Raw genomic sequence first — 144179 nt, forward strand, 5'->3', positions numbered from 1 at the left:
TGGAGGCTTTCTGTGTGTTTGGCTGTTGTGGTCGGTGACTCTAGGTGTGTTTTGCTATTTCAAAAACATCAAAATAAAGAACTGCTGCATAATAGAAGAAGTCCTTGAAAGTATCATGCTTTAGTGACTTCACATGAACGTGTAAAGTGTTTGAAGTTGTGTGTTGCTGTCAGTACAAAGACTGGAAATGAGACAGTTGTATAACAATATCTGTCATAACTCTTCATGTGTGCTGGAGGAAGTCAGACACGTTGTGTGTTTGCCTGCAGAAACATAAAGGAATCAAGCATTAACATAATCTCTTCTAAAAGATTCTACCTACAGCTGCTGTGGAGGACGTTTCACTCTTACACTCCAGTGATCAAGACCCACGATGCCCCCGTGCGCTGCGATAATCATCTGTCCTCTGTTTGTCCTCTTGTTGCTCATGCTGTAAATCATTCAGTGGCAAAGCACACCAGGCGCACATCTGAAGACCAGGAGCTTTGTTTTTTTTTTTAAAGAAGTGACACCTGACTGTTAGAAATGAGGGCTTTTTGAGTGGAAGTGAAAATGATTATGGCATTTTGATTATTGGTCAGATTGAAATAACTGCAATGTCAGTCATGCTGTATAATAACACTGGTGTTTCATCGTTTTAATTATTTCTGTAGGCTCAATGCAAAACAGGTAATAGAAAAGATTTCCTCCAAATTGGGAGAGCAGTCATTTTAAATCATTTTCAGTAACTAAATGCCTAAAAATGACTTTCATTTCAAAAAGGAGACATCCAGAAGAAGTGACACCTACTAAAATAACAGGAGATAAAAAGCAATTCAGGTTAGAAACCACAGCCAGATAGGAAAATCCTGTCATCCTTTCAAAATAAAGTTAAGTTTAATATGACAGTGGGTCAAATGTGCTTTTCAAGTGTTATATTGCCAATTTAAATGATTAAATACTATTTTCTGGTTTATTTAGTCTTGGTTATACTGAAAGAGAACAGGGACGTACTTTTTAGCCAAGTGTGTGTTAGCTAAATTTCACACAACTATCAAGACTTCACCTCATTGTTTTGGATATTTCATGTTATCAGAGCAGTTATGAAACTACAGTATCAGTCCAAGTCCAAAGTCTATACTTCTGGCATACCTTGACTGAGTTCAGCTCTTGTTCCAGGTGACTAAGTAAAGCAGTTAAAATGTGCCTCTGTGCTCTGGTCTGCCTTTGCAACACGCCTGACCTGGAAGAATAAAGGTCAAACACATGAGGGTGAACAATTCAAGCATTTCCCTTAATAAAACTTTATTACCTCTACATCATTCACAGTTTTATACATTTTGAGATAACATTTGACTAAAGGATAAATTAATAACAACATTAACCACAACCACAGACAGACACTTAGACCTGTACAGAGCCCTCTTAAGAAATGGACACACACATTTTAATTCACACAGACATAAAGAAAAAGCTTTTTTGTTAAATCTGCAGGTTTAAAGACTTTTAAAGCAGCACCTGAGAAACTGTGTATCCAGGAGATAATAAGAGTATAAGAGATGGAGGGATACATAAAAAGAAAAAGGCGGCATCACAAGAGAAACAGGTGAATGAAATTATTAAAGTGACGGCGCAGCTCTTCAGATTAAATCACTGTTTGTGTGTCATTGGCTGTAAGTGAGTTTAAAGGGGCGGAGCTCTAAATGTTGTAGAAGTTAAGAAAAGTTCCACTAAGAAGTCGAGTGTAGTTTAGTTAGCAGAAGTTTTGCCATAACTTTGGGATTTTAAGTTTCATTATGTAATCGTTTTGACATTAAAGACTGAAGACATTGAATCTAAAAGGTTTACTTGTGCTGACCTCAACAAGAAATAACCCCCAACTCTAAACTTCTACGCAGCTTTCAGCCTCTTTTAGTTCGTAGTTTGTTTTCCATGTGTTCATGCACGGGTATGGTTGAGTCTCTCTGCTTTCACTCATTTGTAAAGGACAATTATTGGCTGTTATTTTACTGTATAAAATCAGAGAGAAAGGACGTCGTGTCACTTTTCATTTGCACGCTAATGTTCAAATAGCAAATTGCATTTCCGTCGTGGCCTGATCATCTTTAATAATCATTATGACGGGTCTATTTTAAATAGTTTTTCTAATGAGGTAATTTATTAGGCTAATTAATGCATTGATTGGCAAATATCTCTCAGTCAACATACATCTTCATCTTAATTTAACATATAGATTTTATTTGACAAAATGTCATTCACGGTCACGAATGTCCTCCATCACTTTGTTATTGTCACTGTCTTTGGACCATGGTGGATTTCACATTTTGGAATGAAAAGCTTCTGTTGTTGTATATTTGTTGGCATTTCTTTATCTAGAATATAATCATAATCCCAAGTAATTTAAGTAGTCATGTATGGTTTGTTTTGCCACATCTGGAAGGCATCCTTGTTGGGGACAATGGAGAAAAGAAATCTCCAGGACCTACAGTATGCAGTCTGTCGTCAGCCGCCTTTAGCTGCACCATCTATCAACTTAACCGTGATGAGATGAGCTCCGAGGCTGCATTCACAAGGTCAGCACACAATTTGGAGGTCGTCTTGGGGCATTGGACAATCTTCCACAGCGGACTGAACAGCTCCATTAGTCTGCTGCTATCCAGATGGTCTGTTGCCAGTTTAAAAAAATCAATAGCTCCTGCTCTCATCAGACGATAACAACTCTTTTTAAAGACGTAAACAATGAGGTAATGCAGAAAGACTGCACAAGAGTTCACTTCTGGTGTCGGCACCAAAGGTTTGGATCACTCTTCAACACAGTATATAAAGCATACGTTGTGCTGGAACGCACTGGGGCAAAGAAATGTGTCCGATCAATCGGAATTCAAAATGGGACAATGCGTTACACATTTACTCCTCGGTAACGTTTTTTAAGTGAATTCTTCATTCACTTAATTTAAATAGTGTAATATATACTTATAAAAGGTGGGTCATTGTGCCTTCAGGAGCCACTAACAATGAAATAATATGTCTGGATTTCAAAGTTAGTTTTGGTTGACGAGGAAACAGTCAATTCTTAGGTATAAAACCTTTTTAAAAGCCGATATCTGCACCTCTATAACTCATATTGGTTGAACCGTGGAGACTGTAACTGTGAAAAACGACGATAAGAGAAAATGATGATGAAGTGAGGCAGGACAAGCATCGAAACAACACACAACAGAGCTTATTGAGGAAAGACAGAGTCGTAAGGTTACGATAAACTGTCTTCAAAAACAGAGAACTTATGCTTAGCTTATGCTTTGATATCTTTGCTCTATCGAAGTGGTGACAAAAAGAGGTAAATGGGTGTCCAAAGACCAGAGCAACACATTAAGAAACAGAAAAAAACCCTCACACCCTTAAAAAGGTTTTCCATTATAAAAAACACAACTATCACTCGTGTCTAATCTAAACCATTGGCTCATCATCACTGTCTTCATCCCCCTCAAGGAGTCTCTGTAAAGGAACCAGGGTGGAGGCAGGGGCAGAGGAGGAAGGTGGAGAAGGAGGAGTGGAGGAAGAAGGGACCGGGGGAGGAGTGGTGGAGGGAGGGAGGGTGAGGTCGCTGTTGTAGCGGCAACTCCTACTGGGTGAGCTGCTGGCCCCTGTGCTGCTGCTAACAGCGCCGCTTCCTGCACTGTAGCTGCTGCTCTCCTCCACCTCCAAGGTCACGCCCTCGATACACACCTCCGTTTCATTCTCGTGGCAATGATCGTGAGGGTGAGGGGGAGAGGGGGGTGGAGGCTGGGGAGCAGTCGGAGCTGAGGGAGAGGTTGGAGAGGAAGGAGCAGCGGGAGAAGACGGTTGAGGTTTAGGGACAGAGTTGTGTTTGCTGATGTCACGGAAGCTGGCGAGCGGAGGACGGAGCCGGACACCGGAGCGCGTGGAGCCCTCGATGGCCTTCTGGAGCTGGAGGAGGGAAAGGACGAGGAGGAAAAAGTTGGAAGAAAGAAGAATGGGAGGGGTGAAATGTAATAAAGGAGTAGAGAGACAGCAAAGTCGAGAGAAAAAGGAATAAGAGGAAGGAATATAAAAAGCAGTAAGATGATTGGAGTTATGGGATGAAAGGATACATAACGTGAAGAAGAAAACAAAAGAAAATTAGGTTTAGGAAATGGAGGCGTGACACAAGAGGTGGAGACGGAGACAATAACCGGGAAAGACAGAAGAATGGAAGTGAATCAAAGAAAGCCCGAATCATTCAGAGGATATTGATTATGCTAACAAAAAGCTTCATGAAACGGCGAATCAGGAGCAAAAACCCAATCGGGCATGTTTTTCCTCCAAAGTCAAGACAGACAATGGAAGATTTACAAAAGTTGAGTGTATTAACAAAAGAAGAGGGCTTTTTGTCAATGGGAATGTAATCAAATGTACTGCTGGCTTGTGGTTTCAGGCGACAGTCAGGAGACACAGGTCCAGGTTAGAAGTAAATGAAAAACAACGCACGTCGGCAGAAATGAAGTTTCTTACCTCTTTCAGTGCCACCACTCCAACCAGTTTGCCGATACTGGTCACATAAGCATGACTTAGCCCCAGCAGTGAGAATAAGGTGTGGGTCTGTGGAGACAGAGTGAAAAGGTCATGCGTCAAATTATGACAAACTTCTACCTCTCAGACCAGGACGGCCTTTTTACATCCGTCTGCAACTCCAGACAATTTACAGGCTCCGTGCTTCTCCGTCAGCTCCGTCTAGACACGATGTCACAGAGACAGAAAGATGAAAGTAAACTGGCTCCAGGCGAACCACAGAAAGAAAAAGTCCTTGAGTGCGTTTCCATGCTCAAAGTATTCTGTTCATATTCTGGCTTAGGTCGCACTTTGGATGAGCTCTTTGTATGCATCAGCACACCTCGACCACAAAGCCCCCCTTTGCACATGAATATTGTATTGTGGAATTGTAACACCTGGAGAATTCAATTACACTGATGACAAAACAAACCTACAGAAATGGTCCAATCTGTTTACATGCTTCAGCATCAGCCTCAGACTTGTCATAATGAGGATGTGAGTGTGTCTGCAGTTGTGCAATGCAGGAAAAATGCATTATTGAAATAATATTAGATTGTAATAGTACTTATCATACGCATTGGAATGGTTTGCATGTCAAAGCACTCAGGAGACAGCAGATTTACAAGATTTTGTTAAAATCCCCAATTTGGGCAGCTCGACCACAGACAGTCACACCTGAGCATGGCTGGCTGGAAAATAGACAACACTGCCATTTGAACTCTGATGGCACAAACTAACTCCCACAAGATACCTGCAACATCATCATTTAAAAGAACTTTCATGCAGTTTCTTGAAAATCTAAATATGATCAAATCTAAGGACAAGAAAAGACAAAACAATGCTATCTAAGCCAACATAGTAAGAACACTGCCGTCTAAATTGAAGTAGTTTCAGATTTATTGGATGACTACATACTTAGAGAGGGAGCTGGTTATTAGTTTGGGTATGTTAACGAGTAAAGACTCAGTTATGAATATGATTCATGTGGAATGCAACTGTAACACAATGTAACTCCTGCCTTTGCATCAAAGCTCAATAAACAGAGATTCCCTGACTGCCATTGAGCAAGGCACTCACTATCCTTCAGCTGTTCCAGGGGAGCTACTCTGTGTTTGTACTGATGAGGAAGTAAAAGAATTGTGAAGTAAAACACACAAGTGCGTCTTTTGTTTACTTCTCTGGCAGGACTTTCTACATCTATAGCGATCAGGCACAACTCCCACGTATAGATGTTTATGCAACAACCCTCTGCCTGCTGCAAATAAGATTATGTTCTTAGTCAAAAAATGTAAAGTTGTTGTGTCCATCTTTATTTAGTTGGGTGACATCGTGTGAATCCATCTCTTCACTGTTTTTCATGTGGCATCACCCCTCTGTCAAGGTTTCCCACGTCCTCAGCCGAATGAGATGTTACAGAAGTAAACAACTAAATGAGCCGAGTGTGGGAGCATCAACAAAACAATTGACTGCTCGAGGTGCTGAACTCCGAGTTCTGTATATGTATATGCTCTTGTGACAAACAAAACATAAAACTCTTGTCTACAGCTGCAGACTATCCATCCAAGTTATTCCAGGCAAATTCATGATGTTATGAATAAAACATTTGAATGAAAATGGAAGAAATGGACAATATTTCCTCAGCTCCTTAGAATATGTTCCTTTATAAATGAAGTAACGGTTCAATAACTGGTGAGAATTGCCTCAGGCTCATACTAAGGTGCTGCTACTATGCGTGACTCTGGAGAAACCTGTTGCTGAGAGTGGAGCATGTTTTGGCATGTGGAGTTCTACAACATCGTTAAAGTTTAAGCACAAAGGCCTCAAACACAATTTGAATTCATTATTACTTAGCAGCTACAACCGACAAGTGGTTCCCACAAACACCTGCTGATGAAAGAGACGCCTGGTGTGCACAGGGGACTGCGATTGATGTTTCCAGTGAGCATTTCATACGCTAACACATGAATCAATATTAATTTAAGTGGCAAATTCATTACAGTATTACTATGGCCAGTGCACATGTCCAGAGAGATTACAGAGTCCTTCAAATCACCTTCAAGTCAATATGAAAAAAATAAGAAAATGCCATTTTCCATTTGTTGGGGAATTGCTCATTTGGACAGATTTACCATTGAAATACTGAATCTTTAAAGAAAAACTTATTTTTTTAATTATTTCCATTTCTAATGCATATAATTACCTCTGACAAGGAAGTCATGTTTTTCAGTTTTCTCAGGTTTTGCTTGTTTGTCTGTTTGTCAGCAGGATTATGGAAATAACTAGTGGCCTGATTTTCATGAAACTTGGTGGAGGGTATAGCATGGGCCAAGGAAGAACCCAAATCAAATCCAAAACACAAATTATTTTTTACTTTTGTGAGATATGGCATTTGACCTTGGCGGTGGGTGGGCTGCACTCTGCCTTCTCGTTTGATTATGTTGACTTTCTGACCACTTCTGGTGCTGCGAGCAGTGTTTTGATGAGCAAGGCCTTTTGCTCTTTTGAATACGTGCATTTTGGAGAGAAACAGTGAATGTAAACAAAAGTCTGTTTATTTATATTATATATGTTTAAATCCCCAAACAATTAAACATAAGTGTTTAACAACCCCACCTTACCATCAGATGAAACCGTCTTCCTCTCATTGATTTACCATTGGATCACATTTCTTACACGATGTCCCAATCCAATACCAACTGAATGACATTAAGGAAGCAAGGTGCTCTCAAACGGCTGTTAAACTTGGATTTCTGCCGACCTCTGTGACGCCTGTCTATTCTTGTCTTTCCCCACCAACCTTGTGCAATGATGTCCTCTCAACCAGCTGGAAAGGGGAAGGATCCACTCGTATCTCATCAATTTCTATCGGCTTGTCCATCTCCTCCTCTTCCCACGCTTTGATCTGCAGCAGCAAATAAAAAGCAAGGTCACAGAGGTGGAACGTCTTTAGTTCAGTCGCTCTCATTGTTCCCACCTTCTATTCAAATGTACGAGTTCAGCCAGAGGGAAACATCAGGAATTTGCATATACGACGGGTCATATACATACTGTAAGGGGTATGAATAAATATAACAATATTAACTGTTAGATAAATCATCTAAACACTGAGCTGTTTGTTGGTGTAAAAGTTGAGGTGTGTTTGAGGAGGGAAGAGAGTTAAACAGCTGTGAAAAACCTTGAAACCTTGTGTTGCGCGTCCTTGCATGTCACCAGTCTCCCCTCTGAGATTTAGGATGTCTGACACCTTTTAGCCTCTATGGATTTTTACCTACAAGCCTCTGCCTGCTGTGACGGGGGCAATAGTCTTGTACAATTTACAGGGAGATGTTATAGGGGCATTTTGGGAAAGTGCCAGGAAGAGTAAAGGGAGAGAAGCAGACAGAGCAGGACTGGAGGGCACAATATTGTTTTGGTGCTCTCCAATGAAAAAAGACGTCTCATTTAAGATTCTGTGTTCATGGTGCAGTTAAAAAGTGCCCCAATTCTGAGTCGTCTCCTCAAATGTGACACAGAAGTTTAAAAGCTGTGACCTACATGTGACGAGGATTTGAATGCTAATATTGAGATTTGCCAGCATTGACTTCATAATAAGTCAATCGTAGAGCACTCATCTGGGACTGTTCTTTTAGTTTCACTTGGCAAACACGTTTATTTGATAACACAATAAGGGAATGTGCCTTAAACAGCTTCACGTTTGTCATTGTTACTCTGCAAATGTGTTTTTAAGTGGGATTTCATATTGCTGACAGATACAGGTAAGGCTCGTCCTTTCTGATTTTTCTAGAATTAGAGCTTTACCCAAGTTTATGTCTTCCCAAATGTAGTCATGTAGATAGGTTTCAGGCCCCCTACGACAAATGAGACCATTTTTCGTGAGTGTGCAAATTAAAATATCAAGTGGTCGCATTACCGCGAGTGCATGATGATCACTATCAATGGTGCCCTACGCAGTGTGGGAATTACTTTAAAAAGCAAAATGAGGAGGCTGCTGGTGGGGAGGGAGAGTCAACAAGAGGTTCTGACTCAGACGCCACTGATGATGAGAGTTCAGGCAGCAAGAGACCGACTGAGCCAGCTGCAGAGAAACTTAATATTCAGATTCAAATATTTTGCAAATATCAAGACTCGAGTCACTGCCAATCTTTACATCAGTGCAAAACTAGGGTATGCAAATTAATCAGCATGCAAGGTCATTAATTAACACCATGTTGTACCAAACGAGGGTGCAACCTATCATATGCTGGTGCGAAACGTTAGTCTAGAACTCTGGGTTTAATTTAATATTCCGTTTCCATCTCTGAGTTTTCTGCTGCCATCCAGATACAACAGAGGCTAAACAATTAAGCAGACGTGGCTGTAAAACCATGCAAATCCACCGTCCGTCCACCATTACCATACCTCCTCGAGGGTCATAGGGTCTGACAGGAGAGGAGGACAGGGCTCCTGGAGACAAAACAAAAGAAGGGAGAAGACAGATGAGAGATGAGACATGTTTGTGAATGACTTTATTCAAACACCCTGTCACTTCTGAACATCTGAACCCGGCTGGATGTCACCTCCAAACAAAGAAAAGCTCATCTGAATCTTACATGCGGAGAGTAACTCGAAGTAACTCAAAGCACATTCTGTTTCGTATTGCTTGATACACTTAATCACATAACTTCAGTGCACTTGTACAATTCAATTACTCGACATTTACTTTTGTATTTCTGTCATCTGTAAAATATAATGCTTTTCCAGTTCAAATAGTGTGAACATGACAGTCATTGAAACAAATGATTCATCTGTATTTTAAGTCTAGAGAGATAATAACAACTTGTTAAACTCTTACAAAATACAATATTTAATCATCTAGAAATATCTTCAATTGGATTTCTGTCCTTTTCACAGCAATTATGACACATTGGAGAAACACCTTTTTGTATTTAGGTTGCTTTCATCCAGTTTTCTTCAGTTTAAACTCCCACAGCACATACTTACCTAAGTTTCACCTACAGTTTCACAAACACCTGCTGTGACTTGTTTTGTGCAACTGAATTTATTAGCGACGCGTCCCACATCCACGTACTAAAGGCAGGTCGGCTACTTCTGTCCTTGAAGCAACACTTCCTCACAGAGTACAGGTGTGAAGTTTCTATGTACGAACGCAGCGGGAACCTTTCTTTAATCAACCAACCACATACACACAACTGAATTAAAGGTTTGACAAGGGCCCTTGTTCTTTTTACGTCACCTGAACAAATCAGTAATTGTACGTCTGCATTCTTAAATCACTGCAGCCACCGCATTTACACTAATGCACTGCCATCAGTGGCTGGTTACCTGCCATGAGTGGCTGGTTACCTGCCATGAGTGGCTGGTTACCTGCCATGAGTGGCTGGTTACCTGCCATGAGTGGCTGGTTACCTGCCATCAGTGGCTGGTTACCTGCCATCAGTGGCTGGTTACCTGCCATCAGTGGCTGGTTACCTGCCATGAGTGGCTGGTTACCTGCCATGAGTGGCTGGTTACCTGCCATCAGTGGCTGGTTACCTGCCATCAGTGGCTGGTTACCTGCCATGAGTGGCTGGTTACCTGCCATCAGTGGCTGGTTACCTGCCATGAGTGGCTGGTTACCTGCCATCAGTGGTTAAGTGGACAAATACCTGATTCACAGCCAGAATTCAGCCAAGGTTTGGCTTCATTTCCTACTGTGTGTCTATTTGATATTCAGGTCTGTAGAGTTGTGGCTTGCTGCTGTAAAAACAATCCCCATGTAGGAATAGGATTGTATCCAAAAACATAATAGAAAATCAGAACTGTAATACACAAGGCACAGCAGTAGGCACAACAGAAATCAAATTCTAATCTTGCAAGCTTACAAGCATATGCTTATTTCTAATGTGGTTTTCATTCCTGCTCGTGTAAACAGATGACATGTATTGCTTTCCCTGTGAGCCAGGCTCACCGCCAAGCCAAATAATAACTCTACCTCCTGTATCTGGCTTCCCCATTTCCATATGAGAAGGTTGGAAGAAAGATGCTCGACTTCGGGGAGTTTGTCTGAGGATGAGGAAGCAGTTGTGTATTCATGTGTCGTCTGTCAATCAGATAAGTGTGTATCTACCTGAATAGAAAGCAGACCCCATAATGAAAAATTCACCCTTCAAAAAATAATGGATAAATATTTATATCCCTATCAGTGCCAGCGTGAGTATGTGGTTTTGGGATGGCTTTGCCAAAGAGATGGGCGGGTATTTGCATTTCAATGGCTCATAACACGAGGGGAAAATGTGTGGCTCCGCACGTCTCTAAATAGTTGGCTTAACGGAGAAAAGGCCATATAGGTTTATAAATACGTAAAACCACAGACAGTTAGAAGAATAGTTAGTGAGCAAGTTTAGCAACATGACATCAGAGTAGAGAATACAATCGAATGCATCTATTGTAGAAGGTTCTCAAACCTTTCTGTCAATGTTCCACTATGATCCAAACCAAACCAAAAATACACACCTTGCGGTTCCTTCATCCACGGGGCGGTAAACTCCAGATTGCTGTAGCTACCCTGATAACCGCCAAACATTTCTTGCTAGAAGTGGCGAGAACTCCGAGTCCTCTTCAGCATTGAAAGGTTTGTCTGACTCTGAACTGTGAGGGCCAGTGTTGTTACTTAACTCCACTGTGTTTTGGACCTTGTAGCCATTATAAATGTCCTTTCTCTCTGCTTTAATGTGTATGTAATAAACAACTGTTGTCTGTAAGACGTTCACAAAACTGTACACAAAATTATGCTTACAGGTGGACACATATGCAATAAAGAAAAAATGCATGCACGCACCTGCAACTGTCCCTCTGTCTGTCCGTTCTTAGAGGTGAAGAGATTCCTCAGTGTTTTACTCACAGACTGTAGAGGACCTTTTTCTGGCAGAGAGAGAGAGAGAGAGAGAGAGAGACAGAGACAGAGAGCGAGACAGACAGACAGAGAGAGACAGACAGACAGAGAGAGAGAGAGAGAGAGACAGAGACAGAGAGCGAGACAGACGGACAGACAGACGGACAGACAGAGAGCGAGACAGACAGACAGAGAGAGACAGACAGACAGACAGAGTGAGACAGACAGACAGAGAGAGACAGACAGACAGAGAGAGAGAGAGAGAGACAGAGACAGAGAGCGAGACAGACGGACAGACAGACGGACAGACAGAGAGCGAGACAGACAGACAGAGAGAGACAGACAGACAGACAGAGTGAGACAGACAGACAGAGAGAGACAGACAGACAGAGAGAGACAGACAGACAGACAGACAGAGAGACAGACAGACAGAGAGAGACAGACAGACAGAGAGACAGAGAGATAAACAGACAGAAAGACAGACAGACAGACAGAGAGAGACAGACAGACAGAGAGAGACAGACAGACAGACAGAGAGACAGAGAGAGAGACAGACAGAGAGACAGAGAGACAGACAGAGAGAGAGACAGAGAGAGAGAGAGAAGCAGTGGGTGAAGGTCAATAAATTATACAGACGCATCTTTTTGAAAGACTGCAGGTTTAGATACTGCGACAACCCATTCAACTCCCTATTGTTGTTGCCTGGATACCATTTCACTGGGAGGCTGTCTGCTGTTGTGTGTGTGACCGGCTACTGAGAAGTTTACGGTGCCACAATAGATATACACACACGCCATCTGGTTACTTGCAGTAAACATGCTGCCAAACCTTCCCTCATTGCCGTTAGGGTTGCAAAGTTAATATTTCGAATAGTTTGACATCTGTTGAGGGCAGAGACAATTACACTTGTTCAAGTGAGTTTGGTAAACAGTGTGAAATGCTGACCAATGAATAAAATAAATAGTTTGAACCTTTTATCTAGTGAACTAAATGGAGGAACATACGAGTCGCTGCAGGGTACGGCTGACTTGGTAGGAATTCTTCTCGTCTATTAACATTTCTTGGTGCTTTTTCCCGCACGATTAAAATAACACTGTTCCTTATGGTTAGATTAGTTCTCATGGTTTCTCCTTTCATACTTCATAAGCACCAACAAGATGTGTTTGAGTCCTCTGGGCACTGATGTACTTAACACATATTAGAACCTGGTTAGCTTCACATCCCATCTGGGTTCTGACTAAATGCTTAGTCATATCAGTTGACATGTTTCTTTTATGGAGGAGAAGTAAGAGAGACAGAGCAAAAAATAAATCTTATTACATCACCCTAGTGAGCAAAACTTGTCTGAAGGAATCAATATTACTATGACAAGCCCCATAAGGCTTTCATTGCCCAGCCTCAACTCCATGTCGCACAACTCCACAAGTGTAACAGAGGAAGAGAGATCAGAACATGTAATTGTCCTCTAAAGTAGTGGTCTTCACGGGCCCACCCGAACCCTTGGACCCGAGTGAATCAGAGCAGACAGAGGCGCTGATCATGATGGAAGTTCAGAGAGCAGAGGTCAGACTCAGAGAGCACAGATGATAGCAACGTTAACGCTAACGTTAGCTGCCGTGGCAACGAGCAATCGTTATTGTAGTTCAAAAGGGCAAACAGTCAAAGTTATGTTATTATGCTAGATGCAACAAAACTGCAAAGGTGATTCGCCGTGCCGTTTCAATCAGCGAGAGGAATAATAGAAAACTGGATGTATTTTACCAATTTTCTTTGAAAGGAGGATGGCAAGGCACAGGGGAGAACATGTTAGATTAGATAAAGAACAGTTTTGTTTTGACAATTATTTGTGTTAATAGCAATCAGCGTTGAAATGGGTGCCTCACGGCTCTGTGTCTCCCAGGGCCGCTTCAGGTCTGGGTCCTACATTCTTTTAGTGGTTTGGGAACACCTTTTTGGACCCGTGAAGACCTCTACTCCAAAGTTGGATTTCTTTTTATATATTAATTTGGACGTTAGAGTGGCACAACTTCAACAGAAACTGGATTTGAGGGCTCACATGTAGGAGGCACAAAGATAGCAAACTGGACCAAGTAACGTCTTTATCCTTTGCTATCCTGGAGAACGTTGTCCATACGTTCATCACATTCTAATATATCCAGACTATGGTAAATCCATTTATTCCTTCTCTCAGAAGCAGCTAGTGCAGAGATAATGTGTAAGTATTACACCTCCACTGAGATATAAAAAAACCTAAATGTACTCATGAACATGAAGTCGTGTCGGCTCACCAGGGACAGGAGCAGTGTGGTTTGAGGAAGGCTCCTGAGGCTTTGGAGGAGGCAGGGGTCCGTTCCTCTCCTCCTGCACCGGGCTACCCTGCAGATGACAACTGCATGTAACTAAGTAGCCATTGTTAATAAAGCACCTTTCAAAACAAAAAGTAAAAGGTGTTGGACAATAAAATAATGTTTTACTCCAAGGTGAGGCTTTCGTCCAGTCAAAATAACATTTAGGCAGATGGTTACCGAGCAGAACAGCTACAATAACAACAATGATGGAGGCCAGCAGCAAAACATCTTTCAGGACAAAGTAAAGTAAAAGAAAACTCTTGATGGCTTGAAAACAATTGAAACAAATTAGAGGATCACCTTCTCTCCGTCCTCCTCTTCCTCCTCATCTACGAAGGCGAAGGACTCCCAGCTGTGTTTCTGAGACTGGTTCTGCTCCTGTAGGCTCTGACCCTGAATCCAAATGCAGGTAAACAGATCAATACAGACTTGTGGTGTCACAACATCAGAATTGATCTCAGTGTGCATTCCAAACTATTACACGTAGTTTAACACCTGTGCTTTAATTGAAGTTGTACTCAGTTTGAATACCATTTAAACATTTTACAGAGATGTGATGTTTCTCCTTTTGGGCTTCTTAGATGAAATACAGTTCAGTATAGAGAGGTTTTTAATTTCCTGTGTAGAGTCAACACTAAAAAAGCCAGACGACTGCAGCAGCATTTTCTATTACAATGTTTGCATTTCTTCGTTTAGCTGTTCTAGTCTACGTGCATCTGTCCTCTTCATGTTAAAAAGGCATTTCAGCTTGCAGAAAACATATTCACTGTATTATGTGGTCCTTTGGTCTTCCACCAGGTCAGAGGAGCCACATTCCAAAACACGCGTGTAAGGATAGCAAAAGATCCTAGTTAAGTATTTAAATCCCTCATTTTTGTCTGTCATCATGCTCTGTTTAGAGATGGAGCACTGGCAAAAACAGCTTCTGTTAAAAACAAGCAGCCTGATCATCATAAAAATGGAAATTGAGGATTTTGAATCGTCTTTCAATGGTCACACACACACATGTACACAGCACCGCACACACAGTGACATTTAGACTCTGCATATAACCCATCCTCGTATGAAGAGCAGAGGGCAGCTATTATATTATCAGCACCCGGGGAGCAGTGTGGGGGTCCGGTGTCTTGCTCAAGGACACCCCGGCAGTGTGTCATGTTTGCTAATGTCATCTTCAAATCTTCAAACAACTGTTTGAAAAAGATGTTTTCACTGCAATATGAAATAGATATTAGAGATGGACTTTTTTTTTTTTAAATAAAGCAAATGTTTAAATAAAGATACAATCATTGAGTGTTCTATGCTATAACCACTATAAAAAAAGACAAAGCACACAATAAACAAAGTTGCTCATTTTCTATGGATATGGTGATAATATCGTTATCGTGAATTATTTTGACAAAGGTGATCTTGTAGTGATTTATTTAATTTAAGTAACAATCTCATATAACATATCAAACAAAACAACCCACAGGATGTAATCTGCTGCGTACATATGAAGTTTTTTATAGGACTATATATACTGAACACAGAGTGACAGTAGTATAATCTCCAACTGTCCTCACCTGCATCAGGAGTCTTCTTTCTGGTGACAACCACCAATCACAGAGAGCCAGAAGCTCCAACCTGTCAATGCTGCCCAATAGGATCATAGAATCTACAAGCAGGAAGAGGAAGAATTATTACCACAGACTTCCACAGTGGCTGAACTGCTAATGTTCAGGATTTCATTAAGGAACCATGATTTGACAAAGAACATTAAGTAAGTTAAACCTTCTCTCATCTGTATAGCTTAGTTTGTAGATGATGGTAGTTACTGCACAACTAAATAAATGCTTTTATTGCATTTTGTTTAATGGCAATTGTTTTATTTCACAATGAACTCTTTTACCTCTTGAGTCGACCAGCGGGATTGAATTGAGTGAGGAGGAGTCCAGTAGGAGTTTGACTTCTCTGTATGTGGACTGAGACGACACAAACTTCACCTTTCTCACCATGATGTCTTCTACAAAGATGTTGTACTGGCTGTAGGACAGACATATAGTGGTCAGGAAAACACTTGTAAACAGGTAGGTCTTACCCACATTAAAGACATATGTGCAAATCAAGTTTTGAAATGCACCCTCCCAGAGCACTGCACAAATGACCCTTCATCATTACCTAAAAGGACTACATGTTCCCTGATAATGAATTTTAAGAAGTAAATCCCCTCACTTACTTCTTGACGTAGCACATCATTTCACATTTTTCAAGAACATTTTTTTTTGTCTGAAATCTGCACGAACCTCATGTGTCCAAAGCCGAGCTCCGGCAGGTACGGCAGCTTCTTGACCTGGATGATGGAGTCGTACAGGGAGGGCTGCAGGCCCTGGGCCACCATGTTGGCCAGGATTACTGCCACCATCATGGGCAAGATGTGGGAGATCTGGCCTGTCAGCTCAAAGCAGATAACCGCCGTGGACACCGTGTGAGTCACAGCCCCAGTCAAAGCTGCCGCTCCTGAGACAGAGACATGGGATGACGAGGGGAGGATGATGAGGGGAGGGGGGGGGGGAGAAGGATGCATAGAGAAGGAGAGAGAGGGGGGAGGGGAGGTAGGTGGCAGGGACACAAAGAGACAGGACGTTGAGGAAAGAGGGATAGAGATATTTTAAGCAGGAAGAAAAGATAAAGGATAGATGGAACAAAATAAGGAGAAAAGAGAGTGTGTGAAATTGTCATAATTAGCATATGACTTTGGAGCACCAAATTCTAATTAGTTCATACTCGAGTCCAAGTGAACGTTTGTGCCAAATTTTAAGAAATTCCCTCAGGGCGTTCCTGAGATATTACGTTCACGAAAATAGGACAGATATGAGGTCACTGTGACATTGACCTTTAACCACCAAAATGTAATCCTTAAGTCCAGGTGGACTTCTTTTCCAAAATGTCAGTCATTTCTGAGATCTCACTATCACGAGAATGGTACAGACGCACGTACAACCTGAAAACAATCTGGCCACGGATGTTGTCGGCGCGGAGGCATTAAAATCAAACGAAGAGAATGGATGAAAGAATGGGGAGAAAGGGGAATACTTCTGAGGGAAAAGGGAAAGTGAGGAGCCACAAAAGGGTTCAGAAGCAGAACTAGATTATTAAGAAGATATGTGAAGGGCGACAGGAAGCAAACAAAGGTCAAAAGAAAAATACTGAAGGATAACATAGAGAGGGATAAAAAGGATTAAACAAAAGGACAGCGTTGGAAGGGAAGGCGGAAACACGGGGAAATGAAGAAGAATCAAGGGAGGAAGAGGTAGGGATGGGCTTTGTAGGGCAACAAGAGGGAGATCGAAGGATGGCCACGTTTCTGGGCCAGTGGCTGAGGTGAGGACAGCAGAGGGAACCCACAGTGACATTTAACTGTCAAAGCAAAGTGGCCATGCTCTGATGGAAAGGAAAGAGAGGAAGAGGAGGAGGGAAATGAGGAAGATTAGGTGGGGAGGACAACTCGACAACGAGTGACCGCCAGAGGGCCAGGGAGATTGACAGGAGGGGATGAGCAGAAGTTGGAGGAGAAAGAAGATGTGAGGAGTGTCAGGAGAGAAGGAAGAGAATAGGGAGGAGCTTTGATGATATGGGTTTTAAAATATACATCCTTAATAAAACTAAGGACATTGCTAAGAGGTGGAAAGGGAGACTAACCGATGACTGCGTACCCTCCAGGGATGATACGGTAAAGGATGCCATCAAACACGATCCCATGAGGAAACAGGGTGGCCATGATCTCCCCTACCAGTCTGCCAAATGCAGCTCCTATGAGAGAGTAAAAAAGTTACCTTTCAAACTGCTAAACGTTCATATACTTCACATAAAATGTTTTACCATGAAGTGGCATTATCATATTAATTCTGAGACATCTGTATGAATAATGTAGACAAACAAAACGAATCAGCAAGAACAATGTCAGCCTGTTGGTTTCTAAAACAGAATGTTTCGATGTGTATCACCAGAAAAAACAGAACTCAAGTCATCAGTGTTTCTAGTGAGAGCAGATGGTGATTAAAGAAATCACTTACAACATGATTATGTCCAAAACATCACTTTAGTCAGAGAGAAATGCCTGTAACAGCAACTATCATGGTTTTCATGAAGCCCCTGTAATTGAAATCTTTGAAAGATGTTGATGTTTTGTGCTGCTTGATGGCACACGCTCAACACGACCAACCATTGCTTGAACCGAGTTTATTCATTTGAAGTTGTTTGCGGCTGGTAATGAGGAATATTTTAAAGTGAAGCACTTGTAAAGGTCTAAATTCTTAAAATGTTGATCTGAATAATAAGAAACTTATCTCACATGAAGGTTAAAGAGACAAGAACCATGAGAACATAAAATCCGTCTGTTGAGATATAACTAATTGGCAGGCAGCACAATTAATCGCACAACTCTAAGGCATATTTCAAGATTTCAGTTAATTACAAAACTTCAGTATTACTGACTGAAAATAGTCAAAACACGACAAAATAAAAACTGTCGAATAAAAGTTAAACACTAATCCCATGCTCTACACCAAAAGGATTTTAGCCATCCTCATGCAGCCCAAGCTACAGTATATACAAGTATATATATATACACAGTATATATAAGTATATAGTATATATATACAGTATATATAAGTATATAGTATATATATACAGTATATATAAGTATATATATATACACAGTATATATAAGTATATATATATATATATACACAGTATATATAAGTATATATATATATACACAGTATATACAAGTATATAGTATATATATACAGTATATATAAGTATATATATATACACAGTATATATAAGTATATATATATATACACAGTATATACAAGTATGTAGTATATATATACACAGTATATATATATAAGTATATAGTATATATATACAGTATATATAAGTGTATAGGATATATATACAGTATATAGTATATATATACAGTATATATAAGTGTATAGTATATATAAGTATATATATACAGTATATATAAGTATATAGTATATATAAGTGTATAGTATATATACAGTATATATAAGTGTATAGTATATATAAGTATATATATACAGTATATAGTATATATAAGTGTATAGTATATATACAGTATATATAAGTGTATAGTATATATATACAGTATATATAAGTGTATAGTATATATATACAGTATATATAAGTGTATAGTATATATATACAGTATATATATACAGTATATATATACAGTATATATAAGTGTATAGTATATATATACAGTATATATAAGTATATAGTATATATATATACAGTATATATAAGTGTATAGTATATATACAGTATATAGTATATATATACAGTATATATAAGTATATAGTATATATATACACAGTATATATAAGTATATAGTATATATATATATATACAGTATATATAAGTGTATAGTATATATATACAGTATATATATATATATATATATATACAGTATATATAAGTATATAGTATATAGTATATATATACAGTATATAGTATATAGTATATATATACAGTATATAGTATATATATACACACAGTATATATAAGTATATAGTATATATATACAGTATATATAAAGGCTACAGGTGTTTTTGCTCACCCAATATGAAGACAGGCATAAAAGCCCCAGAGGGAATGGGCATGGTGGTGGCCACAGCAGACATCCAGAACTGCAAGACAAGAAACGTGCAACACTTTTCAACATTGTTTTTACGTTGATGGAAAGCAATAAAAACAAAGTGTGACGCCTCAAATCAATGTTAGAAACCACCTGTGGACAGCATCAAAATATAGGCCAGCAGCCATGTTTGAGTCGAGTCATTGTTTGATTCACCTATGAGTACTAATAATGAGAATACAAGAAAGAAAATATTAGATTTACCTCATTCACGCGCAATCGTTTAATTTCAGCTCAGTGTGAGAGTCTTAACTGCATTTTGCTGTCATTTACTGACTCTCCTCTCTTTTGATCTGGGTTTCACCGAAGCTTTGCACCCGCGCGTGCAGCAGCCTGCTAACTTGTTGCTCTCGAGAGTCGCTACCAATATGTGTTCTGTTTCAACAATGGTAGACAGGCATGCAACATGCATGCAGGCTGAAATTCACCCGTGGAGTTCTGTTGGCAGATGCAGTGACATAAACCAAGTAAGGGTTGAGGAGCTATCCGCTAGGCTAATTTGTGTAGCCTAAAATGCAATAGGCTTAAGTACTAATTTGATTGCTTGTGATTGCTTGTGCCATTTAGAGCTCTCATTGTTTTGCATTTGAGTGGGGGAAAAACAATCCTCCTATTTGGACACGGCTTGATGAGCACGGAAGTGGTGAGTCAGGAAGATTTGTGTGATTTGTGTGTGGTGGTGGAGGAGACACAATCACCCTTGGGTGTCCTTGAGCAAGGCACTTAATCAACAGCTGCTCCAGTGAAGAAGCAGAGGATGGTGCTGTAGCTATACTGGGAGGCTCCCAGATCAATGTGTGGCTGCGTGACTGAGGACTGATATGTAATGGAAAAATCAAATATGCAAACTCATCTGCGGGTTAAATAAAGATAAACTCTAACCCTTTAACTGTCTCTTACACTGTTTGTCGGCAAGCAGTTTCTGTATTCATCAGAATGTAACTTCAAAATAGCTCCCATAATAATAGCCTTTGTTCTTGGCTGCAGAGAGCTCATCAGCGATAATGATTACCTTTACTCAAGCTCTGGATTTTTGCCGTGTGTCTGAGAGAGTGAAGCACCAGCATCTCTTCCCAGGCACCACATACTGGGCTTTCTCTTTTTGATTTGAAGGGATTGGACGAGTAACACTACCGTACCATTTTAACAGTCCAGATTACCATTCTACACTCCGATTGTCATCATCGTTTGAGAACTTAATTACTGTGGTACAAGATAAAAACTCATTAGCGCGTCTCTCACAGGGCGGCTGCTATCCTGATGACAGAGAGGACCGCACTCACAGTCTTCTTCTCTTCCAATCCTGACAGTCAAACACAATCATGCAGAGACACACACACACACACACACACACACACACACACAGTTAGCTCACTGTTTGATAACAATGTATAGATGGAGAGAACATAAAGAGAGGAAATGTGGGTGTCTGTTTATGTGTGATAAAGAGAAACAGAGATGGAAGTCAAAACAGTTAATGTAGAGTCATCGTCCGGCTGAAAATATAGACTGAAGACTGACGGTAAGAGCTCTGATTCCTCTTTATTGATCAATAAAAAAAGTAACCCTATGACAGAATAAACTATCCAATAAAGAAGCAGCTTGTGGTTTTAATTTAAAAGCTGTGTAAACGCAAAGAAAGCTATAAGAAATAACACTATACATCTTTAGAGAAAATACATGGTATGAGGGTCTTGATAATCTCGTCCGGTGTTGTTTGACAAAATAATCAAATACACTATTACTTCCAATGTCAAGTATGACCTTTCACACTGATATGTCTTTTATATTTTCACCATAGGCTTGTTTGAGCCACACTGGAAAGGATCAAATTGCATAACATCGCCTGCAGTAATTCTGGCTTGTTGTCGTGTCAATGCTCACAAGCTAGCGAGTTGCTTACTCATACTCGCAAACATTGTGCGAATAAGCAACCTACGACCTTCTTCAACTCTTCACGTGATCTTGTGCCAAGCAGCACTTCATTCTTGTTTTTATCTGTTGCCTTGGAGGCAAGGGACAAACAACGGAGAAATAATAATCTTCTCCTCCACAGATATGTGTGCACAGCTGGTAAAGACTAAACTTCCTGTTCCACTACTGCACCTTTTTTCTGCGTGATGCTTTTATTCAAGTGCAGATGTTTACCATCACTAGGAAACTATGTTGGTGCTTGTTTTCCATAATAGAAAAAGTGGAAAGTGATGTACAGGCAGATGGAGCCAATTAAAACGTATACAATGAGTATAATGTCAAAATAAGCATCACTCTGACACGCTCCTTCATGATAATAACAATATTGCTGATTGCTATTGCTGATAAACAAATTTTCTTTCTGCTGGTGTTCAGATTAAAGTACATTCTGACTGCACGTAGATCACAGCACAGTTCGAATAGAACTGGTCACCGTGTTGGGCTGGATTTGGTTTGGGTTTATTAGCCTGCACACCGACTCGGGTGTGTGTGTTTGAGTATGTATTAAAGAAAGGCTGACAGCAGCAGAAGGTGACAGCAAAGCAGAGAAACACAGTGTGTATGTGTGTGTGTGTGTGTGTGTCTTGTGAGAAGTTTTACCAGCCAGCTGCTCTCAGTTTTGGTTGAATTAAGTGTTCACTACAGGGAGCCGCTCTGCTCAACTGAGAAACACCATGACTAAACTAATGCAGCGTAGGACGCTGAGTGACAGGCTTTAATATCCTGTTGATAGGATTATGTATATGGAATTTCTGACTAATTTAACTTTAGACACTGTAGAAAAACAGAGTAGACTGAGCTTAACTCTGGAAATCCAATCACAGAGAGTGTATCTAGGACAAATAATTGAGGAACATTTTTAATCTTAAACATGTCCATTGTAAAAGATGACAAGAGTTTCTGGTCATCGGGAGAAGTAAGGAATGTTCCATCACAACTTTTTCGTGGTTCAACTTGGCAGAAACTCACATCCAGACAACACTGACCCATACAACATGTTGGTCAGATATTGAGAAAGACTGCCAGGCAAATACTGGTGTAACTTTGTGTAATGTGGCTTTCTATGTAGACTGAAAAGTTTGGTTTGTATTTACTGAGAAAGTAATTTCCTTTCCCAGTTTCCCACTTCTTGATCTCTTGTGAAGCTGCAGATTTTCATCAAACAGGAGGCAGCAACAGCTTGGTGCTGTTTTCTGTAGCAGCTAACAGACTGTGGGTCACACATAGTATTGAAAGACCAGACTTTGTCTGTCTGCGTTTTTCATACATGAATCCCTTGAACTCAGAGGCTCTGGTCACAGATGAAGAACAATACTGGGGGTGGACAGATTGACAGCGATGCAAAAAACAGTTTGACTATCAGGAGGCTAAACATGGAGAGGGCTACCCTTTGCCTTCAAAACAGCTTGGATTTTTGGAGACATGTGTTTTTGTCTTGGATTATTAATTCAAGTTTACCTAATAGCTTTAGTTTTGTGGTTACACTGTTATTTCCCAGTGGGTCAGTATTAGAAACACTACAAGTAAGCAGATTTACAAGTAAGCAGCGCCAACCTAACGACAGCTCCAACCTAACGACAGCTCCAACCTAACGACAGCTCCAACCTAACGACAGCTCCAACCTAACGACAGCTCCAACCTAACGACAGCTCCAACCTAACGACAACTCCAACCTAACGACAGCTCCAACGACAGCGACAACCTAACGACAGCTCCAACCTAACGACAGCTCCAACCTAACGACAGCTCCAACCTAACGACAGCTCCAACGACAACCTAACGACAGCGACAACCTAAAGACAGCGCCAACCTAACGACAGCTCCAACCTAACGACAGTTCCAACAGTTCCAACCTAACGACAGTTCCAACCTAACGACAGTTCCAACCTAACGACAGTTCCAACCTAACGACAGCGACAACCTAATGACAGCGACAACCTAGCGACAGCGACAACCTAGCGACAGCGACAACCTAAAGACAGCGCCAACCTAAAGACAGTTCCAACAGTTCCAACCTAACGACAGTTCCAACCTAACGACAGTGACAACCTAACGACGGCGCCAATCTAACGACGGCGCCAATCTAACGACGGCGTCAACCTAATGATGGCGACAACCTAACGACGGTGACAACCTAACGACAGTGACAACCTAACGACGGTGACAACCTAACTGCGTTACTGTCAGTGATGGAAACATGAAACATGACGCCTCGAGAACAGTGCTCGAGTTGTTGTTCACTCTTGCTTCACTAGGCATGTCACAATAATTTAATTGTTGACTTATTAGTACAATATATGGTCATATATGGTCATGACCTTGATCATGTTTGCTGACCTCGATATTGCCCATTATGTTTGTTTACATAAAAATGTCACCAACATGTTAGCCAGCATGAAGCCAGAATAAACAGCTGGGTTTTACCAACCATTGTAAGATTGACAAGTAAGCAGCGCCAACCTGACGACAGCGCCAACCTGACGACAGCGCCAACCTGACGACAGCGACAACCTGACGACAGAGCCAACCTGACGACAGAGCCAACCTGACGACAGCGCCAACCTGACGACAGCGCCAACCTAACGACAGCTCCAACCTAACGACAGCTCCAACGACAGTGCCAACCTAACGACAGCGCCAACCTAAAGACAGCGCCAACCTAAAGACAGCGCCAACCTAACGACAGCTCCAACCTAACGACAGTTCCAACAGTTCCAACCTAACGACAGTTCCAACCTAACGACAGTTCCAACCTAACGACAGTGACAACCTAACGACAGCGACAACCTAACGACAGCGACAACCTAACGACAGCGACAACCTAACGACAGCGACAACCTAACGACAGCGACAACCTAACGACAGTTCCAACAGTTCCAACCTAACGACAGTTCCAACCTAACGACAGCGACAACCTAACGACAGCGTCAACCTAGCGACAGCGACAACCTAACGACAGCGACAACCTAAAGACAGCGCCAACCTAAAGACAGTTCCAACAGTTCCAACCTAACGACAGTTCCAACCTAACGACAGTTCCAACCTAACGACAGTGACAACCTAACGACGGCGCCAATCTAACGACGGCGTCAACCTAATGACGGCGACAACCTAACGACGGTGACAACCTAACGACAGTGACAACCTAGCGACGGTGACAACCTAACTGCGTTACTGTCAGTGATGGAAACATGAAACATGACGCCTCGAGAACAGTGCTCGAGTTGTTGTTCACTCTTGCTTCATGGAGGTACGTATGGAATAAGGAGAAGGATTACCTACTGGTCTTCTGTGTCCAGTTATACTGCATAATAATCTGTCTGCAGTGAGATATTAGACGTGGAAATGTTCAGTGATGGTTTGATCTACTGAATGCCTCTGGCATGGAGATCTTTACAGGTCCACTCGGCTCCTAATATTTAATTTATATTGACTTTAAATGGATCTGGTAGGGTTTTGTGTCAAAATCTGAGAGAAACCAAACGTGCATATTCCGATATCGACAATTGGGCAAAATTAGTTGGAAAATATCGGATATTGGCATAAATCCAATAGTGTGCATCCCTACTGCCAGTGTTGGTGCTCGCTTTCTATTTGGGTCTGATCACATTTTTTGATCGGTTGTAATTATTCTCAGCTCTATTCCAATCCAGTCTATTCTAGTTCCCTTAGGATTAGGTTCTTTACTCCACCACGCATTCATTTGTATAGGCAGGAGCAGGAGCAGTTACTGCACTTTGAAATGGACTTGGACATTACACTGAGCATGCAGTGCCCACGTAAGACGTCATAACTCCCACTAGACGGCTGTCTGTACAAAGGCACCAGACGGCTCTGTGGTTGTGCATCTTCATACCAGTTAATTGTCTGGTTTTCTAGATCGGTCCTTGGTAGTTTTTGTAACTGACACTGCAAGCACCATCACACTTGTTACTTTCAAATATAAATCTAAGATGATACTTGCTGCTTATTAGGAGTCATGTTGGTGTATATAGCCTTGTTATTGTGATTTAGTTATTTAACTTTCTGCTGATTCACAGTCAACCCAACACCTAGACCAGATTTGTGAACAATCGATGCTAATAACAACTGAGATAGCAAGAATTGTAACTCTCCAGGGTGTGTGTGTGTGTGTGAGCAGCTGCTTTCAAAAAACAAAAGAAAGCTAGAAATGCTGGCAGCTTGCCAGCACTGTTGACCTTGGACAGGAAGAAATGAGGAAGACAAAGACACACCCACACACACACACAGATGTCCCCGTCACCAACACACAACATGAGTGACCTGCAACAAATTTCCCCAATGAAGAGGAGGATGATGACGAAAATGCTTACGTCAGGTGGAGCAAGCCACACAAATAGACATACACACTCGTGCATAATCCAAACACTCTCACGCAATGACACAAACTTGACCTGCACACAAACGCCTATCTAATCCAGCAAACACACCCAAACACACACACACTTCTTAGCAGCCACAGACCTTCATGAATAAGAAGAGCGGCAGGATGACGAAGACACTGACATCAGGGTGCAGCCAGGCAGCAGAGCGGCCCAGACCGACCGGAGGAGAAGATCTCGAAATCTTTGTCCAAGTAAAGTTGTCAAACAGGGAGTTGATACACTCTCTAGGCATCAGCTGGAGAGGGGGAGGGGAAGGGCGGAAAGGAAGGAAAAGCGGAGGGAGAGAGGGATGAGGGCAGGGAGTACGAAGGGAAGGTTAGGGTGTGAATGGGGTGGGCACGAAGTGGAGATGGGAACATGGGTGGAAGAGAGAATAGGATAAATCGAAGAGAGATGAACAGAGAGGGCAAAGGGGAGGGGGGGGGGGGGAAACAAGAATGGTAAGAGAAGTAGTTAAGAGGTAGAAAGGTAAAAAAGGGTTAAGTGGGAAATGGTTGGAGGTAAAGAGGGAATTAGAAGATAAATAAAGAGGGAGGAAGTGAAGAGAAGGAAGATGGTGGTGTGTAAAGGAAACTGGAGACAAAAAAAGGGGGAGAGTGTAAGGAAAAAGAAGGATGGGGAGAAATACTCAGCTACAGTGAAAGGAAAAGCAGAGAGAAAGGAGAGCGGCATAAGAGGAAGCGTGGGGTAATGAAGAGTGGGGAGAAGAAGCCAAAGAGAGAAGGATAGAAAGAGGGAGAAAGATACAAGGAGAAGATGGAGAAAATAGGTAGAAGAAGGAATTAAGTTTATGAAGAGAGACGAGGAGGAAATAGATGATAAAGAAGAAAGGAAGAGAAAAGGAAAGACAGTAAAAGAAAGCGGGAAAAGAAATGAAGGGAGGAAGAAAGTCAAGTGGGACAAACAGACAGGAAATCATCCATAAAGCTGGAAACAGACGGGTAAGGGTGGCCGTGTCCAATGACTCATTCTCTTTAGATGACTCATGAATGACTAATTCACTTCAACCATTTTGCACCACATTTGCATAGATGCCTCTGAATCTGCTCACAGGCACAAATTGCAGCACATCTCGCATCTGCATAACGCCACTGCGGGGGGAAAACAACACCAGCGTCATTTCAATTTTTCTACTTTTGTACTTCCTCCGTGAGCTACGCCTGGATTGGAAAATGTTGAGGATCCACTCTGGGAAAGGCTGCGCTCGGTCCCGATGGAGCTGGATGTAATAATAGGCTTTCCTGTGCCTTTTTGAAGTTGTGGGTTCATGTCTGGTTCACAACCCATGTAGCTTTTAATCTCCTGTCACTGTGCTGCTGCTGCTGCTGCTTCTGTCACTCTGAGATATCAAGTTGTATTGGAAGAATTTAATTCCCCAAAAGATATATATAAACTTTCTAGGGGGGAAAGCGTGAGTCAAATACAGATTTTCTGAAATTATTTAAATTCAGATGTCACTTTACTCCCCTGCTGTGGGTTTGTTATAAAAGGTGTGAGACATTTCTACAATGAGGGTGTGAAAGACATGCACTCAGGGCACGGGAAGAAAAAACAACACGTACAGTTGTTGCTGACTAACATATGCACACAGATGGATACAGATGCAAATACAAAAGCATACTATTGGCTCTCATCTGAGTGTCTGTGAAACACATGATTAGCTCTTAGCTCTGGGTGGGTGAGCTGTTGATACTGTGTATGGCTGTCTGAGCTTTCACCTTAAAACTCTTTATGCAACTCCTTTTGTACATGCAGCACAGAAGGCTACAGGGATTCAGAACATTCATGTATAGATGTATCTTTGGTTCATGCTGAAGCAACAGAGCTTACAGCTCATATCCTAAATGTTTATATCAGTTATTTAAAACATTGGGGTTACACACTTGATCTAGTCTGTTGTCACACTTTGGCAAACAGTGAAAATCTGTAGATTTAAACAACAATAATTCATTTTAGCAACATGACAAATCAAAGTTGTTGCTGTTTGTCCCTCAAAGGTGCACAAGGTAAATGTTGGTGGCTCCTGTGGCACTGAGACGTTTGAACATTTTGAACTTCAATACGCAATAATGCTGTGATGTAGCATCCGTATAGGGAACACAGCAGACTTATATTATATTATATTATATTATATATATATATATATATATATATATATATATATAAGTCTTCATGTCTGTTGAGATGCTTTATACCAAAGGAATCCAATGAGACAAAAGAGTCAGGAGATTGTTGGTTTTTGCGTTCTGGTTATGATACATAATGGCCCGTCTGTTGTGAAGCAGGTGTACTCTTACCTACATATCTATGTGTAGTGGTGTTTTAAAACATGTACTTTCCGTTGTTTGCTTTTGTGAGGTGGCATTTACTGCTGCTTTTTGTTCATCAGCTCTCTGTAGCTGTCCACATAGCGTGTAGATACAACCAGATGTACATGCCCTGTGCTCTCCCTGGTTTACATGAGTGAAAGATAACAAGGTATGAGCTCTGACCTCTCCTGCCATGAACTGTCCAAACCCGGGAGGGAAGGTCAAGGTGGCGATGACCAGTGTTACCACAGCAGGAAAGATCAGCCGGCTGGGCGGGAAAACAGGAAAAAAGGTTGGCAAATAAAGCAAACGTTAAGAATCTAAATCTTTAACAAAACCCCTGAGTGCAGAAGGAAGAGGGACACACAAGTAATGAACAGATGCACATACCTTTAAGTACTGCAAATACAGTAAATGAACATATAAAGTAGGATTAGTGGGTCAATACTTAAAATTAAAATTGAATAGCATTAAAGCATCTCCAACTTTGATTTGGCATCATTCTGTATGATTGTATGATTTATACTTTATCTATATGCAATGAATAATAACGGTTACATTTTAGGTGCTCAAGTACGAAGATTCCATTCCGTAGCATCCTTAAACATTTGAAACAACAGAAAGTGTTAAAGATATCGACCCTGACGCTCAGAGACTCACTGTTTGGTCAGGAAGCGGGTCATGGCGTTGGGTCGTCTCATGAACAGCACCACCTGTCTGTTGAGATAGACGAAGAACGCCCCCAGGAACCCACAGGAGATCCTGCACAAACAAATAAACTTCACATTAGCCAAGTTAAGTCATCTATTTGTGTATTTGTAACACACTTTGTGTTCTATGTCTCTCTCTTCACCCCAGAGGTAAATGCTAAACCAGTAATTGGATTCTCTACTAACAGCTCTCTATCAACGTTTTTTAATCTTCTCCATTTGGATGTATTTGGACACACACACACACACACACACACACACACACACACACACACACACACACACACACACACACACACACACACAGATGCTGTCAGATACGTCTTTGTCTCAGTTTCCCAGGCACTCACCCAATGATGGCGAAAGCTGGTAGCTCCTGCAGGTCAAAAGGAAAATCCATGCGGAAGTTTGTCCTGAACAGAGCAGTGATGGTTACTGGAAAACGAAGAAAAGAGGTGAAATTTATGCAATCACTTTTTAGTGATCAAATTAGATAGAGATCCTTTAAGCTTTTTCAAAAATCATATAGTAATTATTAAATAGTATTTAGTCCCATAACAAACAAGAGACTTTCTTAAGTTTACAGAAGCAGGTGCTGCAGTTTAAAAAATAAATACAAAGATTTATACAGGACCAGTTAAAACAAAGTAGTGCTGATCAACTTGTATTCTCATGGTAAGGTCTTACTGAGGGTTCAAAATCACATAGTAACAAACTAAGTAATGTAATGCCCAGCTGTATATTACAATAGCAAGAATTTATGAGTTTGAGACGTGGGCTTACTGGACGTACTCAACTGCCCCAAAATGCATTGCGGCTCTTCAGACTGTCCAATGGCGAACTGCCAGGCGGACAGTTTAAACAACCGTTCTGAATGGTGGTGTTTGACGTGAAGGTTACAGTTAAGAGGAAAAGCGGGGATCTCACTTATAAAATGTTCTGAAGAAAATACATTTAACACAAACGTTTTAATATATATTGGTAATGGGTACTTAATCATTACTTTAGTGGGCAGTATCCAGTACATACATATCGAGTATGTAGTAGGCGGTATGTTAGTATGCTATTTCAAACACAGTCACTTAAATGGCCTTAAACACCATCTAGCAGAAAATGCAAGATGCGCCTACAGTACATAATAAATCAGTGTCACTAAAGGGACGTGCTTGTTTTTGTGTTAATTATTGAAGTAAGGGTGCCCTCTAGTGCATGTTTGACAAAGAGAAAGAGAAAGCGTCTCACGCACCAATACAACATTTGCATGACTGTCAATATCTTGATAAATACTTTTTCTCCAATCAGTACCTGCGTCTTTGTTGAACACGGACAACACTCTGAATATGAAGGCACTAAATGTAGCAGCAAAGTATCCTCTCCAGTAGTTTCTCACAGCAAAGTATGTGGACGTTACCTCTATACTGAAGAGCACGCCTGGTGGAGAAAGAAAACAGGGAAAGAACCAGTAATCAAACAGACAAGGAACTGAAAACAATGCACTAAGCCACAGCTAAAGAAAGGTACATGCAATCAACCTGATATTTCCTGTGAAATGGAGAATTTTAAATGAAAGCCCTTAAACAGAAAACACCATTTCAGTTCGCTGTGTCCATAAATGTCAAATGAGTGTACATTTCCTAAGTGAAGAGTGTATTTGTGAGTGGGACAGAGAACGGGAAAGGGAAACCACCGTGTACCTCCAAGTGGAGTACCAAAGCAGCAGCCCACCCCAACAGCACATCCCACTGTCAGGATGTCTGTGTAACAGTATGGATTCTACTGATCCAGAGAGGAGGAAGAGGAGGAAGACAAAGACAACATATACATGAGTATACATACAAGATATTCTAAGATGACACTTAAAAGTTGCATGTCAATTAAAATGTTTCTTGACATCAGCTCACCGTATAAGCTCCTGAGAAGAATGACATGAACCTGCTGAGAACTGCAGCACAGATACTGGCGATGTGAACAAACGGGCCCTGAGAGGAGGACATGAGCACAACAGGAACATTACATCCAATTATGTTTTATAGCAGCGTTCACAGTGCAAGACCAAAACAACAGCACAGATGCAGTTGATGGTTAGATTACTTGAAAAATGAAGAGTGACAGTTAATTACTCGGTGTTAAAATCTGTATCACCAACCTCTTTGCCTACAGGCATCCCGCTGCCCAGGGCAGCAGTCAGACCAATGACTTTAGCAACAAAGGTCCTGAGAGTTAAATATTCCTTTAGCACCACACCTCTCAGGATGGTCTTCAGCTCTGGGATGCCAGAACCTGAAACAAAAGGTGGACCAGAGGTTGTTTAGGAGGGATAAAGGGTTTCGGATTATAGAGAAATTAACTGGTATTGAGTAGGGCTGTCAACGAGTATACTAAACAGGAATATTTATGCAAATAGTAAAAAACTTCAGTGACTCCATATTTTTTATTCAAACCTATGTTTTCTTTCCAGAACGAGTATTTGAACATCATTTTTGACCGCCCTGGAGGTCGTGTCCCTCAGCAGTACAGCAGGATTTTATGGAAAATTCCTGTTGACGCTGCAGCGACTGTACAGCAGCAGCCACGTGAAACAATGAACACATATGCACGGTTGTTGATGTTTTCTTCTGCACAAAATCATTTTGTTTCCAAATTTGTTCTTGCTTTGCAGAGAAGAAAAAAACTCATGAGATAATGTGAAACACATTCTTTTAGATTTTTCGTGAATCTCAGGTAATCAATCATGCACCCTGGAGGTCTTAGACGCCGCAGGGTTTCAGTCCAATCACATGTTAAAGACTCTTATTTCACTCATTAGCCGAGATCACTATTCCAGTATGTGATGTTGCAGATAGAATTTGAAATGTACATTTTCTAATATGCAGTAATAATTCAGAGGCATCCGACCAGAAACTAAAGGCAGATTAGCAGAGAAGCATGAGAAAACAGCTATGAGGAGGAAGGGGGGTACAGACCGATAGCTTGAGGAGCGACCAGGTGACAGAAGAGGGAGGAGAATAAGATGAAGATCAGGGGATATGAAACCCAGGCCAGGAACTGGAGGGGGATATTCCCCTTCAGCTCCACATAAATCCATTTATAGGCTGAAGGAAGGTGAAAGAAAGGGATAGGAGAGGTACAAGAAACAAGAGAAAATTAAGAGCTAAAGAACAATGGATTGGAAAAAAAAGAGAAGAATGAATAGCTGGATTCTAGGAAGAAGTGAGGAGAAAGAAGTGGATAGGGGAAGGCAAGATAGAAGCAGGAGAATGAAACGGGCATTAAAGAAAATTCAGATAGGAAGAGAATCTATTTTTGCACCAGCTTTTCCTTTTACTTAAATGGATTCTGCAATGCATTATGGGTTCTGTAGTCCTACCTTGCAGACTCTTTGAGCTGGCATAGTCCATTGTCCAGCTGACCAGCGCCATTGTGATGCCTAGCAAAACGAGGAAGATCCAGTCTTCTCCCAACCTAGTCACAAGGAATCGCTGTACCCGTGCTATGCAGTCTGACAAAACCAAAGACCACAAAGGCTCATAACAAAGCAGTAATAAAGACATTTATTTTGAAAGATTTAGAAATCTATTTACTTGATTTGTTAACCTTCCTCAGGATTGCTCACCTCTACACTTGGAGAAGGAGCGTTTCTTCTTCAAAGAGGACGTGAGGTCGGGTTCAGCCTTTTGCTCGTCTTGCTCATCATCCTCTGCCTCCATGTTGGACTGACGCCTGTTTCTTTGTCTAGTGTGATAGCCGAGCTGATGTCGACTGTGGTATCCATTTTGACCATGGCTACGCCGGCCATGTCGTGTCCTGCCATGGCTGCGGTGATAGTTGCCATGTTTCTTGATTTGTCTCTCTGTCAGCAGGCGTGTGGCCTCCCGTCTGCTGGAGCCTCCTTGGTTTTCTTGGTATTCCCCATAGAGCTGTCAATCAATCCGTTTAACCGATCCATTAATCAATTAGTACAGAAGAAAACAAATCATACAGATATCTAGAATTCATTCACTAGACATAAACAGGTAGATCCCGAGAAAGTGAAAATGTAGTGTGATAGTACTCTCCTTTTGGCATACTGGCAGAGAAAAGACCATTTTAAAAATAGACAGGGCCACGTGTTGACCCAAACAGCTTTAATGAAAGCGGAAACATGGGATCTGCTTCTAAAATTATCACCTCTAGACACTCCATGAAAAATTGCCTGGGACATCTGGGGAAGAGATCAATTCTCATCTCTCCCTCTCCCCCTCTCCCTCCCCCTCTATCTCTCCCTCTCACTGGCAGATATCTCTTTCAGTAGGAAGTTAAATGCCCTCTTACATTAATTTCATCCTTTTCTTCTAAAACAAGACATCTCACAAATGTCCTACATAAGCTGCCCTCTATCTAAGCTGTATCTGCTTTATTTTTATTTTTCATCCTCTACATTTTGAATAAAGACATTACAACAACTTTCTATGGTTTTCTATCATAACAAACTTTGAAATAGCTTTCTATTATCTTTTCCAAACAAATTACAGTATGTGCACTTACACTTTCTTGGTGCTCAGGTGTACGAGTGTGAGAGATGGGTATTCTTACTGTCGTATATGCACAGTTGGGACCTGCACAGTGTGTCTACTGGTAACTGCTCTTCAGGATTTGTTAGTGTAGTTTGGGAAATCTCATGCAAATTATAAGAAGTGTAAAGTCCTCTGACAACTACCCCAACATGAAACAATACTATGTAGCGACAGCAGAGGTCACTAAAGTCATAAATCAAATTTGAAAGTGGTGGACTTCACACAGAACTTTTTTATCTACACTACTGAAGCGTTGTCTAATATTCCAGCACTGTACCACAAATGTCAGACCAGGGCTCATGTATATTCTTGGTACATCAACAGCAGACAAAAAGAACTCCATTAATACAACTGACAAGTTGTGCGTGATGACACTTTGGACATCTATGCAGTTACCTTTCAACAGCTTCTCATTTAGCAGGTTCATGGACAGACAGATTGATGGATGGATTAACACACACACACACACACACACACACACACACACACACACACACACACACACACACACACACTCCTGGCGATGCTGTGTGAGCAGAGATGCCAGTCTACGCACAGTGAAACTTGAGCAGCATAATACACAATGTGCTGTAACTGAATGCCAACACACAACACAGCCTCAAACAATAGCAGACACAGATGTCTTGATCGGGTAGGCGGGCGATCAATTCTATTTTCATATCGTAAAATCGCTGTTACTCCGATAGACGATCCGATCAGCAGCGGGTGGTGAAAACCCAATATATTGTATTTGGGAATATTATTAATCTAACAATTAAGCTTTTTGCAAGCAATACAGTTTAAGTTATATGAAGACACATTTATAAGAGTGTAAACATTTTATTTAAAACATATCTTTTTTTTTTATTTAATAGCAATGTCTCATCTACTGAAACAACAGCTTCCTTTCTGTGCGACAATATCACAGCAGCATGTTCCGGTTATTATATACAATAACATTATTATCTTATCTTTCATACCACAATCCATATCCAAAAACATTAACTACTCTTATGGAGCGCAGAGCAACGTTTAGGTGAGCAGGCTTGTGCAGAATAGAGATGTGGGGCATCAGATCATGGAAAAACTGGTTTGTAATTAAGGATTTAAAATGAACTCGTCACTCGTGCTGATTAACGGCGCTCACCGGGCGTTCATGCCGCTTCACCAGAAACATCTCTAAAAGCACAGTAGGCTGCAGATTCTACAGATATTGTTTTTCACATCTTAGTTCTGATAGTAAGTTATTTAATATCGAAGAAACAATCACAGATATACAATCCGATCGCACAAGTAGGAGCTTAGTAGACGGCGCTCATGTGTTTAATGAACAACACATTGTGTCTCACTTCAGTAATACTGTTGCTTAACACAACAAGTATTCTTTAAATAAAATGCACAAGACCCTTCAAAAAAGAGTCTCCATGCATTCTGAGAAGGGAGGACTTTCTCATGAGTATTCCTGACATGTCCTGAAAGCCCATGTCTGCAAGGGTGTTACACACAAAGACACTTGAAAGGGGACAACTATCACCTTAACATGATGCAAGGCCAGACAGATACATAACACCCTGTCAGCATTACACCTTGAGTAACCACGCTGATATTTCTTTAGACTCGAGAAATTGTGTCTTGCACACAGAAATGTCTTTGACAAACATAAAGACAGAAAGTACACAAAGTGTCCTACTCTGCTGCTCTTGTTGCCATGTGAAGCTTTTAGGGCCGTCGCTTTTACCAGAAATTAGAACTATAATATATAAACTAATATCATAAATGATCTGTAATGATATGATCAGTAATAATAAACTCAACTCAAAAGGTCCACTTACTAATACTTGCACGTTGAGAGTCAGGTTTGTCATATTCAGAAAGGGCGTTGTTAACTAGCCAACAGGCTACAATAGCAAAGCAACTAACTATAACGCAGCATAACACAAGGAGGCTTAGAGATGCACACACCTAAGCCATGATTGTTTGTTATAAACTTTGAGAATAATCACGGCTTTTAAATCAACATTAATCTAAATAAATCATGTAAAATGGAACTAGTCACTCTGACGGAGGTGGCAACATAATCATTTCTCTAAATCTGATTTAGTTGAGTGACACTCAAGTTGTTTGTTTGGAAATGCAATCAGCTGTTCACTGCTATGCAGCCCTGGACGGGACGGGGGGGGGGAGCTCCAACATGGCCACGGCAGAGTACGATATGTTGTCAGAAATCTATCCTTGCCACACTCTTCCACCTTTACCTCATTCCACCTCACCTTCCTGTTTTCCCTCTTGAACAGTGAAACTCTACTCTGCACTAATCACTTACCTCCTTCCTTAGCTGCACCCTACTCTCTGCCGGTGAAACACTACTCTGAGCTAAATTTAGTGTCGGTGTGATCCAATATTTCTCATTACACTTCCCACACCTCTCTCACCATCAGAGTACCTTTCAATGCCTCATCATATTCCTCAGTTTCTCCGTCTCTCTCACACTCTGTCCTTCCAGCTGTCTTTTAGACCCTCAAGGACTTATAGACAGAAAGTATAAACTGATCAAACTACCGGTACACCAAACAGCTGAGTTTCACAATATTCTGCCAATATAGAGTTATAGTTTCTGATTCACAGACTGCACAGCACAGACATACTAATGCATGTAACCTAGTGGAGGGTCAGGTACATCACAATGGCCCATGGAGGGATTCAGTGTCTTGCTCATACACACATCTGCAGTCTCAACTAGAACTGGGTATCGTTGGACATTTTTCAATACCAGTGCCAATATAATACTGGACATAGAAGTGTCTTTCAAAACTATACTTTATAAACATAATATTAACATGTTTTTCTACAAAACCAAAGCAAAACTTCTTAAATGTTAAATGCTGTCCAAGTGAAAGCAGTCATACAATGATTTTGCCGACAAAAGAAAAGCTTAAACTTCTCCGATCAGAGAATAAGTGCAAGATAATGCCTCTGAGCAGACATTCAATGCCAGCTTTACGTACTTGACCGTTTTGGTCATTCGCAGTCCTATGGACACATGTTGGTGGGTACCAAAAAAGTATTGAGGTTTAACCAGCTCTGGTCAAAACAGAGATTTAACTGAGATTGTCCATGCTGTTGTTGTTGTTGTTGTTGTAATGCAGAACACTTTTTTCTATTAAATCAGAATATTGTAGTTTTTATGCTTGGCTGAGACGGAAAAGTTGGCATATTAATAAAAGCAAAACACAACAAAGTGAACTGGAAGAGAATAAATCATGATGTACATGAAGCATGAGACTTAAACGTCCACTGAAGCTTACACTCCCCTGAAGAGACTGAAAATGGCAGCGGACAAAAAACAAAATCAGCTCTCTATGGAGAGATGAGGAGACGGTAACCTTCCTCCGACTAATACATGAAACAAACGATCCCATCATGTTTTCTACATTCATTCACACCTTTTGAGATCTTATTGCTTCTATTTGTATTCACCATCTTTGTCTGTGAATTAATTTCACCAACTTTTTATCTGCAACAACTTCTAACTGCGGTTAATAGAAATGTATATTATTTGCATTTTCAGGAAGTACGTTTACAATTTGCACTACATTTGAGTAGAGACCTGGCTTCGGTTTTGTTATTATATTGACAACATGTGAATAGTGTTGTTCCCGCTGGATTCCTTCTGCTTTTTGTTCATTTAGAGATAATTATTGATGATGTAGCGATGGTACTATGGTGAGCTTTTTTCCAAACTGGATAGTATCCCTTAATGAGAATGAACTTCATTGAACATCATTTGTTGGCCCTCCGATGTCCAAATAATTATAATAATGTTTATTTACATAGCACCTTTACAGAGCAAATGTCATAAAGTGCTTCATAACAAAAGACAAACTAGCAAGTGAAAGTCAAAACAAGAGACATGAAACAAGCTTTAAAGACAAATTAAACAAAAGGTAGTCTAAGTCTTGAGGTGCTTTTAAAAAATATCCACATATCTTAAGAGTTCAACATTTTAGGAGTTACACCCTCAAAAGCACAGCCTCCTTTTGTCTGATCGGAGTGATCACATGAATCTTGAACTGGATTCTAAATATGATGGGAGACCAGTGAAAAGAAATTGTGTAAGAAACATACCTAGCCATACAGCCACCATACAGAGCTACATGTGTACAGCTGAATGTGAGCGCATGCCGTTATAAGCTGTCATTTGAAGTCAAACCTAATGCATATGAAGGTCTTCTAAAATAGAGAAGGGATTAACTCAATACATTCTCTACATGACTGCCAGCTCCCCGGTCATGTGCCCTATCTTTGTAGTAGGGATGGGCATTTCACGCAAAAATACTATTCAATATTCAAATGGAACTATTCGAACATTATTCAATGAATCATTAAACCTTTCATGAAAGGTTCAATCATTATAGAAATAAGTGTGAGCAGTAGTGTAAGCTATTTGTTGAGTTGCCTCCGAGTGAACTTAAGTCCCCTCTCATTAGCAGTGATGCAGTGAACGTCGAGCTTTTATTATGAAAGGTAAGAACGGAAAGAGTGAGGCTGTAATGCTTCGTGGCTATTACCTTCATAAGTATAGGCGGCCAGGGGCAGCTCCTCGGCTACCATATGTCGCTGCTATGCCGACAAGCCGTAGACCAGGGGTGTCAAACTCATTTTAGTTCAGGGGCCACATACAGCCCAATTTGATCTCAAGTGGGCCGGACTAGTAAAATCATATCATAATGATCTATAAATAACGAGATCTCAAAATGTTTCCCTTTGTTTTAGTGCAAAAAAGTACAAGTACATTCTGAAAATGTTCACATTTAATGAACTATCTTTTTACAAAACATTATGAACAACCTGAAAGTGCAATTTCAACAATATTATGCCTCAGTTTATCATTTAGTTGCATTACAACTTACAGATCACAGTGTATCAGGCACAAAACATTTAGTCACAAGTATCTGGAACAATATAGTATTTTACTTTATGATCAAAACAACTTGTCAAGATATAGAAATAATTTAAAAATTACATTAATTTCCACATCTGTGTAGTAATCCTGACACACCACACAAACACAAACAAAAGTGGCAACTATTAAGGAAGAAGGTGAAGTTCTCCCCCTGCCTTGTAAATGTATAAAATGTATACATGAAAACTACATAAAGGTTGTCTCTTTGTACTGCAGCTGCTGACTGACTGCTTATTATATTTCACACTGTTCAATGTCTTTAAATATTTCCACTGTAAGTATTCATTTTTCACAGAAATATATTCTTACAGAAATATATAACGTGCAAAAGTGTCTGAAGCAGCATTTTACATTAAGTATGCTTACTCACTGTTTAGTTTGCTCCTGAAACTTTTAGCGTCACAAGTGCATCAATATCAGGCATCAAATCCTGAGTAGCAGCCAATTTCAGGATGTCATTTAAGTGCTTGTGTGTGAGCCTTGAGCGCATCTTTGTTTTATTGATGCTCATTACAGTGAAAGGTTGTTCACAAAAGGTAGGTAGTCCCAAACATGCACAAAACCTTTGCAGCGAGGGCTGTCAATGTGGGGCACCCTGGCAAGAGATGCTGATAAAAGGTGTCCAAGCCCGCGGAGGCTAATTTGTCCTTCAAATCTGAATCACACTGCAAGTCAATTACTTCAAGTTGGATGTCGACAGATCAGAAGCCTTGACCGTGAACGGCGAGCGAAACACTGCAGTCTGGCTTTGATGCTAATGCTATTTCGCTAGCAATAAGGAAGCTAGCTTTCACTGCTGCATCGCCGATATCTCTGCTACGGGTAACAACAGACTGCTGCTTCTTCAGACCCGCTAGCAATTAATTGATCTCCTCAGTTGTCCTGGCAAGCTGTTGTATTTTTCACCATGAATCTCATAGTGGCGCCAAATATTATATTCTTTGAGCACTGAAACCTGCCGCGAGCACACAGCTTTCCCACTCACCTCTGTAAATAAATAGGAAACGGTCCATTTGCCTTGGAAAACTCTACACTCCGTGTCCACTTTTCTCCTTTTTTGACAAAGACATTTTGGGTAATGACGCTGCGAGTGTAATGTTGACGGAACCCGCCAGCTCCAGAAGTTTTTTTTACCGGCAGCTCAGCATGAACAGTTTGCTTGCTTGGCAGTGTTGTGTGCGACCCCCAGTGGACACATTTGAAATAGCACTTGTATTGAATATTTGAGTCTTCGCTGTAATTTTTACACTTTGCAAAATCATCCCGCGTGCCGGATTGGACCGGTTTGCAGTATGCAAATGAGAGGAAAATGCGGCCACTATATACATGGAATCGGAGTTTCGGGCTTCCGGTGGAATCGCAATGCATGCTGGTGTGGCAAGCCTAGAAAAGTGAGCACCAACTCTACAAGGGCCGCCATATTGGATTTCTTCTCTACGTGTTTACATTGTATTTAGCTTATTCTTCAAGCGTGTTTACATTGTATTTTTTTACATTTTTACATTGCTAGTTTTTAGTGTGTAATCATCGCTCTTCTAGTTATGGGATTTGGACACCGACATTGTGTGGTGAAAGGATGTTCAAACAGTGGGAGAAAGCTAAATAAATGGGCAGAATCTCATTGTGAGCTTCACGATTGCAAAAATTGCGACTGCAAGCCCCCGTTCGAACTATTTCCATTTCCAACAGCACTAAAGAACAATGATAGAAGGCTAGCATGGACCAAAGCTGTAAAGAGACAGGATTACAATGGGAAGTCTTGGGAGCCCAAGAAATCTTCACGGATTTGCAGTGAGCATTTCATGCAAGGAAAACCAACAAATGAATTCCCTGATCCTGAACTCAACCTGGGGTATGTAGTCTATCTACTGGATTTATATATTGACAAATGTACTTTCTATATATTGAGTTTTATAATAATTAACATTAGTTAGTCATGCTGTTGTTTTTCATTGACCCAGCCATCCTGCAATGTCAAGGGATCAGGCACTGAAACGCCACTCGGCATAACCAAAAGCTTAGTCTTTTCTTTTTCTGTGATTGAAATTCTTTCGTTAGCTGTTGGTTGATCCTCAATGCCCATCTCTGATGCAGCAAACACCCTGGCAATAAGCTCGAGTTTTGTTCCTGAAACCTTTAAATTCCGCTAGCGGCAAAATACTTTCAAAGCTTCGACTTTCCACATCTGAACCTCATCATAAGAAAGGAGTTCAGAACTCACTGTAGAGTAGTAGGTTTGTTTACAACACGCTTGAAGAATAAGCTAAATACAATGTAAACACGTAGAGAAGAAATCCAATATGGCGGCCCTTGTAGAGATGGTGCTCACTTTTCTAGGCTTGCCACCCCAGCATGCATTGCGATTCCACCGGAAGCCCGAAACTCCGATTCCGTCTATAGGCCTGCAGTGAGTGGAAGCAGAGCGCTTGCTGCGCGCACACACAACCCCACTGTCGCACATCGACCAACTCATGAATACGGTCAGTCTTAAAGTAATGATACTAATAAAAGGGGGTTATTGTACAGTTTTTAATGGCAGGCTATTGCAATACCTTTCTAGCTCTCTTATTCTAACTTGCTCACATTAAAACGAAAGATTGGGAATTAATCTAGTGTGGGCGTAATGTGTACTGGCCACACCAGGATAAGCGGAGTTCAGCAGCATGTCGGGCCATTGCATGCCACCATTGTCCCCGCGAGAGTCCAGCTCAATCAGCTGATGCAGCGAGATTCGAGGCTGGGCCAGCAGGTCAGGCCGCTCCTAGTTAATTGATCAGAAATGGCATCAATTTCTTGGACAGATAAAAAACAATTAATACAAAATGCTGAAATGGGTCGCTGAATATACCTGGACGGCCTGCCCAAGTAAAGTCTGTGTGGGAAACACTGGAGTTATTATTATTGGTATTAATCTAATTATTGTTCTGACTTATTTATTGTGTTGTCTTAATGTTTCAAATGATATCTCGAAGGGACCATTACCAGCACGTACACAGGGATAAGAACACACACACACAATGCACTCAACAATTTAAAAAAAACAAAAAAAATATACATACATATACATATACAAGTGACACAGCACTCCTGTTGAAATCTCTGCTCCCATGGGTGATAGTGTAAAACATAAGGGTTACCCCATCCCGCAGGGACTTCAAAAGCACACCCACACACATACACAGTTTAAATGACTTTGCACTTCCTGGACTATCCATAGGCATAGGGTTTCAACAACCATTAAACTCTATAGGTCACCATGATCACCAACCCTCACATGCCAGCCAATCAACACCGCAGAGGCTCGGCAGCTGGAGTGGAATACACCTTTATTTCAGAATGATTATCATTCACAACAAATTGAGTGTTAAAGGTTGTAAACATTGTTTCTGTATTTCTAAAAATTAACTTTTGCCAGATTGCTAAAATGCAAAACGTTTCTTGAATGAAGCTTCAACTATTCAAGAGGTTTTAGTGTAGGATATGCAGAAACCATTACAGGGCTACAACATTAGGCTGCATGGCTTCATGAGGAATACACAAATTGTCCAATCATATATGAAAGCAATTGTTTGTTTGTGTTTTTATGTATTGAGGAGGCTCTTTGGCTTCCCTCATCTTGTATGTCTTTCACCATATTTTAATTATGTGAACTGAAGTAAAGATTCACAGTGTGGAAAACAACACACATAGACCTACTATTGTAGTATTTATCTTGGATTGCAAACTCCTGCTGAAAAATCTAATATTAAAAATGCCAGCCCCTGCCGAACAAATAGATATTTGTTTAATTAGAACATCCCAAAGCCATGATGATAATACTCCAGATGTTCTGAGACACTCTTCAAACTGCATTGTCCAAAAACATACATGTAACTAACTACATGCACGGTGAAGATTAACACCACTGCAAATGTATGATCGGGTTTCCCTTTTTTGGAAAACACATGACCAAGCCCCTAACACACACACACACACACAAAATCATACACACCGAGGTATTAACACAAAAACAAAAATATTAATGCACACACACTGCACACAGTCACACATGTATGTACATGGAAGGAAAACTATACTGTACACACAACATTTAAACATACTGTGTCACACATAGCATTGAAGTAATTCCAAGATGTGTTAAGACCAACCAGGGCTTAAGAAACGAGGTGCAGAAAGGGTAGCAAACAGGTGGCCGACCAGAAAAGAGGTAAACAGCAAGACCGCGACATAGTGTGTGTATGTGCGTGTGTGTGTGTGCACGTGTATGTGTATGCCAAGATCAGGGGTGAAGGAAGTGCAGTGTTTAAGCACCTGTTGCGTGACCATGTGTGTGACCCTGTTGTTGTACATCTAATCAGCTAATTGGTCTTCAGCTTGTCTAGAACTCACACACACAGAATGTGGTTCATTCACAGGCTCACACACAATAAGATAGACAGGCTCCATCCATGCACATGTAAGTTGTACTGCCAAAACAGGTGCGTCATGCAAGAATGACATGGGTGATTCAGGGACAGAAACTCTAGACGCACAACCGAGAGAAATAAGCGTGACAGATAGGCTGAAGTAGAGATGAACAGATGGACATTGAAAGACAGAAAGAGCAACAGAGGGAAAGAGTAAGAGGAACGAGAGAGACACTGACCAGGGTTTGCTTGTATCTCAGAGCCTTCCTTTCCGACGCATCTGCGGCCATTGACACACTGTCACTGACCCAAAAATAAACCCACCCGCTCACTGTCTGTCTCAGCATTACCAGGACGCTGCTGGACACACACACACACACACACACACACACAGAGGGGGGGGAAACTCGCTCGGGCTGGGGTTTCCCCCCTGTGCCCCAAGCTAAGTGCTCACCCCTGTGAAGTTAAGTCAGCAGTGAACAAGAACACTAAATGTCAAAGTCATTCAGTGTACAGTACAAAATAATTATTGCTCAACATCTAAAGACACATGGGGCTTCGTCCACCGCTGTAAGGACCTGAGTCAATCAATGGCAGCTTCTAGCTTTTCTTTGAACTGCATCAAACACAACTACACTGTTTGCACGTGTGAAGCCATTTCTTTGTTGTTGCACTAGCAGCTCCTACTGGCTGGTCAGAGCACCTGTGTTGAATTAGGTGGGATTTGAGGGACAGTGTAAACCTCTGTTAATTTTGTTCCATTTCAGTTAAGCTTTTACTGGCAGGTGAAAAGACTGTTGACTCTGTGCTTATTAGGAAACACATGACAGTTTACAGAGTAAACACAGTATCCCTTTCAGAAAGTACACAGTATATTCTCATAAAGTATACAGAGCAGGCATGTCTAACTCCAATGGACTCATGAGTCCGTTTTAAACATTCAGTCCCTAATGTCCATGGCTGTCTGTTAGGATTGCTGGTTTTCATCCAGGTGGAAATATATGATATTCCTGTTGGCCCAGTTAAGACAAATTAGGTTCTACCAAACTAAAGAATTAAATCTTTATTGCAAAGGATTATTGAAAGGCATTCTGGTAAAGTAAGGAAATTGACTAAATAATCTTCACGCAGAAGGGTTGCTTGAACAAACACATTTCTCAACAAAAAAAAGATTTTTTTAGAGCAAATATTTGTCACATTTTTCTCTGTTTTACCGTGAGAATCCTATGGAGGGCGAAACCAGAAACAGAAGAGTTTACATAATAATACAGTGAGAGGATCTGTCTGATTTAGCTAATGTTTCAAACCAGAGCAACAGCCATAATTTCAGGGTCTTCCTAAATAGAATAGAATAAATGGCTAACAAACAATCACTGGCTGGTGTGAGAATTAAATCTGTGGCCTTTGAAGGACGGGTCTACTTAAACACAGGTTTACAATGACGTTAATACACTAAACTGTAAATCTTTAAATCCATTAATCTTGTGAAAACATTTTAGTTCTAGATGCATAGAGATCATTATGGCGGCTGTGGTGAAACCTGACAAAGTGTTGTCAGTCTGGGCGCGTCAGTATACCAATTTGACTTTATAAAAAGAAAGAGGGCGAGGTTGACGCAGCAGTTGAAAAGTCATGATTATTCAACACCAGTACTGATCTCTCACACACACACACCAGAGCCAGTGTCACGCCTTTCAGCTCAAATAAACGTGATAAGTGCATTGGAGTCGGTTATATTGATAATGTTAAACATGCCGGCCATCATAACTGCCCAGACAATTCACAGCACTTCCATTACTCCAGTTTCTGTTCCGTCCGTCCTTCTGTGACGTGTTTCTGTGTGGAGCATAATGGACTAAGCTAGCATTTAGCAGCTATATTCAGCAAGCTCTTAGGTGGATTATAAAGAGAGACATAAATGAGGCCATTTTCTAATATACTTTATTGTTTGATTAAAGTAGATGCATGTCAAACTCTAGGCCTCATGTTTTGGACACTGAAAATGTCTCAATCTTTCTACACTGAGAAAACACAATAAGAGCAAGCAGACGAGTCAAACTAAATCTTCACAATTTTTCTAAAACGTTCACTTTTTACTTCAGGGAATCTTTGTTACTGAGTTGCCTTGGGGTAACGCAAACAATTCCTGAATCATTTCAGCCAGTACCATACTATAGATAGAAGATAGAAGTTTTTAGGTTTTGATATTCCACCTCGACCATTACAAGATGCAACATTAAATGCATCATGTTGCCCTTCCACCGAGTGAAAGGTGTGTGCAGGTGAGTAAAAGAAAACAAGGACAAAGTGTTGGAGGGGTGGGTGTGGCCAACCTGAGAGAGAGAGAGAGAGAGAGCGAGAGAGGCAAAGAGAAAAGAAAGACACGAGTGAAAACGGTATCTTCACTGGAAATGTGTCTGCCTGTAGATATTACTATATACTGCAGACTGACTACGAAAACATCAAAAGAGAGAGTTTGGACTTGAATTTGTCCAACAACTGGAAACTTTTATGGCTCACAGGGACAGCAAACTGCATGCTTTGGCTAGGAGGAGCACAGAGAGTTTGACACCTGAACAGTCCCAGAAAGTCGGCCAGGTAAGAATACATTTAAAAAAAAAAAAGAATACTATCGAGGCAAATGATATGCTGTGTAATATATATATATATATATATATATATATATATATATATATATATATATATATATATATATATATATATATATATATATACATATACACACATTGTGCAGATACTGTATGTGTGAGAAGATATTACTGTATAACTTTATTACTAATAAATAATAACTTTGTTATTTGTGGCATCATCCTATGTGATATGTTCATCCTTACACATTCAATGTGTTTTGATCCACCGTTTTGTTTTTGTGTATCTATACACGTCGGTGTGTCTTTAATAACATAGTTTTTAGCGTCTGCTCTTGTGGTGTGTGTGTGTGTGTTTGTGTGTGGGTTGTGAGACGACCAATCTTTTGTGTTGTTGCAGGAGTGGTATTGACACATGTGAATGTGGGAGAACAATGCGGACAAACGGGTTCAGTGACATCCATTGTCTGTAACAGTGTAAAGGATGTTGTATGTGTTACCTTTAAAAAATACCTACTACATACCAGTGTGACTTCGTAAGGGAGTGTGTAATTGTCACACCAAGAGTAGTCTATAATAAGACTTGTTCCATGCTCTGTAACGTGAGGATGACACTGCATTAACACACAAAAGAGGTCACAAACACACCTGTACTGTAATGTACACGTCATGAACTTCACTATAATGCTAATACCATTATATCACTACCGCGGCGAACACAAGAGCAAACTAGTTTTAAAGAGGAGGCTGCCTATCTCTCTCTTATGTTGTTAAACAATGTCTATTGTCTAACTCACTATCGATGCTTACAAGAGTACACACTGCGATACTGCATTGTGAACAACAAATCTGTGTTGACAGGACAGCTAGTTAACGTTAGTGTTAAGCTGTTAGATGTTGGACGCCGGTGAACAGCGGTTCCATTGAGTTGCATTCATGCTCTTATCAGTAAAAATTTGTATCGGGTAAAGTTAAATTATAATATAATTGTATTATCATAATTATAATTGTAGTCCTGTGTCTAGGAACTTGAATAAATACAGTTTTTTGACGATGTTTTCAAAGCAATATAAAATAGATATTAGAGAGAATTATGTATGTAATTATATAATATTTTTAAGAAAAACGGTGCAAACCAAAATAAAGGAGTGAATGTTGAAGAACATACGATTCATTGTCTTGTTTTTTGTCTTTTACCGTTGTATCGAATTTGCATCAAGAATCGTGGAATTTGACTGGTATTGGCATCGACTACTAAATGTCTGGTATCATGACATCGCTAGTACATAGTGGTTTCCGGAGCATCCTGGAGACATCAGTGTGCTTCCATCAATCCTCAATGAGTGGCCTTTCTTTTTAACCTCCTGATTTAAATATAACATCTACTAGTTGTGTAAAATATGCTTGTTTAAAAAGACCTAGGGCTCAAGTTCAAATGTATAGAATCAAATATGCTCAGGGAAAATTTGCATACAATCGAATAGACCCAGAAAGACTCCCATTAAGTACACACTCTTACTTCCCATAAAGCTTCATGTTCTCCATCAGTTATGTTTGAACATATTTCACTTCCCTTTGTATTATTGTGTTCTGCCACTGAGTTTGTTTTAGTTACAGTCTATGTATTATCGTGTTCTGCTATTTACGTGCGACGCCTCACAAAAGGAGATAACGCCACACACTTTGATGTCACAAGCCAAAACCAGAAAATGATGTACGTGTGGACTGGGGCTTAGTGGGGCGGGAACAAATACCAAATACCACCGTCCAACTTGTCCACAAAATCTCACAAACCCACATAAACAAGCAGGTCCGTCCTGTCTCCAAATAAATATATATATATATATATAAATATATATATCTCTCTATAGATATATATGTTGATGGATAGATATAGATATTAAGATAGATATTAAGATAGATATTTTATCTTACCATTTCCCGAGAACTGTTAAGGTCTTAACAGTTTATCTGGTGTATCATGTGTGTGATTTGAGAAGTTTAATGGGCTGCTAAATGCCACCTTATCCTTTCAAGGCGTTTATGAATTTTGGCGATGGTAATGCTGATCTCTGCTCCTCTATTATCTATGCAACTGATAGCTGGGTAACTATGCACATAGAAAACAAGTTGTTGAGCATTACTTTTTATATTTGCTGTGCAAGTCCAGATAAAAAAAAGGTCACAGTTAATATTTGCTATGCAAGTATAGATTAAAAAAGACATCTTTCAGGGCGTGCACTCTGCTGTTTACTGAACTTCACTGATAGCTCTTAAAGCAAAGCTAAAATCTAAACCAGCCATTTTGTCCAGCTACAACTGTATATATAGTATTAGATTATATTAGAGGCACATGCTGGATCACTATCTAAGCTTAGAGGATTTAGGGTGGCTGCTGAGCAGAGGTAATGTTGATCTCTTCCTCCAGCTGATAGTAATGTTGTTCCATATATGTTCTTTTCCTCTCCAGCATGTCATCCAACTCCACGGCCGATAATCTGTGTGCACCAGATGACACCCTATGTAGTAAGGACACAACTGTCTCTCTCTCCTCTCCTATCCTTGCTCCTTAACCGATCGGTTATGTCTCCCTTATCCTTTACTTCTCTTCCCCCAATTCACATTCCTCATCTTTTCTGCAAATGTGCTTTCTCTGCAAACCTGAAACATGCCCATATCCTAGTATTTAGCAGCTCCTGTAACAGCTGTGGGAAACTAATGGGAACATATTGGCTCAACCCAATACTTCACATCTACAGTATATCTCAAAAGTGAGTACACCCTTTAGATTTTTGCAAATATTCTGTTATATCCTTTCAGGGGATAACATTATCCTACTGAAACTTTGATATAACTTAAAGTAGTCAGTGTGCTGCTTGAATAACAGTATAGATTTATTGTCCTTTGAAAATTACTCAGTACACAGCTGTTAATGTCTAAACAGCTGGCAACAAAAGTGAGTACACCCCATAGTGAACATGTCTAAATTGTGCCCAAAGTGTCAATATTTTGTGTGACCACCATTGTTATCTAGCACTGCTTTAACCCTCCTGGGCATGGAATTCACCAGAGCTGCACAGGTTGCTTCTGGAATCTTCTTCCACTCCTCCACGACGACATCACGGAGCGCACGGATGTTGGACACCTTGCACTCCTCCACCTTCCTCTTGAGGATGCCCCACATGTGCTCAATTGGGTTTAGGTCTGGAGACATACTTGGCCAGTCCATCACCTTAACCTTCAGCTTCTTCAGCAAGGCCGTTGTCATCTTGGAGGTGTGTTTAGGGTCATTATCATGTTGGAAAACTGCCCTACGGCCCAGTTTCCGAAGAGAGGGGATCATGCTCTGCTGCAGGATGTCACAGTATATATTGGAATTCATGTGTCCCTCAATGAAATGCAGCTCCCCAGTGCCGGCAGCACTCATGCAGCCCCAGACCATGATGCTGCCACCACCATGCTTGACTGTAGGCAAAACACATTTGTCTTGGTACTCCTCACCAGGGTGCCGCCACACACGCCGGACACCATCTGACCCAAACAGGTTTATTTTGGTCTCATCAGACCACAGGACATGGTTCCAGTAACTCATGTTCTTGGATTCATTGTCTTCAGCAAACTGTTTGCGGGCTTTCTTATGCATCGGTTTCAGAAGGGGCTTCTGTCTGGGGCGACGGCCATACAAACCGATTTGATGCAGTGTGCGGCGTATGGTCTGGGCACTGACAGGCTGACATCCCACTTCTGCAACCTCTGCAGCAATGCTGGAAGCACTCGCACGTCTATTTTTGGAAACCAACCTCTGGATATGACGCTGAGCACGTGGACTCAACTTCTTTGGTCGACCCTGGCGAGGCCTGTTCCGAGTGGAACCTGTTCTGGAAAACCGCTGTATGATCTTAGCCACTGTGCTGCAACTCATTTTCATGGTGTTGGCAATCTTCTTATAGCCAAGGCCATCCGTGCGCTCCGTGATGTCGTCGTGGAGGAGTGGAAGAAGATTCCAGAAGCAACCTGTGCAGCTCTGGTGAATTCCATGCCCAGGAGGGTTAAAGCAGTGCTAGATAACAATGGTGGTCACACAAAATATTGACACTTTGGGCACAATTTAGACATGTTCACTATGGGGTGTACTCACTTTTGTTGCCAGCTGTTTAGACATTAACAGCTGTGTACTGAGTAATTTTCAAAGGACAATAAATCTATACTGTTATTCAAGCAGCACACTGACTACTTTAAGTTATATCAAAGTTTCAGTAGGATAATGTTATCCCCTGAAAGGATATAACAGAATATTTGCAAAAATCTAAAGGGTGTACTCACTTTTGAGATATACTGTATACTTTTTTGCCACTTTTGTCTCTCTTTTCAGTCTGTTGCTCTCTCCTCCACTTTCCTCCTACTTTATCCTTTTAACCCTTAACTCTTCACTATAATTGATTCCTTCCTTTCTATTACCTTTAACTCAGCTGTATTCTATAATAACGCAGAAAAAAAGAAAATGTTGCAGTAGCTTGCTGGTAGTTTAACTATATTCACATTTGCATAGTGATTCAAGTAGTTAAATTACTTCTGTCATTTTTTTGTGTAGTTAACTACTGAGACTACAAACTATACATGTTTGGCCATAAAAGGAAGGATTTCTTTTATTTCTTTTACCATTGCTTCTCTATTGTAATTGAAACCCATTTGTCCAGCCCTGCCCCAGCCTCCACCACACACTTGACCTTTCACCTTTGTGTAGTGGCTAGATATACAGAGTAGGCTTTGCTCAGTACACACATACTTATGCACACGCATGACACTGGCCAACTCCAACAACATTTACTTGTGAGCTATGCAAATCGAGATTAAGCACACTTTTTTTGTATTATATTTTTGATATAATTTAGTATCACGTGTACAAATGTATAAATTGTACATTTTGTCAATTTGATCATTTATTTACAAAGTAGTTTGAACTACTTTTTCTAAGGAGCTTCAGTTAACCAAACTAGATTTCTCCCTTAGGTAGCTTTGCTGTAGTTCAACTTCTTTAAGTGTGAAGTAATTGATAGCTTCCCAAAACGGCAGCTTCCCCAATACTTATTTATCTTCTTAAACATACAATATTTTAGTTCCCTGTCTACTGCTTATTTTCATTAAAGTAAACACCAGCATCTACTTTATTGTGTCTGTAAACAAAGTACATACCTGTATCAACTATGAATGTTGTTGCAACATCCAGCCTCCAGATAATGTCACATGAAATACTGGAGCTCCAAGTGAAACGTGATTACACAATCACAACAGATTAAGTAATAACTGCTCACTCAGATACTGCTGGGAAGGCTTTATAATCACAGAGTTAATAATCATGTACCTTTCAACAGTAAATGGTTTCTATTAATTTGGTTATATGAAAACCAAAGTTAATTAATTTTTCAATTTCATTATAACGCACTGATACTGTAACTAAGATCTCATAAATGATGAGCTCTGTGTAGTTTTATGAGAATGACAAGAAATGCCTTACCACACCTAAGAATGTGCCACAACAGAACACGATGTTTACACAGACCAGTGGCTTTACATTGGATTCAAGAGATGTGTAAAATGATGGATTTGACGGCTACTTCTACAGCTAAAATGCAATGTAGTTATGTTATATAAGGGTGTGTTGGTCTACTACAGTATGGTAATGAAAGGGTTGTGAGTGAAGGGTAAATATTGAAGATAGACATAACTATAAAAGGATTCAATACAAAGGCATAAATAAATAAAAGCAATAAAAACAATGCAACAAAATGACTCCGGGAAGACCAGTGAAGGACTTAAAGTGAACATAATGTAATAATAAATAAAAACCTTGTGCAACCAGGAAACATTTATGCATTTCCTGTATTAAAAGTAGTCCAATAGCTCAACAGGGAAATGCATGAATGAATCAGCACCGTCTAAATCTCTTATTCTCTGAATGTCAACGCATGAATCACTGTAGTGGCCCATCCAGTTTCACTGGATAAATAGTTTAATTATATTGTTGGCAATGAAGCAACAATGCAACAGGACAAATGTAAATTCATTAGCAGCCAAGTAAGGCAGGGGTCGTGAGCAATGCAATACCGTAATAATGACAAGCAACTGTGATAAATACTGTCAACATGTGAGTCATATTAAGGTGACAAAAAGCACCCAAATAAAGACAAATAAAATAACAGTGTTAAAGAGCTAGCTATGTGTCCAAATATATGATTAAGCTATAACTGAACAGTGTGAATTCTGGGAACTGGTGATTTTAATTGCTGACATGAGTGATTATACAATCATCTGATTTAAAAGTACATTTTCTTAGCATTGTTGCCTAGCCTGTCCCATTGCAATAAACTAGGGACGCACTGTATGAGCACACATTAAATTATAAAAAATGTATCAAACAACCTTTAATTCCAGCCAGTTGCATCTTCTCCAAATACCAGTCTGACCGCAAATAACTAAAATAACATTTAGCAACTGCCATGGACAAATGACATCTTTTTTGCAGATAGGCTGATGGCCGTCAACAAGGCGAATATAGGCTGATAAATACAATAAACATATCTTTTTACAGCCAACATATTTATCCTTTCAAAGTACCTTCACCAGAACTCTGAAACTAAACCTGCACAAACGTACGCATGTCGTAAAGGAATTTGTTTTGTATTTGAACATCCATCTGAGACACAAATGCATGCAAAGAACATTGAGGATTGGAGGAGAGTCCCAGTACTGTCCTTACCTAAATAGAAGTAACAGGGGGTTAGGACATTCCCGTCTTCCTAATCAGACCAACTTGTCAGTTGGCACACAAAAAACCCAGTAACATAAAATCTTGAAAGTAAATTCCTCTTGTCTGTGACATTTACACATCAACGTCTTTCTTTCTCTCTCAGTTGTAAGGGAATATATGCAGGCGGTGATCATCGTCCCTACGCTGCTGCTCCTGGGAACCCTGCTCAGCTTCCTGACCCTGTGCTTACTGAGGTACTGTCCTCAACAGAAGCGGACAAAGATCACTGCCCTTCAACGCTACCACAGCTCATCGCACAGACACAAACAAAGGCAGAGCCATAGCCATCACCTACAGGGCATTGATGGTGAGCAATCACGCATAAGTCTGTGTCATTATTGTTCTTGTTATATTTTTCATTGTAACTCAATTTTCAAAAGAACTACACCGTGATTTTTAAATCTGCTCTTCTCTTCCTCTCCCTCATTAGCACCCCCGGGGATAAACCCATTGGAACATGAAGAGCTGCCAATGTCAGTTCAAGAAGTGCAGCAGAGTGTCAGGCCAACTCTGGCTGCAGTACCTCAGATGTCCACAGAGAGGCAGCATGGAGCCTTCAGCCAGGTTACTGCCCTGCCACTGTCCTTCTCCATGAAACCTAATGACACATACAGCCTCTACAGAGCCCGCAAGGACAACAGAGGTGTCATCCTGAGGATGCTAAAAGGTACAAAGCTAAAACTCAAAGAGGTCCAACTGCTTGTCTACTGCATGTCTGCTAAACAAGTGCAGAGAAATTATTTATTTTACTCTCTTCTCAGCAACTGGGTGATACGAGGAATGATCTGATAACTGGTTTGCAGACACTAGTTTTGTGCTTTTTTTTAATGTTCTTGGTTTTGCTTCATATCAGAGCTTCCACAGTCTCAAGGACATCAAATGGAGTGACTTTCCTTGTTAAAAAACAACAAATGATTGATGGCACAGAAGCCTTATTTTTTATGACTTGTCAAATCGAACACTTGGTGAAATCCTTATGAAATCAAACTAAATATACAATACAGTTACTGAGTAATTGTGAAGCATGGTGTTCCATATTTATCCTCATGGACCCAAAAACTGCTTTGACTGTTTATTGCATCACTTACATTTGTTTAAAATTATTTACATTACCTGTACTTACAGTACATTAACACTACTGGCACTACATATTAGTTATTGCACTACATGTTTGTTCTGTTGTTGCATCTTGTTGTTAGCATCTTATGTTCATTCTTTGTTTTGAACCAAGACCAGGGAAACACAATTTAATTCCTCTATGTACTGTACTGTACTGTACTGTACTGTACTGTGTATAGTTGGATGACAATACAGTCTCTCTTATCTCCCTTATCTTATCTCTTGTCTTCCTCAGAGACAGCAAACAGCCATGAGAAGCAGCACTTTTTGGGTTTTGCTTCCTTTGTGTCAGGACTGGGGACGCACCCCTTCCTACCTGAACTGCTGGGTGTGGTTTCAGTGCAGACGCCCCTAATGATGGTTGTTGAGGAGCTGCAGCACAGAGACCTGTTGGGGTTCCTGTGGAGATGTCGAGAGGTGCAGTAATCTTTTAATTAGCAAAACAAAGAGATTATTCAGTCAGGTTTACACTGTGATTTGCATTTCAAATTGTAGGTTATGTTTAATTTCAGACTGAAATATTTAGGATCTTTCAACGTGATCTGTAACTCATTCAGTTTATTTCAAGCTGGACACAAAACAAATAAACCTGTGGTCCTAAAGAAATGTAAAACTTTAATAAAAGAAAATATATCTCTTACCCCCCCCCCCCCCCCAAAAAAACAATTGGCACAGACAGTATTCTATTGTGAAAAATATAAACTGTAGGATCATTATTTGGTTAACTCTTAACCCTGTCCCATTACTGTTAAGATTGTGAATTTTAAGAATATAAGTACTTACCCCTCTTTGCCTTTGTGGGGCAGTATAGTGCAATGTATCCTACTACAGACAGGGAGAAACACCATCATCCATAGTAACTTTACAGTGGCAGGTTCAGTATATTCACCTACTTTTAAAACACCGCAATAAATGCCCATTATGCTTATTAAGATCATTATGAACACAGACAGAACGAGAAGTATATCATATTACATGAATGACATGTCTGGTAGTCTGACTCAAAATACTAAAACAATATATTTACACGTTATCCCTTTTCTCCACCTCCTCTCTCACTAAAGAATAACTCGGGTTTAGAGTCTTCATGTGACATGACGGAGAAGAGGATCTTCACCATGGCAGGACAAGTGGCCTCTGCTCTGGTTGGTTAAACTGCTGCTGCCTGACTGTCTGTCTGTCTATCTCACTGCTTCATGGACCAAAATACAGTATTTGTGGGAATTGTTTGGGGAAGAGACCACATTCATATTCATGTCTCCCAGCTTATACATCTATATCCTAATGTGTTATTATTTGGTGGCAAAACAAAACTCTCCCAGGTTTCGCCTGATATCTAAATTATAGAGCAAAAACATTTTGAACAGTACCTTTTACTCTTCAGGTTAAGGTTATGTTGTTATTGTTAACCTAATCACTAATAATGTGAATTCTGGAAAAAGTATGAATACATTCAGGTTAATGTTTGTATTTCTTATTTTTAGTAGCATCCTTGAAGTTCAGATTGTTCTACTTTACCACAGCCAGGTCCTCAAAATTCCTTATTTCCAGCATACCTCTTATTACCCTGTCTTTATCTGAACATCTTCTAGGAGTACCTGCACAGTCAGCGCTGCATCCATGGCAATGTGGGAGCTCGCAGCGTTCTGGTTGGTGGAGATCTGACTGTGAAGCTGTGGGGGTTGGACTCTGCCTACCGCAGGAGAACGCAGGCCGTTTCAACAGGGGAAGTAGAGGACATGGAGATGAGGAAGTGGCAGGCACCTGAAGTGCTTAGCGGAAGAACCGTCAGTCAGAGCAGTGACATGTGAGTGTCCAAGTCCTCTGTAAGAATAAATAAATAATGCATTGAAGATGACTGGCTAAGACATTTCAATGACATGCTTTATATTCAGAGTTATCTGCAGGGAGCTCGATGTTGCAGCTTGATTAGAGAGATGAGATCCATTGGATGCCTACAAAAATAAAAAAGGCACACACGCATTATAATCCTGTGTTTTAATAATCTACTTCACATGTTTTATGCACAATTTAGATTAATATACAATTTGTGTTTTAAATAGCTCTACCCTAATATTGGCTTTTCAGAGTAGATTTTTAAAAGTATGCATTTCTACCCAAGATCCTATACCTTTTCTTGACTTATAACCCTTCTCTGTTTTTTGACAGTTGGTCCTTTGGGATCCTCCTCTATGAAATGGTCTCATTGGGTGAGTGTTTTCAAATTCTAGATATACCTCCAAGACAAGTTTTTTATTTATTTTTAGAAATCATAGATTAGGACTACATAACATTAAGTAAAATGTTGGAATTTTTATTATAATTAGCAGCAAAGAAAGAAATATATGAATGACTTTTCATACCACAGGGCTGCGTTAATTATACAGCTGTTAAGACATATATATGCATATTTCTTAAACTTCTATGCCGGTCTGAAAGTAACGTTCTACAGGAGAAATCTTTTTAGTGAAAGTTTGTTAAGTAAAGGGACTTCAATCTAATATATAATATTCCCATGTATACAGGTGACCCCCCGTTTGCTCAGTTCAAGACTACCGAACTCCTGCAGTATCTACAAAGAGGAAAGCATCTGAAACGGCCGGCCACCTGCTCCACCTCACTGTAAGACAAACACGGGAAGATGCTAACTTTGCACACCAGTGTGCAAGGATCTTTAACAGCCACACATCATGTAGTTATAGATATAGCATGTAGATTACTCACCTCAAAGTGCACACAATTCTTGATTATCAATGACAGATTTGATTCCCCACCATTGATAATGACTCACATCTGGAAATAATATTGACAAACAAAATTCATTATATTGAAACACAATTCATTGATCTTGTTGAACACTTTTAAAACAAAATTTAAAGAATTAGAGCCATGAAAATGTTTTTAAATTCAACCGGTAACGAAACATACTTTTTTTCCCTATGCTTGATTTTTGGTGCCTTTTTAATAGTGGTCTCCTTTTGTGCACTTTAGGTCTTTAACTATGTTTGTCTTACATCAATGGGATTCTCCTAGTTGAATAAAAATAAATAAAAGAATTGTGGAGTAGAGGAGATGGGAGGAACATCTAAAACTCGCCAGGCTGATCAATTTTATTTTTATTTTAGTTTTAAGTGCAAATCTGGGTCTAACTCCTAAATATCAAATGCTGGCATCAAATGTCATGGTTCTTTTCTTGCTCTTGGCATGTTCATCCTTCTTCCTCCTGCTATAACTTCTACATTAACTTTAAAAAAGAAGGGCATTCTAGGAAATAACTTAACATTAGTATAAGGTTAGAGTTGAACAGAAAACCACTGTTGTTACACTTTGTCAAACAGGTTAAACAGGAATGTACAACTGTTATGCCATGTTTTGTTCAGTTTACGTTTATGATGCCTATAATGTTCAGGGTTATTTTCACACTGTCATAGCAGTGTTAATTCATGTATATGTCATAGTTAGTGCTGGTGTTGTAAATAGGGAGGGACATAAAAACTAGAAACACCCATTATTATAATGTTGTCCATCACTTAAACATATAACTAAATGTACACATTACCGTCAATGTCAATACAAACTGTACATTAAAAACTTCGTCAAGACAGAAGTTATTAATATACAAACTGTACATTAAAAACTTCGTCAAGACAGAAGTTATTAATATACAAACTGTACATTAAAAACTTCGTCAAGACAGAAGTTATTAATTGCATGACATTGTACAGGTGTAGCGTTGATTGGCCAGAGTGTAAATTAACTTGGTTAACAACCCAGCTAGCTAGCTAGTAACGTCAACCTAACAACCAGTTAACTATACTCTCTAACTTAGTTAGCGTTAAACAGAATTAATGCGTGCTTTTGTTTTATTGTTAATATAATTTACTCTAGATTAAATGCAACCTCCTTTTCAAAGAAAAACGCGGTTCAAACCTTCTTATGTAAAATAAATTTGCAAGTAACAGCTAACGTTAGCGGAATTTCGTTAACGTTAGCTAGGAACCTCACATTACTTTCCGTTAGTTCAAACGAACGACGACATGAAGGCCGAGAGACGTCAGTAAAATGTTGTTATAACATCCAAGCTGTGTTTCTAAACAAGCATATTTCGTGCTGGGTTTCAGTTTTGAGTAAAAGTGTTTACTGTTTTACCCTGTTCTGTAGGTACTCCATCATCAGGAATTGTTGCCACTGGCGCCTCGAACAACGCCTGTCAATGTCGGAGCTCATTAGAACACTTCAGACGGAAGAGCAATCAGCCAATGGGAGGAACGTTCTAAGAGTGACTGAAACACTGGACATCGAGAAGTACCTGCGGGAGGCGGGATATGGAGAGGTGTACGACTATGCTGTGCTCTGAATGAGACCGCCATCAGTCAGGACTAAATTTGCGTTTTTGTAACACCCAGGACTGCAGCAAGAATGAAGAATTTTTGAAAACCAACATTGCACATTGTTCATGAAGTACAATTTTACTTACTCACTTGTACGTACTATTGGAACACTTAAACTTGTATATGTTTAAAGAGTAATATATGGATTGTAAATACTTTTTTCTTCTGTAAACTATAACTATGGTCATCTAAAACACTAATGTAATGGAAAACAAACATGCCCGTTTTTTTTTATTTTATTTTTTATAACTAACAAAAGTGTTTAGGTGAAGGGACCAGGCAAAAGTACCAGTGCTTTATTTCCATGTCTTCTATATAGAGCATCAAATGATTAGGATGTGGGCCTTTTGTTTGGGGTCTTAAAGCTTCAACCACAGCTTGTTGCATCCTCAAGACACATAGTTACATGATACCATGTATTCACTTACATCCTGAAACCCTTAACCAAAAAAATGAGTCAGCTGGAATCTCAGTTCGACATGGCCCTGGAATTATTGCTAATGCACAGAAAAGCTGATACAATCTTCCAGTGACTGTTCATCAACAGAATAGTGTAACACCTGGCCCTAAATTCAAAGTTTAAAGGTCTGCAGCAGCAGTAGGGCATAGCAATTGGTCAATGTGTTACCTTGCAATGGTGACAATGACCCTGTTTGCTAAAAACAACCCTTGCTCTATACACCTGGAATACTCTGTTCTCATGTGTCAGACAGAGAAGCTCATTATGCATATTTAAAGCAATCCATGAAAAGTCTGACATGCAACTAAAATAAAAAACAATATACAAGTCAATTATCCTTCAGGGTTAGGTGATGTTTGTAGGTCAGGTCAGGTAAGTTCAATTTCTAACATAAAACACAGGCATGAAAATTTTAAAACAGTTCCTTGGTTATTTATTTGCATGATAGTATTGTTAGCGTCTCCTCCTCAATCTCAGTCCCTCCAAGATTTTGCCATTTTTCAGATTATTGCAAGCAAACACATTTTGATCCTGAAGTAGCCTCTTTAGCAGAATCCTCAGTCATTTTGTGAGAAAGGTGCTACTTTTTGGGAGAATGTTTGAATAAACAAAGTCGCAATGGTCTGCTTGTTAACAAATGTTACACCTGTAATCACCGCAGACCTCCAATGATTTGACTTAGAAATTGTGGCTCAAATCACTTGTAATGCAGTACAAGTTCTTATTTTTTGGTCTTCACAATTTGCCGAGGGATCTGCCGATTTAAACACTTCCAAAATCCGGGGACGACTATGAAATATAAAACACACAGCTATCAAAGATTATTATCCTTTTTAAAAGAAAATATTGTAATAGCCACAGTCACTAACAATAAAGCCAAAGATAGCTAGCTAGAAAGGTAAATACTGTTGGTAGTTACACATCATGTGACAAAGCTATGAGGAAGACATCAAGGTAGCTACTATTCAGCCACACTTTTTTGGAAAGGCAACAGATGTCATTGCTTGAAAAAAAACAATTGTAAAAAAGTAAGCACTAATATAAAACAAGGAATGATATGAAAAGCAGTTAAAAAACAGACAATCCTCATCTAAACCTATCGTAGAGACTAGTGAGAAAGGCCACAAGGTTCACAGAGATAACATGAGAAAACTCCTACCGTAAAAAGCTTAAACAAGGCAGTCCAGCAAACAAATGTGCATTTAAATATAAAAGGCAAATTTTACACTTATTACAGTATAGTTTAGGTTTTTTTGTCTCAGTCACACACTCATTCATTCATGGTATGATTACATCTTCATCCATCCAAAAACGTAGGTCCACATGTGGCTTTGTTCATGAATGTAGCTTAAAGATACTTCAAATCAACAGCATATCTAACAGTTTACATTTGTCATTTACTTTCATTCTTCATCTGTTCCAGCATTTCTTTTACACTTAATGTCAATTCACAAAATCAAGCCCATGACGTTACCCATCACTCGTATACATACTTTTGAAAAGATCAGGAGCAACTGGTTGAATCATTTGAAAAAAGTGACAATCTTGAAATTGCTTGACAGAATAAAATAGCCACATATTTAGCAGATTACAGTCATTTTTATGAGTAGAGTGAACAGCAAGTCCTTTGTTAAAAACTTTAAAAGGCTGGATCTCCTGGAAAAATTCTTAATGTGAAAACAGTTTTGGAGAATCATTTTGCAGTAGTGTTTTATCACCTGTTGATGTGTTCTGTATGTAAAAATATGTTAGGTATGTGAGAAAACTATATGAAACGTCAGTATGTTGCCTTACTTGAAATATGAAATGCTCTCTGAACCTCGAGAGTTTTGCATTTCTGCAGCCAGTACCCTGTACTGTAACTGTACCCTGTAAACTGTAGAATAGGCCACTTCCAAAAGAAAAATGCCACCATTAAAAATTATGCCTATTCTTACAAAATCATTATACATTTGGAAAGTTCTACTTTTTATAAATAACATAAAAGTTATAAATCATCTGAACGCTTCCCTTCCCAAATACTTGAAAATAAAATAAACTGTCGTCTTTGAGTTTTTTGACTGATACATAAGTTTTGGGTTTTGGGTATAATTTGGTGCATTTCTTTACTGCTTTTCTGTGCTTCCTAATGCAATGCTGAGTGTGGTTTAAATAACAAGTGTTGTAATCAAAAAACTTTTATTTGTTTAGTTATTTGTGTTCGCCGAGAGAACTAACATTGTTCCCAAAAACAAGGAAAAAGAATACTGAATTTATTACGAAGATAAAAGAAGTGGGTAAGTCTGTCAAAAATACTTTTCCTGTACAATATGTTACAATGGACAAATAGCAGTTTGTTCAATGTTTTGTTGAACTTCAGCAAAAATATGAAATGCAAAAACAATGTAAATAATATAAGCAGAGCCTCGGTCAAAGGCTATGGAAAGGGCAGCCCTATTTGTACATAACATGGGAATATTGTGCAAGTACTATGGATCAAAATGTTTGCCCATTTGCTGATTACACATTACAAGTGACTTCTGCATTGAAAATACATTCAAAACCTTCATTTCAGATTGAAATTGTGCAACAAAAAAGCAAATATTAAACAACATGGTAAAAACTATTTCTGTACTGGTACGCAGAAATAGCATTTTAGGAAACATGTAACCTCACCAAAATATACTTGGTAATCTGTAGTATTTTTGCAACTCACAGACATGACAAATTAACAATACTTCTGTGCAAGTACGACCTCTGGAAATGTGCTCTAGAGTGGACAAATACACAACAGATTCAAGTGCTGAAGCTGGAGCTAAAGAGCCTTAGCTTTGTTTTGAAAAGGAACTGTACCTCTCACATTCACCTGCAGGACTCTGACTGCTCTGGAAGCAGTTTCATATCTGAACTGGGAGCAGAACAGGAGTTTGGGGTAAATGCCCAGGGCTTGACTTTGACAATGGTGGATGTATTATTTAACACTGACATCAGTCTCTCAGGGTGTTAATGTGGGCGCAGATCTTGAGGGCAGGACCTAGCTTGATGTTCATGGTGGACATGAGATGCTCCTCTTTCAGCAGCAGCAGGGCCTGTCCATCAATCTCTTGCGACAGGAATTGGGGTGCGAGCTCCTCACAGCCTGCGAAGAAGAGGAAGAGGAATATTATTAGAGAAAGAAAAATGGGGAAGGAGCAGAGAAGAGACAACAAATAGAGGGTAGAAATTAGCAGCAAGGTCAACGTAAATAAAGGAGGAAGACAAAAGTGGGAAAGATACTGAAAACATGAAATTTAAGATATTTTAGCTATAACTTCAATAGTCTAACTTGAATATGAAGCCAGTGAGAAACACAACATGAGCATTATTAACAGAGATTGATGACTAAGATTTAGTTACGAGTGAAGTAAAAAATGCACTGTAAAAAATCTTCTGACCTTGTAGTGATGAAATAAAGTGTGACACTTCCTCCACGCCCCATTGGGCGGGGCTAGCAGGCAGGCAGCTGGGTGCAGAACTCTCCGTCGAGAGCGGAGGAGGCGGCTGGTGGCAGGAGGCTGAGGAGGCGGGCGAGAGGGACATGGGGTCATCTTCATCCTCCTCTCCACTGGACTCCTCATCTGAATGGCTGGACTCTGAACGGCACTGCAGGGAGGAGAGGCGGAGGAACCCGTGAACAACACATTAGAAAATGGCTCAGCGGTTGACCGTGGAAGCTAGTGGTTGCATCGTATTGCTCTCCAGTTTGACTGTATGACTACATGCTTGAATAAAGTTGAAAGCTGTACCAAGTGATATTGTTAATGTATATAAGAATGAAAAAGTGTCATCTTCAAAATAAAACAGTTTTGCAGAATTACAGAAAGAATGATTCTAGTTGTAATGCATGCAGTGACTATTGCAGCCACTAGGGGGAAGACAGGCTTACAATGAACGACTGAAAGATAGTGATGGATCCATGAAATTGCTTTCCACCTCAAAATATGCTGAGCACATCACTCAGTCATACACTGTGGCTGTCTTTAGGTGTTCATGCCATGTTGTGGTTTTATTGTATTTTTCCGTCACACTACGTGGCTACACCTCTCTGGGAACCATCACCTTATCGTGGTGGAGAGGTTTGTGTGTCCCTATGAACCAGAGAGCTGTGTTGTCTGGAGCCTAGTGCTCATGGTAGGGTCTCCCAAGGCAAATTGGTCTCAGGCGAGGGACCAGACTAAGAATGGTTCAAAAACGACTTCATGAAAAAAAGGGAAAGGAAAGGAGAGACCCTGCCCGGAGGAAGCCCGGGGCCCCCGTGTGGAGCCAGGCCCAGAGGGAGGGCCCTACAGCGACCGCCTGGTGGCCGGGTTTGCCACGGAGCCCGGTCGGGCATAGCCCGAAGAAGCTACGTGGTGCCTCCCATCCATCCATCCTGTGGGCCCACCACTCATGGGAAAAACCGCTGGGGTCGTGTGCGCTGTCACATGGGTGGCAGTGATGGTCAGGGACCTCGACGGACCAGACCCGGGCAGCAGAAGCTGGCTCTGGGGACGTGGAACGTCACCTCTCTGTGGGGGAAGGAGCCGGAACTAGTGCGGGAGGTGGATCGCTACCAGTTGGATCTGGTGGGGCTTACCTCCACGCACGAGTCTTGGCTCTGGAACCGTACTCCTGGATAGGGGTTGGACTCTATTCTTCTCCAGAGTTGCCAAAGGTGTGAGGCGTCGGGCCGGGGTGGGGATACTCACTAGCCCCCGGCTGAGCGCTGCTACGTTGGAGTTTACCCCGGTGGACGAGAGGGTCGCCTCCCTACGCCTTCGGGTTATGGGGGGGAAAACTCTGACTGTTGTTTGTGCCTATGCCCCAAACCGCAGTTCTGAGTATTCGGCCTTCTTGGAGACCCAGAATGGAGCCCTGTAGGGGGCTCCAGTAGGGGACTCCGTAGTCTTGCTGGGAGACTTCAACGCACACGTGGGAAACGATGGAGACACCTGGAGAGGTGTGATTGGGAGGAAGGGCCTCCCTGATCTAAACCCGAACGGTCGTTTGTTGTTGGACTTCTGTGCTAGTCATGGAATGGCAATAATAAACACCATGTTCGAACATAAGGATTCTCATAAGTGCACGTGGTACCAGAGCACCCTAGGCCAAAGGTCAATGATCGATTTTGTAATCGTATCATCTGATCTGAGGCCGCATGTTTTGGACACTCGGGTGAAGAGAGAGGCGGAGCTGTCGACTGATCACCATCTGGTGGTGAGTTGGATCAAGGGGTGGGGGAAGACTATGGACAGACCTGGTAAACCCAAACGGGTAGTGCGGGTGAACTGGGAACGTCTGGAGGAAGCCCCTGTCCTGGGGATCTTTAACTCACACCTCCGGTGCAGCTTTTCAGACATCCCTGTGGAGGTTGGGGGCATTGAACCTGAGTGGGCGATGTTCAAAACCTCTATTGCTGAAGCTGCGGTGATGAGTTGTGGTCTCAAGGTCTTAGGTGCCTCAAGGGGCGGTAACCCTCGAACATCGTGGTGGACCCCGGTGGTCAGGGAAGCCGTCCGACTGAAGAAGGAGTCCTTCCGGGTTATGTTATCCGGGAGGACTCCGGAAACAGTTGCAGGGTATCGAAGGACTAGAAGGGCGGCAGCTTCTGCCGTGTCAGAGGCAAAGCAGCAGGTGTGGGAGAAGTTCGGAGAAGCTATGGAGAAGGACTTTCGGTCGGCACCAAGGTGCTTCTGGAAAACCATCCGGCACCTCAGGAGGGGGAAGCGAGGAACCATCCAAGCTGTGTACAGCAAGGGTGGGACCCTGCTGACTTCAACTGAGAAGGTTATCGGCCTGTGGAAGGAGCACTTTGAGGAACTCCTGAATCCGACTAACACGCCCTCTATGGTAGAGGCAGAGCTGGAAGCTGATGGGGGATAATCGTCAATTTCCCTGATGGAAGTCACTGAGGTAGTCAAACAACTCCACAGTGGCAAAGCCACAGGGGTTGATGAGATCAGTCCAGAAATGCTGAAGGCTTTGGGTGTTGAGGGGCTGTCTTGGTTGACACGCCTCGTCAACATTGCGTGGAAGTCTGGGACAGTGCCTAGGGGTTGGCAGACCGGGGTGGTGGTTCCCCTATTTAAAAAGGGGGACCTGAGAGTGTGTGCCAACTACAGGGGTATCACACTTCTCAGCCTCCCTGGTAAAGTCTACTCCAAGGTACTAGAAAGGAGGGTTCGGCCGGTAGTCGAACCTCTGATTGAAGAGGAACAATGCGGATTCCGTCCTGGTCTTGGAACAACAGACCAACTCTTTACTCTTGCAAGGATCCTGGAGGGGGCCCATCCGGTCTACATGTGTTTTGTGGATCTGGAGAAGGCGTATGACCGGGTCTCCCGGGTGATACTGTGGGAAGTGCTGCGGGAGTATGGGGTGAGGGAGTCACTTTTGACGGCCATCCAACCCCTGTACGCCCAAAGCGAGAGTTGTGTCCGGATACTCGGCAGTAAGTCGGACTCGTTTCCGGTGAATGTTGGCCTCCGCCAGGGCTGCGCTTTATCACCAATCCTGTTCGTGATTTTCATGGATAGGATATCGAGGCGTAGTCGTGGAGGAGAGGGGTTGCAGTTCGGTGACCTGAGGATCTCATCGCTGCTCTTTGCAGATGATGTGGTCCTTATGGCATCATCGGTCTGTGACCTTCAACAGTCACTGGATCGGTTCACAGCCGAGTGTGCAGTGGTTGGGATGAGGATCAGCACCTCTAAATCTGAGGCCATGGCTCTCAGCAGGAAACCGGTGGATTGCCTACTCCGGGCAGGGAATGAGCCATTACCCCAAGTGAAGGAGTTTAAGTACCTCGGAGTCTTGTTCGCGAGTGAGGGGACGATGGAGCAAGCGGCTGAAATGGGTTTTCTCAGACGGGTGGCTGGCGTCTCCCTTAGAGATAGGGTGAGAAGCTCAGCCATCCGTGAGAGACTCGGAGTAGAGCCGCTGCTCCTTTACGTTGAAAGGAGCCAGTTGAGGTGGTTCTGGCATCTAGTAAGGATGCCACCTGGGCGCCTCCCTAGGGAGGTGTTCCAGGCACGTCCAGCTGGGAGGAGACCCCGGGGAAGACCCAGGACTCGGTGGAGAGATTATATCTCCTCACTGGCCTGGGAACGCCTCAGGATCCCCCAGTCGGAGCTGGAGGATGTGGCCCGGAGAAGGGAAGATTGGGGTTCCTTACTGGAACTGCTTCCCCCGCGACCCGATCCCGGATAAGCGGTAGACGATGGATGGACTGCGTGGCTACAAGTATGTTGATCTTTCATAACTTAAAAACAACAAATTAATTATAATTTCTCAAGATCATGTATAAAAATGCTCCTTCTCACCTTGACAGGTATGGGTCTCCCTGCTATCTTGGCACTGGCTATTTCTGAGCTAGTCCTGCGGGGGACCCTCCGCCTGGTTATTCCTCCCTCCTCGTCTGAGTTGGAGAGGTGACCTTGGCCTTGATCCTGATCCGGAGCGATATTTTGACCTTGACTTTGTCGAATGCAGAAGTGCTGCCTGAAGCTGACGTTGTACCTGGGGAACCAATACATACTGTATCGTAGACAAAGAGTGACATATACGGTACTGAAGCCAAGACGAGCAACACATACAGTTTTTTATCTCTTTGCACCATACACGGTATATAATCTATACACATGTAGTGGGCAAAGGGACAAATGCAAAGCAGAGGCAGAGCATGTAAAATCATATGCTGGCAGCATACTGTTCAAAACAATGCAGGCAGTGCATTGTTTATATAGTGAAACATTTACAACATAATAAATACGTTTTACACTGCACTGCAATTTTACATGAAAACAGACATACGTTTACATGACACTTTTGTAGAGAAAAGTGGATGAAGTGGCACTGTATCGCAGTATTGAAACATAAGAACAAAACATGAGAACATAAAACACACATGCTGTGTAATATACAGCTGTAGCCACCTGAGAATTCACTTTTTGAGATAAAATGTTTTCTTAAATCGTCAATTTGAGAAGTTTTGTATTTTTTTCTGTTTTAAATGTGTGAGAGATAAGGCTCCAGTGGCTCTCAGTAGTACAGTGTTTTTTCTTCTTCTAAGATGGCTTCCACTGCATATATTATATTTCATGCATGTTGAAGTACCTCTTGGCACAAGACATGGAGCAGAACCTTTTGGTGCCTCTGAACTGGTTGGCAGGAGCAAAGTTTTTACAGTACTCACACTTCAGCACTAAGGGAAAATATGGAGAAAAAACAACAGAGCAGATATAATTTCTACAATTGTTTGCATAAATAATAATATCACATCAGAAAATCCAAAGAAATACACAGAACGTATGTTTTCTAAACCATTATACCACACTGAAGTCTGTAATGATATTTCACTGTGTTGATGTGCTGCCTTCCAGTCAATGTCAGAGTTGGGAAAACTCCCAGCTTGAGGGTTGTAATTAAACCTGTGTGCTCCTGTGGCCCAGCTCGGACAAACAAGGGTCATTCTGTTGCAGAGTGTAAAGTCCTGCCCTCCCTGTCCATGTTATGTTAATCATACTTGGGAAGGTTAAGGAGCAATTTAGCATGGCAGCCTAATAAGCTTTAGCTGCAAATTAACACCTACAAAGTAAGTTCTTATCCTTAAACTACAACACTGATTTTGAATATTTTATTCAGTCATATGAAGCAAAAAAATAAATTTCAGTGTATTTTAAGGATTACAAATATTTCAAAGTACTGTTAATTAGCATACCCTTAAGGCAATTTTCTACCCTCAGATATATCTGGAAGGCAGCAGAGCAGTGTGCCTGTTACCTGTCGCTGTTGTAACAGTCTCTGATTGGTTAGTGTCCGGACTGTCATTGGTTAAGTCCTCCCCAGCCGAGCCCTTCACTGAACCACATACCTGTCAAACACAAAAAAAGCAATAAAAGATAGTTAAATGTAAAAGATGTTAGTGAGGGGCAGACCAGTGTCATACATAAGTTTTGCGCTTTAAAAGGGGTATCAGAAACAAATCCCATGCACTCACAGGGAAAGGCTCAGCCCCTTCCTGGATGACGAAGCCTTCTATGAGGTGTGTAAGGACGTTCGGTTTAACCACAGCTTGGGGGGGAGGAGCTCTCTCCCCCTGGCAGACCCTACGGGACACTGACAGTATCGGGGAGGGAGAGGAGGAGGCAGGAGTAGCACCGGAGCCTGGAGGAGCGGCAAGGGGGAGAAAAGAGAGGGGCTTATACTATATAGAACAATACGTGTACTATGTAGAACAACACTTGTAGTATATAGAACAACACTTGTGCTATGTAGAACAACACTTGTACTATGTAGAACAACACTTGTACTATGCAGAATAACACTTGTAGTATATAGAACAACACTTGTACTATATAGAACAACACTTGTACTATATAGAACACCACTTGTACTATATAGAACAACACTTGTACTATATAGAACACTTGTACTATGTAGAACACCACTTGTACTATATAGAACAACACTTGTACTATATAGAACACTTGTACTATGTAGAACACCACTTGTACTATATAGAACACTTGTACTATGTAGAACAACACTTGTACTATGCAGAACAACACTTGTACTATGCAGAACAACACTTGTACTATGTAGAACAACACTTGTACTATGTAGAACAACACTTGTACTATGCAGAACAACACTTGTAGTATATAGGACACTTGTAGTATATAGAACAACACTTGTACTATATAGAACAACACTTGTACTATATAGAACAACACTTGTACTATATAGAACAACACTTGTACTATATAGAACAACACTTGTACTATATAGAACAACACTTGTACTATATAGAACAACACTTGTACTATGCAGAACAACACTTGTAGTATATAGAATACTTGTAGTATATAGAACACTTGTAGTATATAGAACAACACTTGTACTATGTAGAACACCACTTGTACTATATAGAACAACACTTGTACTATATAGAACACGTGTACTATGTAGAACACCACTTGTACTATATATAGAACAACGCTTGTACTATATAGAACAACACTTGTACTATATAGAACAACGCTTGTAACTATATAGAACAACACTTGTACTATATAGAACAACACTTGTTGTTCTATATATAGAACAACACTTGTACTATAGAACAGTGGTCTTCACTATTTTTTACGTGAGAGCATCATTGATAGGACAAAGTCAATAGGAGAGCCACTTTTACCGCAAAGTATGAAAAGCTACGTCCCGTCATAAAAAGCATGTCTGCTTATTAATCTGTCATCCCACCCAGAACATACAATATGCAATGCAGCCAACCAATACATTAATTAAAAGCAGGATTAGTTTAATACTGGAATGATGTTGTCAAACTCTGCAAACAATATTTCAGCTGAAAAAAAAGCAGTGTTTTACAATGTTTGAGTCTGAGAAGGTTTTTTCCGAGCCAAAGTCCATGCGATCTCAAAAGATGCCTCAGTTAATCGTTCAGCTGTATTAGTTGTCCTGTGTTTGAGCCTTTGTTGTCCAGAAACAAGTGTTGTTCTATATAGTACAAGTGTTGTTCTATATAGTACAAGTGTTGTTCTATATAGTACAAGCGTTGTTCTATATAGTACAAGCGTTGTTCTATATAGTACAAGCGTTGTTCTATATAGTACAAGCGTTGTTCTACATAGTACAAGTGTTGTTCTACATAGTACAAGTGTTGTTCTATATACTACAAGTGTTGTTCTATATAGTACAAGTGTTGTTCTATATAGTATAAGTGTTGTTCTATATAGTACAAGTGTTGTTCTATATAGTACAAGTGTTGTTCTATATAGTACAAGTGTTGTTATATATAGTACAAGTGTTGTTCTATATCAGGGGTCGGGAACCTTTTTGGCTGGGAGAGCCATAAAAGCCAAATATTTGTTTATGTATTTCCTTGAGAGCCATATATTTAATCAATTTGAATGCAACTTTATGCGTGCATTTTTTTAAGAATAACACGTCTCCGAGTACTAATAGCGGTATCAGTGTTGCATTGAACAGGTGCTCTTTTATTAAATAAACTAAACGCTTACGTTATTTATCTTATATTTCAGTGTTTACTGCACGGGTGTCAAACTCAAGGCAATTATGACCTATTTAACCTCTTATGTCTGTTGTTGTTGGTGTTGTTTTTGTTGTTGTCCTGCATTTTAGCGCCTTGAGATTGCTTTTAGCTTTGAAAGGCGCTTTACAAGTACAATTTATTATTATTATTATTATTATTATTATTATTATTATTATTATTATTATTATTATTATTATTATTATTATATCCGGCCCGCGAGAAAATATCATATGTCTGTCATAACTGGCCCGCCGGTAATTAAATCAATGCATGGCACAACCACGGGAAAAGACATTTGAGGAAGTATCTAAATGTGTGAATGAAATGAAAGTTTTTGGAAAGCAAAGGGAAACACACCACAGATCTCTGGGACGATGTGAGCTGGACTGTTTGTGTGACATAACGAAGCATCTCACTGTTAAACCTGCAGCTTCAGGGCCGTGTGATCACGGACATGTGTGATGCCGAGCTGCCTGTGAGAGACTCAGATGCAGAAGGAAACTTTGGTCACTACGTGTTTCCAAACACTGACAAACATCTCCACCGCTGTGTTCCCGACAGCATTCTGCTGATCAACTGAGAGCATTTGCCGACTTTGCTGCTCAGATATTTTAATTGAACTGCTCAGCAACCCGTCTGCATATGTTCCATATCTTTTTGCACTTTATGTGTACCCTGTTCAATAATTGTGGACCTGTGTTTGGCCCTCGACGTAGTCCCAGTTTTTAATGTTGGCCCTCTCTGTGAATGAGTTTGACCCCCCCGGTCTACTGCTTGCTTTGCGTAGTTTCTCCTCAGCTGTTTCGCGAAGGGCAGGGCTCTGCCCCCCCACACACACACACACACACACACACACACACACACACACACACACACACACACACACACACACACACACACACACACACACACACACACACACACACACACACACACACACACACACACACACACACACACACACACACACACACACACACACACACACACACACACACACACGTGTGTGTAAGTATGTGCGCTGTGCAGAGACAGAGCGGAGGAAAGGAGAGGAGAGAACTAAAAACAAATCCGCTGCTAAATGTTTTACTTTAAAATGACACCGTATAATTGATTATTACTTGTTAATCATGTTAAAAAATGTCAGCTCAAAATTGTCTGCGAGCCATATCGCGTCATCAAAAGAGCCATAGGTTCCCGACCCCTGTTCTATGTAGTACAAGTGTTGTTATATATAGTACAAGTGTTGTTCTATAATTTAAAAGTGTTTACTTCTACAGTAAAATTGTAGAATTACATGTTTCTGTGTTGTTACCTGCTTCGATGGGTTTGGTCGGGAGTGCTGAGGCGTGATCTCTGACTGGCTGGAGCCGCGGAGGGGAAGGGCCGTCTTCGCAATTGGCTGAATTGGAGTCTGATTTTCTTTTTAATGAGCCAGTCAACTGCTTTGCCTAAAACAAAATTCAAATCAGTTCAAACAGATGAAAGAAAGTAAGCAATGTCTAAAATCAGACTCATGAAAGACCTCAGAACACCACTGAATGACATTTTGTTTTCAGAAGCCATTTTAGATTGTAATTGTTCTGGGTTGAGAAGTTGCGACTGTTTACAATGTACATAGGAAGTGGAGTAAGTTTATACAGTCAAAAGCACAAGTTTGCCTCAGAAGGCTTACAAAGGTACTAGAATAGAGGTGAAAAGAAACCTAAAATGTAATTTAAATGCCACTTCTTATTGGGATAACTGTTACACACAGGCTGGGTTACACCAACAACGATTCATTTTTAAACCCAATTAAATCATGGTTCAACTTTAAATCTTGTTGCACCAAACTTTAGAACTAGTTTAAAATGAAGAAAGATTGAATTTCAACTTCTCTTTGAATGTCAGTTTAGTTTTTACTCTAAAACCTAGAATACATTCAATGCTGCTGGACCAAAACTTCAAACTCCAATTTAATATGTGATTCAGCCTTAACACTTGTGGAGGTTTAGCTTTTAAAGTGGCTGCCTTTTTCAGATGGATTGAGCAAAATAATGAAGTTCCTCGAAGAAAGTTAAGACTCAACCCAATTGAGTTTTTATAGGGAGGCAAAATTAGGGCTTCTATGCCGAGCAATCATTTGTAAAGTTAGGCATATTAGCTGTAACTGACTTTTAGCTAGCAAACCTATAATGTTCTACAGAGAACTTACTAGGTCCCGATGCCGCGCAGATTTATTTATTTTAATTTGGGTAAGCAAACATCTGGATTGAACTTGAATTTACTGAGAACTGAGATTAGTTCTTAATTTTTTTTTTTAAGTTAGATTTTTGGGCTTTTGAGAGAGAGACGGGGAACGACATACAGCAAATGGCCACAGGTTGGACTCGAACCAGTGGCTGCTGTTGCATGGACTCAGCCTTTGTATATGGGACGCCTGTGCTAACGGTTGAGCTACCGGGACGCCCTTCAGAGCTCATCTTAATATTAAATCTGGATTTACTATTTTTACCTACCTACCTAATTTTACTAAACTGTGATTAGAACTAATCTTTAAGATTAAATGAATTGTTGTTTGTACAACAAAGCCACAGAGTATGAAATCTTGACTAATTAACAATGATCAGCTGACCTGTGGTGTCTGACTTCCTGATGAGTCTCCATTGGTGGTCACAGCAGCTGACGCTCCTCTCTGTTCTTCCGTCACCAGGGAGAGGGAGGAGCGAGACATGGAGGAAGGGGGAGAGGAAACATTGGGGGCCTGGGAGGAGGCATGGCTTGAAGCCAAGGCTCCATTCTGACTCTGTCCAGAGCTTTGAATAGCCTGCGGATGCACCTGAGAGACCTGAGCCAACGGGGGAGCCTCCTGGGGCGACTGAAGCGTTTTTAGCCCCACACCTCGGCCCACGACCCCGCCCTCCCTGGAAGCGATGGACGCCACCATGGTGAGCAAGCTGGACGAGCTGCTGAGGACGGCGGGTCCGTCCTGGCAGCAGCTGCCCCGGGCCATAGCCAGAGCCTGGGTGTTTCCCAGCATGCTTTGCCTCGCACCCACAATCTGGACCGGGATGTGTGGCGGCTGGGGGGGCTGAGCGGAGCTGTTGACAGGCGGCGGGGCAGGCAGGATGGGAGGGGGGTTCCTAGAAGGTAGCTGGAGGGGCAGACGGAGCCCCTGCAGAGTTTTGGGTTGGATGGGGATGGGTCCATTGCCGTGGCCTGATTTCTCCGCACTGAGCGAGGTCTTCTGCAGAGGCTGCACCACCAGGGTCTGAGCGTTGACTGCTGGTTTAATGGTCGCCGTGCCAACAGGATACCCATGGGCCTGGGATGCTGCGCTGGACGTCAGGACCAGAGTGTGTGCTGCTGTTGGAGCTGTGGTGCCTGTGGCCAGAGTTCTCGTTCCGTGAAGCAGGAGCTGGGAGAGAGGGATGGAGGACGTGGAGGAGGAAGCACCAGAGGAGGAGGAAGGGTGAGCTTTGAGGTTGGTGGGCTGAGGGTACGTGGGGATTTTAATGTGGGGAGGCTGGTGATGTGGTTGGCTTGGTTTATTAGGGGACTGGGAGTTTGACTGGTGGGGGGGCTGGACCAGGGAGTAAGCAGCTGAAAAGACAGAAAATGACACATCAATATGTATGGCCCGATCCCAATCTCCACCCTGAGGCCTAAGCACTTAACCTTCAAAAGGCTTAGAAACAACGTATCAGCATTTTATTATTTTAAGTTTTAAAAAAGTGTGTATTTGACAATCGCCACTGTAGGACTTTCTTTCCGTCTATAAATATGAAGACAACCAAGATGCTTATGAGACTGAATGCTAAATCTTCACATCATCCAGGTTCTTGTCTTGCAGAGTAGACAATGAATAAACATATTCATTCCTATTAGTTTTTTATAAGCAGTAATAGGCCCTGTGTCCTGTGTCATATACCAAAAATGGAGTATCTTGAAAAATGTATTTTCCAATTTATGAGTAATTGTTGAATGGTTTAAAGTCCAGCATATAATAATATAGCATATTGGTTCAATAAATCCCTCGAATAAGTCACTCAAGCAGTAGTCGATCTCATGCTTTTTTAATTCATTTGTAGGGGGGCAGGGCAAGCACGTTTGATATGCAATTGCCATAAACTATGGCCAAGCACTTGACAATTTGACCATCATGAATTTAGCGGAAACCCGATTCAAAGTCTGTGAGTGTGGAGATAGAGATCGGGCATATGACACATAAACCTGCATCAACTGAACACTACATACATTACAATACTACAACACGTACATATTGTAACCTTATAAACTTGTTAGCAAGAGAGACAGTTTCAGGTTGCCTTTCCTTTCCTCCCTACCTGAGTCACTCCTCTCTAGGGGTTCAGTCTTGACACCAACACCTCTGGGACTGGACACACCTCGCATGGCTAGATTCTGCGCCTGGAGACAGGGAGGGAGAGAAAGAAGAAATATAAAACGGCAAGGAATCAGTGAAGTAAAAAGACGCAAAGTTAGTTCTCGCCCCAAACCATCGACACATTAATTCCACAAACCTGGTTATTATCCGATTGGCTGCTGGAAGAGGAAGTTGGTGTGGCTTCCTGTTGCTGTTGCTGAGCCTGTGGCTGCTGGGTGACGGTTGCCACGGCAGCAGTTGCAGTGTTGCCAGGCATAAAGATGAGCTGTGAGGAGATGGGGGCCCTCAGGGACCGGTTGACCTGCAATATGACAGGACGGCCATCAAACACACAGAAACTAAGCCAATACCGGTGTCAAGTATAAGCTGGCTATGACCCCGACAGAGGTCACACATGCAATTAACTTAAACAGCTGTAAAATGAGTAATGAAAACTTCTTCATGTTGATTTATGGAACTGCTATGTAATGCTAAATAGTAACGTTTTGGCATGACAATGACCTGATGACGATTAAAAGTGATTCATGATGATGCAATCCACTCAAAGTTATGGTGACACTCACCCTCAGGTACATTTGTCCCTGCCCCCCTGCCGTCCCACTCAGCAGCACTGACTGGCTGATTGTGGACGTTGCTGGTGCACCCATTGGACGGCTGCTGGTTGTAGATCCAGATGTTACACTGGCCTGACAAATAATAAAGAGTGACTTCAACGTGTGGAATTTACTTTGTTTTTTATTCATTACCAAAAAAGGTAAGTAAGGCTGTACCGAATAGTTCAAAGCTTCACTCATAACGTGAATCTATTAATCTATCCGACTTGTGTGATCCAAACATTTCCAATAACTCCAGAGGAAGTACCAGAGCACACCATATTTGTTGCCGTTTAGTCTTTCAAAACCAAAACAATCTTTTTCACTAAAAGGTTTAAAAAGCGGTTTGCTCTCCCGCTTGCCGCACACAAAGGGAGGCATGCAGTTGTTTTAATGGGGCAGTCTAGCAGCAATCTAACAGCGCCATAAATTACTTTTTTTTACCCTTTTTTCAGGGTGATGATGACATCATAAAATATGACGACTCATTTGAAAACCTCAATAGAAGATTCAAATGTAAAAAAGACATTCAGTACAGCCCTAGATAAGAAAATATGTGAAAGTGATGCTAAGTCAGTGAGAGAGATGAGCTATTTTGGTGTAATCATGAAAACAGTACATACAGCTGCGGTGCTGGTGGTCTGAGAGGAGCCGCTGCTGGAAGGACTTGACTGACGACTGGCAGCTAGATTAGCCTGGGAGGAAGAGGAAGAAGAGGAAGAGGAAAGAGAAGAGGAGAAGAGCTTTTGGTTTCCACTCCAAACAAAATCCAAAGTGGGACGTTTGCAGAGGTTGTCAGACTGTTGAATGAAGTTGTGAGTCCAATATACTGAGTACAACTCCAAGATGGTGGAAGAGCTTATGAGCATTGTTAGAGGAGTCGGGACCTTAAGATTTTCATTGCAAACAACTACGCTGTAGCTTTTGTGCATATGATATACAGCTTTTGAATCTTGAATTTGACAGATTTAGGCAAAATTATAAATGACATAACATACACACACCTTTACCTGTTGCACGGCTGCCAGGTTTTGCAGCTGGGCGTTGTTGATCTGCTGTTGCAGCATCAGCTGCTGGAAGTACTGAGCTGCATTAGGCTGCCTCTGTAACGCCTGCAGGGCCTGAAGGGAGGAGTGGAGACAAATCACAAACAATCAATAGGTCAGTAAAGCAAACAGGAGGAGGAAGGATGATGATGACAAGAGAAAGAGAGATGGAGAAGCGGACGGCAAACAACCAGAAGAAAACGTGCGAGGGAAGGAGGAAAAAAGATGGAGAAATTATAGAAACAAATGTGACTTGGAAGAAAAAGGAAAGTAGAGTGCCATGAAAAATGAGAGAAGTAGAGTCAGAGAAAGCAGAGCGTAAAGCCTCCTGCCAGCTGCCTGATGTATGAGCAGAGGCTCGTATAGTAATAAGTTGAGGGATGAAAGTGAGCGCGGCGGGCTGGATTAGTGTGTGCAGGGTGACAAAGACAGATGGCTGTGCAGGGGGACAGAAGCCTGGGAAAAATCACACAGCGCCTCCATCAACCCTGCACGACTCAATCTCTTTCTTCACCTCCCTTTTCAAGTCACTCTCAATCACACTGTCCATCAGCTTAAACATAAATCCTAAAACACAAACGAGTGCATCCTCTGGATTCAAAACCGTTCAAAATTTAAAACCTAAATTCTAAATTCAGTTTCTCTGTCAAATGACAGCTGATGTTTGGGAAATGGAATAATGAATATCATATAATCAAATTTAGATTATTATATGTTTTACAGTTATTAAAATGGTTGGATTATTAAAGAAATATAATTGGTCCATTGCTCCCAATTAAGATGATGTTGCGCATGTTCATCTTCTGAATGGTTTACATACTACTTCCAAGATGATTTTTTGATTTTCCTGGAAAACCACATGTTTACTTTGCAAGCTTCATTTACTGATAATCCTCAACTTTGCCTCTCAGCTTTGCTACTGGACCATCATCCTCTGGGTGAAAGAGATGCACAGTTAGGGGCATGCTTAAAGCAAAAGACTAAACATGAAACATTTTGCAACGTCTTGATTTTCTGTTGGTAAACCATGCAACTTCTTATTTCAACTTAAATTGTACACAGATAAATTAACAGAAAAGCTAATAAACACTACAGACCATTTCTTAAAATGTGTTATTGTTTACGATTGACAAGCCAAGAAATAATCTGTAGGTCGCCCTCTGATTGAAGGTTACTGTGCTGATCAGTAAAACTTACAGCTGTCAACATCAGATTGGCTGAATCAGCATTAGCACAGAAAAGAAAAAAAGATACCAAAATGAAAAGAAAAAACATTGATTTTTATCATGTATCAAGTGAACTTAAGGGAGCTTTCAGTATAAAGTAATTGAATTGCTAATAAAATGAAAAAATAAACAGGACATTTTAGTACTAAAGGGGGAAGCTTTTGAAGCAGCCAAAACTCAAAAGGATCACAAATGGTTTTGAAACAAATACCTTTTTTAAATAACCGTTTTTGAGGACACACACACACACACACACACACACACACACACACACACACACACACACACACACACACACACACACACACACACACACACACACACACACACACACACACACACACACACACACACACACACACACACACACACACACTTACCTGCACCGCCTGCCTTTCATACAGAGACATGGAATTCATTGGAGAGGGACGGGAGCTAGTCCCAGATGCAGCGCTCCCATTGGTCGATGCCCCCTGCTGGTTCTGCTCTCCATCCGTCTCCATGGCTGCTGAGGAGACAGAGGAGACGTCCATCAAACACTGACAGAAACACACATTTCACTTCCTCTGCGAGAGCCCGGCTGATGAAAAATCACCCGTCACTGTTCCTGACTAACACTGTTCTTCACAGAGACGCTTTGCAACACCGACTCAATATTTTACTGGGTGGCTGATAAAGTCCTGCTCACACTGATATAAATTATTTTAGACTGATGCTGACTTCTACTCATGTTTTGATCTGACACTTTCAACATCTTTAAATGGGACTATTTTTTCTGTATCACATCATAATAATTCACTGTCTTACAAATAACTGTTCTCTAGTAGAAGAGAATCTAAAGATGGAGACTGCACACTGAACTCTGTATTGTGCGCGTTACATTCATTAAAGTTTCTGCATTTCTTTACATTTTCTCTCTGTGAAGATTTACAAATGTACATGACAATTTGTTAAATAAATAAACACCAACGTTCCACAATGTACCCACCAGTTGAGTTCTTACGTTTAAAAAAAAAAACAGAAGTAAGTAACCAAACAGGGGTTCCCACAGACGAGAGTTAGACGTGGTTAATGATTGATAATTAGGTGAGGTGATGACTTGTTTATGATTAGGAAATATATCTTTTTCAATATTGCCTGACCAATAAAAAAAATGTTTAGATACCAATATTTTAAATGCTATAATATATCAGCTGATATTAGCTGTTAATACATACAGTAAACAAACATCTTTGATAAGCTTTCCTTAAATGTATGACTTATACTGTTGGAAATATTAAATTACCTATTGCTGATCCAGCATTTTACAATTTAGAAATACACTTTTTAGTGAAAAACAGAATTAATATTGATATGGATTTGGAACAGAGATATATTCATCTTTCAGAAACACTAAACATACAACCTGTTATTAAAATGTTTATTTCTTCTTTCTTGTTTAACATCTGGACTAAGTATAGGCCTATTTAGATCTGATGAATGCATTTCATCCTTGCAGCATCTTTATTACCCCCCTCTTACACACACGTACATACACACGCGCACGCGCACACGCACACCCACCATCCTGTCCCAGCACTGCTAGCTTCAGCCTCCACAACCTGAAAACCTTATTCCTTAGCTGCGAGCATCATCTGAGAAGCAGCCACAGAGCTGGTGTTAGCTAGCTACCCTCCATGTTTCAGACCAGTTAACACTGGAATCACCGGAGGCTACTCCTCCTAGCATCCCGTTAGCCGCTGCTGCTGTCTGGCTCGTGAACAGGGGGTCTGGGTCCGTGCTTACCGTCACTGGTGGGGGTTTCTCAGCCTCCTCCTGCACAGGCTGCACAGGCTGCCCGCTGCAACACGACTCCAGGCGGCTCAGCGGTCTCTGGAGCTTCTGGTTGTTGCTCCTTTATTTTGCTTTGCAGGACGGCCGCAGCAGCAGCACGGCAGCAGTGCTTTTACTGTTTTGCATAAATTTGCAGCTGATGGTGTTGTTGGAGAGGGAAACGCCTCCTTTTTCCGCTGCTCTGCCTTTTCCGGCGCGACGGGATGACGGAGCAGGACAGAGAGAGGGACACGGTCCATTCAGGGCTGGACCGAACCTGCTGGGACTCCAAGCAGGACTTCAGAACCTCTGCTCCCCCTAATGAGCACAGATTTTTATTTTTTCTATGTAGTTATGGACCCAACCTAGGGAGTAAATGTTAAGTGGCAATACTCCATAGGCTACTCAAGCATGTATCCAAAATGTATTATTTGTTATAATCCCAACACTGAGTGACCTCAAATCCCAAATACAGCATTTATCTTTTAATGGATTTTTGGTTAATATGATGGTTTGGGCCTAGGCTACATGTGTATAATGCTTGTTATGTTTGGTATTTATGTATTTGGTTGAAAACATCTTTATATTATATCAGACTTAGTCAGAAATACAATTTAAAAAAGATACGTTCCTAGAGTAGACTTAGGCTATGTATCTTCGTAATATAAATAATATACATAGGCTGCTGTAGATGGACACAGGGCCTCCAATGTCTGACCTAAGAAATAATGGAAGCTTGGAAATTAGGGGGGAAATTATGTTTTAAAATCAGACAATAAATACATTTAAAAGTCAAGTTTGTGGTAGTGAACTCGCGTTGTTTTGTTGTCATGACTTCAGTACTGAATTTGAATTATTTTATATTTTTCGCAAAGCCAGCTTGACTACAAAATGTGTAAAAATAATAATACAAATACAAATTAGTACTTAACAACTTTTGCCCAAATTACAGGAGTACTCAAGCAATTTCATTAATGTGTGTGGTTTGTCAGAGATGGATTAAAACATCTGATGCTGAAGAGCTTCTGACTTTTCTAGTCTCTATAGGGGCCACACTTCCAAAAGTTCTGGATCTTACATTTCCCATAATGCAACTCTGTAATCTTTTGGTGGACTATGGTTAACGTACATATTTTACATATTCCAAACACCATACTTCCAGTTTTTAATGCACGCTTAAATTGGCATGATCAGGGTTAAGACTTAAAAAAGAACTTCCTCCAGAGCCACAGAAAACAGTTGACAACTGTTTTGTTTTGATGAGTACACTGATCTTGACATATAATACCGTAAAATCATGGTTCCACTGCCTATAATATAATTGCGTACAGTATATTTAGGCCTACTTCAATAGCGCTGATGTTTAATTTATACACTAATACACATACATGATTCAGATATATATAATCCTAGAGAAAAAAAGATCTTAGTACACATTCACACCATGTCTCATTACATGATGGATATTTTATTTAACAACATTATATCTTGTATGTAAAATACAAACACAAGTGAAACAAAAACAGTTGGGGTTCATCACTGGTGTGGCACAGAGAAATGTTGAAAAGTCTGAATATTCACACTGAAGCTACAATGTTATCTGTTCAGCTCATTTCCATCACATTACAGAAACCAAAGCTGTAGTTAATCATCCAAAACTCATTAACAGAGTCATTTAAATCATGTAAGTACATCCTATATGTAAGTATCAATTAACAGAGTCTTATCTTAGTCAGCGGCTGCCACTGGAAAAGCAAAGCATACAGACAATGGTTGTGTGTGTCTAAAATCCCTCCAGTCGCACACATTGAATAACAGTCTGTGAATGCGTGAGCTGCAGAGAGGCACAAATAGCAGACTTACAGTACATGATAGATACCCGGACATACGGTACAGTCAGTACATTTATTTACACAGATCAGGACCAAACTAACTATATAGAAAAACAAAGATCACAGCAGCCAAAGCATGTTGATGTGAGTTAGATTCAAGCCTGTGAGACTTCAGAGCCGAGTTATTTATTCTTATTATTCTTATTATTAATATTCGTATTATGCAGTAGTTTAGATATTTTTGCATTTTTATTCAACAGCCATATTCATGTTGTTTTTTCTAAAAAGGGAGGGACCTGTAAAATATACTTATATAAGTTTGTAATCTACTCCTTGGCTCTTGACAATGTTGGCAGCAGTTGCCATGACAATGTCTATGTAGCCATGCTTTTTTCTTTTTGAGGAACATCAAAATGTCAATGTCAATGGATGTCAATATGGCGGCAAAAAACCTGACATAATACTATCAACAGCTCTGAGTGTGATCTGATGAGGCACACAGATAAAAGAACATGGCTGTGATTGAGGGATGAGAAAGACTCTTCTACAAAATAAACATGTGCACCCCACAGGAAAAATCATCTGAACACACATATGACCTAGCAGGTCAACATATAAATAGTACTCTTTTAAAAAATACATATTTACAGATGAATACTTATACTCTCCTATCTTTGTACATTGAGTGGAGGGTTTGGTGGCTATGGTTAGGAGCAGTGTGCACCTGGGTCCAAGCATCTGTTTAAAATCCTTTCACATACTCTGCTTCAGACTTCATTAGACTTCAGCTCCTGAGCATTACTTTTACTTGTCACATTAAACACAATTCCTACTATGTTTCTTCTCTTTTATCTCTGAGACACCTTCTTTTCCTCTCAGAGAAAAAGGATAGGAGGAATCTCAGAGGTATTTCAAATTGCGGTATCAAGACTCAAACCCGACATGGGGCAAGCTGAGTAACAGAAAGCATTTTAAGTTCAGTGTTAGTGCCCTAGTGCGGGAGCAGTGTAGGTTATAGCCACAGACAGAGGCGGGACCTTGCAGGAGAGGTTGAATACAACACTGAACACTACCATAAGAGGAGTGTGGACCACGCACATCCCCCAGTGCAAACACAGCACATCACTATCATCCACAAATACATCGATACACAACGAAGCCATGACTCCGACCATAATACATCCCCTCACTGTAGGAAATATTCATCTTAACAAGCCCTTTCACATCGCATCACTCGAGTCTTACAGGCTTATATTTCTCAAAACAAGAGTGACATGTTTTCATGTTTTCAGCTCATCAGTCAGTATTGTAAAACAAGGCAGATCACTCCAATCCAATATTACACTTAAAATACTTGTCAAGATAAATATCTTCCCAGTGTAGCCAAAAAACTAAATACATACATAAATAAATATGTTTTCAAAGTGCAGCAGGAATTACTACACTACAGAATATAGAAAATATACTTTGTGTCTTACACTTATACACCAAACATGATGCACAATGTTGGCAATGCATAATTATGTAAAGGTTGACAGTGCTACACTAACTTTTCAGACAAAGAGTCACAACGTAGAGGACGAGTGGACTCGAGAGATAAAGCCAGAAACACACCAGAAGTGTCAGATTTTAAATGCTTGCAACAAACAAGGATGTTTTTGCGATATTTGGAGGAATTATTATTGATTTTGTCATTATCTTAATAAGTATTTCCATGTAGTGATACATCATTACTCGTTACTCACTATAATGACGTGTCAAAAGTCCCATTCAGTGCGTTTGGGCTTTAAATGTTATACAAAGTGTGAAGACTTTCTCCATCGGATCACAACAAGTCATGTCATTATGAAACGCATGGAATAAGTTAGCACATCTGAGAGTTTTACACCAGAATGCTATTTCCATTTACAAGAAAAATGAATTTAATCATTTTGACTTGAACCCAGATTGTAGTTTTAGTTTTCACATGTTTTGAGTTAAAGACCAGAAGGGTATTCAAGATGACTTTTCCTGTACCTTCTGCTCTCTGAATACTCTTATAGACACAGAAATGAGTGATTGTAGCGTTTGGAGCTACAAAATAGCTAACACAGCCAACAGAAAAAGTTAAGAGACATCAATAATACAAATCTGTATAGGTTTGATGTATAGCTTTTGCCTTTTAAATTGCTTAGAAAAGTAATCATTCTTGCCAAAGCAACTGAGCTTTTGAATATTATTTGGAAAACTAAAACTTCCATCTGTTAAATTCAGGGTGCGTTAAACACATTAACTCCCAAACATATGAAACTAGCATAACTAATGGTGGATATCTCAACTGGAATGACACTTGTTTTGATTTACACAGAAATAATGATCTCCCATTATCATTTCTCTGTTCGTGAAAAATTTAAATAATTAAGAAAAAAACATAAGAATCCACCAAATTAGTTATTCTAATTATACAGAAACCATTCGAATGGGTCTTCCACTAACATATTGTTTACCCGTTGCTCATACAGTATTAGCACTTCCCCTTTAGTTTCCTCTTCTCATGATCAGCTCCTACATTGTTTGGGCGGCAGTTTATTTATTGATTGCACATTTTATATGACTTCTATCTATTCTAATAACAGCTTGGCCACATATACGCAGTCGCTCAGTCGCGGTAAATATAGTTTTGAATTATTATTCTGTTAATTTGACACAAAGCGCTGCTGTGCTCAATGCTGTCTACATTAGCGATTGTGGCTCTAACGGTCGCTTTGCTGCTTCTCAGGTGAACAAAGTGCATCTAAAGAGAGAGACAGTGTTGCTCTTCATGTGATGTAGGTTTACTCCACCACAGCAGGTAAAGCTCATTACTGACATTCAACTTTCATTACTCGACGCTAGCCTGGAAAGCATTACGATTCTAAATTTGCTTTTGTGTATTATAATTATATACTTTATACAAAAATCAATTTCTAAGGTAGTTAATCTTATTTTTTTGGCGACAAAATAAACTATACATTGCACGTTACCCTACTACTGTAATCTACATGTGTAAAACAATTCAGCCAACATGTTTTATCCACTGGTCACAGTAATTAGCAAGCCTTATAATTCAGTCAAGTACAGTCCTGATTTTACCAATTTACAATAATTTTGCAATACAGAAAAGCAATAATCCACAAGATTTAACAACAAAGGAATTCCTCTATATATTTGCCTTGTCAATCAGAATTGAAATTAAATCAATTCATGAAAGTTTTTTTCTCTGGCAAACAGTGAATTTTGTTTGTTTGGAATTAATTGTAGCACCATTACTCGAAAAATCCCAAAACGACCAGAAAACAAAAGCAACGGCGGCGCTGCTCTGAATAAAGTTAAATAAACTGGATTACAGCTTTAAACACCAATTTGGCTTTCAGAATTAATACACTTGAGACCTGTGGCAGCTGCTAATTTCCAACAAGAATAAACACATTTGAGGTTACCTGTGTTCACCAGATGGCAAATAAAGTTCAGTACTTTGGCATTGCTAAAAAGCTCTTCTTAGACGTGTCACTGGAGAACACTTCCTAAAACGTCAACACAATTAAATATTACTAGATGAAACTACAAAGTTATGATGAACTAAAAATGTCCACCTGTCCAAACTTTAAAAACAGGAATACATGAATAAAAGAAAAAAAAGAAAGTGCATCATCACAATCCACCTCACTCACACCATGGACCTGAACTCAGCAGGGAATGGAAACACCTGCACAAAGGCTGTGCCGTCAACACACTCTGCCTCTAGTCTGCAGTGATGGACATTTTACCTGGACCTTTAACGGACACCTTTTAGTAACAACTTCCATTAACACAGCCTGCGTTTGCAGTGTCGGAAACGTGTCATCCTGACTAGACACACAGCTGTATTGAAAAAGACTCACACTTTAATGAATAATTTCTAGGAATGTATAGTAGATTTAATCTATAGTATTGTACAGTGACTGCTTCCCTTTTACAGTTAAGGAAGGGAGGATTTAAAAGAAGGAAGTCTAGGAAATGTCACAGAAGAATAAGAAGTCTAAGCAGAAAGCATGACCTTAGAAAGGTCAAAGCCTATACGTTGATAATGCTGTCTTTCTCTGTAAGTCTATTCTAAAATGTTATAGTTACTATTGTTCCAAGGTTTGATAATTAACTACAAATTACAGCTTTTTAAAATCTCTGTGATTCTTCCTTCATTTATAACCCTCTTGACTCATCTACAGCTGCTCTACACACTCTCCTGCACTGTCGATTTTGTTTTATCGTCAAGAGGCATGTTTTCAGCTGCGGGAGGCGGAGCTGCTGCTGGCGCCTCCACCAGCGGGACCTTCTCCTTCACCGGTGACGCGGGGAGAGTGGTGGCGGTGCTGGCGCTGGCAGGAGGGTCGTCATCTGACGTGGGGTTCGCAAGCGGACTGCCAAAGCTGCGGGCGATCTCGTCGAAGGTCTTGCCCCTCGTCTCTGGGACTTTAAGGTAGGTGAAGACGAAAAAGAGGAGGAGGAAGCCTGTGAAGATGAGGAAGACCCAAGGCCCGCACAACTCCTGAGGGGAGAAGAGAGGGGAGTCAGAGAGAGCATTTTACATGTTCAGAGTTCTCATGTTATAATTGAATATAATCTTTGAAAAAAGAGGAAAAAAAAGAGAAGAGAACAAGAAAGACTAATACAAAAATATATTACAAAAAGGTAATACAAAGAAATCTAACATGATCTAGTTTAAAGATTTTATGTAATCTGATCAAAGAAGGTGAAATCAAACCAAAACAACAGCAGAATAAAAAGATTAAGTTAATAAAAAATAGTAATGAATAAAAGAAGACAAAGTAAAAGAAAAGGAAAGAATAGAAGCTCAAACTATGTCATGATATCAGATTATCACTACAGGATTATTGTGAACAAAAGAATTATCTTTTTTGGCAAATTAATTACTAATTTGTGTGTAGGGCGTTGGGGGAGGGAGACAAAGTGAGAATGTGAAGAAATTATTTAAGAGGTGCTGGATTATTTATATAATATTATCATATGCGTTTAATTCAAATTATTTGATTATTTCACTTTTCAAATATCACGGTTATTGTCAATACAGGTATATCGCAGCACCCCTAGTTCAAACTAAACCCAAACCAGTTCAAACTAAACCCAAACCAGTTTAAACCAGGACGATGGCCCCTCCCTTACCACTAGTTTAGGGAAGCTCATTCCAACCAGGAAGTTGGCCGTCCAATTACAGCAGCCGGCCACAGCCATGGCGGCCGGGCGGGGCCCCTGGGAGAACAGCTCAGCCACAATGAACCATGGGATTGGACCGGGGCCCAACTCAAACATAGCCACAAATAGCATGACGGCGATGATGGCCATGTAGCTCATAGCAGGAAAATCTTTCTGCTCAGATAGAGGGAGAGAAAGGGAGAAGAATAAAAAGACCATGACATATACTATATACTCACTGATTGACAGAAAAATATGTTTGAATTCTTACTGACTTTAAAGGCTTTTTATAACCTGTAATAATGACACATTATGGAATCTGTTCAATATACAGCATACGGCATACGGCAAAGGATGTTTGTATGTATTACTTTGTTGGGAAGGAGCTGAATAGTGTGGAAGAAGATTAAATAATTATTTTAAGTTTTGAGATCCATCACAAGTTTTGGCAAAAGGTCAGAATTCAGAATTTAAAGCTGTACTAATGTTTTATAGGAAGGTTAAAGGTGAAGTTCCGATAAACTGCTATGTTTTTGCTTGACGTTGTTTTATTTGTATGTATTTTACAGAAACACTTTAATTAGATTTGTAATTACCTTAGCATGTGACACAAAAACATCTTACATGTAAGCCATTCTAAGAAGCTTAAAGAGCAGTTTAATACCAGATGTTTAACTGGAAGTTTCAAGTCTGTTGTACTTGTAGCCACATCCAACACTGATAACACCACTGTCACTGTAGAAAGGTGTCACGTTAGACCAGTAGAGGTAGAGAAGTTTTATGTTTGTCTTAAACTGAACTGTATTGAACTGTATAAATCAATACATGTAATACTAATTACTAATGTCATTAGTATGACATGTATTGATTTATACAGTCAATTTCAAACAATATTCAATATTGTATTTGAACAGCATTCATATTTTTTACACTGTTATTATATATTGTAGTATACACATTTCTTTTGACATTTCTTATTTCTATTTTCCATATTTATTGTTTTTATGCATCGTAGTATAATGCACATATTTGATATATTTCTATATATTCTCTATATTCTATGGTCTATGTTCTATTTCTATCCTAGAATTGAAACAACTCTCAGGTAACCTAATTTCCTGTGAGGGTGCTGAACTCACCAGCAGGAGGGAGATGGTCATGAGCACAGCGCTGATCGCCATCCCACCCAATCCCAGGAGGTGCAGAGTCCTTCGACCGGCCTTCTCCACCAGGAAGAGCTGCAGGACAGACACAGGAGGCAGTGATGTGCTGCTGAACGCACACACAGACACATGCAGGGACAAAGACAAACACATTGACGTCACTCACAGAAACAACAGTGAAGATGGTGTTGACGATGCCCGCTCCGATGGTGGCGTAGATGGGCCGTTTCACACCAGCTGACTTAAAGATGCCTGTCGAGTAGTAGAACACCTGAGGACACGGAGAGGATGGGAAAGAAGAACAAAAAAAACATTAAATTTTTACTTTATTTAAATAAATGTAAAGATCAGTAAAATCCCAATATATTTAGTTATTTACCACACAGAACAATCTTATTCAGAGCCAACTTAAAAAAAGGTCCAATCATATACAGAGTATCATATCACATTAGAGTTCACTGGACAAAGTATAACACACAAGTATTGAGTGTGTGTTTGGTTTGAGTTATTACAAACACACTTTATATCTCACAAATCTATTTTAAAAAGTTTTAAGAAGCAACAAATAAATGATTCTAGACAAGGTGGTCCTGTAAAATAAACAAGTAAAATAACTTTACATTTTTCCTTGCAGTATGAACATTCAAATCTAAAAACATTTATTTTCTTTAAAGGTCGATTTTGCATTTAATTCTTAGATGTAGTATGTTTGGGCTTGATTTAGTTGTATGTGTTATAGTGAAACTATCTTAATACTATGATAATTAAGTAAAAATACAAAAGTAATGGCTCATCTCAGAATAATGTATATTATTGTACAATAATTATTGATGCATTATTGTTTTCATCAGCTGGTAAAGGTGCGGCTAATTTGAATTACTAAAGTAACTTAAGATAGTGTAGTAGAAGTATAAAGTAGCAGAAAATGGAAATACTGAAGTAGAGTACAACTGGAATATATGTACTTTGACACTTCACACCATTGTTTAACAGGTGAGATTATTGCTTTAACAGTAATATGTATTGAATGAAGCGTATGTATTTATTATATTAATGTAAGAGTGTCAATTTGGATGCAGCCCTCCGTGTGTGTGTGTGTGTGTGTGCTGTGTGTGTGTGTGTGTGTGTGTGTGTGTGTGTGTGTGTGTGTGTGTGTGTGTGTGTGTGTGTGTGTGTGTGAGAGAGAGAGACTCACAGCGTTGATCCCTGACAGCTGCTGGGAGAGCTGCAGCATGATGGCGATGAGGAGGGGCTGTCGATATGCCTGTGAACGGAAAAGCTCTAGGATGGTGACCTTTTTCTCTATGGCCATCTTAGCGCTCTCCTCCTTCATCTCCTGCAGCTCTTCACTCACATCCTCAGTGCCACGCAGACGCACCAGAGCTGTCAACAGAACACAATGTGTCTTTCACATCAGTCTCCACAGGTGTATTTATGTCTTTGAGTACATTTACCCATGCACTGTACTTATACACAATTCTAAGGGAAATACTTTTTACATTTATTTGCCAGCTGTATTTATACAATATATATTTCATTAATTAATTATTATAGATTAAGATATCCGGGAGTATATAAAGGGTTTTTTCCCTTAGTCAGCTGCAACAACTAAATTATAATCCGATAATATAATATATATTATTCTGAAAGGGGCCATTCTGCCTAATCGGCATTTTTACTTTTTGTAAGTATACTTCGATTCTAATTCTTAATACTTTTACTTAAATTACATTTTTAATTAACTTTGACTTGTTATTGGATTGTACTTCTTGAGCTTGGAAATAGTTTGACAAATATAATCTTAACACAAGGTCCACTGACTACCTTTATTCATTGTAACCCCGGCAACTATCTCCATGTCTATTAAGCAAACTCCATTCACTGATGAAGAACATGAGATTCAGATGAAAGCTCTGGAAAAAGCATGATCTTAATCAAAAGATTATTTCGTGGTACCTATGTGGAGTAAGCAGACCGTTCTCACTTGAACATACATGACTGATTCAAACGCACCTTTCACTGCACTTCATCAGTCAGCAATTGGGAAATGATACAGTAGCATGTCAAAATATTGTGTTTAAATATTTAGTGGTGCCTTTAAAGCTACTATAAGGGGGAATCCTTGTGCCCTCGTGGTTTAAAACGCTGACCATGTAATTGCAATTTTGAATTCAGGAACCCCCCCTGGCAAATGATCCTCAATCTCTGTCCAGCTCTCCACTGGATACAATCCAATAAAGGTATAAGAACGCCAAAGAAAATACACAGCCGCTACAATCCAAAACTATGGCACCCTCCAGTGGTAGTATCAGAGAAAACTATGACCCCCCCACCCCCACACACTCCAGGGGACACTGACATGAATCTGCTGAAAGCACGCATACTTCACCGCTTTGACAGTATTATCCAAAATGTCTGCAGTGACACCATCAGCTCAGAGTGACCTGTTAGTAGCCTTTTAGGTTCAGCTGTTGGTAGAAACATGAGGCAGCAGAGCAGATTGTTTTTCTTCACCAGAAATAGCAGAGAAACCCATTTTGCTGTGAACACCACAAACGCCACACGGTCACAAAAACCATGACGCAACTCTAACTGTGGAGCCTCGTGTTTGTTTGTGTTTGTGTCAGATGAGACGTGTGAAGGGAAGCGGGTCAGAGCCTGAGAGTCGACCCTGACAGGCTGCGTGTTGAACAGATGCCAAAACCTTCTGCCTGCTCAAGGACTCTTCTTCCTCCTCCAGGCTAAAACATACCTCACCTCATCTCACCCCTGTGTACCTGTAACTGCTGCTGTCTCCCCGTCTCAGTTCTTTCTCTTTGATCTTTCTCTCCTGTTTTTTCTCACTTTTCTCAGTTAATTTGCTCTCGGCACCTTTTTTACATTTGAAAAATGTAATCCTGCCATACAGGCCCTTGTCTGTCACTAATATTGCACCCTTACTTTTAACTATAAATAGGCGCATGTGGTAGTAGTGGTACTTCCTGTTACTTGTGACTGTAGTAGTATTCATATTTTTAGTGGCAGTAGTGGCAGTGGTGTTAGTCGCAGTTGCAGTGGTAGTGCTGGCAGAATGGAGAACAGTGACAGTAGTGCCGTCAGTAGTTGCAACAGGAATGGCTGAGGTATAGCAGTAACAGTAATGTCAATAGAAGCTGTAGTATGTTTAGTAGAAGAAGTGTTATTGTCAGTAGAAGAAGAAGTATTGTCAGTGCATACCTTTGCGTGCCTGCTCCTCCTGTTTTAGGTTGATGAGCAGGAAGCGAGGGCTCTCGGGACAGAAGGGCAGCAGGATGCACTGCACCACAGCAGGGATCACAGTGAGGGACAGCAGCAGGGGCCACAGCTTGGCTGAGCCCAGCAGAGCCTCCAGTCCAAAGACCTAAACACAAAGGGGCCACAACAGAGAGTTACAGCAAAGCTAAATACTCTATATGTACTAAATCTGTACTGTAGCTAACTTTATTATACACTAACTGTAACTTAACTTCCCTGAGAAATTCAAGTTTCTGATCTCAACGTTTCTGGTATAAATTAACAGCTGTTAGGTCATTAAAGGGACAGTTCCTTACCAGTTTCTTACCTGTATTGCTAATGTATCCATATATAATCCATATATATTGTTTTAATATGAGTTGCTGAGTGCTGGAGGTATCGGCTGTGGAAATGTCTGCCTTAAATATAATGGAACTAGATGACTCTTGGCTTGTGGTGCTCAAAGTGCTAACAAAAACAACATTTGAACAACTCAACAGCAATGTCTCTTTCAGGAAGTCATGACCCGATGCCAAATAGATCCATTATATTGGAGAGAAGGCAGACATTTCTACAGCCGATATCTCCAACACTCAGCAAACAAACACCAAAACAATCTAGACTGATAAAAAGCATTACAGGTATCATTACAGCATCATTTTTATTTTGGGGTGAACTGTTTCTCTAAAGGTGATGTTTTTTATGAAGCCTCCGACTGACCTGAGCAATCAGGATGCCCACTACCACACCAAGCTGGTGAAGAGTCCCGAAGGCTCCTCGGAGGGGAGTGGGCGACACCTCTCCCACATACATGGGAGTCAGGCCGGTAAAGAGGCCGCAGAACAGGCCAATGACCAGGCGACCGGCGATCACCATCTCATAGGAGGAGCAGATGGTGGAGAAGCCCATGAGGAGGCCACCGATCACCGCCAGACAGTTCACCAGGAACATGGAGCGACGCCTGAGGAGTGGGAGCAAAGAGAGCATTAGCTGTGAACAAAACAAACAACAAGTTTTGTAGATTAGTTATTTGTGCTTTCACTGAGAAAGAAAAATGGAGGTTGGTGGTGGGGAGAGAAGCTGAGAGGTTTGTGGTTGAGGAAGATTGACAAGTTCATTGATTAACTGAGGGATTGCCTCAGTATGTCAGAACTGATTGACCTGCCTGAGTGTATGTGAAGGTCAGATGCTTTACGGTCCAATTAGTTCATTGACAGATAGGTGTTAGTCCAGTTTTACGGGGCAAACTTATGTTTGTTCATGTGTGATGTGTGCATGACCTTGTGTTTTTTCTGTCAACTGTATTTGTGGAGTCTTGGATTTTATCTATTTAAAAGAATACTTTACATTTTGGGAATTATGCTTATACACCAATACAAATCTCAAGTATGCGTGTTAAGCATGGAGCTACAGTAAATAGAGAGGCAACCAGCTTGGCTTAGCATAAACTCCTTACTCTCCATAGAAAAGCAAAATATGCCTACCAATTCATCCAAAAACTGACTTATTAACTCGCTGTATTGTGTTTGTTTAATCTGATTCAAACAGAAATAAAAAAAATTGACAGGCTAGTTGTTTCCCCCTGCTTCCAGTATTTATGCTAAGCTAAGCTAATCGGCGTGAACTGTATTTCCATCAAATGCTGACACATTTATACCATTTTGAGTTTGAAAAGAACAGTTTAAAAAGCATGTGTACCGTGAACAGCATTTATTTTTAACTACATGGAAAACACATTTACCACAGAAAGGCAAAGTATTGTTGTTTGATGCTCAGTGTAAAATTCAGAGGCAAATGAAGCAATGAAGGAACAACTCTGGGGAACATTAGAGACGAGCTGTGGGCTCAAGACAGACACGCTTCATAAGCCCCATTAGCAGTAATGGCTTGTGACAGTTCAGCTGAATCACACAGGAAATACACAGCGCCATTGAAGGAAAAACAAAACTCCCAAAGCAAAGGCAAACTTCATATTGACATTGAATATGTCCAAGAAAATCCTGATGATTAAGATGGAAAATGAATATTTCTACCTGTGCATTATACAGACAATAGGGAAAGAATAGGTTTAGCTTCTCATTTCCAAGGTTTACACACCAGCTGGTTATATCATTCAAATGCAATTCCTACCTGCCAAATCGGTTGGCCATGACGCCCACGCTGAAGGATCCCACCATGCCACCCACACTGAAGATGGAGACAGCAACACTCCAAACCATGGTACAGACCCCCGGGCTGATTGGCTCGCCATAACGCTCGACCCAGGTATCGTTAAAGAAGGATAGTAGTTTCTGATGGCAAGGACAGTTGATTAATAGATACATCTTGCATGTATTTAAAGATAGAAATGAACCGAGGCTGCCAGAGGTCGATTAGCTTAACTTAGCATAAAGACTGAGAACAGGGGGAACAGAGTTAAAGAAAGTGCCAACCAACACCTGTTTCCACCTGCTTCCTTATGATAACTAAACTAATCCATACATAATGATATGACAGATATGACACTTAACTTTCAAAATGTCTATCAATTTATTAAAGTGCTAAATTTGCAACAAAGTGAACACATCATGGTCTTCATCATGGTCTCAAATATTTCCTAATTTGATGTTTGGTCTGAAATGCTTTACTTTTACATCCACTTTTGAGCTGCCAGGGTTCAAACCAAATCTCTGCTGATTTAACACCATCTCTCTCATCAATGTGGTTTATTTTAGTGTCAAGCATCACATACCAGCTGGGCTGTTAACTTCAGTGATTTGTGGCTTTACATCACATTATTATTCGATATTTAGCTTTACAAATACCCGTAGTTGACAGCTGGGGAAGCTAATGTGCAAACTGTGCCGAGCTTCAGCCAGGGAGCCTTAGATCTTGACAACAAACACACTCCGACTAATCACCAACCTGCTCTGGAGCATTGATGACTCCTGTGTTGTAACCAAACTGAAGAGAGCCGATGACAGCGGTGCCAAGAGAGAACAGGAGATAACCTGTGACCTGCTTTTCCTGCAGTGAGAAAGAGGGGGGAGAACAGCAGGGGGGAAAAGGTCAGGAAGAAGATGAAATAATGGAGAAAGGAAACAGAAAATGGAGCAGATGTGGAGGAAGGAGACAAACACAGAGAAACACAATTAATTTGAAATCTGAGCTCATAATGAGATTTCCAATGATATACAGATGCAATAAAACGACGATGCTGACGGCAGACAGGTCAGTGACGCACAACACAACAATATCAGGTATCAGTGAACTCAGACTGAACATATACACAGCACACATGCAGCCACACAAGATTACTCAACATATCCACACTGAAATCACTACGACACATCGGCTCTTTATGTAATTCATGTAAACATCAGTGTTTTTCATAAATAAAGAATCAAGTAAACAATCTTAAAGAATAACTTTAAAACGTAAAAATAAAACCTGAAATATACTATAGATATAAAGTATATTTTGCATAACATCTTTGAAGCCCGACACACTTAGTTAAATCTCTGTGATCAATTCTTTTAATTATTGTGTTTTTCTTTCTCGAACCTAATCGGCTAAATGCAAATGAAATTCAATACTGAAGCTGTCCACAGGCCCCCGTAATGCTATTGATTCATCTCTGTAATGAAATCAGGGGGGGTATTAAAGGAGCTGCCACAGGCGTCACGACAATCAGAACATCTGAACCTCATGGAGCCTCCATTAGATGCATTCATGTTGGAAATAACGATGATGGCATTGTAGTCCGGTTATTGTGCACTGATGAGAGCAGCGTCACTGTACCATTGAATATCAATTCTTTGGAGATCCAGTCTTCTAACTTTAAGAGTTATTTCACACAGCCATCATGATGGAAAATTGAGAAAGAAACAGCACCAATCTCTCCAAATTCCTCCTGAACAAGACGGATTATAATATGATCATAATTCCGTGATCCCAGAGGGTAGGTAGGACGATAAATTGGAAAATGGATCTGAGGCAGGGCATTTATGAAAAGAAAGCAAACTTTTACTGAAATGAAAAGCGATGTTAAAGGTTGAATGGAATACATGTATATATCAAAAGCTTTACAATATGCCTCCCCCCATTCACACACACACACGGCAGCTAACATGTACGGTGCGGACCAAAGCATCGGGAGCAGCTCTGCGTTCAGTGTCTTGCTCAAGGACACTTCAACATGATCTGTGTGGTTGTTGATTAAAGCATAGATTTACTGTTTTTAACCCGGCCATATTACCAAGGAAATATTACAATTAGTTGTTGTACCGCTGCGGGAAAATGACCTCACACTTTTTTTTTTTATTGGTAGAAGTCATACATAGAAATGTCTGACAATCCTAGAAGCTTCACAAGGTTAAGCTACACATGGGTTTATTAGCTAGTTTATTGCCAAAGGAGGTTGTTTTCGGTTCCGTTATTTAATGTGCCTATTTGAAAGCAAGATTACAAAAATGCTACTGGCCTGATTTTAATGATATTTGGTGGAAGGGTGTAGCATGGGCCAAGGAAGAACCCATTTTGGAGTGTATCGAATCACAGGGCGGATACAGGCATTTGTTTCACTTATGGAAACGGCCTTGGCGTAGGTCTGCGCTCTCCGAGTGCCCTTTTAGTTCTATATAAGATAGTAAATATCAAGTTCCATGTTCCACTGCACCATTTCTCCATTTTCTAAACCGATCATGCTGTTAAAGGTCATGGGGAGCTGGAGTCTATCCCAGCATGCAACGGGCGGGATGCGGGGAATCAGAAGACATCGTGATTACTCAAAACTTCTCTTTTTGTTCTGCACTTTTTCTCAACTTCAACAAGTGCAGTTACTGGACAGCAATTTGAGGTCAGTAGAGGTCAAAGATTATTAAACGTGTCTCAATTGATCCCACATATGAAATGACTGGCAGGTGGAGCTGGGTCACAGCAGTAGAAATTCGGCCACTGTGTGTTGTTCTGCTGCTGCCTGTAACAAAGCAGTCAGTAATAAAGAGACTCGCTGCTGACGGGGCAGAATGTGTGGCTGTTATATGAGACAGTATAGCGACCTGGAGAGGACTCAGGTGATCCACTGCCCTTGGTACAACACCATCAGAGCGAGGTCACATAATATTAGCATAGACTGCACTTCTCAGGATGCACCGTAGCCAGATGGGTGTTGGCCACACTGGAACAATCATAGGAGGAGACAGAAATAAGTATGGGAAATGATCTGAAGGTCAAAGTAGAATGATTCAAAATAGTGTTTTGAAAAGAAGAATGTCAGGGTCACTTTCATTTTGGAGTTCATACAGAAAGCTGATGGTCTTACACAGAGTTCAGGCCTTAGTTCAGCAACTTGTTTTGTGTTAAAAATATCTATTTGATGCTATAAATGAGGACATAAAACTGTGTAAGCAGGTAGGTAGAGGGGAAATAGAAGCACATTTCTTTTCAATGACTGAAAATGTCTCTTTTTTTTGTGCAAACATCTGAGAAAGTCCCTGTTTAAGTCTTGAATTGAACCAATGAGCCATGAGATGAATCATGACGTGCTTTGAGTAAGTGATAATACACGAGGAGATGTCCTGATATATAACAATAACGGATGAGGTCGAGGAAAGAAAAACTCATGCTTTTGTATGTCAAGCTGTCATGCATGGTAACAGCGATGTCAGGTGGAGGAACTCCCTTTAAAATTGTTGTAATTTATCAGAAGTATTCAGGTATTCAGATTGAGTTGTTGAGTTTCTACATCGATAGACTTTTCTTATGCACACTGAATATTGCATGCTCATAAAAACTTCAAGGGTACATTAAAGCAAACATCCACCCAGTCCTGCATCTGTCTGTACCCAACAATGTCCACCTTCTTTGAAAAACAATTTCTTTGCATTCAGTGATTGAATCCACTTGAAGTAAAATCAAGATGTTTTCCAGCACTTAGGAAATGAAATCTACTCTTTGACCAAACAGCCTTTTCACTGCTGCCTCTCTTTGTTTGCATACGTTCCCTGAGGATTTAGGTGACATTTAAGAGCGATCGATGAATCCGGTTAGCCCGCACAGACTAAAAGCCACTGTATTTATCTGGGCGTGTTCGCAAATGGAGTAGTGGGAATGTGTCTGCTCTAATTATGTATCTCAGTGTATAAAATGGAGACCAAATAGAGACTTTTGTCTTGTCTTGTCTAACATAAATTAATTGAAAATATTCAGTAAAGACAAATTACAATGACTTTAAAAAGAATGTAAATTACATATGGCATACTGGTTCAGATCTACGGTACCTTCAGTAATCTGAAAGAGGATTACATAGTTACATTAATCCCTAGTTTGGGTCCAAATACTGTATACTAGGTTCTATAATTTCCATAATATTTTATAAAATGTTATATTTGTTCCGCTCACGGTAGTGCACATAAAATAAATAAAGTGATCAGAACATAGCTCTATTTACACATTACATGACCAAAAAAGAGCAAGGAGAAGAACAATCCTATTTTGCCTGCCCCTCACTTAAAACATAAATAACAATAGCTGTGGTCTGTCAATAAACACATACAAGTCTGGCATCTTTCTTTACTTCCCTTGTCTAGTAAATGTTTAAAAAAAACAGTTTTGACTGAAACCCTTTCAACTTCATCATCCGTCTGAAATCATCAACATCACTTAAGTTAAAAGTTAATTAAACGAGACAGAAAGAAAGGAGCCCTGAGCACGTCAACAGACCCAAATGCAACTCATTACACACACACACACACACACACACACACACACACACACACACACACACACACACACACACACACACACACACACACACACACACACTGCTATATTTGCGCTGAAGTTCACCTTCCTCTCTTCTCTTTCCCTCATCGACTGTGTCCGTCTCTGTTTTTTTGTCAAGTCACGGTGACTCAGTAGAATTGAATGGTCACATGATGGCACCCAAAACGTCTCAGATAAAGATCGATAACAACAGTGTGTGGGTCAAATAATACAGCAGCTTTTTAGTGATACTTTAACATTTATGTTTAAAACTTTTTATTGTTGGCAAGCACAATCTTCCTTAGCATCTGTAAAGAGCAATGGAGTAATACAGTTTGTCAGCAAATCCTTTGTTGAAACAGCTAAAATATCCCTTAATCTTATGAATGTTGAATATTCAGCTCAATCTGACTTTTTGTTTATTGGATTTCAAGCATGACAAAGAGTTGATGTTTAAAGAAGAGTAGAAACAACAACACATACAGGTGTAAAAGGAACACTAGCTGAGAATCTTTCATGAAGCACGTAATCAAACGTGTGTGCGAGCAGCCTGCTGCAGCACCCACAGATGCTGCGTTACTATGGTAACCGGTGCCGCGATGACAGAATGTGATCACACAGTCCTGATACGCCTTTAAACTCAGGTATTTCTGCTGTCTGCACACAAAAAGAAAGGAAAACAGTACAATTATATATCTGTATATATATTTATATATATATATAAATATATATACATATAAATATATAACGGCGGCTATGACTCATCCAATTGTCCTTCTCAAACTCCACGCTCATATTTATCTTTTATGCATTTAGTGATTGTGAAAGGGGGATAGAGAGAAGGGGAACGACGTACAGCAAATGGCCATTGGTTAGAATCGAACCACGGGCCGCTGTGGAAAGGACTCAGCCTTTGCATATGGGTCGCCTGTGCTACCTTTATCTTTAAACAACAACGTCCTCTTTCTTCTTGACTCAATTAAGCTCTCTCTCTTTCACTTTTTCTCTCCGTCCAACCAAGAGTGTCCTACCACTCCCTTGTCCCCTCCAGTCCTTTCTTCGTTACCATGGCAACAACCTGGAGGTGACATTTTTATTGACACAGGCTAAGTAACCACGGCACAGACGGCACTCATGCACAAATGCGGTCTCATAAACAAAAGTAACGCTAGTGTACAGCATGGTGCACACGCACACACAGACGCACACGCACACACACACACGCACACACACACACACACACACACACACACACACACACACACACACTGACTAGAACTGACCTACATCCATCCAGCATCGTTTCTCCCCTGAAAGAGACAATCAACTCAACTTTCGAGTGAAACCAGGAGGAAGGGTGAATGTATCGAGCTGTTTTGGCCGATGAATCCAATCAGGTTTCAGGCTGGATTTTTAGGGTCGTGTATTGATCAGCTTGTCAATGTTTGGAATGAGCAATAAGAGCAGGATGCCAAGTCAGAGCACGACAGGACGCCCCTAAAGGGACACGGAAATGTATATACAGATACCAATACAATGACACACATTTGTGCAACTCCTGTATGATTTTGAAGAACGTTTTTTACCACAAACTTAGCGTCAGCTGTGCACCACTACGCTCCTGATTGTTTTACAGACTCAACGTGGACTTTAACAGCACAATCATTATCACTTTTAAGTCACATTTTAAGTCAAACAATGCTGAAATGTTTGCTACACTTATAAATCATGTTTGTGATTGTACGAACAAACATTTTACACACAGCACTGATTTTTCAGCAAACTTCCAGAGATGTTCGTGCTGATTTGAATCAATCAACCAATCAAATATTAAAAGTACCCATTTCTCTATCTACGGACTTATCTACTTCTTCATTATATATAATCGTAATTTTATCTGGTAATCATAATGAGATCAAGATATATTTTGCAAAAGAGAGAGCTGAGTACAGCAGAGAGAAAGAAAAACAACCCTAGCCGGACTGTACCACATACTCTATATACAACACACATGATTAGTAAAATAAAGGCATCATGCAAATACTATAGCCAGACATAACAAAAGCACGTGCAGCATCCGACACAATCACAAACAACACTTAAGGTTTCTCTCCTCTACTTCTAATTTGATTTTCTACATTTCTTTTCTGCAAATCCCAGAGGAACATGTTGCATTTGTCTGTGCACGTGCAGAGAGTGGCAGAATAGCAAGAGAGGCAAGTGAGTTTTTTCAGTAGTGAAGAGGCGTCTTGTATTCTGGTCTATTTTCTGCTACAGCCTTTATAAAAACTACAGTCTAAGCCTTTCCAATCATGCATTTATCATCAAATTCAGTGTGTACTGAGATGTTTTGCATTGCGAACATTTTTACTGCTATCAAACTCGATTGCAGCTTTTCCAAAATATCTGAAATCTAAGTCTTGACCCCAAACTGCCTGCTTGAATAAATGGAACATTTAAATATGTTTATCTTCTGTCACTTGTAGGAGAAACAAACCAAGGCTACACATCCATTACCTCTCTGTTCCTCACACTCACACGATTAGTCAGCCAATGATGGGCTACTTAACATATACATACATATATTGTCAAAAAGCAAGCATGCATACTGCAAACCATCACAGACATACAGCCTGCTATGGTATGTCTCACACACACTTAACACACATCTGCAGTGCTCCTGGGTGACTCACAGAGTTAATATAGCATACATACAGGCTCACACCACCCACACAGCTCTGCTTAGACACTCACTTCATATAGAAACATTTTCTTACACGTGCATTATTCACAAATCACAACTCCAGCCAACTCTTGAGTTGAAAAGACAGACTTAAGTTGCTAAAATACATTTCATTCACATCCTGATTGTGGGTCTCAACAGAAACTATGAAGAAAGAAAATCACTTGCCTTCCCTTCCATCTTCTGAATTGTAGCTGGATGATCACTGGGCAAATTTTTACTCTAAAAGAAGGCTGCAGAGAGGAGATCTTCAGGTGGTGGTTAAAAGCTTCGCAGGACCCGCCCGTAGGCGCTGTCAGCTGCAGGAAAAGGAGCAAACCCCATTAGGCGCTGTCCGTGGTACCAGCCGGCTCTGCCAGGCAGGACACGACTGCTTCCCCGTCCTTGCCATCAGGAAACCACAGACTAATAACCAGTATCATGTATTTTACACTGCATATTTGAAGCTATAAAGCACAGGAAATAAATGGAGTTGACTATATGTCGGCTAGCCTCTTCCTGTCTCCGGGATGTCGGTCAAACTGAAGCAAGCAGTACATTTTCTTTCACACAGAAAATACCTTAAATCCGTTCAAAGGCAGCACAACCAGGACAATAAAGTGACACTCACCTCTCGTGACTACTGGGCCGGACGAAGATAACCTTCGGTGAGCTGCAGCAGTGCCTCCCTCCTTTTCTCTTTGGAACTCGTCTCTCATGGGGCTGCGAGGAGAACTGCACGTAACCGCAAATGTTTTTATTATTTATTTTCGTCTACTCCATCAACCTATGAACAACTGGAATGCTGGGATGCCGTGACGTGGCCCCGCCCCTCCGTTTTTACGTACAGAAATCCGTGACTCTTGTGCATCATCGCTGCATCCCGTGAGGCGAGGCGGCGTCCATGTCCTATTATGGTTACAGCCTTTATTCGGTTACTTGGTCAGCTTAGTTGACGAAAGCGTATGCGCATGTGCGGTAGGGGGGCTACTGAGGGTCGTGAGTGGATAATTGTGACCATCCCCCTCCCTCCCTTTCTCCCTCCCTTTCCACGCGCTTTGGTGTCCTCCTCGCCTTCCCATGATGCCTCTCGCTGGCGACCTTGACAGGAGCTGCTGGGTGATGATGATGCTGCGGATGATGATGCAACGCAGTCCGTTACTGAGGCAACGGGTCACGCGCTGCAGCTCAGATGATGCTCCAGTTGTAGAAATGCTTTTCAAACCTTTTTCTGTATTTGCAGACAATGATAGTTTGTGAGCAGCCACCACACGAGGTAACTTTCCATAACAATGGGAAAGAAAATCGGATATATCAAATAATGCACACACTGCAGAATCCCGGTCTCATGATTTGCTTGTGACTCAGGGACTGCAACACACGTCAGCTGACGATGCATCATGGAGGTTTGTGTAAAATGATGCAATGTAGCATAATTCAGCTCTGCCAGAATACAATTGTAAAAACTCTGTAAAGCAGACCAGAGACAGAGTTTGTATCAAAGTTTTTAAACTACATTTCTGCTCCTTAGTGATCAAAAAAGCTCCATAGGCGCTAATATTACCTTATGGCGGGGTTGTTTTCTAGACAGATGTTTCGGGGGTCAAGGATAAAGATTTAATTTCACGTTTTAGAGGCAACAACGACAAGAGAAAAGCAGAACATCTGCAATTTCATGAAAACTAGGAAAACTCCTACTACTGATGAAGATCATGTAAAATAATCTAAAGCTCCAGAACAGCCACTAAATGGAATCTGTGGTGAGGTTGTTTTTTCAACCTCTACTTTGATTTGTTGAGAAGTGATTTTTACACTTCTGGTTGGATGCTTAACTACATTTAGTTGTCTCAGTATCTGAAATCTGTGCAATGACAATACAGTTGAATCTAATCTTATGTTTTTGTCCTGTTCTGATCCCAAAGGGGAGTCCTAGTTTTGAGTTAAGTTTTGAGGTGCAATGGTTTTAAAAACAAAACTACCACTACACTTTTACTTAATATATTTGTACTCTATTTTACGTAATATTGCCATTCCATTTAAACCTTTAAAATAAAAACCTGTCCAATGATTGAGGCTTTTGTGTTTCGCCCTCTGGAGCAACTTTGTGATTTTAAACTACATAAATAACATTGCCTTGATTTAAATGTTTAATTGTTCCCTTATGCCCATATGTTTGCCATCTTCCATCTCATATTTCTGCTAAATAATAAGTAACATGTCAAAATCTATTCCTCAGTTTCTTTCTCTTTACTTTTCTCAACAAATGTACATTTCCACATTAAATTCAAAGAAACAGAACCAAAAAAAGGTTTGTTGTTTCTCCACCTTTTCTGAAACCTTTCAAAAACAAACTTGGTGTTTATTCAACCCTATCTAATACATCTCCATTAGGATGTGTTTTGTCGGGCTGCCAGTATGAATAGAAGTTGTCTTAAAGACGACATTAATATTTAATATCTGACAATTTAACTCAACTGTGGAGACTCTGGGTCCTATTAAATGTTACACTGCTGTCACCTTCAAAACAGAAAGCCCCTGAAGATCTATCTCTAATTTGTAATACATTTAATGCACATATTCAGAGCTCTAATGTCCTTATTTCTTTGTATTACATATATAAGGCTGATGTCCAGGGTCTCCACACTAGTTTGATTAGGGAGCAAGTATCAAACATATAAAGCAGGACAACTACAGCAGGGTTCACAGTAGCATTATATCATTTATTTAGTCGCTTCTGTACAGAAAGAGCAGACGCTTCACATTAAGATACTGAGATGAAAACAGAGGAATGTGTCCGTTCAGATCTTTCCGGCGAAACTTCCCTCCTCCAACTGATCGTCCCATTTCTGAACCTGCAGGAGAGAGTAAGGGAAAAGCTCAAAAAAAGGACCAATAAATCATCAGCTTAAGGTATCTGACATAACTAACATTTCTACAGTTTCTAATATGCTGCTGATAAGAAACATTTGTGTAGTTATGGTTGATCACAGCAGTTGTTCAATGATGTAAACTGTTAGTGTTAATCTTACCCAGCTCGTGGGGCAGAGGCTCTTGTAGACCTTCTGGTACCAATCACAGGGAGCCGTGTCCTGGTCTTTGGCAGACAGAGCTTTGTTACATCTGTGGAAATCTGCAGAGAACAGAGAGCAGAAGAAAAAATGTTAGAGCAGGAAATAAAACAGCCAGCACCGATCCCCGACACATTACTCTGCCAGTTTTAAAGTCCACAGGATCAACACGTTCTGTAACTCAATACCGTCGCTATGATAATTAAACTCCATATGAAATATTCAGTCAATTATTAATTAAACCTATTACACTTTTCAAGGATTTATTATTCAATTGAACAATATCATTTGGTCATTATGTCTGCATAGAGGGTAGTTTCAAAATGCACTGTTTACAGCTACTTTTACTATGAAAATCAGCAGGAAAGGAGTATGTTAAGATTACAAACCGTTCATTCAGCCAAGAGGCTGAAATAGTATGGCCGATAGTCTTGCCTGAAATGAAGCTGAAAAACAGCCACTACCAGATCTTCAAAACGAAGCTCCGAAAAGAATTATCTGCTCGATAAAATAAAAAGCAAACCATATTTGAAATTTGAAGGCGGGCTGAGAATTGTGACACCTCTTCAGTTGACTGCTACACTAACAGATGGAGCAGTTAGTCTTCAGCAGATCAAACATTACACTGACAAGACAGAAGCAGGACTGCCTAAATATATATATATATATATATATATATATATATATATATAATATACATTATATATATTATATATAATCAATCTCTCTCTCTCTCTCTCTCTCTCTCTCTCTCTCTCAATAAATAAATAAATATATATATATATATATATATATATATATATATATATATATATATAAATAAATAATATCTCTCTCTCTCTCAATAAATAAATAAATATATATATATATATATATATATATACACACAGACATTTTTTTATTGTAGGTGTGCATCAGGATGTGTGCCTGTTGTCAAGTTTCTTAGCCTCATCACATTACTTTTTTAAATAAGATTATTCTGCAGGGAATAATAATATATGAAATGACAAGGTGTGACAAAAAGCCTTTGTGCGAACAGATAATAATGGAATCAAGATGAGAAAAAGGCGAGAATGTAAACCTTTTATAGTTCGACTTTATAAGTGCATTTAAAACTCTTCCATTCACACATTCATCAAACAATATGGTGATGTGAAGGATTAAGTGAGGACAAGCAGACAAAACATTAGAGCAAACCAAAACGACTCTGGAGGTAGATATGACCTGCGTCCATCTTTACCGGCTTTGGTTAAAAGGTAATGAGGAAACAAAGAAACTGCCCAGTATTGGTGTGACACAAGGAAACATGCAGATCAATTCTACATCAGTTGATAAGGTATGAAGAAATAGCACCTGAGTGATCACATCGATCTTTAACAGCCATGGTCCGGACTTTATAAGCTAGATCTTAGACCGTGAAGTAAATTCTTATTTACCCAGATAGTTTTGGAAACAGTTGCGGGTCTGGTTGGTGTTGGGGAAGCGGGCGTCGAATGGAGCCGTCCTGTAGTTTTTGATCTTCTCCTCGATATTGTCAGACATCTTCAAGCTGCAGGATATCTGTAGAGGACCAACAGGGTGTGAGCCACTCTAAAGTGAGATTACTCTGACTGGACTCATTAGAAAGACAGTGGACCACATTGGACAGACATAGCAGAAACAGTGGGTCTGCAGTACAAGTACAAGAGGGCATTTGTATCCCCAAAACACACTGTGCAGGACAGTGGGCAGCACTGAGCACCAATGGTAAACTTATCATTTGCTCAGTTTAAGCACGTCTTGGTAACTGTGTTGGATGCCGAATTTACCAGATGACTCTACTGACTAGAAAGATACCTTCAATTGTGCTCTACGAGGTATGTATTAGCACTAATGCAAGACATATTAAAAGACACCTCTTTTTTCAAATGTAATTCGGTATATCACGTCTGCATACAACAGATAAAGGAACGTTGTAATTCAATGTGAAACATGTTTGGCTAACGTTAGCCATGAGTCTGTATTATTCAATGACAGCAGCTGTTTAAGCTAACAATTAGCTGTTTTGTGAAGAATAACAATAATGCCGGTTCAAAAATACCTATTATTAAAAATAACAACAATGGTTACAAGTATACGCCTGTTCACTGACGTTAACCTTTAGAGATAAATATAGGACAATTAAGGTTAAGCCTGGTCAGGTGTCACTGTGGACGCTTTTACATCTAACCTGTTTGCCAGAGATATATATAAAGAGATACATATAAAAGCAATTATTAAAAACGTATTGATAGAGAAGAAAGCACGTTATTCATAATAAACTGTTTACCTTTCACAGAGAAATTCCGCTATAATATTACCGCTCAGTGTCCTTAGGTCTGAAGGCTGCTTACTCGCAGGGAATGTCGGGTAATAGGAATGACGCTTCAAGTAGGTTTGAAAAGGCAGCACCGCCACCTGGTGGACACATTGAGGAGGTACAACTGCAGACTGGAAACAGCAGCCAAGGATGACACAGACAAACTATTGACAACCTATACTGATGTAGTCTAATGTTCAAACAAATGGTTATACAACACATTCAAATGCAGCATAACATGTGTTATATATCACCTCTTCTGCTTAAAATTGAAAGTTAAAGTTTGTTCTTGACCTTGATAATAGAATAGACATCTTTATTAACCACTCACGTGGGAACTTCTCTCGGGCTTCACATACATACACTTAAAACCAAAACCAAAACTAAAATATTTATACAATCAATTGATACATTAATACACTTCAGTAGACATCATAAAGACACCAGCAGTCACTAATATCTTATAAAGTCTAGTTGCAATAGTATTACAATATTATAATAAATAGTCAGACAGAAATATATATATATAAATATATATGTATAGGGCATTTCTGGAATATCCCTATCTTATCTGTATCTCTCATAATATTGTTCTTACTGTTTCTTTTTCAAATGACTTCAGTTGTGGAAAGCCAAATTACCTGAAGGATTAATTAAATATTGACGATCCCTAATTAAGGATTGACGATCCTTGCTTTAAATTAAAGCAAACAAAAACAAAAACCCTCAACAACAACAACAACAACAACAACAACAAAATAAAACAAACAAATAAATGCATAAAGAAATATGTAAAACAGGTACAAAATATTTTATTGACTTTTTTATTTTATCATCATCATCATCATTACGTTTTGGAATTGTTTCTTACTAATCTGGTTTTGTCTTCTCTTCTCTCCTCTCCTCTCCTCCTTCCCCATATCTCATCTGAGTCTTTAATCTGTTACCATGGCAACCCTTACTCTTCTATTGAAAATGCATCATAAAATTAAAACAGCCGCCCACTGTCTTTCAATACCGTCCCCATTGAGGCAAGTCTAATCACAGTAAATGTAAAGTGAGAGGAAACTGTCAATGCTAGGATCTGAATTTATGATTAAAATATAAGGAAAAAGTTAAAGCAAGTTTAGAAAAAAAGATTTTAACTGCATTTAAATTTTATAAGGAAAAGTAATATCAAAACCAACAGACTGAACAAAAATCCCAAAACAGATATGTTGTTTCTCATTTCGAGACATTTTCCTTGCTGTTGCTTCTTATCTCGTTGTGCACTGTATTGCTAAGCTATTTCAAAACCTCTCCTTTTTCCAGTTCCTATTAAATAGTTTTAGATGTTAGTCATGAGGAAAGTTTGACACAGTAGATTCAATCTAGAAGTCTCTTTTTGTTTTTCACTCAGGGGATCATAAACATTTTAATAACTTTAAATGCAATCACTCATCTCAAGTTTCCATACTTGTGTGTCCTCACTAGTGAACCAGCAACATGTGGCCAAAATCTCAAGCTACAGGAATAGAGATCAGCACCTTGTGTCTCGTCACCCTCAGAGGCCCCGTTTGTCCCCGGTCAACCTTCCTCCTCTTCCTGCCTGTCATCACTCACCCTGGTCCCTTCTCCACCAGCGAGCCGTCGCCACCTCCGCTCCTGAGGCCGAGCCAGTACGAGTCTCCCTGCCTCAGACTTTGGGCCTTTTCCCACAGAAACGCCTAAGAAACATGTCAGGATTTGTCAAGAATTGTTTTCATTTCTCCCCCTCCATCAAAGACATAAACTGTGTTACATATAAAGTAAAACTGTGAAAGACAACACAGCGACAACTCCTGCAGACGTCTCCATATTTCATAGCGGTCTTAAAACTATTCTTAACTTCTCTCTCTGATGACGTCTGTGATATGTGTGTTCATCTCAAATGTTTACAAGTGGACACAGAATATATCATCAATGAAGTTCTATGAAAGACACATACATACTAAGAAAAGATGGCAGTTTCCAGGGATGTTATGTGGAATATGATGGAATATACATACTTACAATAATCCTAATGGAAATTTAACATTTGTGTGATGATTAAATAAAGTATAAAATGAGAGGACAGAGCAGAAACAAATTGTGTGTGTGTGTGTGTGTGTGTGTGTGTGCATGTGTGCATGTGTGTGTGTGTGTGTGTGTGTGTTCACCTGCTCCTACTCTGTCCACACAATGTTTGATTGAAATAAACAATCATGACAATCATGCACAATGTTGTTTAAGTGGAGACACTTCAGGTGAATAGGGTACAACTAATAGATTTCACCATGAAACTTCCCCAACTGATTACCTAAGTGTTATGCTGATGCTTATGCACTCTCTCTGTCTCTCACTCACAGACAGACACATATTTGTACTATGCCTAATTGACTAAATGCATTCCCTAGTTTCAAACCCTAACCATCACAACTGCAGTACAAACACGAACCTTTACATAAACTGTTAGTTTAACCCTGAGATTCTCATCCTTCAAACAGCACTTTGAAGAAGTGAGGACCGGACACAATGCCTTTACTTTCCAAAAAGGTCCTCACTCCGTAGGTCTAAATCTTGGGTCAACCCTGACCCTCGGAGCCCACGCACGCACAGTGCTTACCACCGGTGGTGGAGTTGCTGACTCAGCAGTACTGGTTCAGAGCTGGATACTGGAAGAACAGGAGGCGATATGACTGGTTGATCTTCTCTAGTCTATATGTCAGATCTCTCAGATTGGTTTCCTGCAGGGTCGACTGTGACTGGAACATCAAGGAATCAGAAAGACAGAAAATTACATAGGCTACACAATGTCCCATCACTTGTTTCCATGAATACAGGATAATAATGGATGTGTCGGCGAGAAAACAAAGCAGACTGAAGGAGGTAAAAATAATTAAAGCACTATTCACTATCCGCTCTGTAAACCTTCAAATGAAGACATTCAGTCTAAAATAACACGTGAAAAGAATGACGTCTTCATTGTTTACAACATGACAGCTGCTTGTACGACTGTAAAGAATCTTCTGGATAAAAAAAAAAAGCAAAGATGAAGACATTATCAGCTCATGGCACCATTCAAGTACAAACAAAAGACCAAAACAATCTCTGCATCCAACATAGAACTCCATTGTTGTCCAGAAACTATTAAAACACATCAATGAGCCACACTGTTGCTCAGGGTGACATGTTCTTTCATTACCATGAACACGCACCAAATGTGGATTAATCCACTGCTGAAAATAGTCCACATCAAATGCACTTTTTCCTTCTGTTTGAGAGGCTAAAACATAAAACCTGCAGAGAGCAGCTGTTTTAGGAAATCCCTGAGCCTTTAAACATTTTTAATAAGACAGATTAGGGAGGTCACAAAGTATTGACACATTGTTGGTTTTGTTCTTTTCTTTGGATTTATTGACAAGAAAAATATAGAAAAAGAGCAGCCTTATCCTTAATTAATCTTAATTGTAATGTTAGCAAAATCCTTTTCCAACTATATTTTATACTTTCCTTTAAATGACGTAAAAACCTGGTATTTTATTGATTACATTCTTGTATATATTGTAGTTGTTGTAGTATTAAGATCACAATTTAGATGTTCTTTTGTTGAAATGTATTTAAAAATGATTAACATTTGAAGTTTAAATGCATACATGTGGCTGCAGCAAGAAACGTTTTCCAAAAAACCTTTGTCTGTTAATATTTTTTGTGTTCTTCCTCCAGCAGAGCCGATCCATTGTTCATGTTCATGGTTTCAGGAGGCATGAAGGTTTTGTTTCAATAATTGCATTAATGCATAATAGCGCTTGGTTAGCTGTTTTTCTTATGTTGTTTTTATACCTAAAAGCCTTTCTTTCCTAAAAGCAGGAACAAAAGAGCAGCCCAGTGTTCCCGATGTATGAAGATACAGGTTCCTCTGAAGCTCTATGCAAAGCACAACTGTGTCTGATAACAAGCCGGAAGAGTTCAGCAGCTGGTGTACAGTTATACTGTACCACCATGTCCCCGTCACCATCTGCTCTTCATTTCTCATGTTTTGTAATTTGTTTTGACAAATTCTATAACTCATAAATGTAACACAGAGACTCTCACACCTGCACGACCCCAGGGCTGCTCTTTTTAGGTTCTTTTGTATCTTGGCCGGATCAACCAGAATTATAATTTCAAATGCGTCATTCACTATATATATATATATATATATATATATATATTGTACAGTGAAAAATCAAAAAATAAATGAGTTTTTAGACCGGTTCCAATTCATAAAATATTTTGAATATTTTAATTCAAAATCCTGACATCTTTACAAATATTTAATAGTATTTACAGTGCATTTTCTTCCTTTTTCAAGTTTTACAATTCAGTTTATAGTTTTGGCTTACACGTGAGGGAGGGACTGTTGACTGAACACACTGCAATACTTTGAATATTTACAGCCAAAGACACAACAATAAACAATAAACTAATAGACATTAAAGTGTACACCAAAGGCAAAATAAAATTGTATATCTTATTTTTACAAGTAACGTTTGTCAATAATCGGCTTACAAACTATACAGTTCGGTAGAGGGAGGGGGTGTATAAACCGAAGTCTATACAACAGATGAAACAAATGTCACATGCGTTTGGCCAACTATCATGAGAGGAAAACAGGAGCATGGTTTGAAAGTGCTGCTTGTCTTGGCATTACAGTCGAAGAAACATTTTGCAGGTATTTACAGCTGTAGTGCAAAGATGTGGTCCTGATGCTGAGAGATTCAATTACCATGGCAACAACAGATACCCCTTTTCTTATTGTCAATAAAGAGAGCTCATTCTCTCTGAGTTTAACTCAGAGGGGAAAGGGTGATAATGAACAAATAATAAACAGTTTACTTTCAAACTACTACTCTTCACAAACAACCACAGCGTTAAATTTGGGTTGAGAAAGTGATATGTACTTATTTACAATGTGAGGAATGCCATAATAAATGCTTTTAATAATTAAAAACAAACTATCTGATATAATTTACATGTACAAAAACCTTATTTTGTATATAAAAATGTGAAGGTAGAGCTACAAACAGAGATCAACAATGTCTCCTTTCACCTTTTTATCTTCCCTGAGCGTTTGCAAATGTGTGTGTGTGTGTGTGTGTCTCAATCTTTGGGTTTGAGCTGGTCAGAAATAGGCAGGATCAAATCAGTTCTCAACAGGTAAATCCCGCTGTAAGCCACCGGCAGCCCAGAAGACATTGGCATTACCGCGATGACATGTTGAGGGACGGTTAACTCTGCGTTGGTGCAGTCAGGTGACCTGTGGTCATAACGTGTAATGTCTGACATTGAACCGATATGTTCTTATGTCATAGACAACATTCAAACAGAAAACAGATCCCCTTACCGACAGAACGTGATCTTTTCTTTTTAAATTAAAACATCATACTCAGTCCTGCATTGACAAAATGCAATCACGGTTATAGAGAACACATGGATTACATTTTCTTTGAAAGTTTTCAATATGAAATACTAATACAAAACAGTTGTAGGTTGTGCCATATTTGACTTGCATTGTAAAAAAGTCTTGTAACAGCTTTTTTCCTTTGTCTCCACATAACAATGAGCAGATATTTGATTGTCAGTACTTGAGGAACATGTATGAATCCTCATAGTTCAGGTCTCAGTGTGGCTTTATTTGTATCCTGGGCCTTTTAGCCAAGCTGGTGCGGGAGAGCTGATGGCAACAAGCAACCTTTGGACCTGTTCTGATGGAATGAAATCCTATTATGTGTGTTGGATCCCTCAGAGCAGCCGTAGTCATAACCACACAGCCGGTAAATCCAAAGCCCTGCGCTCTTTGGAACCTACAAAGTCGTCTTCTTAGAGCCTTAGAGCGAAGAAGTGATGGTGTAGGTGGAGAAGGCAGTAAGATCGGACAGCAATGGCAAAAATATATAGAAAAGCAAAATAACTCCTCCTGCTCTGCCTGTTGCCCATGGCTGAGCTTGCAACCAGAGATAAATCATTCCCCCCATCTTTGATCCATGACAAAATATAATTTTCACACAAATATGTTTGTGCAAATGTTGGGATGTTGATGCTACAGCTCTGGGTGTTGGGGTCCAGTGTCAGTCCTTAGTGGCAGGGTTCAAAGGGGAGCTCCGTTAGCCCTCCGTGGAGCTCCACATATTCCTCGGACCAGGACATGACATCACCAATGAGGTGACCTCCACAGGTCGCCTGGCTGTAGATCTCGTTGGGCGTCAGAACTCTGGACCAGAACTGGAGATCAGACAACGCTCCCATGAAGGACTGAGTGACGTCGAAGCGGCCCCCCATCGTGTCCTGTGAGAACCAGTGAGGAACAGTTTAAGATTGAACATATTGAATGGACTTAACTCAGGGAATATTGACTGAAGATCTAAATGCAAACTTTAATTAAGACCTTTACACACAGGGGGCGTGACGAATAAATGACACGTCAATAGAAAATACTTGCCTGCGAATATTTTGCAAGAAAACTATTAATGCAACATTTCTTCTATAAAATGTTCGAATAGATTTGGGCCAGCCGATTGTTAAGAAAAAAAGGTTTTATTTTAGGAGTGAATTTGAGTTCCATCTGCCAAACAGTTATGTTTCTGTGCGTAAATATTCATGACAAAAATAACAACAAATGAATCCCACAGAAAAACATCCCGGGTATGTAAAGGCCTTTAGAAAGTCCTAACACAATGATTATAGCTAAGTTCAGATGACACTATGGCAACAATTATTACACCAAACACAACTGTCTTTAAAATTGTTGCTTTCTGCATTTCGATGGTAACTGTATACACATACATTTTCTGTACATACTGGATCTCTGTCAGAAAGCATACCGTATATCTTACCTGCTCCTGGCCCAGGATGAAGGTCCCTCCTGATTTGATGGGTTGCCAGGCTGACAGGTTTTGCCCCGAGCCTTTCTTCACGCCGTCCTGGTAGGCTTCCCAGACACCGTCACGTGTCGCCCACGTTATGCATACATGATGCCACTTCCCATCTGTCATGCTTATTGGCAACGTCACCGCCTAAACACACAGGTGAACAGAGACAGACAAATCAGTAAAGGCGAGAACGAGGAATCGTCTTCTTCTTTCAAAATTGTGAAAACAAATTTCTATGACAAACCACTTTGGGATGATTCTCATCAAAACTGTATTCATCCTTGTAAACTATTAGAATTAAGTTTGAGATTATTCTGTCATTGATCAATTTGATGACCAAATGTGTGACAGTGTATCCCTCCTACAGACATTTAGGCTAATTAAGCAAATCAGATTTATTGCTTTGCTAATCTGTTTGTTTAGCTGACAGCTCACAGTACGAGGGCAAAGGATCTGTCCTCTGTTATCAGCTTTTCAGAGAATGAAAGATTAGAAGGCTAATAGAATAATTGAATAATTTGTATGTCAACAATCAGTGCATAAGTTAACATCATAAAAATAATATAAAAAAACAAAATAATCAGGACTTTCTCAACCTTTTGTGTGAGGAATAGCAGAAGATAGATAAGATGATAGATAGATAGATAGATAGATAGATAGATAGATAGAGAGAATAGATAGATAGATGATAGATATAGATAGATAGATAGAATAGATAGATAGATAGATGATAGATATATAGATAGATAGATAGATGATAGATATATAGATAGATAGATAGATAGATAGATAGATAGATAGATAGATAGATAGATAGATAGATAGATAGATAGATAGATAGATAGATAGATAGATAGATAGATAGATAGATAGATAGATAGATAGATAGATAGATAGATAGATAGATAGATATAGGATAGATAGATAGATAGATAGATAGATAGATAGATAGATAGATAGATAGATATATAGATAGATAGCTCCTCGCTCGCTCGCTCGCTCGCTCTCGCTCCTCGCGATAGATAGATAGATAGATAGATAGATAGATAGATAGATAGATAGATAGATAGATAGATAGATAGATAGATAGATAGATAGATAGATAGATAGATAGATAGATAGATATATAGATAGATAGATAGATAGATAGATAGACAGACAGACAGACAGATATATAGATAGATAGATAGATAGATAGAGATATAGAGATATAGATAGATAGATAGATAGATAGATAGATAGATAGATAGATAGATAGATAGATAGATAGATAGATAGATAGATAGATAGATAGATAGATAGATAGATATATAGATATATAGATAGATAGATAGATAGATAGATAGAGATATAGATAGAGATATAGATAGATAGATAGATAGATAGATAGATAGATAGATAGAGATATAGATAGAGATATAGATAGATAGATAGATAGATAGATAGATAGATAGAGATAGAGATATAGATAGATGATAGATAGATAGAGATATAGATAGATAGATGATAGATAGATAGATAGATAGATAGATAGATAGATAGATAGATAGATAGATAGATAGATAGATAGATTTATTTACTTTATTCAGGCATCCAGTAGGTTAAAACATGACATACAACAATTACCCATCCTACCCCCCCCCCCCGCCATTACAAATGTACATTTCAAATAAGACTTAAAATAAAATAAAAAGTCAAATTAAGTGATAAAGTGATAAATGTTAGAAATACAATAAAACTGTTAGAAATACAAAGTGAAAGTAAAAGTACAGGCTGTTGTGATTTGAAATTGAATTGTATTGAATCTGAATCTGAATCCCTTGCAAGGAATATAAGAAGCCCCTTCTTTGCAAAAAGTTCAATAAAACTTCCAATTAACATGCTAGAGGTGTAAAGAGACGTCGTTATCTGTATCTGTATCTGCTCAACCAACAAAATGATCTGTCTCTGTATCTATATTAGATAGAAGACTGGAAGTGGGCGTGGTTCATACATTAAATCGGGCAAATGTTGTCTTTTCTAACCTGACATTGATTGGTAATGCAATTTGTGTGCATTCAAGGCATCAAACTGATTTAATATTGGTATAATTAACTATGAAATATAATTCCACATCCTCATGCTAAACTATTCATCTCTCTCTCTTTTATGTTAACTGTCTGAAGCCAACCACCCCTTTAACTGGGGGACATGAGGCATGTTTATATTCTGCTATCAAGAGCATTGAGAGAGCTCTGAAAAAACTAAATAGAAAAGTCAGATTTTAAATCTTTTAAAATATTAGTGTAACTATACATCACTAGACTAATGTATTGTAAATAATCATACCATATCATGTTATCATTTTTACTCCCTACAATAAGTATGTTTACATTCTTTCATTTACTTATAACGAAAGATATAGAGAGACAATGTGCTACATGTACTTCTCTTTCATCTTGTCTTGTTAATAAATACATGAATATTATATCCATTGTTCTATGCCCTGTGATATCCTTTTCATATCCCTTTAGTCTGCCACTGCCAACTGACTAAAGGCAATTATCGGCTGTCGGTCAATGTCGGGTCGTTGGTGAGCGTCTGTATGCCTAGTTTTCTCCGCCGCTGATTCAGCATTTTGAAATGGCTGCGGAGACTGTTGGCAAAATAAATCACTCTGATTGGCTGCTCAGCTTAACTAATTCAAATGGTTAACAAACGCTGCTTTGTTTTAATGTGTGTATCATAATAACGGGTTGTATATTTATAGTCATACGTATTACAGTTTGCCATTTCTAAAGACAAATACAGCTGTTGTTGAGTTCACAGGCGCAGAACGTACATGCTAGCTGGCCTTTGGCTGTAGTCTTTGCGGTGTTTGCGTCCAAATGCGACGTTTTGGCCAAGACGCAGGTATTGTGAGGCGACACGATAGACGGCTAGTTCTTTGATGTCTGTTTGGTGTGTCTGGAAATTGACAGTGACTGACGAAACTGCCCTCTCCCCTGGTGAGGTGATGCTGTCCTGTCAGTCTGAGCTATGAGTATCACACCTTACTATGTGCAACATTAGTAACACGGATGTGTGAGAACTGCAGTGGTACCTCCTACCGACACAGGACTCAGCTCAGAGAAGCAGCTTTTTGACTGGGAAATCCCTCTATAAGAACGTCTTTAATTCTTTACTATACTTCACCAGTGTTTTCTCTACCAGAATCAGCAGGGACCACCGCACACACAGGAGCTAACTTAACAATGTCATTTGTTAAAGTTGCAAAGCGTTTCCAAATCGGGGGTTCTCAATATTTTATGGCCCTTGACGCTGTACATGACATTTTATTGCATTTATTTTACCTTGTCGTTGATTAGCAGCTCCATAGGGTTGCTGCCCCATTTGATGAGCACTAGCTCGTTGGCTTGTCCAGGCACGGCGTAGGAGAAGGGCGTACCGAGGCCAGGACCAGCTCCTGCCTTCATCCACAGGCAGATGGTCATGGCGAAGATTTCGTTGACCACCGCACGCTTCATCCTGGCGTACATGTAGTTGGTTTTCATGGGGAAGTCGAGCAGGAAAGCACTGGGACTCTTTAGCTTCTTATGGTTTCCTGGTGAGACGGAGAGTGCAGAATTTAGATGCATGTCAGAGTACAAACCACCAGCAGTTGATTTTAGATGAACATCTGTTTCAAGCCACCGCTACAGACATATTTCTACAGCAGTTTAATTGACAGATTTCTCATAGGCTATCTACTTGTCTTTAAGTCAAATGTCTTCAGGATATAGTTGTAGTCCTGATATGGCGCTCACAACACAACACTGCTGCTTTAAAAAAAACGTCTCGTCAACAATATTGCATGTTGATATCATCACAGTTAATGTTTAAATACCGCAACGTCTCGTCATCGTTTTGTCTTCGTCATGGAAAAGAAGGACGTTGACGAACATAATTAGTTGTAGCTTTTGTTAACAAAATTTACACTCCTGCCAGGTTCCACTTTTGAGTCAGCCCTTTCTGTGAGTTAAATGCTGGCTTATAATTACTGCACAAGTTTAAAATGTAAAAACAATGATTACATGAGAGGCTAAACTGTACAGTGTGTGCGTGTACCGTGATCAGTGTTGCCATGGTGCAGTTGGCTAAGCACTGTTTCCAGCTTGCTGTGCCCCGCGCCTCGCAGATTTGTCTCTTTGCTGCTGGAAGACAGCCGCCGTGGGTTATGATCGGTACCGTGGCGGCTGTCATGGTGGCTGTCATGGTGGCCGTTGCTGCGGTGATTATCATGGTGATCATCATGGTGGTCATCGTGGTGTCCAGGTGCATGGTGATAGTCGTGGTGATCATCGTGGTGGCCACCGCCTTGGTGATCATCGTGGTGATCATCGTGATGATCATCGTGATGATCATCGTGGTGGTCATCATGATGGTCATCATGGTGGGTGCTGTGATGGTAGCCATTGTGACCACGCTGCCGGCTAGGGTGCCTGTCATAGCGGTCATGATGGTGATAATGGTGAATGCGGCGATGGTTGTTCCTGTGGCTACCGTGGTTATAATGGCTGTCGTGATGGTCATCATAGTGACCAGTACCGCGGTGGTCATCAAGGTGGTCGTCACGATGACCAGTACCACGGTGGTCGTCGCGGTGACCAGTACCACGGTGGTCATCGTGGTGGTCGTCCCGGTGACCAGTACCACGGTGGTCATCATGGTGGTCATCATGATGGTCATCATGGTGGTCGTCATGGTGGTCGTCAGGGTGGCTGCTGCCGTGGTGGTCGTCGTCATGGTGGTCGTCGTGGTGATCATCACGGTGATCTCGGTAGTAGCTGTGCAGCTGCTCCTCCAGGGCGGTGATCTTCCGCTGGAGGAGTTCTCTCAGGGAGCTGGAGTAGGAGCTGGAGGAGTTCCTGGCCTGCAGAAGCATGAACACATCAGTCAGGATATCTGACAGTACGCATACAGTGCAAGAAAAGAACTCTGCTCTGTACGATTCAGGTCAAACTATTTAAAGACTCTTTGTTTAGCCCTTGATTTATTTGGCACAATTTAAACCTTTTTATCATAAAAATGCTACTATCTTACTCTGTTGTAAAGCCCCCAACAATGTTGGGTTTATTTAATGCATTAGATCGCTCCAACGACAGGATTATTGGAATATAAAGATACTTCGCGAGGGGGTTAATTTGCGATGCAAATATGTGAGAGTTAAACTCTCATTATTAATTTGAAAGCCGTCATCGACAAGAAGTCCTAAAAGTGACATGACAACTGAGCAAAATGGGATTCAGAAAAAGCTAGTAAGTGGAACATGAGATGGGATATGGTTAACTCCTGTTTTCCAAGGTCAAGAAGGAACTCATGCTTCAAGAAGTGTCAAATAAGCTCTGAGCTCTGAAATTGCTAAATTTCGAAAGTCACAAGTTGTTGCAGTAAATTCAGTGATATGCACTGCATGAAGAAGAATTATGAAATTACATTTAAAGTTGCAGGGGAATAGTGTCTGTCCCTCCCTCCTCTCCCTTGCTCATCCTTGTCTTCCTCACCAGCAAATCCGGCTTTGTTCCTTGCCAGCGCACCCCACAATTAATAGCCTCGTCAGGGAGGATGAAGCTAATTGAAAGTGAGGCTGGCTAGCACCCTTCGGCGCGTGGCCAGAGGCTGGAGGTGTAGACATCCTGTTAGAGTAGGGAGTGACGGAAGGTAAATCTTGGCTTGGCTTCTGTGTTGTCTCACACCTTTAAAGGGGGATAAATGAGATTTCTGGCAACACTTTCCCTGAGCGTGGCCTGAGACCACCTGCACTGATAACGTGGAATTCACAGGCCAGCAGGCAGCAGGGTTTTAGTCTCGCAATTCGACACCAGCATCATTAAATGTTGAAAAATAAGGGAGAAAACAGAACCACATGCATGCCTTGTTTTAGGTGCTGAAACACAATTTAGAGAATGTATCACATGCTATCCCATACTGTCCAATGACAAAAATCAAGGAGAGCAATGACAACAGCTACTATAGCTCACAGTGAGCCCTAATTTAGTGGAGTCACAGTGAAATACATTTTGATTAAAAAGTGACATTTTTGACAACTTTGTTGGCTTGTGACCCTTGAAAACGACACATAATAGACTTACATGGCCTGGTTTCCGTAGAGGAAACAGATCCTTAACCTCGATGCGATTAACCAGGATGAATAAACAGTAAATAAATGTATAGATAACAATTTCTCAGAAACTAGTACCTTCCCTCTTCCTCCTCTAAGCTTCACTCATCTCACTCCAAAATGTGATGGTTGGACCAAGGGGTTGTATAAGGTTAGGGGTTAGTGTTAATCAACTTAGAGGAGCTTCCTGCTTGAGTTTAGGCTTGGCCAATGATATCCAGCAGAGAGCTCGAGAGCCGGAAGACATCAGCATCCAAAGGCTCAGAGACAACAGACGAAGAGCTGTGATATTAGCTTTGTGGGTGGTGTGTGCCTGACAAATGCTGGTGGGTGGTTCATGTGTGTGTGAGACGTATCTCCTCCAACTTTTCAATCTTACTTTAAATGTTTGTGTTTTTTCTAAAACTACAGACACGTAAATAAAAGTAACATCACCTTTTAAAAATCCAAATATTCAACTCTAAAAAATATGTATTATTAATGCATTGAACAAAAACAGTTTCCTCAGGGTTACCATGTCTTCAGGAAACACATCCTTCGCACGGTATTTTGGAAGCAGACAGGAATGGCAGATTATTCTGCGGCTGAGTTTGTGACCCTTAATGACGCAAGATATGACCTCAATTAAGTCAAACCTTTGATAGGCTTCCCTGCAGACTGTTCAGCCTCTCCTCGTAGACACATTACTAAGCATCTCAAAAATGTTTGTATAGTGCAGGAAGAGTAAGTCCCTCTTTAGGAGCTCTTACAGAATGTTTACCCTTTTTACCTGAAGCATCACAGCTTTAATTACTGCCATATGAATATATTTAGATAGGAGACAGTTCAGTGCCATACTAGCCTTGCAGCATTTTTGTAGTTAAGAAAATAAACTCTTGGATTTAATTATTTAATTACTTTTTACTGTAGGAGTCAATTTTGATCACTGTACTTGAGAAAGAGCAGAACCCCGGGGGACTAACATAATGGTATTAAACATATATTAACCATTTGTCTTCTTTGGATAGTTTACATCATAAGTTAAATAGGTTAACCATCAACTTGCTTGCGTACTTGCAGAATTTTTAACTGCTTCAACTCTCTGTGCGGCCTGATTTTGTGTTTCAGCGCTGCAGTGACTTCATTAGTTATTTGTGTACTGTGAATTAAAGCTTTACAGCCCCCTCGACATTCATGGGGCTGGAAGAGAAAGTGCAGTGTTTTTGTTTGCCCATTACAGGGGTCCAAAGTTATTTACATTGTACATTAATAATATTTGCAACGTGTCCAAAATACACACAAAAATGTTTTTGTTTGCAGCTGATACAACATTACGTTCTGGTAAAGATTTTGAGAAGCACAGTGAAAACGGAATTCAAAACTTTAAAACATTGGTTTGATATTACCCAGTTGTCATTACCTTCAAATAAAACTAAATTTATATTTTTTCGATATTAAAGTTGGGAGTTGTTATTGACCACAAACTATGCTGGAAACCATATAGATAAATACATTCTCTATTTACTCTATTTTAGATATTTTAGACTTTAACCCGCGCAATTAATGTATAAAGTAAAAATAGCTTTCAGACTGTTTCAAGTGTTTCAAGTCTTCAGCATAAACCTTTTTTAGTCAGCATAAACTTGCTTTGGTTTGTCATATTTCAAAAGTAATGAATTATTATTGTTTTAATAATTTTGTGTATTTGATTTGTATGAGTTAAAAATGATTTAAATAAAATTGACTTAAATAAACTACAATCTTCCACCTTCTTTAGCTGTAGTGAAGCTACAAGCGAAAAAGTCAATACTGCAGGTCAACCTGTAAAAGCCACCATTAGGTGGAGCTCCAACTCTCAATTGTTTGGCAATAAGCAGGTTGTCATAAGAATAATAAAGCAGAAAATTGTGATACAAGATATTTAACAGGTGACAAATACATGGAGCGGCATTTTCCCCCTGCTGTCCTGAACTTCACAAATATCCATCTACTTGGTTCTTATCTTTCCATTGGCCAAAATTCTTGCACTCACCTGCAAGCTCTCCAGCCTCTCCTTCAGTGTCTGCAGTGTTTTGCCCGTTTGTTCAGGGGAGAAGGAGCTGTGTTTTCCGTACGACGAGCCCTTCCTGTGGTGGGGGTCCGGCCTGTGGTTACCATGGGAGTAGTGGTGATCACTAGTGTGATGCGATGAAGGCCCGTGGTGTGACGATGATGGCGTATGGTGGCTGCTGTGAGGCCCGTGGTGGTCATCATGGTGGTCGTCATGATGGTTGTCATGGGTATCGTGATTGCTGTTGTGGTGGTTGTCATGGTGATCTGTGCTATGGTGACCGCCGAAGCCCTCGCATAAGGTCAGCTTGGCGGTCAACTCCCTGATGGTCTCCCGTTGGTCCAGGATGGTCTCTTTTTGCCTCACAAGGCTCTCACGCAGGTGCAAGATCGTGGCTTTGGCCTCGTCAGACATCATACCTCGCCGGCTACTGCCATTGTGACCATTAGTGTGGCCATTACTGCTCGGTCCATGGGGCACACTGGGTGGGGAATAGCAGCTGGGGTCTGCTTCTGGGGGAATTGGGGTGCAAACAAATTTGGGGCTTATACCATAGTCATATTCTATGCCGGGCAAACTTCCTGCTGCTGTTGAAGCACATGACAGGAAGTAGTAGAAAATTAGAGCACGTCGGTGGAAGAAGGGAAGGATAAACCCCAGAGCGGCTCCAACCCATTGCTGGTGTCTTGCAGACTTCAGGTTCAGAGGACTGACGTCTCTGGCCATTTTTGGCCAGAGTACAAGTTATTCCTCGACAAATGAGAGTCCTCCCAGTCCTTAGCTTTGTTGTGACGAACACCATGAATGGAGGTCATATGCGTTGGATTGAAAGGTGGCAGGGCAACGCATGTCAACTCTTAAATCGCAGATGAAATCTCCCAGACAGCATAAATTCCTTTTAGAGGACAAGCAGTAAAAATTCAAAGGTGGTATTCCAAAAACGCACAGGAGGGTGCTGCCAAAGTCTTGCCTTCAAGAGAACCGTGTTGTATCACCCCAGATTCTTTGGCTCCATGGCAAGTTTACAAGCCGTGCGAGCTGGACTGATGTATCTTGATAGGTCCTGCTGTTTTTGGGAAGAGGGGTTGGGCCACCGTCAGTCAGGTGATCCCTCTTGACCTCCTGTGACTGACAGCCAACAGTAATCCCTTTAACTTCGGCTTCTAACCACCCATCAGATCCCAGAGCACTGTTACCTGGAGGACAGCAAAACGATTAATAAAAAGAATATATCAATAAAACAAGTCAAGAAATAAGAGATAATGTATCATTAATGACTAACTGAGTATATTGAAGTTATTGAGTGTAATTTTTACTTTGAAGCATGAAAAAGAGATCACGTTGTCAAAATGTCGCTATCTTTCATTAAATGAGTGAAACTTGAAGTGGACAGAATGGGAATTAAAGAAAGGGAATCTGGGTCATGACTGAGTTAAGAGAAAATTAACATCTAAATGAATAGATGTAGTAGTTTTATAGATTGATACAAACGCCTTTAGATAGATAACAGGTATGTGTGTAGATGAAACGCTATCTGCACCACAAACAATTCATCTCCAATTATCAAGTCGCTCCTTCAGTCCATCAGTGTTTCCTGCCTGCACTGAGCCAGCAGACAACAGACTAAATTCAGTGACGGCAGCAGACGTAGACAGCATTAAGGGGAGGGCCAGTGGGGGGTCGTCAAGGCTGTACCAGGCCACAGTGTAATAAGATTACGGTCAATTAATCTGCCCCAAAACCACAGCCCAGCAATTCACGTAATGAAAGCTGTTTTCATTTGAAACAGGGGCGGGTAGGCACTTACACCAGGGCCTTATGAATAAGTGCCAGAGCTCGTCCGCCCTCGGCCAGCATGTTTATTGACTATTTAGAGACAGTATAGTGTGAGGAAACAAGGTACCAATGTAAGAGGGGAAGGATCAACTCAGAGGGGTGCAATGTTGACGAACCTAGGACCAAAACTAATTGTTCCTAGTTGTACTACATCGCTGCCATTTAATTATATCAGGAACTCAAAACAGTTACCATGAATATTCAATATATATTCATCTTACAATTACAGAATATTTTTAAGTTTAACTTTGCCCAGTTGAACATCCCCATCTGTTGAATTCCTTCTGGGGAGTTTCCAAACATAATCACATTATTCTGCCTAATTTATGTTTCCTGACTGGATATAGTATAAAATTATCTAAACGTGCGAGTGGAAACGGTAGAAATAGAAACTCCATATTTTTTACAATATTTATATTTTTGCACCTGAACCAGGGACATTGCACTTATGTAGCATGCGCTGTAACCATTTGGCTAACAAGCAAATATTTAAGGTGAGGGACACTGCAGCTATGGTAGACAGCATTTCTATATATTGAAAGTGAGCAGAGCCGATCTATTTAAATGTTTACTGCTTAAAAGTCAAAAACCTTTCATCTGTGTCACGTCATATGGGGAGTGCTTGTTGGTTCATCCAGAGAGCAAGTTGCAAAGCCAAGAAGAAGAACACACAGGTTGCTGTTCCCTCTAAGCTCCTAATCTCAACAGCCTATCACCAGTTCAAACGCAAACAGCCCACTGAGTCTCCGAACTTTGTAGGTTTATGTTAAGTGTTGAAGTAATAGTTTGAAATTCTGAATACACCTATTGGCTTAGCATAAAGACTAGAAACAAGGGGAAACAGCTAGCCTGGCTCTGTACAAAGGTAAGAAAACCACATACAAGCACCTCTACATTTTATGAATCAAAATGTGATATCTTGTTTGTTTAATCTGTAAAAAAAAGAAAAGTGTAAAAACGACAAATTGTTGTTTCATTAGGGGTTATGTGCTGAATTATTCTTTGGGGAGGACTAATGACCTCCTAGAGTTTCTGTTGGTTGCAAACTCACCGTGACAACAAGACTCAAATCTCATATTGGAACTCATATGTGGCATTATAAATTATGAGCAAGGAACTTGGCTGTTCAGTTAAAAGTTGGTTCACTGAGTGCAGTTTAATGAGGTGTTCAGAAGTAAGCCTGCGGCTAATAGATGAAGGCTTTAATCTGACAGTGAGCCCTGCTGTCTGATACTTAAAGACAACATTAGTGGACCATATGGTTTGTATTATGTGTCTATGTCAAATACAAAACATATATGGGTAACTAAAGTATGTAAGACATGAAACAGATAATAATATAGGCTACTAAAATATGACCATACCTTCCTTTAGTAATGTATGGTACTGTTACATCATATATTTAATTGTGTGTGTGGCAATATGCATTCCCTGCTGAAGTGCAAAGATGATAAACAGCCTACATTTACATATAATGTTAATAACATTTGCTTATTGGAACATTATTGATAGATGTTTTGTTTGTTAGATGTATTTTCTCTCATTTTCTCCAATATTTTCTTTGGATTTAAAAAAGTAAAAAAAGTATATATATTTCTCTAAAATCATTATTTGTACTCTTTTTTGTGTGATTTTCACTGCAGTGGCCAAAAGTACAGAGTGACTAAGGCTCACAGTGGCCAATCTGCTCATGTTTCCCTCAGCGAGGCAGAGCTGACCGCAGGAACACATCATCTCTGTGCCTCATCTTCTCTCAAGGGTGATGGACTAATAGTATTGGTAGAATTTAACGCTATTAAACGAGAGATTGTCAGCAGGGTCCTGGTTCTGCCAGAGCAACTTGCCCATCCACACACACAGTCAAGCCATTGTTGTCTCACGTGTCACTGCAGAAGAAGAACATGTGCGTGACATGCAGCAGCAGCAGCTGGTGATGATGAGGCAAGACAAACAAAAAATCACATATCTTAATCCTTAAGATTGCATTATATTTAAATATTCAGTTCAAGTCTATGACTACAATGAATATTTTTCAGCATTCAAGATAATATTTTTCATTGAGAATTTATATTTGTCATACCGTTCATTTTTGCTTTTAATTTTAATTAACACTTAAGATCTTTTTGTACAATGATGTACACTATAAAAGCTCTAAAAATGTCATGAAACTTTATGGTTTATAAAATAAAATATCTTCCCTACATCTCTGCTCGCTTTTGTTTGAGTTGAGTGACCATGTTAACATAAATGCATGTTCATGTTCAGCTCCTTAATTAAGCCAATCACACTGGATATACGTCATACAGAGTGGCCTCACCGCCCTTGCAGCTTAAAGGCCGCCCTCCTCCTCCTCCTCCTCCTCCTCCTCCTCCTCGCCCCCCTTGTGCATGACCTGCGCTCACCTCCTTGCCTCACGCACCACACCACATGTGTCAGCCTCCCCTCCCTGTCAGGTACCTCGGCTGGGTGGTAAACTCGGTATGGAGGTGAATCATGTCTGTCTGAACGTGACTGGCCACAACAAAAAGTGGCACTTTGAGGACTGATGGTGCGGGAGGTGTGTTGGCATGTTGTGTCAGAGCTAACAGTCTTAATTTCTTTAAACACAGTTAGGTGACATGCTGGGGGAGCGTTCCAACACCTGGATGGACATTAATCTCTCCCAAAAGATTAACAAGTGCAGAAATAGTAAACTCTGTAGAAACACGGTTTTCATTGAGGCAGACAAAAGTAGAAAACTTTAAGTCATTTGAATCATTTTGTTGAACGTGTTCAATATATTTAGACATTTTAATTCAATTTTTATTCCTTATAGCAGCGGTCAGAAAATGCTAGGTCTCTGATTTTTCAGACAGACAGCATGAGACAGACGACAACACGCTGCGTCACTACTGCATATCAAGTTTAACCAAAGAGATTTAATTGACTGCTCAAACTCAAATCACGATTGGACTTAAAGTAATTAGAAACAGTCTTTTGGTACAGTATGTAGACCCTTTTAGCATGAAGCCATCACTAAAAGTATGCATTTATTTAATATGATGATTTTCATTATTAAATATTTTAAGTATGTTATAACTGCATCAGTGGGAAATAATAGGAAAGTCTGAGGCATTAAAGTTATTAAAAAAACTGTGACTGTCACTCTCATTAAAGTCATCTAGACAGTCTTTATATCTGTCTGTAGATCTCTCTGTATTATAAACAAGCTATTTGTGTGCTAAAGTATCAGTATCAGATTAAATCTGGAAAAGTATCAGCCATTTTGCTCACAGTAATGTTTATACTCACATACAATCACATTTAATCTTTTTTGGAGAGAATAAACAAACATATTTTAGTTTTGAACCTGTTGAACCTGTGAGGGTCTTCAATATGGAGATACAGTATGTTCCTTGTTTTGTTTTGAGGACTTTTTAATTATGAGGACTTTAAACTGAAAGGAAATATCATGAAATAGTCTGAGTTAAAGGATGTTTAGACTTTTTGTTATGAGATTATTTTGTGAGTACTTTTTTTTTCTTGAGAATGGTTGTTTAGTTGTGAGGACATTTAATCAAAAGGACTTTTTGTCATGAGAACAGTGTAGATCTATATTTACGTGAACCTTTCCTTGAGAGGACGTTGACTTGTGAGGACTTTTAGTTGCCAACATTTAAAATGGTTTTAATGGAATTAAAGTGAGGTTGTTGTAACTTTTACTGTGATTTATCTGTTACAGGACACTCAAAGCCACCCTGTCATCCTTCTTGCTGTATTAATTATACATTTTAGCGCATACATTAGAAATGTATTTTCATTTGTCATTGTTCAGTCATTTGTCCTTATGGAAATAAAGACCCATCTATTGAATGTGTCCTCTGTAATGTCTGTAATTACCAGCAGGCCCATGCAGTCAATCAAAACTCGGAGGGTGATGAAATATGACCTCATTTAAAAAGTCCATATGCAACAATTTAGTGTGATGTTTTATGACTCAGAGTGTCAAAGTTCCTTTATACTATGGATGTCCTCTACATTTCTGAACCATAACAAAAGCTAAAATAAATTGTGACATGAGGGACCCAACACTCCAGGATACACATATAATACTCCTTTGATAGAAATACTTCAACTAAAATGTTCAAAGTAATTCTAAAATTAACCTTGTTCTAACCTATCATACCGGAAAAATATTATATTTATTATTTCTTTCACACTGTTTTGCATCTAGACAAATACATTCTATATCTTTTTATATTGTTCTTGTCCACACATATATCAAACACTACTGTAACAAATCTCTGCTATCTCTGATAAGAGTTTTTAACCAGCTGACAGACAAACAAACACTAAAGATGACAACAACAACTCCTTATAAATACAAGAACTGTGTGAACACACATTAACATCGTGGATATAAAACTAAGATCTTCCTGTCACTGCAAAACAGGAACCAGCTCAATTTAAATCAACTGAAAAGGGCCAAAGACGAGTTACTGATTCCCTTTTTGAAACCTATCCCGCCACACAGCCTCACAGCCACACAGCCGCACAGCCTCACAGCCACACAGCCACACATCCTCACAGCCACACAGCCACACAGCCTCACAGCCACACAGCCTCACAGCCTCACAGCCTCACAGCCACACAGCCACACAGCCTCACAGCCACACAGCCTCACAGCCACACAGCCACACAGCCTCACTGCCACACAGCCACACAGCCTCACAGCCACACAGCCACACAGCCACACAGCCACACAGCCTCACAGCCACACAGCCACACAACCTCACAGCCACACAGCCTCACCACAGCCTCACAGCCACACAGCCTCACCACAGCCTCACAGCCTCACCACAGCCACACAGCCATACAGCCACACAGCCTCACAACCTCACAACCACACAGCCTCACAGCCTCACAGCCTCAAAACCACACAGCCTCACAGCCACACAGCCACACAGCCTCACAGCCACACAGCCTCATGTAATCACAGTTTAGAGCTGTACGAGGGTCAACAGCCTTCTATTATTGAGTCGATAAGTGCCACATGTGCTGAGTGGTTTTACTGCACCTTTGTACTTTTTGGTCCATTTGGATGTCAGTAATTTAGTCTTTTGTAATTTTTACTTCACTTCAAACTGCATCCATTACCCTGAACAGTTTGTGTCTCCAAAAGCATTGGAAGCTGCTGCTAACACGTTGTCTAGCTGTGATAGCAAATGCTCAAATTCCCAATAATAACCATTACCTACATTTTTTATGTGATAAACAAAAGAACGCTCAATAATTCATGTTCATGCCCTCATTTGCTAAGTTAAGTTAAGTTTTATTAGAAAGCCAATAGCAATGTAGAAGTGCTGTAAAATCAGTTACGAACATTTTCACACCTGCAGTTGCAGTTATATAAATATTTTTTTTATCAAAGTAGCATTTTCTCGTCTTCACATCTAAACAGAATGCAAATCGGACCACCTACAAGGTAATAAAGTACCTGCTTCTCAGAAAAAAATGCTGGACCACAGCAACAGGAGAGCAGTAACAGTTCAGCTTTTTCTGGAAGCACAGGGTTGCCCGTGTGATGTGGCTGCAGTCTCCCACAACAGCATTAAGAGAAGAAATAAACCCTTGCTGCTTGTTTGGGTGAGTCAGAGGTCAGCGCCCTGCATTCACCCCGAGGTTTAAACACCACCTGAGTTCACACACGCACAGCTTCATAACAGACCTCCCAGCCTGGGGTCGCCCTCGCCAGGCCGGCTGGGAATTCTTGTGATGCCATGGAAAGCTCTCTGGCTCTAGTGAGAGGGAAAACACGAAACAACTAATGTGACAATACACTGGCTTGATGCAGGAAGCTCAGGTTTCTCAACAAAGGTCTGGACTGTCTATTGTAACAAAGAGACTTCACACACACGCTATCCCAAAAGTGTTAAAAGTCAGAAGTAGCAACAGCTTAGTAACAGAGACAGCCTTTTTGTTTTCTTTTAGATTCCGGACAAAAACAAGGGACCAATTGTAATGTTCTTTCCATTGTATCATTCTGTGAAGCACTCGAGTTTAACAGGCCCTTGATGGAGAGTTGAGACCTACTCTGTGCTATTGTAAAATATCGCTGTAAAAGATGCTTAATGGGAGTACAACAGACATTTAAACCTTCATCAGTAACATGGTTTCCTCTGCAGGTCCAGAATTAGAAAGTACTCATCCTGCTCATTTTCATAGTTGATGGCATAGTTAAAAGTTTGGCCATTTTATAGAACTTCACACACTGGATCTCCTAACTCTTTGACACAATGAATGATGAACTTCAGGTAATAACTTTCCAATATAAGGTTTATCTATCTTCCTATCATCCAAGGGCCCTTGTTCAATCTTTGAAAAAAATTCCATCATTTATCTTAATTCTTGGCTGTCAGTGATTTTGTGAGAGCCGGCGTCACGCTTGTCAAGAGGTGGATTTCTAAACTGAGGGGAGATGGATCTCCTCACATTTTGTTTGGATCCTGTAAGCTGTCTCTGGCCTCACTGCGATTAATGAGGAGGAGTCAAACCAAGGTCTCAGTGATGCACGTGACCTTTAGCCCATCCGTTCTGTATCAACTGGGCCAAAGGCTCAGCAGGATATACAGGAAGGGAACAGGAACGGATGCCAAGGCCGCCACAATAAAAGACTATTGACTATGTGTTTGACGCATATCACTGATGTTAAGTTGGTATTGAAATCATTCAACTGAAAGAAAAATGTATGAACTTATTAACCACAACAGATCCTTTGCTAAACACATATTAACTATAAGACAAACGTGACGTATAAAACATGGAATCATATCACAGCAAAGGATTACAAAACAAGATACAGCTCCTACAGTAATGTCTTTTTGAGTGTCTTTCCTCACACAATTTAAACATTACTTAACAGGATGTGTTTAAACTTGTGAACTCCAGCAGTTCAAACACAAAAGGCGATTGAATGAAGGCTAACGACGAGGAGTCGAACACCTGAAGATGTTAGCCGCATGATCTAAAGCTCATGAAAACGGCTCTGTATATGAGACAAGGCTAAAGATGATGCACGTGCAGAGATGGGGATATCAGGGTTGATTTAGCCAGAAAATATTACCACTAAAAGAAGATATTTGCAGCTGTTTGGGTACTTCAACTAGGACAAAAACATACACCTTAGAAAACCAAAAAAAAGATCTTAGAACAAATCATAATCTGTAACGTGTCTGCAGCAATAATTAAAATTAAATGACAATAAACCCAAATAAGTAACATGTTTATTCCAAGACTTCAGTTCAAGCCTTTTAACATAAAACAACAACCTCATATCACAACCCAGCAACGCTCCATGTGATTCAGCTTCAAGATGTTTCTTTAGCTAAACCTGATTCCCTGATTTTAAGTTTTTAAAATTATATTTTAATCAGATTTTCTGCAGAAATTAGATCATTACTGCTGTGGTGCTGTGCTATGTATGCAGTATGTACATATAGCACATGAGCTTACAGCTTATGGTTAACTGTCAATTCTGTCCCCTTGAGAAAATCCGTATGTGTGCATTACATAACTAAATGAATCACACGTTATATTTATAATATTGAAAACAAGATAAAGTGGTTTCCCTAAATAGTGCGGGTGATTTGAACAGATAATGCTAACATCTCAGTCAGTCTATGGGAGCATTACTTACATCATCTGCATCACTGTAAACAAACTGTACTCCATTGATTAAGATCATTTACAGATCTTTATCAAATGTTTTCTTAGAGATATGCTTTTAAGAAAAGTAACAAATCATTTTGTGAGAAAGAAAGAAAAAGTTTTCTTACCTGCCTGCAAGTTTGAAGTCCCCAAGCTGGTTAGTCCATTCAGCACACTTATCAGCTTGAGGAGGATTGGCTTTAGGGTGGATAATTTTAACTCTCCCTCTCCCTCTCTCTCTTTATCTGTCTCACTCACTCACACCTGTTTACTATATATTCGCTCTGACTAGCTCATAACTGCCGTTTTGTGTCAGGTTTCCACACTTTTGTGAGGGAGTACGTTTTAATGCAAAGCTGCAGGACTGCACTTCAGCAACAAGTCATTTTCACTCTATCTTTCAGATAAAGTTGAAAATGCTCTTTGCAGAAAAGTGACACATCAGTGAATGTCATTTGTTTCATGAGTGAGTTTAAAAACCTAGCAAGGAAGTATTGTTTCTATATAATTTATATATTATCATTACCATATATAATCTATTCATAATATTAATGGACCATTATTGTTTTCCTCATCACACAAGCTGCTGTACATTATGTTAGTTAACTGATGTAAGATATTAATTTCACTATTACTAATATACAATCATCTTTAAATGGTGTTTATTTTTACTCTGTAAATACATTTCAATGTTTAAACTGTCAGTAAACATTTGCTGTGAAATCCCAGAGCTGGGTCAAACTGTATGGGAAGTCTCTCCAACCACTTTGGCATCTGTAGTCCTTTTAAATGAAGATTAGACTTGAGCCTTTAGCCTTCATCCAGCCCCTACAAAGGTCAACTACGCCCACCTATTTACAATTTAAAGTGCTTACCAGGAGATGGACCTGCCCTCGTCATAGACTGAAGAGGACCCACACACCTGATTGGCCAGATGACATACCTACTAATGACGCCATCAGAGTAAACAACAAGCCACAACACAACAAAACGTGAATGGAGCAGGAGTTGGTGTTTTTGTTAGTTCATCATATGGTGAAATCAGTTGTACTTGTCTAAGAATATTTATTAAGATGACACAGAATGATTCTAGTGATTGGACTCATGTGCAGCAAGAAAAAAGAAAGATAAGAACTAAGAAAAAAAGAGATAAGTAGAGCACATTATAAGTAGTGATTAATGTCCTCTTTGGTACAAAGTTTTAAAACAGGTACTATTTTTGGTACCACCTCTGTCGAGCTGGGCCGATACTTAAAACACCGCAAAACACCGCACACCAAGGATTGGTCGGAGAGAATCGCCACCAGCGTGTCACCAGATGTCCTGTCCATTTTTAAATAGCCAAGCTACCTTCAATATCGATCACAACTTTTTTTATTCACATGACCCAGATACAGAAAAATGTCAGCCCGCAAAGCTACGCTGTACACTGTGTGCTCTGTGCCGTATACTGTGTGCTCTGTGCCGTACACTTCGTGCTCTGTGCCGTACACTTCGTGCTCTGTGCAGTACACTTCGTGCTCTGTGCCGTACACTTCGTGTTCTGTGCAGTACACTTCGTGCTCTGTGCAGTACACTGTGTGCTCTGTGCCGTACACTTCGTGCTCTGTGCCGTACACTACGTGCTCTGTGCCGTACACTTCGTGCTCTGTGCAGTACACTGTGTGCTCTGTGCCGTACACTTCGTGCTCTGTGCCGTACACTACGTGCTCTGTGCCGTACACTTCGTGCTCTGTGCCGTACACTGAGTGCTCTGTGCAGTACACTGAGTGCTCTGTGCAGTACACTGAGTGCTCTGTGCCGTACACTTCGTGCTCTGTGCCGAACACTACGTGCTCTGTGCCGTACACTTCGTGCTCTGTGCCGTACACTACGTGCTCTGTGCCGTACACTTCGTGCTCTGTGCCGTACACTACGTGCTCTGTGCCGTACACTTCGTGCTCTGTGCCGTACACTACGTGCTCTGTGCCGTACACTACGTGCTCTGTGCCGTACACTTCGTGCTCTGTGCCGTACACTACGTGCTCTGTGCCGTACACTTCGTGCTCTGTGCCGTACACTACGTGCTCTGTGCCGTACACTACGTGCTCTGTGCCGTACACTTCGTGCACTGTGCCGTACAGTTGAACAAATTCAGACATTATTGCCAATGAAAGGTAGTTTCACGTGGTGTTCATCATCTAAGAATTCCGCCTACACTGAGGGGATACTTTCTGAAGGTGAAATTCTTTTTTAGAAAAAGGACCTGGTAACAAAAGTCAGTTGTCAGCCGCACAATGCGATGGAAATGAGGCATCAGTCACTGTCATCAGGAGGCAGGCAGGGTTTTTAGGTGCACGTCCTGGAGACTGGAGACTGGTAGTGCAGAACTGCTCAGACTCTGAAATAGATACAGGTTCAACTTTTTATAACTTTGAGAATATACACACAAAGTGAGGTAACTTGCTGAAACAACTGATGATGTCCTTCTTAGCAGGAACGTTTATTCACAAATCTTATCCAACATACCATTGTTTATTCAACAAAGGTTGTAACAGTACATGCTTTAAATGTGTTGCATTCAGTTGTGGGTTTTACATGTCGGTGGACACTGGTAGTGATAGTAAGAACTAAAGTGTGAAACTTAGTTTCAGTTTAGAAAAAAGTGAGAACAACACAAAAACAGGTTTGGTGTCTGCATTGCATTCTGGTCTATTTTCTGCAACTGCACGTGGGTGTACAAAATGCTTTTCTAAAAAGGATTTCTCCCTGATCTATATTAGTTGTAAAAGGAACCCATTGTTTCCTTTGAGTTAGAGAAACATTTACTGTACTTTTGACTTGAAACACAGGAGTATTGAGTTTGAATCAGAAATTAAACTCCATCATAACTACTGGAAATGTCTTGATTTGCATCATCATTCACATCAAAGTGCAAAGACTCAAATATCAAATCAAGTCTCTATCTCCATCTTGCACATCACCAACCCTAATTATACACATTGGCATCTTAACAGGCCTTAAATGTTACACAACAGTTAAGCAGCGGTCCAGAAAGACAAATCTTTTAAATCAAATAAATATTTTGACCTAATTTACCTGTATGTGTGCATAAGGCTGAACTCATTGTCTGTCTCTGCAAATGTAAACAGAATCTAGCTCTTCTTCTAGTCTTTAAATATGGTTTGAACATGTGTTAGGAAATCAAACCCCAGATCTTTACACATACAGTTATTTTTTAAGCTGGTCTGTTTGTGAGTTTGACGTATTCCATGAGTCATGCTGAGGCGGTAGTGGTCACGAGTCAATTTGACAGCTTACATGCACAGTTCTTGACCTGTTCTTCCACCTAAGAATGTTTCGTAAGCCTGTTTGAGGCTGGCCTTCTAACCCCAGGGCAGACTAAATCCAGGTCTTTTCCCTTTCTCCGACCCAAGTTATTCTGGTTATGGCAGCATAGTGAAAGACAGCCAGCCAGTAACCTTCAGATTAGGTCATCATAGTAAAGCCCACTATGATTTGTTCCTCATATAGAGACATGCTAAAAATACGGCAGTGTGTAGTTAAAAAAGAACCGGATTGTAGGCTGTTATGTGTTTACTGTTTGACAATAACTCTATTCTGTAACAACCTGCTGTTGCCTTACCTTATCCACAACACAAGAATATACATGTTTTCTGATGATAAACAGAAGTAAACGCTATTTCATGCTGCAATGAACAGTTTTGCTTGATGTTATGAAAGCCACTCTAAAGAAATTAATCATTCAAAGTATGAAACATGCATTACTAAATACCTAAAATATTTATCTTACAATTAAAGTCGAGGGAGTTATGTTTTTTTTTGCATAAACATTTTGCTCTAGTGACAAATAACATTAATTTAAGTCGGTCTTTTTGCATAGTTTAAAGTATTATTCTTCAGTTTCTGTTATATATTGTTTCTTCTACAAAGGAAAGTAAAAGCACCGAGCATATAAAAGGCTTTAACTGGCTTTACACTTTTATTAATATGCCTTTGAGTTAAAATGGTATGTATGATATTTGATAAGATTATACCTCTAACACTCCTAGTACCTTATTTAAAAAAAGATCTGCAGCCATATACAGTTAGTTACCGATTGGAAGTTGATAAAAATGATGACAAGCTACTGTATTGTGTATAGCATTTCTTTAAAGCACATTTAGGTAGTATTATTAGTAGACTTGAAGTTGATAAACTACACTGAACCCTAATTGTTATCCTATACGTTGACTCCTGTAAAGTTACTTTTCAGACACTGTAAATCATTGATGGATGAAGTCGCTGAACTGTTTTGAAAGTGTAAGTAACAATCTAAGTCCTATAGACCTGAAGGTAATTACCCCCTCACCCTAATCAAACCCCCCTGCAAATGACCAACTTAGCAGGCTTTAAATGCTGCAAACCTTTTAAGTCGGGGTTTGGAAAGCTTATTACTGTACGTAGAAGTGACAATGCACTTAAAGTAAAACACCAAATTGTGTAGTTTCTTTATACAACCTTCTCAAATGATTTGATAAGACCATATGCTTATTTTTAGATTCATACTTGTTTACATGCTTTCATTTTCAAAATGCTCTGAACAAGTGAATGTTTGATGATATGTCCCCTATAAGCCATTAACTATGGTGCGTTGATGTTTATATGAGAAGTTACTGAGCATTACATAGAGGTATGTATAGCAGACATATACTCAACCAATAGACTTGTGTCTTTTGAGGAAGAAGTTATTACAAAACAATATTGAAATAATGTTTTGTAGGTATTTAAAACATTATTTTATATATACCTACAAATAAGAAATGTCATTTTTATATCTCAAAATAACTCTCAAAGTAGTAACATATTGTACGAGAAGAGGCTTAATTTCATTGTTGTATCGTACACTGATGTCAGGGTCTTAATTAAGGAGGATATTCATGCAAATGACTGGATGTAAGAAAGCTCCAACCCAAAAAGTGAATACACGTTTAAAACTATAACAATATAAGTGCTTAATGTGGGAAATGTAACAAGATAAAGGTGCTTTATACAACTGTATATATATATATATATATATATATATATATGTAATATGTATATAAAAATATATATATTTATATGTGTATGTATGTGTATGTATGTATGTATTGGCACATTAAATATATGTATTTATGTATACATATTTTCTTTTTACGTTTTTCCAATTTGCAGTTATTGAAATAAGTCTTTATTCACACAATAACTCTACTTACTGTCCCGGTCAAAGACGGTGTAGATTTTTGTGCTATGTTAAAGTTCAATAACAATTTTGAAGAGTTATGTTAAATAGGCCCAAAGCTGCTACTGCTTGAAGGTGGTAACAAATAGAGCTTTTAGTTTGAAATTAATTAACTTTTCCTGTTTTAGTTGAGGCTCTAACACTTAAAATATGGTTTTAACCTTCATTGTCTCGCATTTCATGTACGTGTGCAAATGAAATGGAAGATAGATTCTCCATGTAGGGATTTAAGCGTTAATAATTATACTGGTTCTCCAACAGTCAGCAGGTATGGTGAGTCCCTGCTTGGCAAACTGATGCCATTTTTTGCAGACCAGCTCCCTTTTTCTAATGCCGTTTAATGATAGATGTCAGGAAATTATTCTATCCCCAAATGTATTCATGCCAGAATGAAACAAAGCTCTTCATGTGGTAAAAGCATTTTGGTCGGTGCAGGACTGACAGATACATTATAACGTTCAGAGCGAAATAAGCTACATTTTAAACACAACCACACAAGAATGAAACTATGAATAAATTTGAATATTTCTGTTCAAAATGTGAAATAGAAATCTTTCTTGTATGATAAAACATTTGATTGACAGCTCACACAAGCTGCAGTGCTATTACACATGTCCTGACCTCCGAAAGTTAAGCCTGTAGTTAAGTGAGTGAGGATACAAGGTTTTCTTTTCTTCATACAAATGTGTCTGATTTCAAGCTATTTGATGGCAAAGAGCTTTTGTTGCTTTTGAAAACCAGTTGTTAGCACAATGATGGTTTGTTTCAGCCTCACAAAAACAGACATTTCAACTTCAGAAGAGATTTGGTCAGTGTCCAAAATCTACTTTTATGTGAAAGAAATTTGCATGAAACTAAGCACCCGTGTTTCTGTTCCTACTTTATTGCTTCTCGCAAACCAAAGGCGTCACTTTGTGTGATTTTTACACCGTTTTTCTTCTGAAATTGATCATTTAAATCAGTATTTGACTACTGAAATCTGTGTCTGTTTAATGAGTCATTGAGTGCGATGCAACAACATGAGAGTGGCATACTTTCTCAGCCAGCCCAGTGCACATCTTATTTTGTGAATTACATTATCTGAGTCACAAAATATTTCAAATAATGGTGAATGTGAGTCATGTTTTAGTTCATTTTCGTGACAAATCAAAATATCAAATATCATCAGAGCCACAGCTTGGAGACTCCAAGAAGAAAAAGGGCACACAGAAATAAACAGCTTTGGTGAGCAACATTTTATGCATACACATTTTTTGCATTTCTGAATTGTAGTTTGTTCTGCATCAGAAAGAAAAAGCAAGCTTGAACCCAAAAGCACGAGTCACAGACAGGCGGGTTCAGATAAAAGTCCAAGTTTAGTTTGGTCAAAAGCAGGCAAGGGTCAAAACCAGATAGACAGATCAGACAAACAAATCCAATAAGGGGCTCGGGAGGGAATCATCAAACCGTGGGTCATGCACACAGCATGGAGGCTGGAAAGCTAGCGGATGCACACTAGACAATCTAACATTTATTATTCGGCTACACTTATTGGGGAAGTGGGGAGCAGGTGGGCGGAGATGGTCAGGTGAGAGGAATGGCAGAACAACCTGTTACTTACTAATGAGGCTTTTTGTTCTCCAAGTCTTACAAATAATTTATAGATATCGAAAATGTTATCTTTGGAGAGACTTGAATGACAATCGCTGAAAAACACGATGCTCCCTTTGTCTGAGTTTTGTTTCCACCATAATTACCGAAACACATCATCAAGACACTGGAACCCTTATTACTTATGCTTATTTGGACCGTGACCTGAAGGCCATCGCTGACGCAGGTGGCTAATTATGTCTAATTGTCTTTTATACATGAACTAAAGACTGGGAGAGCTGCTGATGGAGGGAGTGAACGTATGAATAACAAGGTCACAGAGAAAATGAAGATCAAAAAGAACTGTGCACAGACAAGTTTGTGTCTGTGTGTGTGTGTGTGTGTGTGTGCAACTGCCTACAACTGTACATTAAGAGTCACAGTTTGGGAGATCAGGAAGAAGAGATGAGCTTGATTAGGCACACCAGCAGGCTGCCATCATCTCCGTTTGTTACTTCAAAAGTGCTCATTTCTGCTTTCCAAACCTTTTCATATCTTTCCGTTTTCCTTTGATGGCAATCTCCTTTTCTCTGTTTGCATCAGCCACTGCCTTAACTCACTCAGAGAGGCACAAGAAAAGTAGCTGACACAGCTCTGCTCTCACTGTGCAAACACAATGATCTTTGGAAAATACACAAATACTTAAAGATATACGACTCCCCACTTACACTAAGATAACTGAGCTTTTGACCTTGAACATTTCCTTTACAACTGTGCAGATTAGGCAGTTAGTAAGTAGTACTTTGAGTCTAATCCATGCATGTACTATGTGTGTGTATAATAGCATATTGTTGATCAAACCTACAAAGGCATGTCCCATTGTGGCCCTTTTTCTTTAGCTATTTTTTGTGGAACTTTATAGCTATAGATATAGGAATTAATGTCCCCATTCTCTATCCTACCTACACAGCTGTGTTGTCTCCAGTGGGAAGATACAGCTTTCAATGAACATAACACCTGACATTTTTAAATGCCTAAACAAATCAGAGTTGTAGGGAGCAATTCAGTGGTAAAGAGCCAGGCTAAACCTTAGAAACCTGTATAACTTATATATATAAATTTCACCTATTTTCCTGTGCCTTTGATGGATATATCTTTATTATTTATTATTTACCGCCCTGATTTCCCTCCACTTCAAATCATGCCATCTTATAATACCTCTTGCAATTGTCCTTAATTTTGCTGATGTTTTTGAATTTCTTCAGCTTGTAAAGCACTTTGTGCTTATCAAATCAAATCAAATCAAATGTATTTATATAGCCTAATATCACAAATTATACATTTGTCTCAGTGTGCTTTACAGACTGTACATGTTAGCTTATGTCTTGAAAAGTGCTCTATTAATAACAATATTGTTATTATTTTACAGCCTGAAGTTGGGATGGACTGGGATATTAAATCCCAAATAGGGTTTCTCTCTGTCATGTATAAATTCCTTGCCTGCATTTTTTCTCACTGTTCTGTGTTCTTGGGGCAATGGCAACATTTATACTTTGCCACATGGATAATTGCAATCAGAGGCATAACGGGCAAATTGTACTCAGCTGCAAAATCTTTTGGGCGTATTTACGCTCTAATATCATTAGTTCAACATATTTTCATGGTGCTATCAGCGGCCACAATCCCATCTTTGAGAATTGGCCCCTCAGTCTGTAAACATCAACTAGAACTGCTTCATCCCCAACAGGTCATACATCCTAATGAATCCTCTTGCCCCTTTGAGTTGTTGTAATCCTATCAGACCTCCCTGCAACACACAGGCTCCTGACTCTCTGCATGTCTGAAGGACCAGAGCAGCTAAGGCCCCCACCCCCTCGCATGCCTCCCTGCTAGGGAGTGCCATCTTATGGTTCGGACTCACTACTGCACTGGGGACTGATGCATAGGCGGATTTAGTAACGCACTAATATTATGCTGATCAGGAGTGAGCACACCAGAAGGTCACTGGTTCATGTATCGCCTGATTGGCTGAGGGAGCTGGGAGGAGGAAGAGAATAAATAATTCTCTTTTCCCTGAACACTTAATGCTCAATCGTCCTTAAACAAAGCACCCAACCTTCATTGGCTCCTATAGACCAATACAAGTGGAATCTGATGTAGGTCATCTTTTCCTGTTTGAATAACTTAACAAAAAGTGAAGGAAGTTAAGTAACATTGTATTTTATGGTGATTGTTAGAGTTGGGAGGTGTAGTGAAGTAGCAATAACACATCACAGTCGTATAAAAGAAAGCTTTGTCTTGCTATCGTTTTGCAAAACCGCACATTCCTAGATCATTAATGGATACTGTAATGTATTATAAAATATTTCTGCATCAATAAAAATGGCTGAAATGCCAAAATAATTTAATCATGTTTAATTACTTCAAAACCTTTTGGTATTAAACAGTCAAACATATAAAACCATTAAAACAAGTGTTAACTGATGTTGTGGCAGTATTTCAGAGGAGCTCCAGGGCTGGCTGTTTATAAAAACCCATATAATCAGTTAATAACTCTGAGCTCACGTCTACATCAGCCTCCAACATCCACCTCAGCATGCTATGCATTTTAATTTGGCTGCTCAGCGGTGAGGTAACTGTCTGATCCTGTCTTGTCTCTGTGCATCCATCATTATTTGGTTCTTCTCTTCCCTCTCTGTTCTTCTTGTCTTTTACTTACGTTTTTTCTCTTCCTTCTATTCAGTCCTCCATCGCTGTCTGTCTCTGTTTGTCTGACCTTCTTGTTTGCACACACACCATTTATCACAATGCCAGGCACATCTGACTGCAGTATTCTGTCTCTCTCTTTCTCTGCAGGCACCAGTCTGATCAGATGGATGGAGAATTCACTGAATTCATACTTTTACGATTGCACAAATCAGGATCACATTAGTTGAAGTGACGGCCTGGCTTGTATAGAAGCTTTCTTACTAGATCTTTTTGTAATTTTTTTTGTTCTCCAAGTAAAATGGAAATCATCTGGTTGTTGGATATGATGGTCAAGAGTAGTAATGTATTAGTTAAGCTCTGAATTTTTTTTGGTGAACAGTTAATGTCACTGAATCACCCTGCACATTAAAGGTGTGTTGATAATAATTATAAAATTAATTTCATAGAATCATAGAATTGTTGTGTATTCTGGAGCATGTGGCCCTTTAGGCTAACCAAAATGGATTTAGTTTCCATTGCTCCACACTGAGCTCTAATGAAACAGGCTGTTGGTAACACTGTACACAACCTAACTCTGTGATTGGCTGACAATAGCACTGGACCTACCCCTCTTTCATGTAGCATCCCACTGTGGGTCAAACTGGCTCATTGCGGTCATTCAATTTCATCACGTCAAAAAGTTGGTGAAACAAAGTATCATCTACTGTCCACCCCGAGAAGAGGCAATCATTTTATAATGCATCTTCTTTAAGTGTCAATCCCAATAGTCCACTTCATGGAGCACAAGTCTCTAAACACCTTCAAAGTCAAAACCTTTTTTAGAAAGTTGTTTGTAAGTAGGAACAAACTGCAGCTAAACTGCTGCATTGCATGTGTCAGCAGACAGGGGGGTGTCTGGGGTTTCACCGTCCAGTTAGGATCGGAGCCAACCGGCAGTGTAACTTGTTTTCGAGGTGATGAATCTACAATTCCCTCTTCAATCAGCCGGATCGTAGCAACGGTCACAGACATGAGCCTCACTGCCAGAGTCGAGCTGACACAAGGCCCTCGCCGTAGCCCTTTCCCCTGGGTCGGCTTTAATGTCATTAACAGGTGGGGGGCAAAAATAGATAGAAGAGAGGCATAACATGCAAGTACACACACAGATAAGGAGCTGGGGTTGTGTGTTTGTGTGTGTGGAGTGACACATTTCCACACACGTGCATTTTAAAGCCAAGAGACTCGTCCACGTTAGCATAAACAAACAGATTCATTTACAGAAGCTACATACTTCACACACACACTCTCAAACACACACACACACACACACACACACACACACACACACACACACACACACACACACACACACACACACACACACACACACACACACACACACAGGCTCAGCGAACACACAGACACAGGGGTCTGCAAGGTAATACGCAGGCATGCACATGCACAGACACATGCACACACAGACACACACACGCACACACACACACACTCACACACTCACACACACACACACACATGTAACCCTATATGTATGTGTGCACAGGTACACGTACACTCACACGCACACGCACACACATGCACACACACACACACACACACACACACACACTCACACACACACATGTAACCCTATATGTATGTGTGCACAGGTACACGTACACGCACACGCACACGCACACACACGCACACGCACACGCACACACACACACACACACACACTCACGTGGCCATTTAGCCGATGCTCTTTTTCACCTCCACCCACACGATCTCAAACCCCCCATCCTCTCTTGGATGTAACACCGACTCTTACTTCGACCTCCGCCCTCTTTTCCCCTCCCTCCCTACCTCACCCGCCCACCTCTCTCTCTCTCTCTCTCTCTCTCTCTCTCTCTCTCTCCCTCGCTCACACCCTCTCCTCGCCCCACGCTCCGTCACTCCGAGCAGAAGCACACACACAAAAACCAGGTCAGCAACTTGTTAATATCATTCTTGTGATATTTGTGAAGTGGCGTAGAGCGTTGTGAAGCACGTGTAAAGGAGGGAAAAAATAAAGCTAATGTGTTTACTTTCAGCATGATATATTTTGGCTGCTGTTGTGGGGGGGTTGGCTGTGTGTGTGTGTGTGTGTGTGTGTGTGTGTGTGTGTGTGTGTGTGTGGGGGGTGTAAGTTGAACTTGCTTCTTCTTCAAACGTTGCCTGTCCAGAGTGTTTATGGAGTCCAGTAGATATTACACAGGACCCTTCTCCTCAGGGCCTGTTCCACGTTGACTTACTTTTGGAGACAGTAAGAAGGATATTTTATTAGAGGGAAATTGTTAAAGAGTGTTAGTCGCTGGTCACAGCCGCTGCAATTAGTTTTCTTCCTCGTGCTACTTTTCCACTGAGGCCAATTGGATGCCTTATAAAGAGAGCCGTGTTCAGATTACATGAGTAAGAACAGAGTTTACTTTCTTCAATGTTCTGATATTCTTCACCACTAACATTATACTTTAACTAACTTGTTTGCTAATGACAGATGTGAATGTTGTTTTGTTTGTTTGTGGTTTTATAAATGTAAGCCCATAATGACAAACTTTTATCACTGCCATCTTGGAAAGTGACATTCACATTGTAATTTAAGGTGTGACATTTATTGTGACATTTTTTGACTTCTTCTTCTTCTTCTTCTTCTTCTTCTTCTTCTTCTTCTTCTTCTTCTTCTTCTTCTTCTTCTTCTTCCTACTATTCATACTAATATTCTAATATCCTTTGAATCAGAAGATCAGTCACTAATGTTGATTATTTGTACTGAAATTACCATTTTGAGTGAAAATTCAACACAATTTGATCATTAATTGAATTACTTTAAGTAGCAAATTGTCAATTATCTTTTTAGTCAAATCTAATGATTTCAGTTTATCTGAATATCTCATTAATTTTAAGATTAATTTGATCAGTTACCCAACTGAAATATGACCTTTCTTCCATTGATTTATTTAAATATTTTCAAATAACAAAACTCATATATGCCTGCTGATGAATACAACATATAAAACAAAGAACATAAAAAGTAAATATTTCTCAAATGTTTACAGTATTTTTGACAAATGCAAGTCTCAAGTTATTTCATTTAGTACATGAAGCATCTTGTTTATCATTGACAACCAGTGTGCTTTGTTACATTTCTTTACATTGCGTACCACTTGCAGCATAACTGCATTATTTAATAGCTACTTGCATTAGTACTATCTACTTAATGAGGTACTTGTTACTGAATCTGAATAACAGAGTGTTGGAATTCACTGATTGGATGCGAGTAAATAACAGGATATGGTAAATATGTGTGAAACTGTATTTGATGTATTGTACTGTGCTGTTTTGTTTTATCTTTATTCAATGAAGAACTTTGTAAAAAAACCTAAACTTACACTCTGTAGCTTGTTAACACGACTGACAGTGATGGGAAAGTAAAGTTATGTGTTCTCCCCAGGGGATGTGTTTCATTTTTGCTAACAAGAGGGAGGACTGCATGTCGTGTCTGTTTGTCACCGCATCCTGATGGAACGCAGCAGGACAGCTGCTTCACTCACCCTACAGACATAAAGGGTTTAAGATTCAATTCATCGGCAGCTTTTCTGCGTGACTTCTCCATCACAGGGCTTCTCGGAATAGATAATTGGTTATGGCTTGAACATTATGAGTGTTTTTGTGCCGCTGAGGTACCACAAAGCGGCTCAGATTAGATAGCAGGTTATGATTTCAGCATGCTGACTGTTTTTTTCTGTGTTTGCTGTCACATAACATCTCAAAATAGATAATTGATTGTGATTCCACTATGCTAAGTGCTTTTAAATTGCTTCGCAGTCCTAATGGAAAAAATAGAACAGACAGCACAGATAATTATTTTTGATTGGAGGAAGTTCTCTCCACTTCTGTTCTTTTCTTCAGAGGCTCAGGTTTCTGAATTCTAGATAATACATAAAGTTAACTGTAAATATCTTTGGTCTACGTACACCACAATAGAAAGACTTATTTTTTTCCGGCAGCAATGCTATTGTATCTCAATATATAGCTTGGTCTCCTAAAAATGACGTTACCCTGCAACGAAAGTGCATTTTTAATAATGACGTCACTTTCTCCCGGACTACGTCTGTTTTTGACGTATATGCTTCTAAACAAAGCCTGTGTAAGTCTGCGTAGTTGTTATATTAACTTACGTAACATACTTAACTTTTGTTTGTTACGTATGAATGTTAATTAACTTAAATAATGTAACAAACATACTTGTTTTGACCTATACCATACCACCTTTTACTAAACCGAGCCAAGTGTTTTGCCTTTCCAATCAACGCAAACTGTGTCTGTTTGTTTTTATTATCTTTCTCAAACCTACTGAACATCCTCTGTGATCTGGGTACCTTTATTTGGTACCTGCTCTAGAATGTGTTTTTTCTTTCAGTTGAAAGATGTGTGTTATGATTTTCATAACAAACTTAAGACGAAAATTCCCATAGAAGTCAAGTCAGTTCCACACACGTGGAACACGTCCACATACACACACACACACACACACACACACACACACACACACACACACACACACACACACACACACACACACACACACACACACACACACACAGTGTAATTCTCTACTTCATTTCTACAATGCCAATGCTAATACTGTTAGCATTCATATTGCATGCATATGTTCTGTTTCTTTGTTTATTTTTGTACTATGAAATGTGCAGCAATTTCTACACCTGCATAATTTCTCCATCTATATATTTATATTCTTTGTGAACAGAAGACCAGAACCTGTTTCAGGTGATTATGTAAATAAATGACTTACATAGCTACTTTTACTTTCTCCTCTTTTCTTTTGTCCTTCCATTTTCATCTCTAGGAAGCTTCACTTCATCCACTCCGGACTTCTACCTCTACAGACTCTCAGTGGCTTTTCTACACACATTTTATGTCATTTGATTTATTCATGATGATACATTTATCAGTTTTGCATCTATTGTCCACACCGCCATTTTTTCTGGGGCTTTTTTTCAAGAGAAGACTAATTCCTGCCTTTTTCTGCTAACGTTTTCAGAGACATTGTATATTCAGTTATTGTTACCAAGGAGACTTTTTGGGGTCAATTTTATTTTCTACTTTTGTATCACGCTTTGTTTTTGCTGTAGGTTTTTACCACATAGTCATTTTCTTTGTTCATCATTCTACCTCTTCCTGTGCTTTTCCTTTCTTTCTTTCAGACACACAAGTGTTTTTCTTTAAGGGCCAGTTTAACAGTTTTCCTCAGTTTTTGTTCCCGTCTTTAATTTTTTCTATTTCTAAAATTTTAACAATCCCTGTTGAGGGCGAACCTCAAGGCAAGCTTGGCTGCCAAACTGAATTACACTTGGCTGTCTTAGTTCTTCTCTATTTTTTCACAACATGTG

General features: G+C 40.1%; 7 protein-coding genes across 16 annotated transcripts in view; 2 read left to right on the plus strand and 5 right to left on the minus strand.

Moving 5' to 3' along the window:
- Positions 1-1236: 1236 nt before the first annotated feature.
- clcn1a (chloride channel, voltage-sensitive 1a) lies at positions 1237-43074 on the minus strand. Of its 2 annotated transcripts, XM_029442534.1 has the most exons (24): positions 43014-43074; positions 32466-32769; positions 32220-32351; positions 31816-31944; positions 30999-31132; positions 30754-30831; positions 30547-30625; positions 30158-30283; positions 29203-29287; positions 28803-28904; positions 28326-28410; positions 25913-26068; positions 19376-19445; positions 17431-17541; positions 16035-16248; positions 15641-15774; positions 15315-15406; positions 14050-14142; positions 13690-13777; positions 11348-11430; positions 8929-8973; positions 7328-7432; positions 4492-4578; positions 1237-3927 (listed from the first exon to the last, which is right to left on the minus strand). In XM_029442534.1, exons 1-24 carry the CDS (start codon positions 43062-43064, stop codon positions 3427-3429), a joined length of 3084 nt encoding a protein of 1027 aa, XP_029298394.1. In that variant the 5' UTR covers positions 43065-43074; the 3' UTR covers positions 1237-3426. The 2 variants fall into 2 exon arrangements, with proteins under 2 accessions (XP_029298394.1, XP_029298395.1); XM_029442535.1 differs by lacking the exons at positions 31816-31944; positions 32220-32351; positions 32466-32769; positions 43014-43074 and adding an exon at positions 31294-31389 and having other exon boundaries at positions 1238-3927.
- styk1a (serine/threonine/tyrosine kinase 1a) lies at positions 38869-58467 on the plus strand. 4 transcript variants are annotated; one of them, XM_029442542.1, is made up of 10 exons: positions 38869-38904; positions 47854-47909; positions 52295-52498; positions 52622-52858; positions 53546-53727; positions 54375-54455; positions 54903-55117; positions 55480-55520; positions 55836-55932; positions 57472-58467. In XM_029442542.1, the coding sequence occupies exons 2-10, from the start codon at positions 47855-47857 to the stop codon at positions 57665-57667; spliced, it is 1308 nt and encodes a 435-aa protein (XP_029298402.1). In that variant the 5' UTR covers positions 38869-38904; position 47854; the 3' UTR covers positions 57668-58467. The 4 variants fall into 4 exon arrangements, with proteins under 4 accessions (XP_029298402.1, XP_029298401.1, XP_029298404.1 ...); XM_029442541.1 differs by lacking the exon at positions 38869-38904 and adding an exon at positions 38945-39190; XM_029442544.1 differs by lacking the exon at positions 38869-38904 and adding an exon at positions 40770-40848.
- Positions 58468-58577: 110 nt separating this feature from the next.
- LOC115015350 (polyhomeotic-like protein 1) lies at positions 58578-78549 on the minus strand. Of its 5 annotated transcripts, none has more exons than XM_029442537.1 (15): positions 78264-78549; positions 76859-76983; positions 75211-75327; positions 74830-74901; positions 74177-74299; positions 73750-73914; positions 73555-73636; positions 71844-72811; positions 70545-70680; positions 67157-67323; positions 66940-67030; positions 66274-66361; positions 65481-65694; positions 61575-61782; positions 58578-61279 (listed from the first exon to the last, which is right to left on the minus strand). In XM_029442537.1, the coding sequence occupies exons 2-15, from the start codon at positions 76979-76981 to the stop codon at positions 61128-61130; spliced, it is 2706 nt and encodes a 901-aa protein (XP_029298397.1). In that variant the 5' UTR covers positions 76982-76983; positions 78264-78549; the 3' UTR covers positions 58578-61127. The 5 variants fall into 5 exon arrangements, with proteins under 5 accessions (XP_029298397.1, XP_029298400.1, XP_029298398.1 ...); XM_029442540.1 differs by having other exon boundaries at positions 65481-65676; positions 75217-75327; positions 76859-76986; XM_029442538.1 differs by having other exon boundaries at positions 75217-75327; positions 76859-76986.
- Positions 78550-79720: 1171 nt separating this feature from the next.
- slc2a3a (solute carrier family 2 member 3a) lies at positions 79721-100186 on the minus strand. The gene is made up of 11 exons (XM_029442958.1): positions 99843-100186; positions 99401-99531; positions 92650-92751; positions 91876-92036; positions 90466-90706; positions 89710-89872; positions 87689-87876; positions 86660-86764; positions 86470-86568; positions 85301-85504; positions 79721-84665 (listed from the first exon to the last, which is right to left on the minus strand). Exons 2-11 carry the CDS (start codon positions 99410-99412, stop codon positions 84351-84353), a joined length of 1590 nt encoding a protein of 529 aa, XP_029298818.1. The 5' UTR covers positions 99413-99531; positions 99843-100186; the 3' UTR covers positions 79721-84350.
- A 1724-nt stretch (positions 100187-101910) lies between these two features.
- LOC115015652 (cytochrome c oxidase subunit 6B1-like) lies at positions 101911-104738 on the minus strand. Its single transcript, XM_029443142.1, has 4 exons — positions 104588-104738; positions 103716-103839; positions 102241-102341; positions 101911-102063 (listed from the first exon to the last, which is right to left on the minus strand). Exons 2-4 carry the CDS (start codon positions 103819-103821, stop codon positions 102010-102012), a joined length of 261 nt encoding a protein of 86 aa, XP_029299002.1. The 5' UTR covers positions 103822-103839; positions 104588-104738; the 3' UTR covers positions 101911-102009.
- A 5993-nt stretch (positions 104739-110731) lies between these two features.
- Positions 110732-120419, minus strand: LOC115016055 (neuronal pentraxin-1-like). Its single transcript, XM_029443719.1, has 6 exons — positions 119676-120419; positions 116046-116416; positions 115612-115940; positions 114858-115108; positions 111490-111669; positions 110732-110941 (listed from the first exon to the last, which is right to left on the minus strand). Exons 1-6 carry the CDS (start codon positions 120417-120419, stop codon positions 110732-110734), a joined length of 2085 nt encoding a protein of 694 aa, XP_029299579.1.
- Positions 120420-140664: 20245 nt separating this feature from the next.
- The window catches only part of LOC115016186 (voltage-dependent calcium channel gamma-6 subunit-like), a 12231-nt gene continuing 8716 nt past the window's right edge, over positions 140665-144179 (plus strand). Inside the window, exons 1-2 of one of the 2 annotated variants that reach the window (XM_029443868.1) lie at positions 140665-140715; positions 143636-144179. The exon at positions 143636-144179 is cut by the window's right edge and continues 199 nt beyond it. In XM_029443868.1, coding sequence (XP_029299728.1) covers positions 144175-144179 — 5 coding nt within the window. In that variant the 5' untranslated portion in view covers positions 140665-140715; positions 143636-144174. The remainder of the gene's footprint in view (positions 140716-143635) is intronic. The other variant, XM_029443869.1, reaches the window with a different exon arrangement.

Source organism: Cottoperca gobio, chromosome 11 (genome assembly GCF_900634415.1).
Source record: "Cottoperca gobio chromosome 11, fCotGob3.1, whole genome shotgun sequence".
NCBI classification, from domain to species: Eukaryota; Metazoa; Chordata; class Actinopteri; order Perciformes; family Bovichtidae; genus Cottoperca; species Cottoperca gobio.

What these genes read in the sequence shown, in the direction of transcription:
- LOC115015652 (XM_029443142.1), bottom strand. Translation starts at nt 103,821, where the DNA reads ATGTCTGACAATATCGAGGAGAAGATCAAAAACTACAGGACGGCTCCA. An exon ending in CTGTTTCCAAAACTATCTGG is followed by an intron (nt 102,342 to 103,715) that starts GTAAATAAGAAT and finishes TGTTCTCTGCAG; the next exon opens with ATTTCCACAGATGTAACAAA. An exon ending in GCCTCTGCCCCACGAGCTGG is followed by an intron (nt 102,064 to 102,240) that starts GTAAGATTAACA and finishes TCTCTCCTGCAG; the next exon opens with GTTCAGAAATGGGACGATCA.
- slc2a3a (XM_029442958.1), bottom strand. An exon ending in AGCTGTCAGGGATCAACGCT is followed by an intron (nt 86,765 to 87,688) that starts GTGAGTCTCTCT and finishes CCGTGTCCTCAG; the next exon opens with GTGTTCTACTACTCGACAGG. An exon ending in CCATCTTCACTGTTGTTTCT is followed by an intron (nt 86,569 to 86,659) that starts GTGAGTGACGTC and finishes TCTGTCCTGCAG; the next exon opens with CTCTTCCTGGTGGAGAAGGC.
- clcn1a (XM_029442534.1), bottom strand. Translation starts at nt 43,064, where the DNA reads ATGGCCGCAGATGCGTCGGAAAGGAAGGCTCTGAGATACAAGCAAACC. An exon ending in GGTCGCTCCTCAAGCTATCG is followed by an intron (nt 31,133 to 31,815) that starts GTCTGTACCCCC and finishes CTTTTGTTTCAG; the next exon opens with GTTCTGGCATCCCAGAGCTG. An exon ending in AGAGGACATCATTGCACAAG is followed by an intron (nt 4,579 to 7,327) that starts GTTGGTGGGGAA and finishes CTGTCTCCACAG; the next exon opens with ACCCACACCTTATTCTCACT.
- LOC115016055 (XM_029443719.1), bottom strand. Translation starts at nt 120,419, where the DNA reads ATGGCCAGAGACGTCAGTCCTCTGAACCTGAAGTCTGCAAGACACCAG. An exon ending in GACAGCCATTATAACCACGG is followed by an intron (nt 115,941 to 116,045) that starts TAGCCACAGGAA and finishes CCATCACAGCAC; the next exon opens with CCACCATGATGACCATCATG. An exon ending in CCATGGCAACACTGATCACG is followed by an intron (nt 115,109 to 115,611) that starts GTACACGCACAC and finishes CCGTCTCACCAG; the next exon opens with GAAACCATAAGAAGCTAAAG.
- styk1a (XM_029442542.1), top strand. Translation starts at nt 47,855, where the DNA reads ATGTCATCCAACTCCACGGCCGATAATCTGTGTGCACCAGATGACACC. An exon ending in CATCCTGAGGATGCTAAAAG is followed by an intron (nt 52,859 to 53,545) that starts GTACAAAGCTAA and finishes TGTCTTCCTCAG; the next exon opens with AGACAGCAAACAGCCATGAG. An exon ending in GTCAGTCAGAGCAGTGACAT is followed by an intron (nt 55,118 to 55,479) that starts GTGAGTGTCCAA and finishes GTTTTTTGACAG; the next exon opens with TTGGTCCTTTGGGATCCTCC.
- LOC115015350 (XM_029442537.1), bottom strand. Translation starts at nt 76,981, where the DNA reads ATGGAGACGGATGGAGAGCAGAACCAGCAGGGGGCATCGACCAATGGG. An exon ending in GACTGTTACAACAGCGACAG is followed by an intron (nt 66,362 to 66,939) that starts GTAACAGGCACA and finishes ATTTTCCCTTAG; the next exon opens with TGCTGAAGTGTGAGTACTGT. An exon ending in TCCATGTCTTGTGCCAAGAG is followed by an intron (nt 65,695 to 66,273) that starts GTACTTCAACAT and finishes TCTACGATACAG; the next exon opens with TATGTATTGGTTCCCCAGGT.